Source organism: Hemitrygon akajei, unplaced genomic scaffold (assembly GCF_048418815.1).
Source record: "Hemitrygon akajei unplaced genomic scaffold, sHemAka1.3 Scf000036, whole genome shotgun sequence".
Taxonomy (NCBI): Eukaryota; Metazoa; Chordata; class Chondrichthyes; order Myliobatiformes; family Dasyatidae; genus Hemitrygon; species Hemitrygon akajei.
In genome coordinates this window covers 9,867,683-10,011,861 of record NW_027331922.1, presented here as the reverse complement: position 1 = coordinate 10,011,861, position 144,179 = coordinate 9,867,683, and the positions used below count along the sequence as shown (strand labels likewise).

The 144,179-nt window shown below is 48.7% G+C and overlaps 4 protein-coding genes across 4 annotated transcripts; all 4 read right to left on the bottom strand.

Annotated features, from left to right (window-relative positions):
* Positions 1-12,306: 12,306 nt before the first annotated feature.
* Positions 12,307-21,535, bottom strand: LOC140720102 (C-type lectin domain family 2 member B-like). The gene is made up of 5 exons (XM_073035000.1): positions 21,427-21,535; positions 15,099-15,263; positions 13,455-13,597; positions 12,861-12,925; positions 12,307-12,535 (listed from the first exon to the last, which is right to left on the bottom strand). Exons 1-5 carry the CDS (start codon positions 21,533-21,535, stop codon positions 12,346-12,348), a joined length of 672 nt encoding a protein of 223 aa, XP_072891101.1. The 3' UTR covers positions 12,307-12,345.
* A 12,447-nt stretch (positions 21,536-33,982) lies between these two features.
* Positions 33,983-60,961, bottom strand: LOC140720077 (uncharacterized). The gene is made up of 8 exons (XM_073034977.1): positions 60,842-60,961; positions 58,387-58,455; positions 50,818-50,937; positions 42,087-42,203; positions 40,236-40,607; positions 35,252-35,400; positions 34,756-34,817; positions 33,983-34,290 (listed from the first exon to the last, which is right to left on the bottom strand). Exons 1-8 carry the CDS (start codon positions 60,906-60,908, stop codon positions 34,095-34,097), a joined length of 1,152 nt encoding a protein of 383 aa, XP_072891078.1. The 5' UTR covers positions 60,909-60,961; the 3' UTR covers positions 33,983-34,094.
* Positions 60,962-69,235: 8,274 nt separating this feature from the next.
* LOC140720120 (uncharacterized) lies at positions 69,236-81,761 on the bottom strand. The gene is made up of 6 exons (XM_073035007.1): positions 81,652-81,761; positions 75,586-75,690; positions 72,377-72,811; positions 71,455-71,597; positions 70,931-70,995; positions 69,236-69,803 (listed from the first exon to the last, which is right to left on the bottom strand). Exons 1-6 carry the CDS (start codon positions 81,695-81,697, stop codon positions 69,614-69,616), a joined length of 984 nt encoding a protein of 327 aa, XP_072891108.1. The 5' UTR covers positions 81,698-81,761; the 3' UTR covers positions 69,236-69,613.
* An 8,496-nt stretch (positions 81,762-90,257) lies between these two features.
* LOC140720101 (uncharacterized) lies at positions 90,258-140,549 on the bottom strand. The gene is made up of 12 exons (XM_073034999.1): positions 140,545-140,549; positions 139,913-140,087; positions 139,311-139,403; positions 105,980-106,106; positions 98,590-98,661; positions 97,338-97,457; positions 94,468-94,584; positions 93,075-93,296; positions 92,243-92,385; positions 91,735-91,799; positions 91,009-91,203; positions 90,258-90,349 (listed from the first exon to the last, which is right to left on the bottom strand). Exons 1-12 carry the CDS (start codon positions 140,547-140,549, stop codon positions 90,313-90,315), a joined length of 1,371 nt encoding a protein of 456 aa, XP_072891100.1. The 3' UTR covers positions 90,258-90,312.
* Between the last annotated feature and the right edge of the window lie 3,630 nt (positions 140,550-144,179).

Below are 144,179 nucleotides of genomic sequence, written 5' to 3'. Positions count from 1 at the left end.
TCGTTGCCACATACAGCTGTGTAAGCCCAATCACTGAGGGTTTTTAAGGAGGAGATTGACAGGTATCTAATTAGTCCGGGAATCAAGGGATATGGGGAAAAACAGCCGGAAATTGGAACTAGACTTGGAATACCTTCCCAACCACTGAGCTCAGACTAACTGCCCTAGAGTTTCCTTTCTTCTTCATTTTCCCGTTCTTGAAGGAAGGAGTGTCATTTACAATTTTTCAGCCTTCCGGAAAATTCCAGAATCTAATGATTCTTGAAAGATCATCACTAACTCATCCACGATCTTTCTGTCACCTCTTTCCGAGCCCAGGCGTGTAGACCATCATGTCCCGCTGGCTCATCTACCTTCAGACCATTCAGTATCCCAAGGAACTTCTGTCCAGTGATGGCAATTTCTCACACTTGAGACACCCTGACACCTGTAACTTCCATCCTGCTGGTCGTGTCTGCCACAGTGAGGACTAGTGCAAACTACTGATCCAGTTCATCCGCCATTTCATTGTCCCCAATTACTAACTCTCCAGCATCATTTTCCAGCAGCTTCGACTCTCCTTTCCGCTTCTTCTATCTGAAGAAACTTCAGGCATCTTCTTTAATATTATTGGCTACCTTACTTTCATATTTCATCTTTACCTCCTTAGTTACTTTTTAAATTGCCTTCAGTTTGTTTTAAATACTTCCCAATCGTCCACCTACACACCAATCTTTGCTCTATTACGCCCTCGATTTCGCTTTTTTTTTCCAATTCCTTTGACTTCGCCTGTTGAGCATGATTGTGCCAGCCTTCCTTTAGAACAGATCTTCCTGTTTGGGATGTACATGTCCTATTATTTCCGAAATTCTTACAGAAATTTCAGCCATTTCTGTTCTGCCGTCATCCCTGCCCGTGTCCTTTTCCATTCAATTCTGACCAATATTTCCCTCATGCCTCTGTATTTTTTTTCTTTTCCTCCACTGTAATACTGATACATCTGATTTGAGATTCTTCCTCTAAACTGAAGGATGAAACTTTTCATAATTTGATCATTTATCCCCGAGGGTTCTTCTATCTCACTTCTCCGATCAGATATGGTTGACCGACCAACATCCAATGCAGAATAGTTGATCCCTAGTTGGGATCAACCACTGACTGATGAAAAAAAAAATCAGATTTTAGGCATTCTAGAAATACCCCTCCTGGAATCCAACACCAACCTGATTTTCACAATCTACCCTCATATTGTAGTTCCCCCATGACTATTGTAACATTGCCCTTTTGGCATGTCTTTTCCATGTCCTGTTGTACTTTGTAGGCCAGATCATTACCACTGTTTGTCTGTCTGTATCCAATTCTGATCAGAAGTTTTTGCCCGAGCATTTCTGTATCCCTACCCTCAATGATGCAACACCCAGCGACCCTCGGTCACGGCTGAAAGGACTCGGCCCGAAACGTCGTCTGTATTCTTTCCCATAGATGCTGCCCGGCCTGCTGAGTTCTTCCAGCATTTTGTCTCTGTTGCTTGGATGGTATCTCTTTCTTATGACTTAATTTCGTTTTTACCAACAGAGCTCAGACACCCTCTCTGCATTCCTGGCTGTGCCTTCGACAGAATATGTATCTTTGGACATTAAGTTCCCAGCTAAAATCTTTCAGCCATTATTGATGCTTGCAACGTCATACCTGCCAATCAGCATTGTGTTTTGGTTACCGCGCACATTCAAAATCCACACATTCAGTCCTGTGCTCATCCTTTTCATTTTTTTTTATTTTATCCTTTTCGAATTTCTCCACCGTTTATGTTGCAGCTCAGCCGACTGACTGCAATTTCGGCCAGTCATCCTTTGCCGCTATTTGTAAACCAGTTACTTCATCGTCAGCACTATTATCGGCTTTCCCGACGATCCTTCTGCATTGAAATGACATTCGCTCATGACACGAATTGCACTGACCGCAACCATTTGATTCCGAACATTGTCGGTCATCTTCCAAACATCTGCCTCCACAAATTCTGCAGGAACTGTTCTGGCAATCTGGCTCCCACCCCTCCGCAACAACTTCGAGCCGATAGCAAGGGTTTTAGATGGGGTGCAGTTTGTTAGGTGTGTTCAGGAAGGTTTCGTGACACAATATGTAGATAAGCCTACAAGAGGAGAGGCTGTACTTGATTCGGTATTGGGAAATGATTTCTGTCTCTCAGGTGTCAGATCTCTCAGTGGGGGAGCGTTTTCGAGATAGTGATGACAATTCTTTCACCTTTACAATAGTTATGGAGAGAGATAGGAACAGACAAGTCGGAAAAGCGTTTAACTGGAGAAAGTTGAATGATGAGGCTATCGGGCAGGGAATTGGAAGCTTGAATTGGAAACAGATCCCCTCAGGGAAAATTATGGAAGAAATGTGGCAAATGTTCAAAAGATATTCGTTTTGAGTTTTGTATAGGTGCGTTCCCGTGAGACAGGCAAATTCGTCAGGGACGTAATGGTAGGGTACAAGAAATGTGCTGTACGAAGGCTGTAATAACTCTAGTCAAGAAGAAAAGAAAAGCTTACAAAAGGTTCAAAGAGCTAATTAATGTTCCAGATCTAGAAGATTACAAGGCTGTACGATACTTTACTTCAGTATTCACTATGGAAAAGGATCTTGGTGATTGTAGTGATGACTTGCATAAGAACGAAAAGCTTGAACAGTGCTGGAGCTTTTGACAAGCATCAATTCGGAAAGGTCGCCGGGACCGGATGAGAAGTACCTCAGGCTACTGTGGGAGGCGAGGGAGGAGATTGCTGAGTCTCTGGCGATCATCCTTGCATCATCAATTCGGACAGGAGAGGTTCCGGAGGATTGGAGAGTTTTGGCTGTTTTTCCTTTATTCAGGAAAGGGAGTAGAGATTGCCCAGGAAATTATAAGCCAGTGAGCCTTACGTCAGTGATTGCTAAGCTGTTGGAGAAGATCCTGAGAGACAGAATTTATGAACATTTGGAGAGGTATAATATGATTAGGAATAGTCAGCATGGCTTTGTCAAGGGCATGTCCTGCCTTACGAGCCTGATTGAATTTCATGAGGATGTGACTAAACACATTGATAAAGGAACAGTAGTAGATGTAGTCTATATGGATTTTAGCAAGGCATTTGATAAGATACCGCATGCAAAGCTTATTGAGAAAGGAAGGAGGGATGCGATCGAAGGGAACATTGTTTTGTGGATCCAGAACTGGCTTGCCTACAGAAGGGAAAGAGTGGTTGTAGTCGGGTCATTTTCTGTATAGAGGTCGTTGACCAGTGGTGTACCTCAGGGATCTGTTCTGGGACCCTTACTCTTCGTGATTTTTATAAATGACCTGGATGAGGAAGTGGCGGTATAGGTTAGTAAGTTTGCTGATGTCAGAAAGGATGGTGGTGTTGTGGATAGTGTAGAGCGCTGTCAGAGTTTACAGCGGGGTATTGAGCGAATGCAAAACTGGGCTGAGAAGTGGCAAATGGAGTCCAGCCCAGATGAGTGTGGTGGATTATTTCGGTAGGTCAAAAATGATGGCAGAATATGGTATTAATCTATAGTATTGTAGATTAGAGTAATCTATATTAATATAGTTAATTGGAATATTAATATATTAATTAGAATATTCTATATTAATATATTAATTAGAATAATCTATATTAATATAGTATTAATCAGTGTGGACTATCAGAGGGATCATGGGGTCCGTGTCCATAGGATGCTCAAAACAGCTGCGCAGGATGTCTCTTTGGTTAAGAAGGCGGATGGTTTATTTGCCTTCATCAATCGGGAAATTGAATTTAGGAGCCGAGAGGTAATATTGCACCTATACGGGACCCTGGTCAGACCCCACTTGGAGTACTGTGCTCAGTTCTGGTCGCCTCATTACAGGAAGGATGTGGAAGCCATAAAAGTGTGCAGAGGAGATTTACAAGGACGTTGTCTGGATTGAGGAGAATGCCTCATGAGAATAGGTTGACTGAACTCGGCCTGTTCTCTTTGGAGCGACGAAGGATAAGAGGTGACCTGTCAAATGTGTATAAGATGATGAGAGGCATTGAACGTGTGGATATTCAGATTATTTTTTTTCCCCAGGGCTGAAATGGATGCCACAAGAGGACACAGGTTTCAGCTGCTACGGAGTACGTACAGAGGAGATGTTAGGAGTAAGTATTTTACTCAGAGAGTGGTGAGTGCGTGGAATGGGCTGCCGGCAGCGGTGGTGGAAGCTGGTACGGTCCGGTCTTTTAAGAGACTTTTGGATAGGTACGTGGAGCTTAGTGAAATAGCCTAGTAATTTGTAAGGTAGGGACATGTCCGGCACAACTTTGTGGGCCGAAGTGCCTGTATTCTGCTGTAGGTTTTCTTTGTTTCTATGTTTCGAAGTCAGATCGTGCTCGGCTAGGCTACCGACGGCATGGCTAGGACGAATGACGAGGCAGTAGGAGGAGTTAGATTAAAGGGAAGGATGTCCAGAATAGTGATCTCTGTTTTGAATTCCGAGCCACGTGCTAGTCAGGCAAGAACCTATCCCTGTCATTGATACCCATAAGGAACAAGATTTCACTTGCTCTGCACTGGGCCTTGGGTCATCTGGTCAACAGCAATACTTACGTCAGGCTGCGGTTCATTGACAGCAGCTCAGAGTTCAGCACAGTCACTTCCTCAGTTCTCATCAACAAGCTTCAAATCGTGCAAAACAAAGTTTGACTTCCTCATCGAGTCACCACAGTCCGTGCAGATCGGTCATAACATTTCCGATCTACAGGTAGTGTTGAATTAGCAGAGAGGCTGCACATCTTATACAGATTAGAAAACTGTTCAAAGTACTGGCAGATGGAATGCCGTGCCTGGAAATGTATGTTCATGCAATTTGCCGGAAACAAAAAAAGTGTAGACGATTTTCTTTTAAAAAATCAACAATCTGCGGCGCAATGGGGTCTGGAGACCTGGTGCATTATTCCTTCATATTTAATTTACAGGTGTCGTTAGTGGTGAGGAAGACAATGTTCGCATTCATTTCCAGATGATCAGCATGCAAGAGTAAAGATTTATTTTTTAGGCTTTGCAAGGCACTGGAGAGGTCTCATTTGTAGTGTTATGAGCAATGTTGCTTCCCTTAGATTAAAATCGAATCGCTGGCATTGGAAATCACGCGACCAGAAGACATATACACAGTATTAGACCATTCAGCCCATCGAAACTGCTTTGCCAGTCCCATCATGGCTGATCCCGCATCGCACCCAACTCCATACATCTGCTTTGTTTAAGGAAACTGTCAAACTGTCCCATAAATATAATGACGGGCTTGGTTTCCACCATGGTTTGTGGCAGAACATTCCGCATACTCGCTTCTGTCCAGCTGCAAGCACTGCTCTTTGCTTCTGTTCTGAAAGGTCACCCCGCAATTCTGAGTGTGTGCCCTCTATTTCTGGATATCCCCACCAGAGGAAACATCCTCTTCACATCCACCCAATCTGGTGCTTTGAGCTTCCGGTAGTTTCAACTAGATTATCCCGCATTATTCTGAATTACAGTGAGTACAGGCCCAAAGTTGCCGAACGCTCCTCACATGTTAACCCCTTCATTTCCAGAATTTTCCCCGTAATCCTCGTCTGGACTCCCTGCAATGACAACACATCATTTCTCAGATATGGAACCCAAAGCTGTTGCCAATACTCCAAGTGCGGCCCTGGTGTTGCTTATAAAGCCTCCCCGTTATCTCCCTTTTATATATATATTCGTTTCCGCTCGAAATAAATGCCGACATCGCATTAGCCTTTTTACCCCAGACTTAACCAGTCCCAATGCACCTATGATGTTTGAAACATCTCCACATTTAAATAATATCATACATTCCCGAACGCTGCATTCCGTATGCCACTTCCTTGCTGTTTTTCCCATTTGTTTAAGTCATGTTGCAATCGCTTTGCTTCCTCAGCACTACCTGCCCCTCCACCTATCTTTGTACAATCCGCAAACATTTCCTCAAAACTATTCAAATCATTATCCAAACAGTTGACAAACAATGTGAAAATAGTGGGCTGATTACTGACAACTCAGGAACACCACCAGACACTGTCGGACCACCAGAAAAGGCCCTTGTTATTCCCTCTCGCTGCCTTCTACCTGCCAGACATTCCTCTATCCATGACAGTATCCTTCCCGGAACGCCACAGGATCTTATCTTGTTAAGGAGCCTGTGTAGCACCTTAACAAATTCCTTATGAAAATCCTAGTAAATGGCATCCATTGCCTCTCCTTTGTCCACTCTGCTTGTTACTTCCTCTAGGATCTCTAATAGATTTGTCCGGCAAGATTTCTCTCAGCAGAAACCATGCTGACTTTGACTTACTTCATCATTCCTCTCCAAGAACCCCGAACGTTCATCCTTAATAATAGATTCCAACACTTTCTCAACAACCGAGGGTAGGCTGACTGGCCAATCATTTCAGTTCTTTAGCCTTCCTTCCTTCTCAAAGACTGGAGCGATTTCTGCAATCCTCCAGTCCTCCGGGAATTAGGTGATTCTGAAGATGATGACCATCCGTTTTCGTTTGGCAACTTCTCTCAGGACTCTGAGATGTTGGTTGTCTGTTCCAGGCGACTTATCCACGTAAGACCTTTGAGTTTTACTCGCACATTGCCCTTTGTAATCGCAATGGCACTCACGCCTGCTCCCTGACCCTGACTGGTCTCTGGCACACTGCTAGTTTCCTCCACTGTGAAGACATATGCAAAGTACAAATTACGCTCATCTGCCATTTTTGTCATCCATTAATACCTCACCAGCATTATTTTCCAGTGGCTCAAAATCAACTCTCACCTTCCTATTAACCTTTGCATCACTGAAAATTAAACTTATAGTATCCTGATTAATATTATTGGATACTTTGCCATTATATTCCACTTTTATTTCAATTTTATAGCCTTTTTCGTTGCCGTTTATTGATTTTTGAAGCTATCAAACCATCCATCTTCCCACTCAATTTTGCCACCTTATATGTTCTTTCCAGGGCTTAACGACAGTCCTTAACTTTATTCGTCAGCCACGGTTGCCTACCGTTGCCATTTGAGAATAATTTATTGTTTGAGACATATCTAAACTTCTCCTTATGTACAATTACCAGAAATTTCAGCCATCGCTTCTCTGCAGGCATCCCAGCCATTATCCCCATCCGTTTGTGATACTGATACATGTGACTTATGCTTCTCCCTCAGAAAATTCAGAAGGAATTTAATCATTCCTCTTCAGTAAACAGACTTCTGGCTTTTGTCCAAATCACTTACGAATGCTGAGGGCTCGGTGTGAGATAACTCGGAACCTGGCACGCGGGAAGCAACACACCATCCACGAGTCGCATTCAGGCACAGCGAACCTCCTGTCTGTTCCACTAACTAACGAGTCCCGGATCACCACAGATTGTCCCTTCTTCCCCACCCCTTCTGAGACAAGAGGCAGACTTACTGCCAAACAGCCAACCACTGGGACATCGCTCTCTCAGGTCGTCCGCAACCACGATCTCTCCAGTAACCGTTCTGCCACTCTGGCTCCAATCCCTCTGGAACTGGTTGGCACCCATTAGTGGGAACTGTACAAACTTTCTGGTTATTGACTGAGTAGCACGTGACTTGGGTTTCATCACTACCTTGAGGGTCCTGCCATTTAATCTAACTCCCTGTATCCCCTCGTCTCTCGTCCCACCCATGCCATGGGTAGTCAAATGGAACACGATTTGACATGCTCCCCACAGGGCGTTGGACCATCTGGACAATTGCAATACCTACGTCAGGATGTGGTTTAATGACAACAGCTCAGAGTTTAACGCAAACATTTCCTCAGTTCTTATCAAGGAGCTCCAGATCCGGGGCAGTGCATCTCCCTCTGCAACAGAATGTTTGACTTCCTCATGGGGAACCACAGTCAGTGTAGCTCGGTCAAAACATTTCCGATCAACAAACTGTGTTGAAGTCACAGAGAAGCTACAGAGGAGTTTTTATAACCAAACAAAAACAGAGGAGGAGATTTAATAACCAAATAACCATGCAACAATGACAGCCCGGAAACAGGCCATCGCGGCCCTTCTAGCCCGTGCCGAACGCTGACTCTCACCTAGTCCCACCTCCCTGCACTCAGCCCATAACCCTCCATTCATTTCCTGTCCATATACCCATCCATTTGTTTAATGACTAAATCTAACCTGCCTCTACCTCTTCTACTGGGAGCTCGTTCCACACAGCTACCACTCTGTGAGTAAAGAAGTTCCCCCTCTCGTTACCCAAAAACTTTTGCCCCATCTCTCATCTCATGTCCTCTTGTTTGAATCTCCACTACTCTCAATGGAAAAAGCCTATCCACATCAACTCTATCTGTACCTCTCATAACGCTAAATACCTCTATCAAGTCCACCACCCCCCTTCAACCTTCTACACTCCAAAGAATAAAAACCTAACTTGTTCAACATTTCTCTGTAATTTAGATGCTGAAACCCAGGTAACATTCTAGTGACCAGAACTGTACACAATACCACAAATTTGGCCTCATCAAAGCCTTGTACAATTTTAACATTACATCCAAACTCCTATACTCAATACTCTGATATATAAAGGCCAACACACCGAAAGCTTTCTTCACCACCCTCTCCACGTGCGATTCCACATTCAGGGAACTGTGCACCATTATTCCGAAATATCTCTGTTTTACTGCATTTCTCAATGCCCTACCATTTAACATGTATGACTTATTTTGATTAGTCCTACCAAAAAGTAGCACCTCACATTTATCAACATTAAACTCCATCTGTCATCTTGCAGCCCACTCTTCTAACTAGCCTAAATCTCTTTGCAAGCTTTGAAAACCGACTTCATTATACACAACGCCACCTATCTGAATATCATCTGCTTATTTACTAATCCAATTTACCATCCCATCATCCAGATCATTAATGTACATGACAAAGAACATTGGACCAAGTACAGATCCCTGAGGTACACCACTAGTCACCGGCCTCGAACCTGACTAACAGTTATCCACAATTACACTCTGGCATCTCCCATCCAGCCACTATTGAATCCATTTACTACTTCAATATAAATACCTAACGATTGAACCTTCCTAAATTAGCTTCCGTGTGGAACCATGTCAGAGACCTTACTGAAGTCCATTTAGACAACATCCACTGCTTAACCCTCGTCAACTTTCCTTGTAAGCTTTTCAAAAAATTCAATAGGTTTTGTCAATCATGACGTTCCGCGCACAAATCCATTTTGACCGTTCCCAATCAGACCCTGTCCATTCAGATAATTATATCAGCCATCCCTAAGGAAACTTTCCACTAATTTATCCACCACTGACGTCAAACTTACATGCCGATAATTGCTAGGTTTACTCTTAGAACCCTTATTAAACAATGGAACCAGATGACCAATTCGCCAATCCTCCGACACCATCCCCGTTTCTAATGACATTTGAAATATTCCTGTCAGAGCCCCTGCAGAGCCACCGGCAGTAAACCTAAATAAGTCTCCGTTCATTCCCACTCTTTGCCTCCTACCACGGAAACACCACTTTATCCATTATAATCCGCACATTAATGCCTTCAGTCCTGTATTCATCCTTTTCGCTGGTGTCCACAATTTACCATGCATCTCAGACGATTGACTGCAATATTTCCCCCTCAACAGCCTCTCCTCAGTACAACTTGCCTCGGTTTATAAAACCAGTTACTTAATCTTCAGCAGTATTTTCAGCCAATGTCGATCCTTCTGCATTGAAATGTGTGCAGCCCAGGACAATATTTGCACTGATCTCAAACATCTGATGACCACCTCTGTGTGAGTTCCTATCACCATCCGTCTCCACAGCCTCTCCAATAACTGTTCTGGCACTCTGGTCCCATCCCTCTGGAACTAGTTGACACCCATGAGTGTAAACTGTATAATCTTACTAGCTCTGGCCCGGCGATCACGGTGCTCGGTGTTCAATACTGAGATCACTACCCTGGAGATCCTGCCCTTTAACCCTTATCCCTCTACTCCCTCGTCACTCGTCCTAGCCATGCCATTGGTAGCCAAATGGAACACGATCTGATTTGCTTTCCACTGGGCCTTGGACAATCTGGACATTTGCAACACCCACATCGGGCTGCTGTTTATTGACAACAGCTCAGAGTTCAGCACAATCATTTCCTCAGTTCTTATCGACAATCTCCGCATCCGGGGCAGGGCATCTCCCTCTGCAACAGAATGTTTGACTTCCCCATTGGGAAACCACAGTCAGTGTAACTCAGTCATAATATTTCTGATCAAGAAACAGCACAATACAGGCCCTCCGGCCCAAAGTGGTGCCGGAAATGTCCTTATCTTGGAAATTACCAAGGGTTACTAATAACGTTCTATTTTTCGAATCTTCATGTCCCTGTTCAGGAGACTGTTAGAAGACCCTCGGTATCGTAAATGTTTAAAACAGAACAAAAAACTGCTCAGCGAACAATAAAGAAAGGGAAGCTGGATTAGGAGAGTGAACGAGAAAAAAATGTAGAAACATAGTGAAAGAAGTTATGATTATATAAAGCGGAAATGGTGGCACCTGTGAACGTGCATCAAAATTTCTTCACCGGCATTCCTCGGAGAGTGGTTAGATGTCACTTTCCCTTTAAAACGCTGGCTGCCAATGATTGCCTACCAGAGTTCCTTCCTGGAATGTCTATGGTTAAAAGACTCGTGCTGAGCACTCGGTGCTCATGCGTAGGAGATCAATTTCCACTTTGGATTTCTTCACTGTCGTCTTCTTTATTTCGTGTCTGAGTCTGAATGTGTTCTAGACTGACTCTGCAGGTACCTTCACCAACGTCAATATCCCTCTCGTTACAGAAGGGATTACAGCGTTAGGAGTTTAAGGAGCTGTGGACTCTCATTGATGATTCGCAAATTTTCCAAGGATATACGCTGGAGGGCGTTCTGTCTTGTCGCATCGCGTCTGGTGTGGATACGGAAACGCAAGAAATCATAAAAGGCGACAGAAGATTTCGGACTCAGCCAACACTCTAAGCGTCACACCCCTCCCCACCATCGAGGATACTTTCAAGAGGCGACGCTGAGGTCCCTACCTACCCGGGACAAGCTCTCTGCTCGTTACTACCATCAGGGAGGGGGCGCAGGAGCCTCAGCTCCCATACACAACGATTCAGGAACAGCTTCATCCCCTGCGGTATCGCCTATTTGAACGCATGATCACTAACTCGGAATGTTTACGTTATGAGTCTGAGGACATGTGGACTCTCACTGAAGACTCAGGACGTTTGTTGCAGAGCATTCTGACTTGTCGCAGCGCCGCCTAGCGTGGAGGTTGAAACGCACGCGGTTGTAACTCACTGCAGAGACTTCCGGACCCAACCACCTCCATCACCGGCACAAACCCACCACACCACCGTGGACATCTTCCAGTGGACCCGCATCCATCACCGAGGGCCCTCACCACTTGGGAAATGCCCTGTGCTCAGTGTCACCACTGGGGAGGAGGTACAGGAGACTGAACAACAGCACTCAACGACTTACAAACGTGTTACTTCCGTTACTAAACGCGTCCTTAACACTTGAGCACGTTCGATATACCGCTTTTGCCGTTTTATTTTTGTTTTAATTTGCATTAAATTTACATCTTTGGGCAGTACTGATTATGCAAATAAACAACTCTCCAGTGGTATAAGTCACAGACATTAAATCAGATGGTGATTCCGGCGGCAAAGAGGCGATACAGATAGACAGGATATGTGGCACGCTGGTCTTCACTGAGTCGAGAGTTCACATTGCAGTTGTACAAGTCATCGGTGAGGCCACACTTGGAGTATTGTGTTTGGTTCTGGTCGCCCTGCTGTAGGAAAGATGAGCTGGAAAGAGTGCAGAGGGAGATTTACGAGGATATGGCCGGGATTCGAGTGGCTGAGTTGCGGAGACCGGGCTGGCGTGAGGAGTTTATTCTTTGGGGAGCACGGGTGACATTAAAGAGGTGTATAAAACCACGAGGGGCATAGATAGAGTGAATGCGCACAGTCTTTTACCCCAGGGTCTGGAATTTGCTAACCAGAGTGCATAGCAGTGAGGTGAAAGTGGCTGGAGAGGAGGGAGAGAGATAACAGAGAAGGAGGGCTTAAGAATGGTGCAGGGGGAGAGAAGGTTGGGAGAGATGGCGAGGAAGAAGGAAATTGATGGGGAAAGAGGAATGTAGGAGTGTTGTGGGAATGGGATGCGAGTTGTGGAGGAGAATGATTGGGGAGGGGCAGAGTGGGTGAAGTGGGAATGTGAGGATGAAGTGGTTAGGAGTGGGGAAGGGAGACGGGAGAGGAAAGTAGATTGTAATGTGATTCAAGTTGCCCCTAGGGACTGTCGACAGAGATCCTGGATCTTTTCAGGAATATCCGTGCACAAATGTGCACGCTTCTCGCAGATGAAAGGGTGTTGACGATTGCAGTGGTTCCTCCATTCTGACGAGTCGCAGGTACCGCAGATGGACGTTCCAGTGTCACGCGTGTACATCAGACTAGACGCCTCTTCCCTATCAAAGAAGGGTGGACAATTTCAACAGGGTTAAAACAGCTCCAGGAGGGCACCCGAGACAGTCACCAATCTAATCCCACTGCATCGCACTTTCCACTCAGCCTCGTGTCGGTCCCCGTGCTAATCAGCCTGACTCACTTTGTCGGCGAAGACCCGTATCAATCCCCAAACAGGTACCACTGTCCCACACTCTACACCACAGCCCTGTGTCAAAATTTCACTAATGATCGTGAAACCCTCACTTGCCACAGCACCGGTGCATTCCCAAACTACTCCCAGTGGCCCAGTCTCAAACCATAAGCCAGTAAGAATCCGAAACTCACCCATCTTCGCATTTTCCAATCCAGTACGTTCTGTGTTGATGGACGAGAGCGTTGGAAACAACATTCTGCGAAATTAAACTTCTTTAATTAATGATAAGAAGGATACTCTCTCAATGCCTGAACCCAGAAGTCTGGGATGTGATGGACGAGAAAGAGACAACTTCACTCTGTGTCTAACCCCGGGATTGTGTGATGGGACTGTGTGGAGGGAGATTCACTCTATCTCTCACCCAGGGAGTGTGTGATGGGATGGTGTGGAGGGAGATTTACTCTGTGTCTGACCCCAGGATTGTGTGATGGGACGGGTTGGAGGGAGATTTACTCTGTGTCTGACCACGGACGTGTGTGATGTGACGGTGTGGAGGGAGATTCACTCTGTGTCTGACCCCAGGATTGTGTGATGGGGCGGGTTGGAGGGAGATTCACTCTATGTCTGACCCCGGACGTGTGTGATGTGACGGTGTGGAGGGAGATTCACTCTGTGTCTGACCCCGGGAGTGTGTTGTGGGACGGTGTGGAGGGAGATTCACTCTGTGTCTGACCCCAGGAGTTTCTGATGGTTTTAATTATCTCCTCTCTCGGTGTGAGAATTACCTCCTCTTGTTTTGAATTTATTTTCAGCAACCTTGCATCAAAGTTTGAACAACGTTTCTTCGCTTCATTGTCAGTTGTTGCCAACGTGGATATGAAATAACAACGGTCTTCATTTCTGATCCAGTCCTGAGGACACGCTTGATCTGCAAATCAGGTACAAGAGAAAGTGAACAACCCCCCACACCGACCCTTCACACAATCCCGGGGTGAGCCACAGAATGAAGCTCCCTCTACACCTTCCAATTACACACCCACGGGGTCAGACACAGAGTGAAACACCCTCCACACCCTGCCATCACACACTCCCGACGTCAGACGTAGAGTGAATCTCCCTCCACACCGTCCCATCACACACTCCCGACGTCAGACGTAGAGTGAATCTCCCTCCACACCGTCCCATCACACACTCCCGACGTCAGACGTAGAGTGAATCTCCCTCCACACCGTCACATAACACACACTCCCAGGGTCAGGCGTAGAGTATTTTGCACACCGTACAGTCACACTGTTCCGTGGTCAGATTCTGGGTGTTACTCCTTCCACACCGTCTCATCACACACTCCCTGGACCAGAGAACAGATTTAGATCCCTCCACAAACAGCAAGCACACACAACCGTGGTCAGACACAGTGTGAATCTCTCTCTCCACGGCCCCATCACACACTCCAGCTGTTAGACACAGAAATAAACTCCCTCAGCACACACGACGAATTTGCTTAACTATATAACCATATAATAATTACAGCACAGAAACAGGCCTTCTCAGGCTTTCTGGTCTTTGCCGAACGTTTACTCTCACCTAGTCAGAGCAACCTTCACTCAGGCCATAACCGTCCATTCCTTTCATGTCCAGAAACCTGTCCATTTTCTTTTTATGACAAAATCGAACCCGCCTCTACCACTTCTGCTGGATGTTCGTTCCATACAGCTACCACTCACTGAGTAAAGAAGTTGCCCCTCGTGTTAACCCCTAAACATTCGCCCCCTAACGCACTTCTCAAAGCACAGCAACGTGTCAGATACAGAGGGAAGTTGCCTCAACACGGTCCAATCACACACACACGAGTCTAACACAGTGTAAATCTCCCCCCTTACGTCCCATCACACACTCGCTGGCAAGTCACAGAGTGAGCGCCTCTCTCTGAACCGTCCCAGCACACGCCCATGTGTTCTCACACAAAGCGGAGCTCCGCCCACCTCCTCCCATGGCACACTCACGACGTCTGACTTCCTCCACAATATCCAATCACACAATCCGGTGTCACATAGAATGAACGTCCCTCTGCACAGTCCCATCACACACTCGCGGAGTCAGCCACAGAGTGAAGCTGGATCCATACTGTCCCAATGCACATTCACGAAGTGAGACATAGAATGAAGCTGAAATGTTCCGTCTCACTATCCCGTGTTCAGACACAGAGTGCATCCACCTCCACAACGTCCCATCACACTCTCCTGGATTCAGTGACAGACTGAAATTTCCTCCACGCAGTGCCATCACACACTCGCCGGGTCAAGCACAGAGTGAATCACCCTCCATACCATCTCTTCACACAGTCCCGATGTCATTCACAGAGTGACGCTTTCTCTCCCCATGCCTGCCCTGTGATGAGGAGCGGGTGAAATAAGGGGATGGTGCCTCACCTCTTCTGCTGGTCAACAATTCACAGAACTGGTGACAGAGTTCGCTGTGCATTTGTTTAAGATCTGACAGATTAGAGTTGAGCGCAGAGAGCTTGGATTGAAGGGATGAGTTTAACTCATGGTAGTTTCGGTCGGAGGTGATCTTAGACTGACGAATCTGTGATACTGAGAGAGATGGTGACGGATATTTAGCGTTTACAGTGACACGAGAGTCAGCGTCACGCTACCGAACGGGTCACAAACAGTGTTGTGTCAGTGTCACGGTGAAGGGTGTCACAGTGAAGGAGGTGCTAGTGGCACAGTGAGAGGCGTCGGCGCCACCTTGAGGGGCGTGTCTGTGTCACACTGAGGGGTATATTAATATACCGGTGAAGGATTTGTTGTTACCATGAGGATTTGCGTCAGTATCGTGCGTGGCATGCCGAGTTGCTGTGAGGGACGTGTAGGTGTCACTGTGATAGGTGTTTCTGTGCCCCGGTGAGAGGTGTACCGGGTCACAATGAAGTGCGTCTCGATGTCAAGACGAGGAAAATGTCAGGCTGTCAGGGCCTTGTGGCGTCACGGTGGGTGGAGTATCTGTGTCACGGTGTTGGGTGTGCTGGTCTGACAGAGAGCTTTATGTCTGCGTCACGGTGACAGACATGTCATGGCCACGGTGTGTGTGAGAGGGTCACGCTGAGCTGTGAGACGGTGTCACGGAGAGTACTATGTCGTTGTCAGTGTTAATTTCGGTGTTGGTATCACGATGAGGGTGTTCCTGTGTCAGGGTGAGGTGTGGGTATTTGCCTCAGTGAGCGGTGCATCGGTGTTATGTTGAAGGGTGACGTTGTCTCGGAAAGGGGTGTTACAGTGACGTGTGAGTCTTTGTCACGGTGCAGTGCAGAGTGGATCACGCTGATCACCGTCAGGGTCATGTCGATATTAGTGAAGAGTACGTTGTGGTCAGTGTGACTGCGATGTGTGTGTCACGGCGAAGTTCGTGTCAGTGTCGCGGTTAGGAGTGTATCTGTGTCTCGTTGAAGGTCGTGACCGTGCTACGGTAATAGCATTGTTGATGTTATGGTGAATGGCGTGTCGGTGTCAGGACGAGTCTTGATTTTCCTACGGTAAGGACTGTGTTTTTATCATGGTTAAGGGGTGTGTCTGTGTTACAGAACATAAAATATAGAATAGTACAGTACAGTACATGCCCTTCGGCCCCAACAATGTTGTGTCGAGCCTGAAACCCTGCCTCCCATAAGGTCCCTCCCACACTTTAAATTCCTCCTGTGCGACCTGTGCATAAAATACGGTTTCTATGCAATCCAAGAGAAATCGTCATTCAACTACACATGAATATCCATGAATACATAGAAACATAGAAAACCTACAGCACAATACTGACCCTTCAGCCCACAATTTTATGCCGAACATGTCCCTAACCTAGAAATTACTAGGCTTATCTATAGCACTCTATTTTTCTAAGCTCCACCTCCAAAAGTAATTTAAAAGACGCTTTCGTATCTGTGTCCACCACCATTGCCGGCAGTCCATTCCACGCGCCCACCATTCTCTGAGTAAAAAACTTAACTCTGACATATTCTCTGTACCTACTCCCTTGCAACTTGATCTGTGTCCTCTTGTGTCAAACATTTCAGCCCTGGGAAAATCTCGCTGACTGTTCATACGATCAATGCCTCTCATTATCGTGTACACCTCTATCAGGTTACCGCTCATCCTCCGTCGCTCCAAGGAGAAAATACCGAGTTCACTCAACCTATTCTCATAAGGCATGCTCCCCAATCCAGGCAACGTTGTTGTAAATCTCCTCTGCACCCTTTCTATGGCTTCCACATCCTTCCTGTAGTGAGGCGACCAGAACTGAGCACTGCACTCCAAGTGTGGTCGTCCAGAGTCCTCTATAGCTGTAACATTACCTCCCACAATTGTTAAAGGCCAATACACCATACGCTTGCTCAAACACAGAGACCACAGATCTCTCTGATCCTCCACATGGCAAAGAGTCTAACCATGAATTCTATCTGTATATCCTTCCTGTAGTGAGGCAACAGACTCACGCCCTGCATTGTAACTCTAAAACACTCTTCCCCATAAACATAACACCCTCCCTCTCCAAAACCCCTCCCCAACTCCGTCAAACACAACTTTTCCTACACAACTCACAGTTACATAGAACAAGAACATAGAATAGTACAGCACATTACAGTCCCTTCGGCCCATAATGTCGTGCCGACACACAAACACTGTGTCCCATATAACCCTCCACCTTAAATTCCTCTATATACCTGTCTAGGAGCCTCTTAAATTTATCTAGTGTATCTGCCTCCACCACAGATCCAGACAGTGCATTCCACGCACCAACCACTTGCTGATTAAAAATCCTTCCTGTGATATACCCCTTGTACTTCCCAGCCCATACCTTAAAGCCATGTCTTCTTGTATTGAGCAGTGGTACCCAGGGAAGAGGCGTTGGCTGTCCACTCTGTCTATTCATCTTAATATCTTGTACACCTCTATCATGCCTCCTCTCATCTTCTTTCTCTCTAACGAGTAAAGCCCGAGCTCTCTTAATCGCTGGTCATATTGCATACTCTCTAAACCGGGCGGCATCCTGGTAAATCTCCTCTGTACCCTTTCCAATGCTTCCACATCCTTCCTATAGTGAGGCGACCAGAACTGGACACAGTATTCCAAGTGTGGCCTAACTTGAGTTTTATACAGCTGCATCATTACATCGCGGCTCTTAAACTCCATCCCTCGACTTATGAAAGCTAGCACCCCAAAAGCTTTCTTAATTACCCGATCTGCCTGTGAGGCAACGTTCAGGGATATGTGGACATGTACCCCCAGATCCTTCTGTTCCTCCACTCTACCAAGTATGCTGCCATTTAGTCTGTACTCTGCAGCAGAGTTTGTCCTTCGAAAGTGTACCAGCTCAAACTTTTCCGGGTCGAATTCCATCTGTCATTTCTCAGCCAACTTCTGCATCCTATCCATCTAATCTCTGCAATCTTTGACAGTCCTCCACACGATCCACAACACCACAATCCTTCGCGTCGTCAGAAAACTTGCCAACCCCCACATTAGGGTCGTTAATAAAGATCACGAAAAGTTGGGGTCCGAGAACAGATCCTTGTTGGACACCACTAGCCACAACCGTCCAATCCAAAGGTACTCCCTCGACAACGACACTCTGCTTTCTGCAAGCAAACGAATTCTGAATCCACCTGGCCAAACGTCACTGGATCTCATGCCTTCTGACTTTCTGAATAAGCCTACCATGTGGATCCTTATCAAATGTAGGTTCCGGGAAGTTTTGTTTCGTTAGTTTAGAGTAGAGAGAATGCCAGGCAGGATGTTGGAATGCTCTTCTTGCCGGATGTGGGAAGTCAGGGAGATGCCCGCTGTCCGTGACAACGACGCCTGCAACAAGTTCATCCAGCTACAGCTCCTAACAAACCGCGTTCGGGAACTGGAGCAGGAGCTGGATGACCTCCGGATTATTCCCGAGAATGAGGAGTTTATAGATAATAGTTTCGGGGAGGTAGTTACGGCAAAGAAGCAAGGCACAGGTAATTGAGTTATCGTCAGGCGAGGGAGGGGTGAAAGGGCAGTCAGAGCAGGGTTCCCCCGTGGTCATTCCCCTCAACAACATGTATACAGATTTGGATACTGTTGTGGGGCGGAGGTGGGGGGGGGGGGGGTTAATGACTTACCTGGGACAAGCTGCGGCTGCGGGATCTCTGGCACTGAGTCTGGTTCTGCAGTGCAGAAGGGAGGGGGCAGATGAGGAGAGCGGTAGTGATAGGGGACTCGATAGTTAGAGGTACAGACCGGAGGTTCTGTGGTCGCGACAGAGAATCCCGGATGGCTTGTTGCCTCCCGGGTGCTAGGGTCAGGGATGTCTCTGATCTCGTGCACAGCATTCCGAAGTGGGAGGGTGAGCAGCCAAATGTCATGGTACACATCGGTACCAATAAAGTAGGAAGAAAGAGTGAGGAGGTCCTGAAGAGTGAGTATAGAGAGCTTGGTAAGAAGTTAAAAAGCAGAACCTCCAGGATAGTGGTCTCAGGATTGCTACCTGTGTCAGTAAGGGTAAGTGTCGGATGCTCTGGAGAATGAACACGTTGCTGAGGAACTGGTGTAGGTGGCAGGGTTTCTGATCTTGGGATCTTTGGGACCTCTTCTGGACAGGTGGTACTTGTACAACAGAAACGGGTGACACCTGAACTACCAGTATCCTTGCAGGGAGGTTTGCTAGTGTAACTGGGGAAGGTTTGAACTAGATTTGCAAGGGTATGTGAACCAGAGTGCCAGCGCAGATAGTGGAACGGGGGTGAAAATATATGATGTTAAAAGATCGTGCAAAGTCAGAAATAGAAGGGTTGTCTGTGGTGGTAATAACCTTCTGTGGTGTGTCTATGTCAATGCGAGGAGTGTAAGGCAAACAAGTAGTGAGGTCACAGAATCTACACAGTTAAAGAGGAGGATATGCTTGCTGTCTTGAGGCAAATCAGCGTAGATCTATCCCCATGACCAGACAGATTACTCATATTGAAGGAGAGCAGTGTTGAAACTGCCGGGTCCCTGGCAGATATATTTAAAATGTCGGTATCTCCGGGGGAGGTGCGGGAGGATGGGAGGGCAGCTCATTTTAATCCGTTGTTTAAAAATAAGAGCTCTAAATGTAATCCGGGAAGTTATAGGCCGGTGTGTTTGACGTCAGTAGAAGGTAACTTATTGGAGGGATATTAAGAGATAGGATCTACAGAAACTGACTTATTAGGGAGAGTCAACATGGTTCTGTGCGCGGTAGATCATATTTAACCAATCTATTAGAGTTTTTCGAGGAAGTTACCAGGAAAGTGGATGAAGGGAAGGCAATGGATGTTGACTACATGGACTTTAGTAAAGCCTTTGACAAGGTCCCGCAAGGGAGGTTAGTTCGGAAGATTCAGTCCCTAGGTATGCATGGTGAGGTACTCAATTGGATTATACATTGGGTCAATGGGAGAAGTCAGAGAGTGGTAGTGGAGGATTGCTTCTCTGAGTGGTAGCCTGTGACTAGCGGTGTGCCACAGGGATCAGTGCTGGATCCATTGTTATTTGTCACCTATATCAATGATCTGGATGATAATTTGGTAAAATAGATCAGCAAATTTGCTGATGATACAACGTTTGGAGGTGTAAAGGACAGTGAGGAAGATTTTGAAAACTTGCAAAGGATTTGGACCAGCTGGATAAATGGGATGACAAATGGAAGATGAAGGTTAATGCAGACAGGTGTGAGGTATTGCACTTTGGAAGGACAAACCAAGGTAGAACATCCAAGGTGAATGGTAGGGCACTGACGAGTGGAGTAGAACAGAGGGATCTGGGAATACAGATACATAATTCCTAATTCTTAATACATAATAAAAGTGGCGTCACATGTAGATAGTGTCATAAAGAGAGCTTTTGGCACATTGGCCTTTAGAAATCAAAGTACTGAATCTAAGAGTTGGAATGTGATGGTGAGGTTGTATAAAATATTGATGAGACCGAATACGGAGTATTGTGTGCAGTTTTGATCACCCAGTTAAAGGAAAGATATTAATATGTTTGAAAGAGTGCAGAGAAGGTTCAAAAGGATGCTGTCGGGACTAGAGAAACAGAGTTACAGAGAAAGGTTGAATAGGTTAGGACTTTATTCCATGGAGCGTAGAAGAATGAGGGAGATTTTATAGAGGTATGTAAAATTATCTTGGGTATAGAAAGAATGAATGCAAGCAGGCATTTTCCAATGTTTATGGGAGAGAAGAAAAAAAAACAGAAGACATGGTTTAAGGGTGAAAGGCGAAAAGATTAAAGGGAACATTGGGGGTCGTTTTATTCACACAGAGTGTGATGGGAGTTTTGAATGAGCTGTCATTTGAAGTGGTGAATGCAGGCTCACATTTATCACTTAAGAGAAACTTGGACAGGTACATGGATGAGAGGGGTATGCAGGGATATGATCTACGTTCGGGTCAGTGGAACGGGGCAGTAAAAATGGTTCGGTATAGACAAGAAGGGCCAAGAAGCCTGTTTCTGTTCTGTAATGTCTATGGTTCTATGGTTGTCAATTGCGTTTCGGTATCACGTTGAGCTCTGTGTTGATAGGGGTTGTGTCGGGGTCACGGTGAGGGATGTGTCGTAGTCATTTCAAGCGGCCCGTCAGTACCACAGTCAGGGGTGTCTTGGTATCAGAGTGAAGGGTGTTTCGGGGGTAATGTTGGGAATGAGTCGTTGTTACAGTAGCCATTTTTATTCTCTGCGGCTTGGTCGTTCTGACCGGTGTGAAACTCACCATGAATCCTCCAGCAGATACCCGTGATAATGAGGGCCGCTGTTAAAACGCAGATTAGCCAGATGCTTGAGTCTGATCGGTCTCTCTTTGCGGGTCGTTCGGTTCCCATATCGTCTGTGGAAAAATGGTTCCTCGACTTTGTTAATCGTCATTTTCCCTGATCTAATCCACCCCTGCTCTTCCCACTCTCCGAGTTCAAATCAGTCCCTGCCCTCCTGAAAAGCAAAGAACGAAAATCACGGAAAAGAGCAGGTCCTTCGGCTGTAATTTTGTACTATACCAGTGGATCATTTCTGCCTACACAATGTCCATCTGCCTCCGATGCCTGTCACCGCTCCAGAGAACTACACCGGCTGCCTGGTATCCCTGTATCTCTCATAATGCTATAGACATGTAGTTGCTGTTTAAACGCAGATTCTTTCTCTAATCGCTGCTTTTCATGGCCACTCGCCGAGCCGTGTGAGTGACATTTACCTGGCTCCTGATCTGTGTTTGGCGACACCGAAATCACCTGCCTCTCTGACTCAGACTCAGAGAGAGGGTCACTCCATACCATCCCATCTCCCTCACGGAGTCGGACACAGTGAGACCTCTCCCACAATGACCCAGTACAAGATTCCCTGGTTAAGCATGCAGTGAAGATCTCTCCACATTGTGCTATCACACCCGTGTACAGACACAGAGAGAAGCTCCCTCTTTCTCGTCCCAAATACATTCTGGGCGTCAGTCAAGAAATGAAGCTTACTACACAGCGCCCTATCGCACACACACACCCGGAGTTAGACACTGAGTGAGGCACCCTCCACACCGTCGCATCACACACTGCCAGGGTTCAGCCACAGAGGGGAGCGCCAAACACACTGTCTCGTATCACTCTCTTGGGATCAGACATTTTGTGAGGTCCGCCCCTTTCCCCATGCTCCATCCAGGCTCACGCTACCGGGTTTCAGAAAATAAATGCCGAAGCTCCCTCCCCTCTCACCATCGCCAGCACTTCGGCGTTCCAGCAGAGAGTGTGTGTGTGTGTGTGTGTGTGTGTGTGTGTGTGTGTGTGTGTGTGTGTGTGTGTGTGTGTGTGTGTGTGTGTGTGTGTGTGTGTGTGTGTGTGTGTGTGTTTGTGTGAGTGTGTGTGTGTGTGTGTGAGTGTGTGTGTGTGTGTGTGAGAGAGAGAGAGAGAGAGAGAGAGAGAGAGAGAGAGAGAGAGAGAGAGAGAGACAGAGAGAGATGGAGAGAGAGAGAGAGAGAGGATGTGGTGTAGAGAACAGAGGCCGGAATGGTTGGAGAGCGCTTTGCTGGGAAGAGGTGATGAGATTACAACCACTGAAGGAAATTGGAGTGGAACCACATGATCGGATCAACCGCACAGAGCACTGGAGAGTTTGAGAAGCGAGAGGTCGATATTCGGGTGGAAAGAGGGAGGAGTGACAACAGACCTTAACTCTCCCACTACCTCATCAATCTTCGCTGTGAAGACAGAGAAAGAGGGGTGTTGTCGAGTGGGTCATGGAGGCATGGAGGGGTGCATTGTAGGTATGTGATAACGGAAACGGGCTGGGTTGTAGGACAGGGCTGTGTGACGCATGCGCAGAAGATAAGGGGGTGGATTCGGCACGCAGCATGGTGGTTTGTTTAGCGAGGAGACGGCCAATAGAGACGGGGAGGTGTGTGTCGGTATTATGACGCAGGCCGTGACGGTGTATTGGTGTCACGATGAAGAACGTGTCGGTGTTACGGTAAGCGGTGCGTCGGTGTTGAGGTGACGAGTGTATCTGTCCCTTGGCACTCCTCACCATGCACAGTGTTTATACCTCAGACTTGTAAACTAAAATCCCTCTCTACTTCAACAACTCCCACCATTCACAATACAGCACGTTCCATTCTACACTGAGATTAAACTGCGCTTGGAATCCAAGTTACCAAAAGCACCTTTACCAGGCAAAAAACAACTTGTCCCAATCCACACTTTCCAAATTAATTCTGATCGAAGGCAAAATTAGCCTCGCTTCAACTTAGAATCCAAACCCGAGGACCGGACCAATCCTTTTTCATAACCACCTTTAAATGAATGGCATTTTGATCACCAGATTAAAGATGTTCCCCTGTACAAACCTCTGATACCTCTCTTGTCTCATTCCGCAGTAGATCAAGTATTACTGTCTCTCGTTGGGACTTGTCCGTACTGATTAAGGAATCTTCCCCGAACATTTTTGACAAACTCTATCTCACTGGCCCTGTTTGCAGTAGGCGACTCAGTCAATAGGTGGAAAGCTGAAATTTCCCGCTATTAGAATCTTATACTTCAGCAACAGTCTGCGATTTCTCTACAGGTTTGATTATCGTAATCGAGCGGACTGTTGTCTGATCTACAATGTAGCCTCATGCTCACGGCCATACATTTCTTATTCCTCTTTTCCACCGATAAAGCCTCACTTAGACGAGTTATCTTGTTTGTTCTGACTGTGAACTGCGTGACATATTCTCTGCCCAGTCATGTCACCCCTTCTCCTGTAATCCTTCCGCTTTCTGACGTCTGAAAATAGGGAACCCCGAAATTACGCGCTGTTCCGCTTTCTCCTCTTGCAACCACGTCTCAGTCATGGCCGGAATACCATATCTCAGTGTGTGGATTCCTGCCCTGAGCAGCTCAGCTGCCTTTCTTTAAAGCTCGTGCTTTGAAATAACCCTTTGATTCCCGTCTCTGTCTGAGGACTTTACAACATCTATCTCCACACCAACTCCGCTATCTGCTCTGGAACTCTGAATCCCATCCCCCTGCTGCTCGAATTCACCAACTCACCCGAAAGCTCTCGTGCCCAGCACTGGCAAACAATCAGTTCCCCTTCAGTTTATGTGCAAACCCTGCTCCATCTCTTTCGTACAGATCCCACCTTCCTTTGAAAAAACACAATGATGTCACATTTTGAAACGCTCTCACATATGTCAGCACTTGAACCTCGTACTAATCTGCAGGGTTTTCCGATGCCTGGGCTCACGGGGACGGGCAGTTGCCCTGTCTTTTAATTTGATTTGTAAATCCCTGATCTCACTCTGGAAATCCACCACTTTATTCATACCGATGTCCTTGGTACCGCTATGGACCAGGACCTCTGGCTGCTCACTCACCCATTTAAGAATCATAAAGAAGGAATAGTGTTCTGAGGGAAGAGGAAGGAAGGGGAGATAACTGGAAGCCACAGAAAGGGCGTTCTGATTGCAGCCTTTGGAGAAGAACGTGTGAGTTACCATTTTCCTGCTCCCTACCTCTGATCGGAGTCTTTTTAAAAACCGAAATCCACTGACCCATGACTATGAGTCAGAGACAGAGTGGGACTCCGTCCGTACAACACCATCGCACAGGCCTGGAAACATACACACAGTAACGCTCCCTGCACAACGATCCGTCACACACTCCCTGGGTGAGACATGTGAAGTAAATCCCGCACCATCGCAGTACACTCTACTGGAGTCAGAAACAGTTCACAACCCTCTCCCTCCTCCGTTCTCCGCACTCACCCATATCCAGCCTTTCGGCGTTCCGGTGGTCTCGAATTGTGTGTGTGTCTCTCGGAGATGGTGAGTGTGTGTTTGTGACCAGTTGGTGTACTGCAGGAAGAGGAAGGAAGGGGAGGAGAGAGGAGGCCAGGGAAAGGGTGTTATGATTGCAGATCCTGATGCACGTGGTGTGCAACCACATGACCGGCCTGTGCATACAGAGCATTGGAGAAGCTCACAATATATCGGGGAAAGGGGGAAGTGTAATACTAAATGTCATCTCTTCCTCATACTCCCCACAATTGCCTGAGACACAGAGAGAGGGGAGAGTAGGGAGCTGGGGAGGGGGCATCGTAGATAGGGAGTGAGTAGCAGTTGGAGTGTATCACGAAGACGGGGAGGGGTTTAGGGAACGCACGGGATGATGGAGACAGCGCAATGTACAGGAAAGTCACTGGGTCACAGAGACGGGGTTGCATGTAACCGAGGGATGGATGACGGAGACGGGAGTAGTGTAGTAGAGACAATGTGTCACGGTAAAGGGTACAGAGGAGACAGGGTAGTTAAGAAAGCTTATGGGGTGCTAGCTTTCATAAGTCGAGGGACAGAATTTAAGGGTCCCGAGGCAATGATGCAGCTGGATAAAACTCTGGTTAGGCCACACTTGGAGTACTGTGTCTAGTTCTGGTCGCCTCACTATAAGAGGGATGTGGAAGCATTGGAAAGGGTACAGAGTAGAATTACCAGGATGCTGCCTGGTTTAGAGAGTATGCACAATGATCAGAGATTAAGGGAGCTAGGGCTTTACACTTTCGAGAGGAGGATGAGAGTTGATATGATAGAGGTGTACAAGAAATTAAGTGGAATAAGCAGAGTGGACAGCCAGTGCCTCTTCCTCAGGGCACCACTGCTCAGTACAAGAGGACATGGCTTTATGGTAACGGGAGGGAAGCTCAAGGGGGATATTAGAGGAAGGTTTTCTACTCAGAGACTGTTTGGTGCGTGGAATGCACTGCCTGAGTCAGTGGTGGTGGCAGAGACACTAGCGAAGTTTAAGAGTCTACTGGACAGGTATATGGAGGAATTTAAGTTGTGGGGTTATATGGGACACAGTGTTTGAAGGTCGGCACGACATTGTGGGCCGCATAGCCTGTAATGTGCTGTACTATTCTATGTTCTATGTAACTGGGAGTTGTGTAGGAGTGGGAGTGTTTGATGGAGTTGGGGAGGTGTTTTGGAGAGGAGGGTGTTATGTTTACGGGGAAGAGTGTTTTAGAGTTGCAATGCAGGTCGTGACTCTGTCGCCTCACTACAGGAAGGATATACTGATAGAATTCATGGTTAAACTCTTGGCTGTGTGGAGGATCAGAGAGATCTGCGGACTCTGTGTTTGAGCAAGCATATGGTGTATTGGCCTTTAACAATTGTGGCACTGAATTCAGGAGCCGGGAGGTAATGTTACAGCTATATAGGACCTTGGTCAGACCACACTTGGAGGACTGTGCTCAGTTCTGGTCGCCTCACTACCGGAAGGATGTGGAAGCCATATAAAGGGTGCAGAGGAGATTTACAAGGATGTTGCCTGGATTGGGGAGCATGCCTTATGAGAATAGGTTGAGTGAACTCGATATTTTCTCCTTGGAGCTACGGAGGATGAGAGGTGACCTGATAGAGGTGTACAAGATGATGAGAGGCATTGATCGTATGGACAGTCAGCGAGATTTTCCCAGGGATGAAATGTTTGACACAAGAGGACACAGATTAAGGTGCTGGGGAGTAGGTACAGAGGATATGTCAGAGGAAAGTGTTTTACTCAGAGAGTGATGAGTGCGTGGAATAGGCTGCCGGCAATGGTGTTGGAGGCAGATACGGAAGCGTCTTTTAAAAGACTTTTAGATAAGGAGCTTAGAAAAATAGAGTGCTATAGGTAAACCTAGTAATTTCTAGGCTAGGGACAAGTTCGGCAAAAAATCATAGGCCGAAAGACCAGTATTTTGCTGTAGGTTTTCTATGTTTCTGTGTATTCATGGATATTCACGTATAGTTGAATGACGATTTCTCTTGGATTGCATAGAAACCGTATGTTATGCACAGGTCGCAACTTCCTTGAAAGAGAAACCAAAGATCCAGCTGTCTGAGTTCCTCATTCCTGCTCCAACACCTCAGTCACGTGTTAATCTGTATTATCCTCCCTTGCCTTCTGGGCCGCTGAACTGATATCATTGCTGGAGTCCTGACCTGTCAGACATATTTCTAATTGTACATCTGCACCGCTCTCCTCCCACCCAGAAGTAGGAAAAGTGGTTTACGTGTTATTGAGGAGATTGCCCACAGCAGGCACTCTGCACCGGGCCTGGCTTTTAAACCGGTTTCATCCTCCGGACTGTCACCCAGTTTCCTGTGAACTGCACATTGGGTCAAACTAACTCCCTCTATCAGCTCCTCAGATTAAAGAATGAACCCGAGATCATCCCGTTCCAGTTCCAGATCCCTAACGGGAGGGTTCGACGCTGCAGCTGGATGCCCTTCTAACAGAAAAAGTCGTCAGAGACACTGCATGTCTCCATTTCGTGCCACGTCTTACAAGCGGAGCATTCAAACTCCCCTGCCAGGCATGTGTTCTGCTTTAACTGTGCAATTATAAAGAAGAAAGCAATCAATATACTGAAACCAAACCTACCAAGTGTTTTCCCCTGCCTTCTTTATTTTACCTTGCTCATGAAACCGCTTCGTAGATTTGTTGTTGGTCAAACAAATGCGAGGGGCTGATTTTGAAAACTCACAGTCTTCCCGCTCCCAATATCTGAATGGAAGCTGTCCCAATGGCTCGCTTCATTCCATAGCATTACACAATCCCGGGCTCAGACAGAGTGAAGCTCCCTCCACACCTTCCCATCACACACTCCCGGGATCAGACATAGATTGAATCTCCCTCCCCACCTTCCCAACACACAGTCTCGGGGTCAGACACTGAGTGAATCTCCCTCCAAACAATCCCATCACACACTCCCGGGGTCAGAGACAGAGTGAATCTCCCTCCGCACCGTCCCATCACACTCTCCCGGGGTCAGACACAGAGTGAATCTCCCTCTACACCGTCCCATCACACACTCCCGGGGTCAGACACAGAGTGAATCTCCCTCCACACCTTCCCATCACACACTCCCGGGGTCAGACACAAAGGGAATCTGCCTCTACACCATCCCAACACTTACTCCCGTGGTCAGAAACAAAGTGAATCTCCCTTCACACCGTCCCAGCAGACACTCCCGGGGTCAGAAACAGAGGGAATCTGCCTCTACACCGTCCCATCACACATTCCCGTGTTCACACACAAATTGAAGCTCCTTCCACACCTTCCCATCACAGACTTCGGTGGTTAGACACTGAGTGACGCTCAATTAGCAACGATCCATCACACCACCCATGGTCAGACATGGGCTGAGGCCCCCTCCACACTCTAACATCACATTTTCCCTGTTGCAGACACAAAGTGAAACCTCTTCTTCCTCGTCTCGTCACGCAACTACGGTTCAGAAATTATGTGCCGTTCCCCTCCACCCATTCATTTCGAGAGGACTGGAATGTAGAAAAGAGGATGTAATTTTAAGACCTAATAAGGAACTGTGAGGCCACGTTGGCAGCATTGTGAGCAGGTTTTGATCCCTTATCGAACAAAGTATGTGCTCCTATTGGAAAGGGTTCAAATCAGATTCACGATCATGATTCCAGGATTGGACGGCTGGTCATATGAAGGAAGTGTGATGGCTCTAAGGACTGTTGTCACTGGAATTCAGTGGAATGTGTGATCAACTATTGAAAGCTCTCGGATGGTGAAATGCCATGACAGAGTGGATGTGGAAAGATCTTTTTCCTGTTTTAAGGCAGTCTCGGACCTGAAGACACAGCTTGGAATAGAGGACATCTTTTATAATGGATATGATGCGCATTTTCTGCGCCAGAGAGCGGTGAATCTGCGGAATCCAAAGCGCAGGCAACGGTGGAGGCCGAGACATTCGGAACCTTAAGGCTTTTTTGAAAGATTCCTCGTTATTAAAGGCCGGAAGGTGTAGCTGGAGAAGGCGGGAGACTGGAGCTGAGAGGAGAATGGATCAGCCGTGATGAAATGGCGAGCAGTCCCGATGTCCTAATTCTGCTCCTATGTCGTGTGGGTTTAATTGAATTTCCTGGGTTACTGTGTGTCAGCAACTCAGAGGATTTATAGTGGGTCCAACACGTTCACGCAAACACAAAAAAGGCGTCACCTGGCCGAATGAACTTCCGGCACGTCCAGTCTCTGGAGTACAGTTTCCTGTCGCTGTCCCTTCAAAACTCTGACTGGCAATTATTCACTGCCACATTTCTTCAAGGAAAGTTTGAACCAAAAGTCATCTTGCCGAGCACTCACTGCTCAACCGTTTGAGTTCCATTTCCCGGCTACTGTCTGTCATGTCGTCTTTGATTTGTGTTAGTTTCGTCTTGTTTACTTCGAGTCTGATTCTGAACTAATTCCAGACCTTCCTCTGCATTCGGGTTCAACACTATCCATAGTTGTCTCATTACAGAAGGGATCACAGCTTTAGGATTTGAGGAGATGCGGTCTCTCATTGAAGACCAGGATATTTCAATGGATGTACGGTGGAGAGCGTTCTGTCATGTCGCATCTCCGCCTGGTGTGGGGTTTGCAACGCACAGAATCGCAGGAAGCTGCAGAGGGTTCCGGACTCAGTCAACACCCCTCCCCACTATCCATGACATTTTCAAGAGGCGATGCCTTGAAAGTGCGGCATCCATCACGGAGGACAACCACCACCCCCCCCCCCACCCGGGAGAAGCTCCCTGCTCGTTTCTACCATCAGGGAGGAGTCACTGGAGCCTAAACACTCACACACAACGATTCAGGGACAGCTTCTTCCCCTGCGCCATCACATCTTCGAACAAATGAGCATTAACTCGACATTTGTGTTATATTTACCATTTATATTTAATTAACACTAATTTTGCATTTTACGCATACTGTTGTAGCGAAAGAACAAATCCCAGTCCGTATAACTTACACATAATACATCAAGTAGTGATTCCGGTGTAAAATATCCGATGCGGGTGGGCGGGACATTTGACACGCAGGGCTCCACCGGTTTGGGCACTGAGAACGGGAGCCGGGAGGGCACGTTGCAGTTGTACAAGACGTTGATGAGGGTTCATTCACTGAGTTATGAAGAGAGATCAGGAAGGTTGGGATTTTTGTCCTTGCAGCCTTGGGAGTGAACATTCGGAGCTGAGAGGCAGAGACAGAGTGAATGCGCACAGAATCTTTACTCGGGGTGGGGAAATCGAGAGAAAGAGGGTATAGTATTGATCTGAGTGGTTAGAGATGGGTCCGAGAGATCAGGGAGCCGGAGGAGTTCGAGTGAACAGAGGGGAGGGAGAGAGTAGGATGGTGAAAGGGAGAGCAACGGGAATGGAGGGGAAAGAGTTGTGCAGGGGGAGCGGAGAAAGAGAGCGGGTGAGAAAGGGCGAGGATATAGGGGAGGAGAGAGCTGGGGACAGAGAGGATGTCGAAGTGGCGAACAACGGGACATGGGGATATTATGAGAAAAAAATGGTACATATGGGGAGATAGGTTTGTGGGTGTGTGGTGGGGAGAATGGGGTTGCAACAAGAGGAAGAGAATATATTACGAGGGAGGGTAGAGAAGATGAGGCGGGAATTTGGGACGATCGCGTGAGTGAGTGGAGGAGAGAGAAGGCGGAAAAATACGAGGTAGTCACTTGATTCAAGTCGGTCCCAGGGTCTGTTGACAGAGACCCTGGAACTTTACAGGAATATCTCAGCACAAAGGTACAGCCTTATCGCAGACGAAACGTTGAGCCCGATTGCAATGGCAACCTCGTACGGACGAGTCGCACTCACTACAGGCGTACATTCCTGATTTAACCCTGTGCAAGAGACCAGCGGCCACATTGCTGTCGGAGAGCGTTAAACATATGCAACAGATACAAAACAGCTCCAGCCGACACCCGAGACCATCGCCAAACTATTGCCATTAAACCGCCCTCTCCTCACAATCCTTTGTCAGCCTCCAAACTAATCACACGATTTCCCTATTTCCCCACTGCCCCACTGTCTCCGCACAGTCCTGTGTCAACCTCCAAACTAGTCCCAAAAATCCACTCTCTGCCCACAGCTCTGTATCGGTCCTCAAACAATTCCCACTGACCCACTCTTTCCCCACACTGCCGATTGACTGCAATTTTGCCCCCCTCAACAGCCTCTCCTCAGTACACATTACCACTGTTTGTAACCAGTTACCTCATCTTCAGCACTATTGTCAGCCAATGCCGATCCTTCTGCATTGAACTGTACGCAGCCCAGGACAATATTTGCACTGACTTCGACCATCTGAATACTACGTCTGTTTGAGTTTTTCCCACAGTCCGCCTCGACAGCCTCTCCAATAATTGTTCTGGCACTCTGCTTCCGATCTCTCTGGAACTAGTTGTCACCCATGAGTGTATGCAATTAGAGGTGTATAAAATAATGAGAGGCATTAATCGTGTAGATAGTCAGAGGCTTTTTTTCCTCCCAGGGCTGAAATATTTTCCACTAGATCACATAGGTTTAAGGTGCTCTGGAGTTGGAACAAAGGAGACGACAGGGTTAAACTTTTTACTCAGAGAGTGGTGAGTGCGAGGAATGGGTTGACGGCAACGACGATGGAGGCGGATGCGATACAGCCTTTTAAGAGACTTTTGGATAGGTATATGGAGCTCAGAAAAATAGAGGGCTATGGGCAACCCTAGTAATTTCTAAGGTAGGGACATGTTCGGCTCAACTTTGTGGGCCAAGGGGCCTGTATTATGCTGTAGGTTTTCTATGTTTTTATGTTTTTTTTTTCAAACTGTATAATCTTGCTGGATCTTGCCTGAGTAGCACGTGGCTCGAGTTTGAAAACTGAGATCACTACCCGGGAGATCCTGCCTTTAACCGAACTCCCTGTCCTCCCTCGTCACTGGTCCTACCTATATTGTTGGTAGTCAAATGGGAATGGATATCGCTTTCTCCCCACTGGGCATTGGACGATCTGGACAATTGCAATACCTACATCATGCTGCGGTTTATTGAGACGCCCAGTTATTCAGCACAATCATTTCCTCAGTTCTTATCAACAAGCTCCAAATCCCGGGCATTGCATCTCTCTCTCTGCAACAGAATGTTTTACTTCCTCATCGGGAAACCACACTCGGAGTAGATCGGCCATACCAGCTCCGATCAACAAGCAGCGTTGAAGTAGCAGATTCGCACTCACAGACCCTCACAATGACATCCACTGCCTCTCCTGTGTCCACTCGGTTTGTTACTCCCTCTGAGAACTCCAACAGGCTTGTCCGGCAAGATTCGCACTCACAGACACTCACTGTGACATCCACTGCCTCTCCTGTGTCCACTCGGTTTGTTACTCCCTCTGAGAACTCTAACAGGCTTGTCAGGCAAAATTTGTATTCACAGAAACTATGCTGACATTCACTTAATTTCTTATTCCTTTCAAAGGACCCCAAACCTTATCCTTTGTAACAGAGACTGATATTTTCTCAGCCAGGTGATGCTCATTTTGAAAACGACTTCATCATCCAACTTCACACTCACTGTTGCGAACTTACATGCCCTTCCCTTGATTTTAATGTAGTCCTTTATTTCTCTCCTCCGCCGCGGATGCCATATGAGAACTTCTCTATCTCTGGGGCATATCTATCCCGCGCCTTGTGAACTGTTCCCAGAAACTCCACCCAACGCTGCTCTGCCGTGATCGCCCCCAGTAACCTCCTCCAATCCACCTGGCCAAGCTCCTCTCTCATGCGTCTGTCATTCCCTTCATTCCATTGTGATAGAAACATAAAAGTTTAAAAAAGCAAAAAGTAAGAGTGGAGTGAATTGAAGCGAAGAAAATTCAAGTGTAAAGAAAGAAATATGACAAGATTTTAAGGGCACAATGAGTGTAAAGTCACTTTATCTGAATGTCCGTAGTTTTCCAAATAAGATCGGAGAACTTGTACAAATTAGTACAAATGGGAATGATTTAGTGGCCATTATAGAGACGTGGCTGCAGGGTGAAGAGGATTGGGAGTTCAGTATCCAAAGGCATTAGGTAATACCTAAAGATAAGCAGGAAGGTCAAGGAGGTGGATTAGCGCTCTTAATTTAGGGTGAGATTAGAGCGACAGAGAGAGACAATATACGGTAAGATTTGAGGAGCTGAATGTTGAATCCATCTGGTTCGACATAGCTCATTCATTCAAACACGAAGAAGGTGTCATGTTCCCGACTGAACATCCGGGTTTCGGCACGTCCATTCCCCGGAGTGTGGTTCGCTGTCACCTTCCTTTGAAGGCTCAGACTGCCAATTATTGCCTGTTAGCAACCCTCCCCTCCACCGAGAACATGTTCAACAAGGAATGTCTCGGGAAGACCACATCCATCACCGAGGAAATGACGGTGAAATTCCCCGGACTCCCGTCGGGAAATACCCTGTGCTCATCGGTACCATCGGGGAGGGGGTACAGGAGTCTGAAACCTCAACAATTTACAAACACTTGCTTCCCCTCCGCCATCAGATTGCGAACGCTCCCTGAACACTTAAGCACTCCCTCGGTATTCACCTTTATGCAGTATTTATTAATTTCCCAATTTATGTTAATTTTACATCTTTGCAGATTGTTGAGCTCATGTTGAAGTTGTAGAAGACGCTGGTGAGGCCGCGTTTGGAGGGCTGTGTTCAGTTCTGGTCTCCCTCCTGTAGGAAAGATGCCACTGAGGTGGAAAGAGTTCGGGGGGAGATAAATGAGGATGTTGCCGGGACTTGAGGCTCTGAGTCATGGAGAGAAGACAAGAAGGATGTCTCTATATTCCTTGGAGCGTGGGTATGAAGCGCGGAGGGGCACAGAGAGGGTGAATGTGCACAGTCTTTTTCCCCTGGGTTGGGGAGTTGTGAGACAGAGTGCACAGAATTGAGGTGAGAGTGTGTGGAGAGAACCGAGAGAGGAGAGGCAAAGACTGGGGTCCGAGGGGGAGAGGAGGGGTAGAAAGGGAGTGAGTTTGAGAGAAGAAGGGTAAAAAGAGAAAATCAGTAGAAAGGGTTTGAGAGTTGCGTGGATTGAATGGGGAGAAGTGAGGTGTCGTCAGTTGATTGAAGTCGGCCCCACGGGCTGTTGACAGAAACCTCCGATCTCTTCAGGAATATCCGGGTATAAATGTGCGGACTTCTCGCAGATGAATCTGTGTTTCCATTTGCAATTATAACTCCCGTACGAGCCGCAGTTACTGCAGCTGCTCGATCCATAGGACATCTTGTACAGAAGTTCAGAGGCCACATTCCTGTCAAAGAGGGTTAGACAATTTCAACAGAGACAAAACAGCTCCAGCAGACAACCGGAGACGTCGCCAAACTAATACCTCTGATCTGCGCTCTCCCCACAGTACCCTGTCAGCGTCGGAACTAATGCCATGATACCTCGCTCTACCCATAGCCCCAGGCTGTACGAATCCCATTACACCGCGCTCCCCTAAAATCCCGAATAATCTTCCAAATTAATCCCACTTCCTCACACTCTCTGGACAACCCTCTGTCAGTCATCAAACTAATCCCATTGTTCCACTCTCCCCACAACACCAAGTCTTTCTCCAAACTGAACTCACTGACTCCCTCTCTCCCTACAGATCTGTGTCAGAACTCAAACTAATCCCACTGTCCCACTCTCTCCCCACGACCTCGTTTCAGTCTCCAAAATAGTACCACTGACCCACTCCCACACCACAGAGCTGCAACAGTCCAAACCTCACCTGTCCGCGCATTTTCCGATCCAGTATGATACAGATTGATAGACAGCATTAGAAACAAAATTCTGTGAAATGAAATCACTTCAGTTAATGTTTAGAACCAGACTCTCTCAATGCATATCCATGTTAAGGGACGGTACAGAGAGGGAAACACCCATTGACTGAGCTCGGGAGTGTGGAGGGAGCTTCATTCTGAGTCTGACCCCGGGAGTGTGTGATGGGACGGTGTGGTGGGAGATTCACTCTGTGCCTTACCCCGGGAGAGTGTGATGGGATGGTGTAGAGAGAGATTCACAATGTGTTGGATCCCGGGAGTGTGTGATAAGACAGCGTGGAGGGGAATTCACTCTCTGTCTGACCCCGGGAGTGTGCGACGGGCCAGTGTGGAAGGATCTTCCCAGGAGGGTGGGGGGGGTAGGGTTGTGTGGAGGGAAATTCACTGTGTGTCTCATCCCGGGATCTCCTGATTATTGATATCTTTTCTCACGGTAAGACATACCTTTTCCTTGCTTGAATTTATTTCGAGGAGCCCTGAATCAAGTTCTGAACATTGTCGCCTCGCTCCATCATAAGTATTTGCGGTCTTGGATATGAAATAACACCGGTCTTCATATTTCATCCAGATCTGGGGACACGTTTGCTCTGAAACTAAGGATAAAGAAATCATGAATCTCCCTCCATAAATCCCGTTGCATCAACTGGGATCAGAAAAAGTTAACCTCCCTCAACACCGTCCCATCACACAATCCCGGGGTCAGACACAGAGTGAATCTCCCTCCACACCGTCCCATCACACTCTCCCGGGGTCAGACACAGAGTGAATCTCCCTCCACACCGTCCCATCACACACTCCCGGGGTCAGACACAGAGTGAATCTCCCTCCACACTGTCTCATCACACAATCCCGGGGTCAGACACAGAGTGAATCTCCCTCCACACCGTCCCATCACACACTCCCGGGGTCAGACACAGAGTGAATCTCCCTCAGCACCATCCCATCACACAATCCCGTGTTCAGTCACAGAGTGAAGCTCCCTCCACACTGTTCCATCACACACTCCTGAGGTCAGACACAGAGTGAAGCTCCCTCCACAACGTCCTATCACACACTCCCGCGGTCGGACACGGAGTGAATCTCCCTCCACACCGTCCATCACACACTCCCGGGTTCAGGCACAGAGTGAATCTCCCACCACACCATCCCATCACACATACCCTGTCTCAGGCAGAGGGTGAATCTCCCTCCACACCGTCGCTTCAGATACTCCCGCGGTCAGACACAGAGTGAATCTCCCAGCACGCCGTCCCATCACACACTTACCGGTTTAGACACATACTGAATCTCCCGCCACACCGTTTCATCACACACTCCGGTGTCGATGTGAAGCTCCCTCCACATCGATCTATCACATTCTTTTGGGATCAGACGTGGAGCGAAGCTCACTCCGCACAGTCACGTCACTCATTCTAGTAGTCAAACAGAGAGCAAAACCCGCTTCTTCCGAGCAATCACAGGGAGGTCAAACGCAGAGAGAAGCTCCTGATGCATCATCTCTTCACGCAGTCAGGGTCAGACGCAAAGTGATGTAATACAGTACCCGACCAGCCGAATCTGACAATCCCGGCATCAGACAGTAGGTGTCGCTGTTTGCACAACATCCCTTCACACTTTCCAAGGTCAGACACAGAACGAAGCTCCCCTGAATTCTCCACCTTCCAGTAATTCCCTCCCCTTCCCTTCCCGCATCCCAGTTTCACTCTTCCTCCTCCTCCAGCTCCCTATCACCTCCATCATGGTTCCGCCTCCTTCTACTACACATAGAGCTTTCCCCATACATTCGTTAGAACCATAGACCACAACTGCACAATGCAGGCCCTTCAACCCTCCATGTTGTGCCGTCCCATATAATCCTTAAAACAATGTACTAAACCCACACTACCCAGTAATCCTCCATTTCTCTATCAAACATGTGCCTGTCCAAGAGGCTTTTAAATGCCCCAAATGTTTTAGCCTCCACCACCATCGCTGGCAAGTTATTCCAGGCGCTCACAAACCCTCTGAGTAAAAAATCATACCCCTGTGGTCTCCACTAAACGTCCCTCCCTTACTTTTTACATGTGCCCTCTGTTGTTTGCTATTGGTGCACTGGGAAACAGGTACTGACTAGCCACCATATCTATGCCTCTCATAATCTTGTAGACCTCTATCAAGTCCCCTCTCATTCTTCTACGCTCCAAAGAGAAAAGTCCCAGCTCTGCTACCCTTGCCTCATACGACTTGATCTCCACATCAGGCAACATCTACAGGGGAGGCTTCTTTACCTCTCCTGCCTATCCCTTTGCTGTTTCTCATAACCCTCGTCTTCATCTTCCCTCTTACTTTTTTCTCATCTAGCACCTACCATCTTTATCCTTCCCACCCTTCCCCCAGGTTCTCTATAGAGCCCCTGCCCCACCACTCAGTCCTGACGAAGGGTCACGGTCATAAAACGTTGACTGTTCCTTTCCACGGAAGCTGCCCGACCTGCTAAGTTCATCAACCGTGTTGTGCGTGTTGCATTGAATGCAGCATCTGCAGAGTACTTTGTGTTTAAGCTCCCTCCACACCGTCCTCTAACACACTCCCGGGCTCAGACACTAGATATTGCTCATTCCACACGGTCCCATCACATTTTCCAGTATCAAACACAGAGTGAATCTCCCTCCACACCGTCCCATCACACACTCCCGGGGTCAGACACACAGTGTATCTCCCTCAACTCCGTCCCATCACACACTCCCGTGGTCAGACACAGAGTGAATGTCCCTCCACACCGCCCCATCAAACACTCCCGGGGTCAGACACAGAATGAATCTTCCTCTGCACCGTCCGATCACAAACTCAAGAGGTCAGACACAGAGTAAATCTCCCTCCACACCGTCCCATCACACACACCAGGGGTCAGACAGAGAGTGAATGTCCCTCCACACCGTCCCATCACGCACTCCCTGGTTCAGACACCCAGTGAATCTCCCTCCACACCGTCCCATCACACACATCCGGTGTCAATGTGAAACTCTCTCCACAACTTCCTATCACATTCTTTTGGGATCAGACGTGGAGAGAATCTCACTCCACACAGTCACGTCACTCATTCTAGTAGTCAAACGGAGAGCAAAACCCACTTTTTCCAAGCTATCACAGAGAGGTCAAACGCAGAGAGAAGCAACTGATGCATCATCTCATCAAACAGTCAGGTTCAGACGCAAATTGAAGTATTACAGTATCCGACCGGCCGCATCACGCAGTCCCGGCATCAGACATTAGGTGTCGCTGTTTGCCTACCGTCGCTTCTCACTTTCCAGGTTCAGACACAGAACGAAACTCCCTTGAATTTTCCAACTTCCAGTAATTCCCTTCCCCTCCCTTCCCACATTACAGTTTTAATCACTGGAATTCAGAAGATTAGCGGGGGGGGGGGGGGTCTTATTGAACCATATAAAATTCGAAAGGGATTGGACAGGATAGATGCCGGAAGATTGTATCCGATGTTGGGGAAGTCCAGTACGAGGGGTCAAAGGGCAAAGCCTGTCAGGACCGAGATGAGGAAAAGCTTCTTCACACAGAGAGTGGTGAATCTGTGGAATTCTCTGCCACAAGAAACAGTTCAGACCGGTTCATTGGCTATATTTAAGAGGAAGTTAAGTATGGCCCTTTTGGCTAAAGGGATCAGGGGGTATGGAGAGAAAGCAGGTACAGGTTTCTGAGTTGGATGATCAGCCATGATGATACTGAATGGCGGTGCTGGCTCGAGGGGCCGAATGGCGTAATCCTGCACCTATTTTCTGTGTTTCTATGTTTCCTCCTCCTCCAGCTCCCTATCAAATCCCTCATGGTTCCACTTCCTTCTACTGTCCATAGTGCTTTTCCATTACATTCCTTAGAACCGTAGAACACAACAGCACAATGCAGGCTCTTCAGCCTTCCATGTTGTGCCGACCAATATAATATTTTAAAAAAGACTAAACTAAAAGATTAAACCCACACTACCCCATAACCCTCCATTTTTCTTTCATCCATGTGCTTGTCCAAAAGGCTCTTAAATACCCCGAATGTTTTAGCCTATTGGCGCCCTGGGAAACAGGTACTGACTATCCACCCTATTTATGCCTCTCATAATCTTGCAGACCTCTATCAAGTCTCCTCTCATTCTTCTACGCTCCAAAGAAAAAAGTCCCAGCTCAGCTAACCTTGCTTCATGTGACTTGATCTCCTAACACCGCAACATCCATAGGGGAGGCTTATTTACCTTTCCTGCCTATCCCCTCGCTGCTTCCCATAACTCTGATCTTGATCTTCTTTCTTACCTGTTTCACATCTGCAGAGTATTTTGTGCTTAAGCTCCCTCTACACCGTCCTATAGCACACTCCCGGGTTCAGACACTAGATGCCGATCATATCACACGGTCCCATCACATTTTCCAGTGTCAAACACAGAGTGAAAATCTCTCCACACAGTCCCATCACACAATCCCGGGGTCAGACACAGAGTTAATCTCCCTCCACACCGTCCCATCACATACTCCCGGGGACAGACGCTGAGTTAATCTCCTTCCCCACCGTCCAATCACAAACTCGAGGGGTCAGACACAGAGTGAATCTTCATCGACATCGTTCCATCACACACACCCGGGGTCGATGAGAAACTCTCTCCACATCGTCCTGTCACATTCTTTTGGGATCAGACGTGGAGCGAAGCTCACTCCACACAGTCACGTCACTCATTCAAGAGGTCAAACAAAAACCCGCTTCTTCCGAGCAATCACAGAGAGTTCAAACGCAGAGAGAAGCTCGTGATGCATCATCTCTTCACACTGTCAGGATCAGACGCAAAGTGATGTAATACAGTACCCGACCAGCCGAATCTGACAATCCCGCCATCAGACAGTGGGTGTCGCTGTTTGCACAACGTCCCCTCACACTTTCCAGGGTCAGGCACAGAACGAAGCTCCCCTGAATTCTCCACCTTCCAGTAATTCCCTCCCCTTCCCTTCCCGCATCCCAGTTTCACTCTTCCTCCTCCTCCAGTTCCCTATCACCTCCTTCATGGTTTTTCCTTCTTCTACTAAACATAGTGCTTCCCCCTAACACACCCCCGGGCTCAGACACTAGGTGTCTCTCCTTCCACACCGTCCCATCACATTTTCCAGGGTCAAATACAGAGTGAAACTCCCTCCACACCGTCCCATCACACACTCCCGGGATCAGACACAGAGTGAAACTCCCTCCACACCGTACCATCACACACACCCGGGGTCAGACACAGAGTGAATCTCCCTCCAGACCGTCCAATCACACACTCCCGGTGTCAGACACAGAGTCAATCTCCCTCCACACTGTCCCATCACATACTCCCGGGCTAAGTGATGTAGTGAAACTCTCCACATCTTCCCTCCTCACCCCCTGTTATATTGAGCAGTTGAAACGGGGGATGTCGTCTCACCTGTTCTCCTGGTGAGGTATTGGCAAATCTGAGCTTTGTGTTCGGTGATGTTTCTGTAATTCATTTCGAGCTGATTGAACTGATGACGGAGATCGCTGTGCGTTCGATTCAGCTCCGAGAGATCCGAGTTGAGGACGGAAATGTTGTTTTCGAGGATAGTGAGGTTGTTGTTCATAGCGGAAAGATTATTCAGACAGGTTCTCTGAGAGAGATCCAGGAGGGAGTTCTCAGATGTCCTGGATTCAAGGGTGGAGTTCAACTCATGGACTTGCTGTTGACATTGGCGCTGTGTCCTGTTCATCTCCTGATGTTGTTCCCAAAGTCTCCGGGAGTTTCGCTCGGAGGTGATCAGTGACTGACGAGTCTGTAATACTGAGAGTGATAGTAAAGGGTGTCAGTGAAACGGTGTGAGGTGAGTCTGTGTCAGATGAGGGGAGTGTCTGTGTCACAGTGAGAAGTCTGTCTGTGACGAGGTCTGAGTAGTGTCGATGTCACGGTGTGTGGAGTGTCGGTTTCACACTGAGGTATGTTTCTGTGTCACAGTGAGGGGTGTGTGCGTGTCACAGTGATATGTCTGTTTGTGTCACAGTGAGGAGCCTGTCGATGTCACGATGTGGGGAGTGCTGGTTTCACGCAAAAGGTTGCATCATTGTCACGGAGAGGTTTGTGCCGGTGTCACAGTGAGGAGAGCGTCGGTGACACGGTGAGGAGTGTGGTGGTGTCACTGTGAGGGGAGTATCAGTGTTGCGGTGTGGGTTGTGTAAGTGTCACGGTGAGAGGGAGTGTCGGTGTAATGGTGTGGGCTTGATGGTGTCACGGTGAGTTGCATGTAAGTGTCATGGTGAGAGGTACTTCGGTGTCACAGTGAGGGGAGTGTCGGTTTGGTGTCACTGTTCGCAGTTTCGGTGTCACTGTTCGCAGTCTCGGTGTCACGTTCAGGGAAGTAGCGGTGTCACAGTAAAGGGAGAGTCGGTGTCACAGTGAGGGGAGTGTCGGTTCAGTGTCACTGTTCGCAGTCTCGGTGTCACTGTTCAGGGAGGTAGCGGTGTCACAGTAAAGGGAGAGTCGGTGTCACAGTGAGAGGGAGTGTCCATGTCACAGTGAGGGGGACTGTCCATGACGATGTCCCGGTGGGGTCTGTCGGTGTCACGGTGAGGGACGTGACAGTGTCAGTGTTACGATGTGGGGTAAGTGTCACGGTTAGGGGAGTGTTGGTGTAATGGTGGGGGCTGGACGGTGTCACGGTGTTGGGAGTGTCGGGAATGTTGGTGGCATGGAGAGGGGAGTGTCGATGTCACAGTGAGAGGGAGTGTCCATGTCACAGTGAGAGGGAGTGTCTATGACGATGTCCCGGTGTGGTCTACCGTGTCACGGTGAGGGACGTGACAGTGTCAGCGTTACAATGTGGGGTAAATGTCACGGTTAGGGGAGTGTTGGTGTAATGGTGTGGGCTGGACGGTGTCACGGTGTTGGGAGTGTCGGGAATGTTGGTGGCATGGAGAGGGGAGTGTCGATGTCACAGAGCAGGGTGTGTAGATCTCACGGTGAAGGCTGTGTTAGTGTCGCGGTGAGAGATGTGTCGGTGTCACGGCAAGTGTACTGTCGTGCACGGTATGAGGGTACTGTCATAATAATGGTAAGGGTCTTCTCTATGCTCTGTTGAGGGTAACGTCTGTGTCACGGCGAGGGTCTTGCCGCTGTCACGGTGAGGAACGTGTCGGTGTCACTGTGAGGGGCTTTTTGACGTCACGGTGAGTGGTGTGTCGTTGTCAGTGTGAGCTTTTTGCGCTAACATTTCATTCCACTCTGCTTGTTTACGATATGACTACACCCGGATCCCGTTCCACTCACCATAGATCGAGAGCCAGGCCACTATCGCAACGAAGCCGATCGTAACTGGGCAGAGTAGGCAGATCTTACGGCAGCATCCATTGCCGATGTTCTGTTTCGGCTCCTGTTTCTGCGCACCTGTAGAGAGCCCATTCAGCGTGTGTGTTTATTCAGCCATCTTCCCCACTGGGACTCCCTTCCACCCCCATTTGCGTTCTCTCCCTCCACCACGATCACCCCTCCCTCCCTCAATCTCATCTACTTTCAGCCGTCATCACCGAGAATCCAAACTCCTTGACTTGGCAAAGGCTGACAGATGTCTGACGGATTCCAGAGATCAGACAGATCTCCCCTGAGCCTCCTCCGCTCCAGAGGAAGCGACCCAGGTGTCCGACCTCTCGTTGTAACGCATGCCACCGAATCCCGGCAGAGTCCTGTTAAACCTCTCCGGAGGCTCCCCAACGCCCCGACATCCTTCCGATAATGGGGTGACCAGAACTGTATACAACACGCCTGATTCAACCTAACTAGTGATTTTCGTTTTTATGAAGTTGCATTTTAACAGCTGAAATTTTAAACTCTGTGCCCCAACTGATAATGGCAAGAGTGATATAAGCCTTCTTCGCCGTCCTATCAGAATGGATAGGATCCATGAACCAATGCACAGGACCACACGATCCCGCTGCTAAACAACACACTTGAAGGTTTTGTCTTTAATAGTGTGCTATCTCTGAACATTTGACCTACCAAGGTGCAACATTTTAAGTTTGTCCGGGTTAAACAGTTTTTGTCAAAAACTGATCCATGTCTTCCGGAATTATTTGCAGGTCCTCTAAGCGATCCACAACACCCATCAACGTATCATCTACAAACAGACCAAACCACCCACCTACATTCCCATCCAGATCGTTTATATACATCACAAATAGGAGAGATCCCACCCACATCCATAGATACAGGTCACTTAACTGGAGCAGAAGAAGGTTACTCAATCACAGAATGCAGAATAAAGTATCGAAATTACAGAGAAATTGCAGTGCAGGCGGACTATAAGGTTCAAAAGCCGCGAAGAGGAAGATTTGAGGTCAAGAGTCATCTTATCGTATTAGGGGTCCATTCAATAGTCTGATTACTGTAGTGTAGAAGCTGTCCTTGAGACTCCTGATACATGATTTCCCATTTTCCCTCCGATGGGAGGCTGCAGAGGAGAGAATGTTCGGGGTGGGTGGAGCCATTTCTTTGATGATGCTGGCTGCTTTCCCGAGGCAGCAGGAAGTGCAGTCAGAGTTCATGGAGGGGAGGCTAGTTTCGGAGCTGGGCTCAGCTCTTTCCACAACGCTCTGCAGTTTCCAGCGATCATGGGCGGAGCAGTGTTTATATTTTTAGTGAGAAACCAGGACGTTTCATGAGAACAGGGAAGACAGTAATTTTTTCACTTTGTAGACAACTCTTCAGAATTTTGTAGGTCCCAGTGTCATAAGGGTGTGGGGGTGGGGCGTTGGGTATAGACTCAAAGGCAGGACACAGACACTGAAGTACTAGGAACAGGACGGGACCAAACTAACGGACGGGACAGGTCGCAGACCAGGATAGGGAAGCAGGACCAGGACGAGGGACTGTGGGCAAGGAGCCTTGGCTTGGACTCCGAGCCCGTGACTGGACAAGGACCGAGTCTTGACTCGGGCTGGACCCCAATCCAGGCGAAGACGTGACGAGGCCTGGGTTCTGGGAACTTGTGGCTTGAGATTGGGATCCTTGGTGCTCGAGGGTTGAGGCGGGGGTTCTTGGAAATCGAGGCTTTGGGCTTGGGGAGCTTGGGGCTTGAATAACTCGGAGGCTGTAGCTTTTAGGCAGACTAGGAACTGTACCTCAACACAGAGCCGGGACTTATCCTTCGACAAGCCGGGACTCCTCTTTAACAAGACACTAACATGACACTGGACAGTACATAGACATGGAGCCGGGACTTATCCTTCGACAAGCCGAGACTCCTCTTTAACAAGACACTAACATGACACTGGACAGTACATAGACATGGAGTCGGGACCTATCCTTTGACAAGCCGAGACTCAATTTTCACTCCACACCAAGGTGGGGCAGGATCATCCGTCGGTAACGGCAGAACGGCCTGACTTTTCCGACGAAGGCAAAGACAAAACAAGACAGATTCCCCGCAGGGCAGTCTGTCCTTTTCTCTGATTTATGGGAAGGATGTAATAGAGAAATGGAGGTCATTAAAAGTTGAAATTTTGATGGTAGAATATTTATATTCCTGTTAGGTTGAAAGGAAAGGTTAATGGTTTGAGAGAGCCATGGTTTTGAGGGATATTGGGGACATGGTTTGAAAATAGAGAGAGAACTAGAATAACTATTGGCAGCACGGAGTAAATCAGGTGCTCGAGGAATATAAAGAATGTAAAAAGAATCTGAAGAAGGAAATTAGAAAAGCTAAAAGAAGATATGAGTTTGCTTTGGCAAGTTAGGTGAAAATAAATCGAAAGTGTTTCTACAGTTATATTGACAGCAATAGGTTAGCGAGGGATAACGTTGGTCCCTTAGAGAATCAGAGTGGACAGCTATGAGTGGAGCCGAAAGAGATGGGGGAGATTTGGAACAATTTCTTCTCTTCGGTATTCACGAAGGAGAAGGATATTGAATCGTGTCATATAAGAGAAACAAGTAGGGTAGTTATTGAAACTATGATGATGAAATAGGAGGATGTACTGGCGCTTTTAAGGAAAATAAAGGTGGATAAGTCTCCGGGTGCTGACAGGATATTCCCTATGACCTTGAGGGAAGTCCGTGTAGAAATAGCAGGGGTTCTGACAGAAATATTTCAAATATCATTCGAAACGGGGATGGTGATGGAGGATTGGCGTACTTCTCATGTGGTTGCATTATTTAAAAATAGTTCTAATAGTACACCTATCAATTATCAGGCTGTACGTTTGACGTCAGTGATGGGTAAATTAATGGAAAGTATTCTTAGAGGTGGTATATATAATTATCTATATGGACAGGGTCTGATACGGAACAGTCAGCATGGATTTGTGCGTTTTTGACAAATCTTATGGAATTTTGTGAAGAGGTTACTACGAAAGTTGACGAGGGTAAAGCAGTGGATGTCGTCGAAATGGACTTCAGTAAGGCCTTTTACAAATTTCCACACGGAAGGTTGGTACGGAAGGTTGAATCGTTAGGTATTAATATTGAAGTAGTAAAATGGAGTAAACAGTAGCTGTATAGGAGATGCCAAAAGAGTAGTGGTGAATAACTATTTGTCGCGTTGGAGTCCGGTGACTAGTGGTGTGCCTCAGGGATCTGTACTGGGTCCAATGTTGTTTGCCATATACATTAATGATCTGGATGATGGGGTGGTAAATTGGATTAGTAAGTCTGCAGATGATACTAAGATAGGTGGCTTTGTAGATAATGAAGTTGGTTTTTAAAGCTTTCAGAGAGATTTAGGCCTGTTCGAAGAGTGGGCTGAAAGAATGCAGATGGACTTTAATGCTGCTAAGTATGAGGTGCTACACTTTGCTGGGACTAATCAAAATAAGACAAACATGCGCCAGGCTTTAGATGCCTCAGAAAGGACAGTGCGGGAATCAAATGTTTTGGGGCCCTGGCTCTGCTGATCAGAGATCGTGTCACCGCAACAGAAAAGGAGGAAGTCATCGCGGGATTGTCTACTGAGTCTGATGATAGAAACAGGAAGGAGTTAATAAATCTACTTGGACTTTTTTATAGAGCACAGAATAGTTACACGATATTGAGGAGTAGATGGGGTGAACTATTCAGGAAAGGTGTAATAATAACAGAGTTGTCGTGGTGGGAGATTAGAATTTCCCGAATGTTTATTGGCATCTCCCTGGATCAAGGGGTTCAGATAGGATAGAGATTGTAAGGTGCCTTCAGAAAAGTTTCTTGACACAAATTGTAGATAAGCCTACAGAAGGAGAGGCTGTACTTGATCTGATATTGGAAAACGAACCTGGTTAGGTGTCATGTCTCTTAGTGGAAGAGCATTTTGGAGATAGATAAAACAGTTCTATCTCCTTCACCATTGCATTGGAACCATTGCATTGCATTGCATTGCACCATTGGAACAAGCAGGTTAGGAAAGAGTTTAAAAACACAAACACGATAAAATCTGCAGATACTGGAAATTCAAGCAACACACCAGCAGGCCAGGCTGCATCTATAGGGAGAAGCATCATCAATAGGGACGGGAGAGGTTCCGAAGGATCGTATGGTTGCAGATGTTGTTCTCCAATTAAAGGAGGGTAGAGATAGCCGAGGCAATTATAGACCAGATAGTCTTACTTCAGTGGTTGGTAAGTTGCTGGAAAAGATCCTGAGAGGCCGGATTTATGAACGTTTGGAGAGACATAATGGGATTAGGAATAGTCAGCATGGCTTAGTCAAAGACAGGTCGTGCTTTACGAGCCTTATTGAATTTTTTGAGGATGTGTCTGAACACATTGATGAAGGGAGAACAGTAGATGTAGTGTATATGGATTGCAGCAAGACCTTGGATATGATACCCTATGCAAGACTTGTTGATGAAATAAGGTGTCAGGGGATCCAAGAGGACCTTGCTTTGTGGATCCAGAATTGGCTTTCCCACAGAAAATAAAGTGTGGTTTTGGACGGGTCATATTCTGTTTGGAGATCGGTGACCAGTGGTGTGTCTCAAGGGATCTATTCCGGGTCCCAGTTCCTTCCTGGATTTTATAAATGACCTGGATAAGGAAGTGGATTGATAGGTTAGTAAATTTGCTGATGACACAAATGTTGGGAGTGTTGAGGGTAGTCGGGACGGCTGTCATAGTTTACAGCGGGGCATCGATAGGTTGTCAAACTGGGCTGAGAAGTAGCTGATGGAGTTCAACTCTGATAAGTGTGAGGTGCATTATTTTTCGAGGTCAAATATGATGTTAGAATATAGACTTAATCGTAAGTCTCTTGGCAGTGTGGAAGATCAGCGGGATGCTGGGATCAAAGTCCATTGGACACTCAAAGCTGTTGTACAGGTTGAACTTGTGGTTAAAAAGGCATACGGTGCATTGGTCGTCATCAACCGTGGGATTGAATTGAAGAGTCAACAGGTAATGTTACAGCTATATAATACTCTGCTCAGATCCCACTTGGTGTACTCTGCTCAGTTCTGGTCCCCTCACTCCAGGATGTATGAGGAAATTATAGATAAAAGTGCAGAGGAGATTACAAGGATCTGGCCTGGTTTGGGGAGCGTGCCTTAGGAGAGTACCGTGTGTGAACTTGGCCTTTTCTCCTTGGAGCGACGGAGGATGAGATGTGACCTGATAGAGGAGTATAAGATGATAAGAAACATTGATCGTATGAATAGTCAGAGGCTTTCTCCAAGAGCCTGAAACACTGACAGGAGAAGACACAATTTTTATGAGGTTAAAGGTAAGTACAGAACAGATGTCAGGGGTGAGGTTTTTTTTACTCAGTGAGTGGTAAGTGCGTGGAATGGGCTTTCGCCGGCGGTGGTGAATACGAAGACGATAGGGTCTTTTAAGAGACTCCTGGAAAGGTATATGTTGCTTAGAAAAATAGAGGGCTATGTGCAACACGATGTAATTTCTAAAGTAGGCACATGTTCCGAGCAGCTCCGATGGGTGTGTACAAAAGTGAGAAGGTTCGGGGTGGGTGGAGGAGGTTTTTTGATGATGCTGGCTGCTTTACAGAATCAGCAGTGTGTGTGGAACGAGTTCATGGAGGGGAGGCTGGTTTCTTGCGGTCATGGGCGGAGCAGTGTTTATATTTTTTAGTGAACCAAGACTTTTCATGAGAACAGGGTAGTAGAAATGGTGAAAATGGAAGACGATAAGACATTTCTTCCCCCTGGTAGACTACTCTGCTGAATGGGGAGGGGGTGGGTTTAAAGACTGATATGACCGGATTGATAGATATAAGGGACGCTTGACAAGTCCCGTATCAAGATCCCAGATGGTAGATCTGTCTGGAAGATGGGAGAGAGGAATGTAGGGAGAGACGGAGAAGGAATGGAGCGGTGCTAATGGGCCGGAGAGGGAAAGGTAGTGAGCGTAGAGGAGTGAATGGGGAAGGAGATGACAGGTGACGTGAGATACAGGGAGAATTGTCGTGCGGATTTGACTGGGGAGGAAATACGAGGAACTGGTAGTAGGTGTTTCATACAGGGTTTGACCAAAGCTATTAACAACGGCTCAGATGGTGAACTGGTCTGGAGATGTTGTCGAACCCAAGGAGATGTGTATGGCTAATTTGATTGTGGAGGACTGATCAGGTCGAGATGCTGGATGCAATGTACACAGATATTAATAACGTCCCAGATGGCATACTGCTCTGGGAGATGATGTGCGACACACGCAGGGATGGATGATTAGATATAAGAATGGCTCGGCAACAAGGTCTAGGGTTACAGTTAATTTCTTAGACTGGAAGCCCATCACTGGCGCTGTTCACGGGCGGTCGGTGGTGGGACCCGCGATCTTTCTCAACTATATCGACCATTTATAGCAGATTATACAATACACGGTAGGTGAGCTTGCAGACGACGTTGAAGGCGTTTTAAACAGTGAAGACAGTTATCTCTTACAGTGGGATCTCGATTCGCCGGGGAATTCGGCTGACCAGGAGCACATGCAATTTAGTTTGCGCTGTCGTATATCTTCAGGACAAACAACAGGGTTGGACTTACACGGTGCAGGGGAGGAAACTTGGGAATTGTTAAGGAACAGCGTGACGCAGGGCTACAGCTACACGGTTGCTGAAAGTGGAGTCACAGGTAGACAGGGACCCTGGGGCGTGATGTGGAACAGAGGGACCCAGGGCTCGAGGTGCACGGTTGCTGAAACTGAAGTCACAGGTAGACAGGGACCCTGGGGAGTCATGTGGAACAGAGGGACCCAGGGCTCGAGGTGCACGGTTGCTGAAAGTGGAGTCACAGGTAGACAGGGACCCTGGGGAGTGATGTGGAACAGAAGAACCCAGGACTCGAGGTGCACGGTTGCCAGGAAGTGAGGTCACATGTAGACAGGGACCCTGGGGCGTGATGTGGAACAGAGGGACCCAGGGCTCGAGGTGCACGGTTGCTGAAAGTGGAGTCACAGGTAGACAGGGACCCTGGGGAGTGATGTGGAACAGAAGAACCCAGGACTCGAGGTGCACGGTTGCCAGGAAGTGAGGTCACATGTAGACAGGGACCCTGGGGCGTGATGTGGAACAGAGGGACCCAGGGCTCGAGGTGCACGGTTGCTGAAAGTGGAGTCACATGTAGACAGGGACCCTGGGGAGTGATGTGGAACAGAAGAACCCAGGACTCGAGGTGCACGGTTGCCAGGAAGTGAGGTCACATGTAGACAGGGACCCTGGGGCGTGATGTGGAACAGAGGGACCCAGGGCTCGAGGTGCACGGTTGCTGAAAGTGGAGTCACAGGTAGACAGGGACACTGGGGAGTGATGTGGAACAGAAGAACCCAGGACTCGAGGTGCACGGTTGCCAGGAAGTGAGGTCACATGTAGGCAGGGACCCTGGGGCGTGATGTGGAACAGAGGGACCCAGGGCTCGAGGTGCACGGTTGCCAGAAAGTGAAGTCACAGGTAGACAGGGACCCTGGGGAGTGATGTGGAACAGAGGGACCCAGGGCTACAGGTACACGGTTGCTGAAAGTGGAGTCACAGGTAGACAGTGACCCTGGGGAGTGATGTGGAACAGAGGGACCCAGGCCTCGAGGTGCAAGGTTGCCAGAAAGTGGAGTCACAGGTAGACAGGGCGGTGGGGAGTGATGTGGAACAGAGGGACCCAGGGCTCGAGGTGCACGGTTGCCAGAATGTGGAGTCACAGGTAGACAGGGACCCTGGGGAGTCATGTGGAACAGAGGGACCCAGGGCTCGAGGTGCAAGGTTGCCAGAAAGTGGAGTCACAGGTAGACAGGGCGGTGGGGAGTGATGTGGAACAGAGGGACCCAGGGCTCGAGGTGCACGGTTGCCAGAAAGGGAAGTCACAGGTAGACGGGGACCCTGGGGAGTGATGTGGAACAGAGGGACCCAGGGCTCGAGGTGCACGGTTGCCAGAAAGTGAAGTCACAGGTAGACAGGGACGCTGGGGAGCGATGTGGAACAGAGGGACCCAGGGCTCGAGGTGCACGGTTGCCAGGAAGTGAGGTCACAGTTAGACAGGGCGGTGGGGAAGTCGTCTGACACGCCGCCCTTCATCAGTCAGGGCGATGTGTACAGGAGTATGGAGGTCACATTGGAATTGTACAAGTCGTTAGTGAAGCTACACTAGGAGTAGATTGTTCCGTTGCCGTCGTCTTGCTCCAGATAAGAAGCCACTGAGCTGGAGAGAGTGTAGAGGAGATTTACAAGGACATTGCAGGAACTCGAGTAACTGAATTCTGGTGATAAGTTAGACCGGTTGTCAGTTTATACCTCGGAGCGCATAGGTGACCTAACGGAGTTGTATAAAAGCACATGGGGCCCAGACAAGGTGAATGCACAAAGTCGTTTTCCTCTTGGTTTAGAAAATCGAGAACCAGGGCCCACAGGGATCAGGTGACTGTAGAAGGTGGTGTAACTGGGGACACGAGTGAAACCTTTTCTTTTCTGATTGAGATGGTGGTCTGTCTATGGGACGAGCTGCCAGAGGAAGTGATCGATGTTGATGCATTAGAACTTGAACATCTGTGCGTATAGCACGTGACCCCTTCATACTGACGTTAATACTGTGAACTCTGACCTGCTTCTACAGGCACTGATAGTCTGGCGGGTCCGGCGGCGACTGGAGTGTTTTCATCCTCATCGATGAGAAGTTCGTGTCTCCCAAACTTCAGCACTGAGTAGGTGGATGTTAGACTGTCTGGGAGAGAAAGAGAGAGAATGTGAGGGAGGGTGAGAAACTGAAGGCCGTAGAGAATGATGGGAGTGAGGACAGGGAGACAGAGCAGAGAGAGGAGACACGGAGCGAGAAGGCTGAGAGGTAAGGCGAGAAGGTGAGGAAGAGGGGGAAGTGAGCGGTAAAGACGAGGATTCCAAGTAGGAGAGAGAGGGCAGAACGGATCGATGTGGGGGGGAGGGGTGGAGGGTGACAGAGTGATGTGATGAGCGGGAATATTGAATAAATTTGGGGCGACAGAACAAGGCGAGAATGGGAGGGAATGTGGCGGAGGGAACAGAGGGATAGAGGTTTTGTGTGGATGGGGAGAGACCAGTGTGAGAGCGGCAGTGCAATTGAGGGAGAGAGGGGTAGAGTGAAGGGGGAATGGGACGGAGAAGGAGAGGGACAGAGTGAGCGAGAGAGAATTCATGCGAGAGAGGGTTGTTTTTCATAGTTGTATTATTTGCAAGCTTTCTACAATTTCCACACTCTGGATATACGACGGTTTTCTGGGGACTAAAATGTTGTGGTGATTTTTGCGCTCCATTCTGTTTCTTTGTGTCGTGGCTGCTTGGAAGAGGACGGGCGGTACGGTAACGTGGCGGTTTACAGTACCACAGACCCGGGTGTAGTCCCGCCACTGACTGCAAGGAGCTGGTCCGTTCTACCCGAGACCGATTTGCTCAAATCGCTGCCGGCACACAGATTGGTGGTGTTGTGGAAAGTGTAGAACATCGCTGATGGATTCGTTGGGATGGGGATCAGCTGTAGATGGGTGGAGAAATGGCACACGGAGTTTACTGAGGGTAAGAGTGAGGTTCTGAGCTCTGGACAGTCAAATGTGGAGGGACAGGAGACAGTTAACGGCACGACCCTTCCCTATCGACGTAGAAAGGGATCACGGTTAAACATGTTAAACACATGACTTTAGACGGGCATTTGGCCACGTCCCTTTCATGGGAAGTACATTGACAAGATTGTGTTGACTGGAATTCGCAATGAACTGGGAATTTGGGCTCACAGTTGGGTTGTGTGCAGACCCCAGAGAGAGGCGGACGCTGGTTGGAAGACCGTGACTCTTTGTGTAATGCAAGGATCCGTCCTACGACTGCTGCTGTTTGTGGCAAAGATGTGGATGGAAATCTGGATATTCAACTAGGCTTTGTGTGTTTATCATGTCCTGCCTCGTAGAGGTAGTGAATTGTTTTATGGTTTCGAGGTATCGAGCAGAGACCACCCAGCGGAGTACAGAAACAGGCCTACAATGTTGTCCCGAATGCATTCACTCTGGTATTAGACATTTCATCTTTGTTAAAAGGTACTCTCTGTGGACAGTCTGTGTCTCTTGTGACCGTAGAAACCTCTGTCAGACCTCCCGTTCAACATCTCCGGAGGCTGCTCAAGACCCTCTAACCGAACCACTCATCTAAATTGTCATCCGGGTCATTCACATACATCACAGACAGGAGAGGTGCCACTTACATCCAGAGATACCGATCACTTCATGGCAGTGGAGTAACGTAAATCAATCACAGAATGCAGAATGACGGGTCACAGTTACAGAGAATGTGCGGTGCAGGCAGAGAATAAGCTGCAACGGCAAAGGGGAAGCAGATTGCGAGGTCAAGTGTACACATCATGGTAGAGGACGGTTCAATGGTCTGATAACACTGGGGTAGAAGCTGACCTCCAGCCTAGTGAGACATGCCTTCGCATCTCCCCTCCGATGGAAGATCTGTCTGTACTCCATGCACTTCTTTCACAGCTCTACCGCTCCGGGTCCCATCCCCCTTGCAAATTAGTTTAAACCCTCCCGAACCATGCAAGCAATCTGCAAATTCACCAACCGCGTATTGTGTAATTTGTTACAAATGGTCGATATAGTTGACAAAGATCCGCCGTCACTCCAGCCTGGCTGGAGGTGGTTCTGTGATGCTTCTGGCTGCTTCATCGAGGAGATAGGAATTCTGGACGGAGTTCATGGAAGGGAAGCTGGTTTCCGAGATAGGCTCAGCTCTTTCCACAGCGGTTAGCAGTTTCTTGCGGTCACGGGTGAAGCGGTTTCAACATTTCGAGTGAGGAACAACGCTCAGCAGTTACTTGCGGTCACGGGTGAAGCGGTTTCTGTATTGTGAGTGAGGAACAACGCTCAGCAGTTTCTTGCGGTCACGGGTGAAGCAGTTTCTATATTGTGAGTGAGGAACAACGCTCAGCAGTTACTTGCGGTCACCGGTGAAGCAGTTTCTGTATTGTGAGCGAGGAACCAGGGCGTTTCATGAGAACAGGGAAGTACACTTGACGAATAGGGAACTCTATAACGCATTTAACGTTTCTAGTTGGTGGGCTACTCTGTAAAATGGTGGGAGGCACAGCGAAATTTGTCTGACTGATTTGTGCGCATTGGCAGAGATAATGTATGCTGACTGTCAAGTTCCCAGATTGTGTACCCCACTGGAAAATGGAAGGAAGGGACAGCGGTAGGGACGGAGAAGCCATGGAGCGGATAGACAGGGAGGGCGAGGGGAAGATATGGAGTGTGGAAGATAGTGGGGGAAGGGAGATACTAGATTGCGTGAGACCTAGAGAGAGTTGTCGGATAATTTGACAAGGAGGACAGAACAAGCACAAGTAGATACAAGTAGGTGTATCGTACGTAGAGTTGAAAAGGGCTGTGGATAAATGGTCAGATAGTAGACTGCTTTGGAAGATGATGTGAAAGAGATCTGTCTGACTAATTTAACTGCGGAGGACTGATCCGGTTGGTAGATGTAACATACACAGATTTAACAAAGTCCCAGATGGTCTACCGCTCTGAAAGTTGGTGTACGACAAAGGGAGGGATGGCTGACTGGATATAGACAATAGACAATTGACAATAGACAGTAGGTGCAGGAGTAGGCCATTCGGCCCTTCTAGCCAGCACCGCTATTCACTGTGATCATGGCTGATCATACAATATAAAATTGACTCGGCGGTGGGAGCAAAGTTTGAGGGTTGAAGTTCGTTTCTCAGACTGGAGGCCGGTCACTAGCCATGAATACCAGCATGTCGCTAGTGGGACCAAGGATCTTTGTCAACTATATCGAACATTTGTAACAGATTACACAATACACATTTGATAAGCTTGCAGTTGGTTAGCATGCTTCGGGAGGGTTTAAACTAATTTGCAAGCGGGATGGGACCCGGAGCGATAGTGCAGTGAAAGAAGTGCATGGAGTAAAGCCAGATCTAACATATAGATAGGCTTTGAGGAAAGAGAAGCAGAATAAAGGGTGTAAAGGTAGGAAGATAGAAGGGCTAAAGTGTGAGTACTTCAATGCAAGAAGCATCAGGAACAAAGGTGATGAACTGTCAGCTTGGATGCATACATGGAATTATGATGTAGCGGCTATTAAGCAGACTTGGCTGGCACCAGGGCAGGAATGGATTCTCATTATTCCTGGATTTCAGTGCTTTAAAAGGGATAGAAAGGGGGTAGAGGAGAAGGGTGGCATTACTGGTCAGGGATACTGTTACACCTACAGAAAGGGTAGGTAATGTAGCAGGATCCTCTTTTGAGTCTGTATGGGTGGAGGTCAGGAACAGGAAGGGAGCAGTTACACTACTGTGGGTATTTGTATAGACTCCCTGGTAGCAACAGAGATACCGAGGAACAGATTGGGAGGCAGATTTTGGAAAGGTGCAAAATTAACAGCGTTGTTATCATGAGTGTCTTTAACTTCCCTAATATTGATTGGCACTTGACTAGTTCCAAGGGTGTTGATGAGGCAGAGTTTGTTAAGTGTGTCCAGGATGGATTCCTGTCACAGTATGTTGACAGACCAACTAGGGTGAATGCCATACTAGATCTAGTATTAGATAACGAACAGGGTCAGGTCACAGATCCGTCAGTGGGTGAGCATCTGGGGGACAGTGATCATCGCTCCCTGGCCTTTAGCGTTATCATGGAACAGGACAGAATCAGAGAGGACAGCAAAAATTTTAATTGGGGAACGGCAAATTATGAGGCTATAAGGCTAGAACGCGGGTGTGAATTGAAATGATTTTTTTTTGCAGGGACATCTACTACGGACGTGTGGTCGATGTTTAAGGATGTCTTGCAGGAAGTTTGGGATAATTCTGCTCCGGTGAGGAAGATTAAAAAAAATGATAGTGTGAAGGAACCATGGGTGACAATTGAGATGGAAAATCTAGTGAGGTGGAAGAAGGCAGCAGACATGAGGTTTAGGAAGGAAGGATCAAATGGGTCTATTGAGGAATATAGGGTAGCATGAAAGGAGCTTATTAAGGGACTGAGAAGAGCATGAAGTAGGCACGAGAAGACCTTGGCGAGTAGGGTAGGCATTCTTCAATTATCAGAAGGATGACAGGAGTGAAGGGAGAACCGATTTGAGATAAAAGTGGGATGGAGGCTGTGGAAGTGAGCGAGGTCCTCAATGGACCCTTCGGTATTCACCACGGGGAGGGAACTTGATGACGATGAGGACAATATGAGTCAGGTTGATGTTCTGGTGCATGTAGATATTAAAGGAGAGGAGGTGTTGGAGTTGTTAAAATACATTAGGACGGATAAGTCCCCGGGGCCTGACAGAATATTCCCCAGACTGCTCCTCGAGGGTAGAGATTGCTAAGACTCTGGCTAGGATCTTTATGTCCCTGTTATCCACGGGAATGGTACCGGAGGATAGGCGAGTGTTGTCCCCTTGTTCAAAAATGTAATAGGGATAGTCCGGGTAATTATAGACCAGTGAGCCTTACGTCTGTGGTGGGAAAGCTGTTGGAAAAGATTCTTAGAGAGAGAATCTGTAGGCATTTAGAGAATCATGGTCTGATCAAGGACAGTCCGCATGGCTTTGTGAAAGACTGATCTGTGTCTAACAAGACTGATAGAGTTCTGTGAGGAGGTGACCAGGCATATAGATGTGGTTAGTGCAGTAGATGTGATCTACCTGGATTTTAGTAAGGTATTTGACAAGGTACAACACGGTAGGCTTATTTAGAAAGTCGGAATGCATGGGACGGCTGGCCAGGTGGATTCAGAATTGGCTTGCCTGCAGAAGGCAGAGAGCCGCGGTGGAGGAATTACATTCAGATTGGAGGGTTGTGACTGGTGGTGTCCCACAAGGATCTGTTTTGGGACCTCTACGTCTCGTAATTTTTATTAGCGACCTGGATGTGGGGGTAGAAGTGTGGGTTGGAAAGTTTGCAGACGATGCAGAGGTCGATAGTGTTGTAGATAGTGCAGAGGATTTTTCAAGATTGCAGACAGACATTGATGCAATGCAGAAGTGGGCTGAGAAGTGGCAGATGGAGTTCTACCCGGAGAAGTGTGAGGTGGTACACTTTGGAAGGACAAACTCCAAGGCAGAGATCAAAGTAAATGATAGGACACTAGGTAGTGTGGAGGAGCAGAGGGATATGGGGGTACATATACAAAGTCCCCTGAAAGTTGTCTCACAGGTAGATAGTGTAGTTATGAAAGCTTATGTGGTGTTAGATTTCATAAATCAAGGGATAGAGTTCAAGAGACGCGATGTAATGATGCAGCTCCATAAAATTCTAGTTACGCCACACTTAGGGCACTGTGTCCAGTTCTGGTCTCTTCACTATAGGAAGGATGTGGAAGCATTGGAAAGGGTACAGGGGAGATTTACCAGGATGCTGCCTGGCTTAGAGAGCATGGATTATGATCAGAGATTAAGGGACCTAAGGCTTTACTCTTTGGAGAGAAGGAGGATGAGATGAGTCATGATAGAAATGTACAAGATATTAAGAGGAATAGACAGAGTGGACAGCCAGCACCTCTTCCCCAGGGCACCACTGCACAGTACAAGAGAATATGGCTTTATGGTAAGGGGAGCGAAGTTCAAGGGGAATATTAGAGGAAGGTTTTTCACCCAGAAATTGGTTGGTGCGTGGAATGCACTGCCCGAGTCAGTGGTAGAGGCAGATACACTAGTGAAGTTGAAGAGTCTACTAAACAGGCATATTGAGGAATTTAATGTGGGGGAGGGCGGTTAGGATTTTATAACTTGGCTTTCATGGGTGACTGACAGAGGTTTAAAAACCATGTGGGGCAAGAGAAGGTGAATGCGCAGAGTCATTTTCTATACACGTGCAGAATCGAGGATCAGGACTTACAATTCTGAGGTGATAGTAGAAAGAGATTTAACTGCGGACCAAAGTGATTTTTTTTTTTAAATCAGGCGGTGCTATGTCCTTGGAAGGAACTACCAGAGAAATGGTCGATTCAGATGTATTGGTGCTTCTATACTTGTGCGTATAGCACGTGACCCCCCTCAGAATGGCGTCATCAATGTGAACTCTGACCTGCCTGATCAGTCACTGGCATTTCTCCTGGTCCCGACGCAACAGGAGGATATTCATCCTTAGCGATGGGAAGTTCATTTTGGCGAAGGTTCAGTTGAGAGTAGGTGGGGTCCAGACCATCTGGGAGAGAATGGAAGAGAATGTGAAAGAGAGACAAATAGAAGGGCAAGGGACAGGTAGAGAATGGGAGGGGGAGTGAGAGACAGGGATGTATTATGATGGAGATGAGGAACTGAGTAGAGAAAGACGTGGAGACAGAACATCAGAGAGAGGAATGGATGGAGAGAGGAAATAGGACGAGAGATGAAGACATACAAGAGATATACAATTGGCTCTGTGTGAGGAGCAAAGGTTTAATGTTGCTGTTCCTTTCTCGGACTGGGAACCCGTCACTAGCAGAAGCAAATGCAGTTTAAATCTGTTAAGCGCGAACTATGGTATTTCTGTCAGGCAGCCCAGGGTTGGACTTTCACAACGATCCGGAGGAACACTGAGGAGTGTTCGAGAACAGAAGTACCCGCGGTACAGGAACACGGTTCCCAGAAAGTGAAGTCACAGGTAGACATGGCGGTGAAGAATGCGTCTGAACGCAGACTTTCATCAGAATGTCACTGAGTACAGGAGTCAGGTGACCATGTTGCAGTTGTACATGACGTCGGTGAGGTCGCACGTGGAGTACGGTGTTCAGTGTTGGATGTTCTGTTCCCTGGAAGATACAATCGAACTGGAAATGAGTGCACGGGGAGATTTACGACGACGTTTCCGGGACTCCAGGGACTGAGTTAGGGAAAGGGGTTGGGTTGATTGCAACTTTATTCCTTGTAGCGCAGGGGGGACCTTTGAGCGGTATATAAAGCCACGAGGAGCATAAACAGAGTGAATGGGTGCAATTATTTCAGCTAGACCTGGACAATCGACGGCCAGAGCGTACAGGTATAAGGAGAGAGGGGGAAATAGATTCAACCGTTTGTTACCCAGATGGTGGTCAGTCTGTGGAACGAGCTGCCAGGGAATTGATGGACACGAATGCCTCACACACTTGGGCATTTGGGAGTATGACCTGTGAGCCCTCCAGAATGACGTCGTTGTTGCATCACTGACCTGTTTGTATGTTGATGAGGGGTTCGACTTTCTGAATATTCAGTTCGGTGTATGTGGACGTCAGCTGGTCTGCGAGAGAGAGATAGACAAGGAAGAGTGAGTGCGGTAGAGAATCGGGGACAGTGAGGTGCAGAGGGAAAGGAAGAGAGTACAGACAGAGAGGGAAGAGAAGGTTGGGGACAGCGAGCGGGATGACGGGAAAAAGGCAAGCGTGGGAAGCGAGACGTAGTACAAAGACAGAGAGGCTGAAATGGATGGATGGAGTGGTTAAGAGAGGGGTGATCGAAGAGGGGCGATGGGCGGGAAAGTGGAATAGAATGGGGACAGAGACCAAGGAGAGATAGGGGAGAAAGAGGGGATAAAATGATGTGAAGGGAGTGAGGTTGTCAGCGCGGAGAGTAAGATTCAGAGGCGAAACAGAGGTGTGAGAGAATAGAAACGAGAGGGTGAAGAAATGTGGCAGAGGGAGGTTGGACGAGGCAAATGGAGTGAGAGAGTGAGGGAAAGAGTGTAGAAGGGAGAGCGAGTGTGAGAGACCAGGGGACGGTAACAAAAGGGAGAGAATTGAGAAAGTGAGCAATGAGAGATGGAAGAGATAATGGGGAAGAAGCAGTAGAGAGAGACTTGGTTATGGTTAGAGAGCGGGCTAAATGAGCTCCCGACTGAGGCAAGAGAGGAGGGAAAGAGGGAGGGAAAGGGAGAGAGGTTTGGAGAGAGGGAATAGAGGGATCGATACCATGAAGACAGGGACAGGGTAGGTGGAGAGGGGGTACGGGGGAGAGAGTGGTTGAAGGAGTGAGGGCGAGGGGAGGGGCGTTAGAGAGAGAGCAGCATGGGGAGAATAGTGAGAGAGCAAAGAGTGAGGACAAGAGAAGTGAGAGTGGATGAGATGGGAAAAGAGGGATCGACGGGAGAAGGGAAAGGAAACAGATGAATGAGCGTGACAGAGAAAGGGAGAGAGAAGGTGGGACGAGATAAGACTTGTGCAGTGTGAGAGGTGGGAGAGGAGAGCGGAGAGGCTTGAGGAGATTAAAATACTTTTTAGAGGTCTCCCTCATCACGACATCTCTCTTTGCCCTCGCTAAACACCACCCTACCCACGGCGCTCATTATTCACCAGCCATTTCACAGCCCCGCCTCCTTTCGCCCGCTGAACGGTCCCCCGTCAGTTACCCTTCCACCCCAATGCCTGGACCACAACACTTCCAAAGCACTGCCCCTCCCACACCGTTCCGTTCTCCCACACCACTCTCTCTACACCTCACTCCACACTGCTGCCTCTATACCGCCCTCCTATGCCGGTCGCTCCACGCCACCCTTCCCAAAGCGCACCACTGTCACTGGCCCCCCACACCCTCACATTGCTCCTCCTAGTCGCCTCTACTGCGCGCTCCCTCCGACATATTCAAACGGCGAATCATTAGGGTCAGCTGTCAGTTTGCCCTGAGGTTTCACGACAGGAATGGATACATTACATGATCACAGTCAAGGCAAAAATAATGAAACTGACCTCCATCTCTAAGGACTGGGGCACAGAGAGGGTCTTGACTTTCGGCCCCACGTACGATACAGCACGTTCAGAAATTTGCTGAGGCTCTCTCATCATCGACCCAGCACGAACACCCGGGATCGGACACGGAGTGACCCTCGCTCCACACCGGCCCATCACACTCTCCCGGGGACAAAAACAGTGTGAATCTCCCTCCACACCGTCCCATCACACACTCCCGGAGCCAGACACAGAGGGAATCTCCCCCCACACCGTCTTATCACACACTCCCGGGGTCAGACACAGAGTGAATCTCCCTCCACACCGTCCTATCACACACTCGCGGGGTCAGACACAGAGTGAATCTCCCTCCACACCGTCCCATCACATACTCCCGGGGTCAGACACAGAGCGAATCTCCCTCCACACCGTCCCAGCACACACTCAAGGGGTCAGACACAGAGTGAATCAAACTCCATACCGTCCATTCACACACTCCCGGGGTCAGACACAGAGTGAATCTCCCTACATATCTTCCCACCACACACTCCCGGGGTCAGACACAGAGTGAATCGCACACCACACCGTCCCATCACACACTCCCGCGGTCAGACACAGAATTAATCTCCCTCCACACCGTCCCATCACATACTCTCGCTGTCAGACACAGAGTGAATCGCCCTCCATACCGTCCATTCACACACTCCCAGGGTCAGACACAGAGTGAATCTCCCTCCATACCGTCCCATCACACACTCACGGGGTCAGACACAGAATGAATCTCCCTCCACACCGTCCCATCACACACTCCCGAGGTCAGACACAGAGTGAATCTCCCTCCACACTGTGCCATCACAAACCTCCGTGGTCGAACGCAGAAGGGTTTCCATCCATACTGTCCATCACACGCTTTCGGATTCAGTCTCAGATTGAAACTCCCTCCCTCAGTCTTTCTGCCCCACTCACCTTGGGATGCAGCCCGTGCGGCATTTTTAGTGGGTTTCTTATTCTTGTAAGTCTCGCTGTCGTCCATTCTGTCGAGGATCCTCTGTGTCTCTGAGCTCAGAAAGGGGAAGCAACCGTTGTCAGAGGAAGCCTGTGTTGACAAGGGAGTCAGACCGACGCCAACAAACACGAGATGAGCAGCTGATAAAGAGGAACCGAGAGCCGGGGGTGGGGAGGTGCCGTGGAGAGGGATTGAGAGTGTGTGAGAGGGTGGTCGACAGAGATAAGAGTGGCGGTGGGAAGAGTAGTGAGAGTGGGAAGAAAGAGGGGGAGGGAGAGAGGCGGATATAGAGTGTGGGCGGCGAGAGTAGGGGTGGTAGTGGACTGAGTGGGTTGAGGGGAGTGATGGGAGAGAGGTAGGAGTGAAGGGATAATACGAGTGATGGAGATGAGAAAACGGGAGGGGATGAGTAAGATGGGTAGAGAAATAAAGGGGGAGGAGATTGGGAGAGAGAGGGAGAAATGTGGGCGCGTTTAACGTGAGGAAGAGAGAGAGAGATGAATTGAGAGGTTCGGAGGAGGCAAGGAAGGGGAGAGAGATTGTTACAGAGAGGAAAGCGGAGTGCAGCAAAGGGAGGGGTGAGGGAGAAGGAATGTAGACGATGGAGGGAGAGAGCAAGGAAGAGAGCGCCAGAGAGGTCGTGACGGGGTCTGAGCGGAGACGGAGATTAGAGGGGTCGAGTGGGGAGAGGACAAGGAGGAGGAGAGGGTACTTCCATGCCCGTCCTCTATCGGGTGATCTCTCTGGCGCACCGTAGAACGGGAGAGGATGCCTACAGAGTCGCGCTGACCCGGGGGATGCGGGAATGATTCACGGAGGTGGCGGAAAATGAGGCCCAATCACCCTTGCATCCCGACCACAGCTCCTCGCATTTCCGCGGGTGGGCGGGAGGGGGTGTTTGTAAATTAGCTAACGTTTAGCCCGGGATTTCCAGCCGTCTCTCGATATCTCTCTGCCTTCTTCCAATTGCCCGAACTCCACCTCTCCTCCTTCGCCCTCTATCCCTCCCTCCCTTCGTTACAACTCCACACTATCCTCCCCCTTCTTTTGCACCACATCTTTTCTCATTCCCTTTTGCCCACTCCCACCCACCTTCGTCTGCCAATCTCCCTCTCTCTCTCTCCTCTCCCAACATCGCCCGTATCTGCAATTTCTCCCCTCCTTGCCTTCCCTTACTCCCCACCACCTCCCAACTTCTCCAGTTCCCTCAACTCAACACCCTCTCCCATAACGACCTTCCCTTCCCCACTCCTGTCCGCCTTCTCTTCACCTCTTCCCTCCCCTTTCCTCATTCTCCTCCGTCATCCTCCAATTTACTTTCATCTCAGCACCCTCCCATCTCTCTCTCTCACAACCTTCCTAAGTTCCCCTCCATCCCTCCCTCTCTGCTCCGCTCTCCACAGGTCTCGATATCGAGCTGGGACCCGCCCACTCCGTAGGAGCCTCCCCTGCGGAGCGCTGTGATGAGGGAGCTCCACGCCGTCATGTCCACTCGGGCATCGCGCCACGCTGGTGGGCAGTCACCTCCCTCCGGGGTGGGAGGACGAGTGGAATTGCGAAGGCCAGGAAGCTTTTCCAGACTTCCCCAGGAGCAGCGATTCCAAGGACGAGTTTCCTCCACCTTATGCGCTCCCCCTTCTTCTCACCCCCACCTTTCGCACCCCCTTCACCTCCCGATGTCTCTCTGCAGGATCCGCCGCCCCACACGCCTCTCACAAGGCGAGGAAGAGAGCGCCAGAGAGGTGGTGAAGGGGTCAGAGCGGAGAAGACGGAGATTAGAGGGGGACGAGTGGGGAAGAGGATAAAGAGGAGGAGAGGGAACGTCCATGCCGGTCCTCTATCGGGTAATCCCTCTGCCGCACCGAAGAACGGGAGAGGATGCCTACAGCGTCGCGCTAATTCGGGGGATGCGGGAATGATTCACGGAGGTGGCGGAAAATGAGTGATCCCGTGACCTCATTCCTCCCTCCCACTCGCTCACCCACACTTATATTCACCTCCCCTTCTCTCTCCTCCACCTCCAAAATCTGCTTTGTCCCCTCCTTGCCCCACCACTTGCCTCCGTCCCCTTGGTCCCCTCCCTCATCTGTCTCCCTCCCTCTGTCACCTTCACCTTCTCGCCCCACCACACCCCTCCATTTCTCCCACATCCTACTCCCCTGCTTCTTCCCTTCCCCACACTTCTCGCCTCTCTCTCCACCCTCCCAATATCGCTCCTGCCCTCCATCCCGCCCTCTGTATCCGCTTTTCCACTCCCCACAATCCACTCTCCCTCTTCTCTTTCTCCCTCCTGCTGTACCTCAACGTCCCTCCCTACTCCACCGCTACCTTACCTTAGAGTCAGACGGGGTAGAATGGTGAGAAAGGGATGTTGGAAGTGAGGAGGGTTGTGGGTTGGCTAACATCTGGGAGAGATCTGCCTCGTCACCCTGTCCTCCACTCCTGCCGTCTCTGACTGTGGGTCTCTGCCTCTCTGTGAAGGCTCGGAAAATCCGGACGGAAATATCCTGGCGGAGGGCGGCGCACGGCAAGGTGAGGGATAGAGTCGATTCCCCGGAACCTCACTCTCCTACTCGCTACAACAACGTCTTTTGCCCTACCTCTTCTTCCACCCTCGCTGTCTCACTCTCCTCTCCATTTAAATCAGAAGTTTTTTTCCCACTCTGCCTCCCTCTCCCTATTCGATCTTTTCCATCTCACGGTTCCTCCCCTCTCCGTCCTCACGCTCCTTCCTCCCTGTCTCTCACTCTCTTTCCGTGGCCGCCAGCCACGGATTCCCTATCCGTTTCACTTCCTGTCTCTCCCCCACAGGTACATCTGCATCTGTCACAGACTTTCCCTCTACAACTGTCTCTAACTTTCTCTTCCCCCTCCATATTACCCTTCTTGCCATCATCACCATTTCTATCGTCTCCTTTCTCCCTCTACGACCACCCTTCTTCATCTCTCTCCCCATATTCCTCACTCTCCCCCGACTCTCTTTTACGCCTCTATCCCCCTCTCTAACCATGCCCATGAGCCCTTATCCCACTCCCTCTCTCTCTCCCACACCATTCCTATCCGCAACCTCCTTCCTTTCACCCCTCTCCTCACTCCCCCACTCTCACTTTCTCAAGTCCCTGCCTACGCTCTCAATCTGAGACCATTTCTCTCGGTTTAAACTTATTATACGATTCGTTCTCTGCCTCCCACGTCTTTATCCTCCATGAATATCCCAAGCCTGCTTCAATTTCGTTCCTCTGTCCAGCTCGTTTCCGCACTCTACACACTCTCTCCCTATCCCTATCTTTCTCACTGTGCTTTTTACTCAGCCCTCTCTTTCACTCTCCACTCTCCCTTTCTCCACCACCCTCACTCTCATACTTACTCTCTTCCCAATCTCTTTCGCCCGCACTGAACTCGCACCTGACGGATATCCGATAACAAAGCGGCCCACTGTTCGGCTTCCTGGAAAGGCGCCCCCACTGGACAGGTACGTCCTTATCACCATTTTTATCATCGCAATCGGGATCGGTCACACTCTCCATTGTAAGTCAGATGCGCGGGGAAAAGAGAACGTATCTTTCGAAATGATGGACGTGCAGAGAGGGAGCAGGTGGGGAGTGTCCGCACTGGCGCAGGGAGAGAGAGTGAGACAGAAAGAGTGACACGGAGAAACTCATCAATGTCCATACACACATCCCGGGGGTCAAACGCAGAGTGAATTTCCCTATCCACCGTCCCATTACAGACTCCCGGGGTCAGGCAAAGAGTGAATCTCCCTCCACACCGTCCCATCGAACACTCCCGGGATCAGACACAGAGAGAATCTCCCTCCACACCCTCCCATCACGCACTCCCAGGTTCGGAAACAGAGTGAATCTCCCTCCACACTGTTCCATTACACACTGCCGGGGTCACACACCGGGTGAATCTCCGTCCACACCGTCCCATCACACACTCCCGGGGTCACACACAGAGTGAATCTCTCTCCGCACCGTCCCATCACACACTCCCTGGGTCAGACACAGAGTGAATCTCCCTCCAAACAGTCCCATCACACACTCCCTGGGTCAGACACAGAGTGAATCTCGCTCCACACTGTCGCATCACACACTCCCGGGGTCAGGGACAGAGTGAAGCTCCCTAAGCGTTGTCCCATCACACACTCCCGGGGTCAGACACAGAGTGAATCTCCCTCCACACCGTCCCGTCACACACTCCCGGGGTCAGGCACAGAGTGAATCTCGCTCCACACTGCCCCATCACACACTCCCGGGGTCACACACAGAGTGAATCTCCCTCCCCACCGTCCCATCACACACTCCCTGGGTCAGACACAGAGTGTATCCCGCTCCACACTGTCCCATCACACACTCCCGGGGTCAGGCACAGAGTGAAGCTCCCTAAGCGTTGTCCCATCACACACTCCCGGGGTCAGGCACAGAGTGAACCTCGCTCCACACTGCCCCATCACACACTCCCGGGGTCACACACAGAGTGAATCTCTCTCCGCACGGTCCCATCACACACTCCCGGGGTCAGACACAGAGTGAATCTCCCTCCACACCGTCCCATCACACACTCCCTGGGTCAGACACAGAGTGTATGTCGCTCTACACTGTCCCATCACACACTCCCGGGGTCAGACACAGAGTGAATCTCGCTCCACACTGTCCCATCACACACTCCCGGGGTCAGACACAGAGTGTATGTCGCTCTACACTGTCCCATCACACACTCCCGGGGTCAGACACAGAGTGAATCTCCCTCCGCACAGTCCCATCACACACTCCCTGGGTCAGACACAGAGTGAATCTCGCTCCACACTGTCCCATCACATACTCCCGGGGTCACACACAGAGTGAATCTCTCTCCGCAACGTCCCATCACACACTCTCTGGGTCAGACACAGAGTGAATCTCCCTCCACACCGTCCCATCACACACTCCCGGGGTCAGACACAGAGTGAATCTCCCTCCGCACCGTCCCATCACACACTCCCTGGGTCAGACACAGAGTGAATCTCGCTCCACACTGTCCCATCACACACTCCCGGGGTCAGGCACAGAGTGAAGCTCCCTGAGCGTTGTCCCATCACACACTCCCGAGGTCAGGCACAGAGTGAATCTCGCTCCACACTGTCCCATCACACACTCCCGGGGTCACACACAGAGTGAATCTCTCTCCGCACCGTCCCATCACACACTCCCTGGGTCAGACACAGAGTGAATCTCCCTCCGCACCGTCCCATCACACACTCATGGGTCAGACACAGAGTGAATCTCGCTCCACACTATCCCATCGCACACTCCCGGGGTCAGGCACAGAGTGAAGCTCCCTAAGCGTTGTCCCATCACACACTCCCGGGGTCAGGCACAGAGTGAAGCTCCCTAAGCGTTGTCCAATCACACACTCCCGGGGTCAGAAAAAGAGAGAAGCTTCCTCTCTGCCCGCTTTCCTCTCTCAGCAATCAACAGCGCTTCGGCCTTCCTGTGGTCTTGAACTCTGTCTCTGCCTCAGAGATAATATGTGTGTGTCGCCAACTGTAGAGCAGGAGGGTGGGGTTGGTAGCGGAGGAGAGGGGAGGGCAGTGAAGGGATGTTGAGTTTTCAGTCACTGGTCGGGGGTGATGAGAGGTAGAGAGGCTCAAAACCACAAGAGATCGATACCCAGTGGAAGGAGAGCGTGATAGCACCAGACGTTAACACTCCGCCATTACACCCGTAATTCTCTGTGAAAACAGACAGAGAGGTGTTTGAACCGGCCTGACTGAGCCGTGGTGCAGTAGGGGAAGAGGCGCGTTTCGGGGAATGAGGATCTTGGAGGGAGTGGGTGACAGAGAAATACAGGGTGATAGGTGATACAGGGGCTGGCGGAGACAAGGAGGGGTGAATTTAAAGGATAAGGTGACGGAGACTGTAGAGTAGGGCGGAGAGTCCGAGACAATCCTCAATCTCCCTCTGCTTCAGTCGGAATTTCCCGCCTGCTTCAAACGGGGACAATCACACCAGTGCCCGAGAAGAGTAGGGAGAGCTTCCTTAACAACAATTGCCCAGTGACTCTCACAGATACAGTGATTGAGTGTTTAGAGAGGCTGGTCATACCCAAAGTCAACCCCTTCTCCAGCAAGGACATGGCCACTATAATGTGACGAACTCCACTATAGGTTTACCGCGGATACAATCTAATTTGCTCTCCCCTGGACCATGGACCACCTGCACTATTCAACACCACCGTCAGGCTGCTGTTGACTGACAACAGCTCGGCGTTCAGTAGAGAAGCAGTTTCAGCGACAGGTTACTATCGATGCAATGCTCCTCAGACAGGATGAAGAGGTCAATACTCCCCAATGCCATTAGGCTTTACAATTCAACCGCCAGGACTTAAGAACTTTTTAAAAGCTATTATTAATGCTTTTTGAGATAGTGATTTAGATGCATATCATATATTTTACTGAGTTAAGTATTGTATGTAATTAGTTTTGCTACAACAAGTGTATGGGACATTGGAAAAAAAGTAGAATTTCCGCATGGGGATGAATAAAGTATCTATCTATCTATCTATCTATCTATCTATCTATCTATCTATCTATCTATCTATCTATCTAATCCTCCCTTCAGATCCTGGGCCAGTGAACCTCCCTCTGTAACTGGATGATGGACATCCTCATCGGGAAACCTCAGTCAGTTCAGATCGGCTGTGACGTCACCGATCTACAGGTCTGGTCGAGGAAGCTGAGAGGCTACAGAAGGGTTCAGAGAGATTGGGCGAATGTGGAAAGAAGCGGCGGGTGGATCACAGTGTCGGGATGTGTATGGCCATGCACTTTGTTAGAAGATATGAAGGCATAGACTGTTTAATAAATGGTGAGAGAATTCAATCACATGAGTTCCAAAGGGACTTGGCAGACATCGTGCAGGATTCCCTAAAGGATAATTTCCAGGTGGAGTCCCTGGCGAGGAAGCCAAATACAATGTTCGCATTCTTGTCGAGAGGATTAGAATATGAAAACAAGGATGTAGCGTTGAAACTTTATAAAGCATTGGTGAGGCCTCACTTGGAAATACTGTGAGCGGTTCCGGTCCCTTATCGAATCCGGCCCGATGAGCTTGCATTGAGAAGGGTTGAAAGGAAGATCACGGGAATGATTCCGGGATTGAAACGCTGATCAGATCAGGAACGTTTGATGGCTGGAACTCAGAAGAATGAGGGGGCGGCGGGGAGAGGGTTGTTGTTGAAATCGATCGAATGTTCAAAGGCTTCGACAAAGTAGATGTGGAGAGAAGGTTCCCCGTGGCGAGACCGGTGGACCCACATCGGAATGGAGATCCGTCCTTTTAGAACGGAGACTGGGAAGAATATATTCAGCCAGAGTTTGGTAAATATGTAGAACAGGTTACACAGGCGGCTGTGGAGTCTGACTTTAGATATATTGAAGTCAGAGATTGACAGATTGTTGATTACTCAGACCATGAAGGAATACGGTGAAAAGGCAGGAGATTCGGGCTGAGGGGGACCTGGATCAGACATGATGAAATGGCGCAGCAGACTCGATGGCCTAATTCTGCTCCTATATCTCATGGTCTGATTTTAAGTTCCTGTGTTGCCGGGTGTCAGCATCTCAGTGGATCTGTCCTGGTGGGACCAACACATTCATGCAAACACGGAGAAGGTGTCATGTTCCCGACTGAACAGCGCCAGGCAACCAAGTGTCGGCACGTCCATTCCCCGGAGTGTGATGAGATGTCACTTCCCTTTTAAGACTCAGACTGACAATTATTGCCTGTCAACATTGCTTCATGGAAAGTCTGTCGTAGACGTCCCCGTGCTGAGCACTCAGTGCTCAACCGTAGGAGATCCACTTCGAGAACTATTCTTAGCGATATAAACTTCAGATGCATTTGCTGTCGTCCTGTTTATTTCGAGTCTGCGTTTCAGTGTATTCCAGACCATACTCTACATTTCCCATCACCACCATAGATCTCTCGTTACAGAAGGAATTACAACGTTAGCCGTTTGAGAAGGTTTGGTCTTTCATTGAAGACCAACAAATGATCGCTGGGAATTATTGCATCGCCGCCTGGTACGGCGGCTGCAATGCACAAGGTAACCAGAGGCGGCAGCGGGATGTTGACTCAACCAGCTCCATCACGGGCACAACCCTTCCCAACATCGAGGACATCGTCAAGATGCGTTGCCTCGACAAGGCGGCATCCATCGCTGAGGCCGCTCGCCCAGGGAAAAACTCCCTGTTCATTTCTACCATTGGGGAAGAGGAAAAAGAAACAAAAATCTCAGAGATTGAGAAACACCTTCTGCCCCGCCGGCATCATATTTTTGAATGTATGACACCGCGTCCAGATTTTTGCAGTATTTATTCTCTTTTTGCATCTTACATTAATTTTGCATTCTTGCGACGTACTGATCATGCAAAGATACAAAGCCCAGGGCGGATAAGTCACAGATAATGAGTCAGGCGGTAAACATCCTATACAGTCCTTTGATACTGGGAGCGGGAGGCCTGAGAGTGAGGGGAAAGAACATGGGGATCAGATAAGGGGAGATGGCAGGGGAGGAGTTATGAGAGAGCGAGAGTTTGGAGGAACGAGGGTAAAGAGAGAGCGAGATGCCGAGTAAGAGTGCCATAGGTAGAGAGAGGAGATTAGTGTAGGGGCAAGAGGCGGAGCGGATGGGTTTGTCAGAGTCTGGGAGAGAGCTGGAATTGGGGTAAGAGAATGATGCCATTTGATTTAACTCGGTTCCCCGGGATTTTGACAGAGATCCCGGATCTTTTCAGGAATATCCGGGCACAAAGCTGCAGGCTTCTCACAAATGAAACGGTGCTGATCATTTTTGCAACTTCCAAGCCAACTGAATTTACATTCACTGCATTCGAACTTTCCAGCGTTCACCTTGTACACGACGGTCGAGGACGCTTCCCTGTCAAGGGGAGATAAACAATTTCAAAAGGGACAACACAACTCCAGCAGACAGCCCGGTGTCAGTCCCCAGAATACTCCCACTGACTCAATCTCTCCTCAACGACCGGTGTCAGTCCCCATAATACTCACTCTGACCCTCTCTCTCCACACATATCTGTTCCAGTTTCCAAAATACTGTCATTGACCCATTCTCCGCAGCGCAGTGTCAGTCCCCGAATAATCCCTTGCCCAACACTCTACTCACTGCGCTGTGTCTTTCCCCAAAATAACCCCACGATCACATCTTCTCCCCGCTGTACCCTGTCCCTCCTCAAATTACTCCCAGAGCCGAGGCCTCTCCCCACGACCTTGTCTCCGTTCCGAAGACACTCCCACAGACCCACTCTCTCCAAAGGAACCGTGTCTGTCCCCAAACTAATCACACTGCTCCAGTCTCCCCACAGCCCTGTCTCATTCCCCAAAATACTCACACTGACACACATTCTCTCCCAAGGCCACAAAGTATTCGTACGTCCTACTCTCCACCCCCAGTCCCGTGCCAGTTGCCAATATGATCCCACTGTCCAACCTTCTGCCTGCAGACATGTGCCAATCACCAAAACACTCTCACTTTCCACTCCCTTCCCACAGTCCATGACAGCCCACAGATTAAACCAACTGTCCGCTCCCTACCAAGAGCCCGTCTCGGTCCCCAAACCAACCGCATTGACTAATCTCACCCCACAGAGATTAGACACCCCACCGTGTCAGTCTCAAATTAATCGCAGTACTCCACTCCCTGTCCCTCCCCAAATAGACCCACCGCAGCATTTGCTCTCCACGGACCCATGTTAGTCCCCAAAATAGTCCCCCTTTCCACTTTACTCCCTCAGACTGCGTTCGTCTCCAAATTAATCGAACTGCCCAGTCTGTTCCTGCAGGGGATGCAAGGCCACAGAATAATCCTACCGCCTTACACTCTCCCCATTGACCTGGCTCTGTCCTGAAAATATCCCCAGTGATCCAGCACATATGCATCCCCCAAAAGCACCACGTACCCCACTTCCCGCACAAACTTGTGTCAGTTCTCGAAATAAATCCCATTGCCCAATCCCTCTCCGAAACCGACATGACCCCAACTCTCACCCGGCTTTGCATGTTCCGATCCAGTATGAACTGTCTTCTCCGCGTACAGCGTTGTTAACAAAATTCTGTGAAGTTAAATTGCCATCATTAATGATTGAAATCGAGCACAATTTAAGGACCATCATTTTATGTCTGACCTGGGGACTGTGTGATGGGACGGTGTGGAGGGAGAGTCACTCTGTCTGACCCGGGGTGTGTGATGGGACGGTGTGGAGGGGGATTCACTCTGTGTCTGACCCCGGGAGTGTGTGATGGGACGGAGTAGAGGGGAGATTCAATCCGCCTCTGACCCCGGGAGTGTGTGATGGGACGGTGTGGAGGGTGATTCACTCTGTGTTTGACCCCGGGAGTACATGAAGGGACGGTGTGGAGGGAGGTTCACTCGTTGTCTGACCTTGGGAGTGTGTGTTTGGACGGTGTGGAGGGAGATTCACTCTGTGTCTGTCACCGGGAGAATGTGATGGGACGGTGTGGAGGTAGATTCACTCTGATATGGATATTTCTTCTGTCAATCTGTCACATACCTCTTCCTCGTTTGAATTTATTTCAAGAAGCTTTGAAGCAGAGATAGAACAAAGTTGCTTCGCCCCCTCGTAAGAACTTTCAAACGTGGAAATGAAATAACACAGGCCTTGATTTCTGATCCAGTCCTGGGAACACACTTTATCTGGAAATCAGGAACAAGGAACAGTATTGTCAATTACGTCCGCTGAGAGTCAGATACAGATAGAGGATAACTCCACACCGTCCCATCACAGAACCGTGGAGTCCAAAACGGAGTGAATCTCCCTCCATACCATCCCCTGACACACTGAAGTAGTCAGGCAGAGTGTAAAATCTGCTGCACACCGTCCTATCACACACACTGATGTCAGACACAGAGTGCAACACAGCCGTCACCGTCCCATCGCACACTCCCGTGGTTAGACAGAGTCAAACTGCCTCGTCACCGTTCCATCACGCCCTCTCGCTGTCACACAGAGTAATGCTCCCTGCACTCAGTCCATTCTTAGACTCCCGTGGTCACACAGAATGAAGCTCCCTCCACACATTTCCATTATAGACTGTCGGGTCGGCCACAGACAGAATTTCTATCCACACTGTCAAGTCACACATACCCGTGGTCAGACAGAGAGCGCAGCTGCTAACAGAAACACCGGGTGTCAAACGCAGAGTGACAGTCCCTATGCAGCAATGCCAGACGCTGAGAGAAGCTGCCTCTGTAGCGCTGTATCATGCAATCCCGGGTACAGACACTAGGTGGCACTCTCTCCACCTGTCCATACACTCCCGGAGTGGGACATTGGGTGTCGTTCCACCCACACCGTCTCATCACACACACCGGGAGTCAGACTGTGAGTGTCTCTCCAATCGGACCTTCTCATTGCACATTCAGGAGATCGGCCACAGGGTATAGGAGCGGGAGAATGGCGGATGTTCTCTCACCTTTTCTGCTGGTCAGCAGCTGGCAGATTTGAGCCTTGGTTTCGTTGAGAGTTCTACACTTCAGTTCGAGGTGACTGAAGTTGTGACGGAGATCGGTTTGCGTTTGATGCTGATCGGAGAGATCGGTGCTCATGACCGAGAGGTTGCTTTCCAGGGCGAACAATTTGTTTTCAAGGATGGAGTGGTTTCTTTCGAGGATAAACAATGTATGTTCGAGGATGGAGACGTTGTTGCTTGGGACGGAAATGTTCTTTAGACAGGTGCTCTGGGAGAGATCCAAGACGGAATTATCTGATGTCATGGATTCCAGGGTTGAGTTCGGCTCGTGGATTTGTACTGGACATTGGCACTGGGTCCTGTTCATCTCCTGATGTTGCTCCCAAAGTCTCAGGTACTTTTGATCGGAGGCGAGCAGAGACTGACGGATCTGTAACACTGAGAGAAATGGTGAGGTGTGTGTCTGTGTCACGGTGATTCACGAGTCGGTCAACAGTGAGGGGAGTGTGGGTATCACGTTGTGGGTTGTGTCCGTGTCGTGGAGAGGGGTGCGTCTTTGTCACGGAGAGGAGATTGCCAGTGTTACGGAAAGGCTGTTTCAGTGTTCCTGTGAGGGATGTGTCAGTGTCACGGTGAAAGATGACTTCTCGTCACTCTGAGATGAATTTCTGTTTGATGGTGAAGGGCGTGTCGGTGACATGGTGAAGTGCGTGTAATTGTCACGCTGCGAGGTGTGTCGGTGCCTGAAGCATTGTTGCAGCAACCGACTTTTAGATATCTGTATCAGCTGGATGAAGAATGACCCGCAACACCCAGGTTATTACCTCCAATCTAACACTGGATCACTCACACAATGGCCGCTCCGGTTAAGTCTAACTCGTTGTTAGCCATCGCAAATTGCCCAAAAAATCGCTATGACAGAAGACTGCAAAAAGATCCCAAAAGGCCGGGTCAGGTTTTAAACCTCTTGCTGGCTCTCTGGAAAACAAGCGACTGCTCGCGATGACTTAAGCCCGCCGAAAAGTGCCATAAGGCCCCATGCACATCTTAAATCTCTTGCTGGCTCAGCACAGATCAGCTGGCAAAGTATTTACTGACTCTCCCTGTTTCATCCTGATGTTTTCACCTCCTTTGAGAAGACAACTATCATCAGAGAACTTCAGATTCCAGTTTAAGATCATTCTGGTGAATCTGATAGATTTCTGGCAAGGCGACAACCGCCTGGCACTCACCGCCAGTAAGACGAAAGAGCTTATTCTGGACTTCAGGAAGGTTAAGACGAAGGAACACATACCAAAATTCATAACGGGATCAGAACTGGATAGAGTGAGCAGCTTCAAGTTCCTGGGTGTCAAGATCTCTGAGGATCTATCTGGTCCCAACATATCATTGTTGTTATAAAGAAGGCAAGACAGCGGCTATAATTTATTAGGAGTTGAAGGGATTTGGCACGTCAACAAATGCATTCCAAAACGTCTATAGTTGTACCGTGGAGAGCTTTCTGACAGACTGCATCACTCTGGCATGGAGGAGCTACTGTACAGGACCGAAAGTAGCAGCAGAATTTTCTGAGGCTTGTCAGCTTACAAAGTACCCAGGACAATATTAGTGAACGTTTTCCCTGGAAGGCAGAGACCATTATTAAGGACCTCCAGCAGCCAGGTACGCCCTCTTCTGACTCTTACCATCAGGAATGAGGAACAGGAGCCTGAATGCAAACACTCAGTGGATCAGGAACAGATCCTTCCCCTCCGCCGCCCGATTTCTAAATGGAACCTGAACACTTGGACACTACCTCACTTTTTAATATATCGAATTTCTGTTTTGCTCGATTTATCATCTATTCTATATACTAAAATGTATCTATCTATCTATCTATTTATAATTATTTATTTGTTTGTTTGTTTAAGTATTTATTTATTATTCTATGTTATCTATTAACTTGTAGCGGAAAACAAGGCATGTAGGCTGATAGAGAGGCTTGGCATTGTTGGCAAAATAAATGAAATCAAACCATTGGAGAGTATTGACAGAGGATCATCAGGTGCAGAATCATTGTGGATCGAGTCACGGAACTGCAATGTTAAAAAGCCAAATATATCAAAGAGGAAATGAAATGTTTCTTCAGATATATAGAGTGTAAAAGAGAGCCGAGAGTAGATATTGGATCACTGGAAAATGATAGTAATGGGCGACAGGGTGATGGTGAAGGAACGGAATAAATATTTTGCTTGAGTATTTACTGTGAAAGGCACCAGCAGTATGCCTGAGGTTGGACACAGTTTGAGGACAGAAGGGAGTAACGGAGCCATGTGTAGAGAAGGTGCTGGAGAAAGTGAGGGGTGTGAAGGTGGATAAGTCATTTTAAATAGATTGTCTACACCCAGGGTTCTGAAGTGTTGGAGACAGTCTGAGGGCAGAAGTGAGTAACGGTGCCATGTGTAGAGAAGGTGCTGGAGAAAGTGAGGGGTGTGAAGGTGGATAAGTCATTTTGAATAGATTGTCTACACCCAGGGTTCTGAAGGAGGCAGCTGAAGAAATCGTGGATCTTTGTTAATGCTTATTCAAGAAGAATTGGATTCTGCCCTGGTTCCGGAGACTCGGAAGTTGCTGGTGTCACTCCACCCTTCAACAACGGAGAGAGGCCGAGTTCTCTGAAGGTGAATATGCTGGTTGAGTCTGTGGTGAGGAAGGAAAATGAGACGCTAGCATTGATTTCGAGCGGACCAGAGCACAAAAGCAAGGATCTCATATTGAGCCTTTATAAAGCCCTGGTGAGGCCTCAGGTGGGGTATCATGAGCAACTGTGGGTCCCCTTATCTAAGAATGGATGTGTTGACATTGGAGATGATTCAAAGGAGAATCACCAAAATGAATTCAGGCTTGTCGAATGAAGAACATGTCATAGCTCTGGGCCTGGACTCACTGGAGGTCAGACGGGTGAAGTGGGAATCTCATTGAAATCTATCGGTGACACGAGTGTTCAGTGTCCGCGGACGTGTCACTGTCAGGGTGCTATTATTGTCACGTTGATTGGCGAGTCGGAGTTAGCATGAAGGGGTGTTGGTGTGGGGCGTATTAGTGTCACGGTAATGAGCGTGTTGGTGTCAAAAGTGAGAGTTGTGTCGGCGTCACTGTGAGATTTTACGTGGTCACCTGAATCCACACCGTTTCTTTCCTGTCTGACTCCACACGCAGCCTGTTTGACTCACCATGGATCGAGAGCCCGGCAACTATCGCGACGAGGACGGACGTAACGAGGCAGAGTAGGCAGATCTTACGGCACGGTTTATGTCTCGGCTCCTGTACATGCGCAGCTGTGGAGAGACCATTCAGCGTGTGCGTGAATTCATCCGTGTCCCCCAGTGGGATTGACTTCCACCCGCCACCCGCTCTCTTTCCTGACACCACGATCACCCCCTCCCGGCTCTCTCAATCTCATCCACTTTCCAGCCGACGTCTTTGACAGTCCCAAATCCTGTACTCGGCAAAGACTGTCTAATGACTGATTGATTTTTCTTAGTTGTATATTGTTCAGAGATTGGTAAATATTTGAATAAAGATTTGATGAGAAATGTATTTTGAATACTGAGCTTTTGACTTTGAGTTGGCCTGCCCACACTAGCCAGAGGAAGTGACGCATGGGGCTAATTCTCGCTCGTGGTCTGAGACTAATCGTGTTCCGCAGTGACCTGCCCGGGACCTCTGGGATTTTTGATGTATCGGACAGACAAGGATGAAAATGGAGTTGGGTGGGTTGTAAACCTGCGAATCGCCCAAAGTTTGGTGATATTGTGGACTGTGTGGAAGATCGCCCACGGATTCAGTGGGATATCGATCAGTTGTAACTGTGGGTGGGGAAAAGGGAGATGGAGTTTAACCCGGTTAAGTGTGAGGTTTTGCGCTTTGCCAAGCCAAATGTTAAAGGGTCAGGGCAGGGTAAGAACAGAGTTAACGGCAGGTATTTTAAATGCCGACCTACAAAGGGATCTTGCGTTGATAGTACAGGTAGGTAGGGCGTTAAAGAATTGACTTCTGACGGGCCTTTGACTTTGTCCCTCTCATGCGAGATTCATTCACAAGTTTGCGATGCACGTCAGTGACAAGTGGCGTTAGGCACGGATCCGCACTGAGACCTTTGCTGTCTGTGGGGAAAACTCGGATGAAAACCGGGATAATAATCTCGATTTTGCCTGTTCGGGGCATTCCGCCTGGTAGACTTGGAAACTGGATTATTGTTATCACAGAGAGAAGACCGAGCAAGCAGTTCAGCACAGAACAGACTCACAGTATTTTCTCGAGTACATTCCCTTCTGTTACTGGGCATTTCAACTCTGAGTAAAAAAATAAATAAGGTGCTGTCAGTCTACTCTGTCTGTGCCTCTGATAATCTTATAAACCTCTGTCCTATCTCCCCGCATCTTCCGCCGCTCCAGGGAAAACAACCCAAGTGCCGGACCTCTCGTTGTAACACACGTCATCGAATCCGGGCGGCGTCCTATTGACCCTCTCTGGAGGCTCTCCAAAGCCTCGACATCCTTCCGATAATGTGGTGACCGGAAATCTACACAATGCGCCTGATACAGCCCAATCTGAGCATTATAATGTTGCAGCATAACCTCCTGCCTTGCTGACATAACGCCCCGACTAATAAAGGCAACCATGGCATTCGACATCTCAAACATCCTATCAAACTGTGTAGCCACGAGGAATGACACTGGGCCCCAAGATCCCACTGCTCTGGGCGTTGGCTTTAATAGTGAGCCTTCTCTTCGCATTTGTCATACCAAAGAACAAAATTTTCCGTTTTTACTGGGTTAATCTGCATCTGCCCTTTCTCCAACCCATATCTGTAAATGATCCATATCCCAGTGAATATCCCAGTTTGGGCTCCTTATCTAAGAAAGCATGTGCTGACATAGGAGAGGGTTCAGAGAAGATTCACTAGAATGATTCCGGGAATGAGAGGGTTAACATGTGAGGAACGTTTGACCGCTCTTGGACTGTACTCCTTGGAGGTTAGAAGAATGAGCGGGGACCTCATAGAAACATATCGAATGTTGAAAGGCATGGACAGAGTGGATTTGACAAAGTTGTTTCCCATGGTGGGGGAGTCTAGGAAGAGAGGACATGACTTGAGGATTGTCGGGCGCCCATTCAGAACAAGGATTGCGATTTTTTTGGCCAGAGGGTGGTGAATCTGTTGAAATTTTTGTCACCGGTGGCAGTGGAGGCTAAGTCATTGGGTGTATTTACTGCATAGATTGATAAGTATCTGAGTAGTCAGGGCATCAAAGGGTATGGTGAGAAGGCGGGGGAATGGGACTAAAGGGGAGATTAGATCAGCTCATGATGAAATGGCGGAGCAGACTCGATGGGCCGAATGGCCGACTTCTGCTCCTTTGTCTTATTGTCTTCTGGAATATTTTCCACATCACCACCTAACTTCGGCCCATCTGCAAATCTACTAACCCACTGATCTACATTGTCTCCAGATTATTTATATGCATCAGAGACAGGAGAGATCCCAGTTACATCCATAGGTTCAGGTCACTTTACTGGAGAACAAGGCAAATCAATCACTGAGTGCAGAATAAAGTGTCACGCGTACCGAGGAAAAGAGGTGCAGGCGGACAATGAGGTGCACCGGCAGATTGTGAGGTGAAGAGTCCATCTTATCTTGCTAGGGGACGGTTTCGCAGTCTGATATCAGCCGGGCAGCAACAGCCCAGATGGTAAACTACTCTGGAGTATGATGTGGAGCCCATGGATACCTGTGGGATTAATTTGGTTATCGAGGACCGAGAGGTAGGGATGGTAGATGTAATGCGCATAAATTTAAACGACGACACAGATGGCTTGACTTACAGACATTACATGTCGATGGTCGTTTCCCAGAGTAGAAGCCCGTCTTAATGGTATTTACCAGGGAATCTCGGATGGGTCGGGTGATCATTGTCAACTCTATTTACCATTTGTAGCAGATTATACAAGGATAACGTTCCCTCGGAGTGGAGACATGGCTAGACAGGGATCATGGGGAGTGTTGTGGAATAGAGGGAACCTGGGGTACAGGGACACGGTTCCCTGAAAGTGGAGTCACAGGTTGACAGCGACCCTGCGAAGTGTTGTAGAACAGAGGGACCCAGGGGTACTGGGACATGGTTTCCTGGTGAAGTCACAGGTAGATGGGGCGCTGAAGATGGTAAAGAAGAGAGAGGAATGAGTGGTAGAGGGTGAAGGAAAGGGGACAGAGAGGAGGAGACAGATGGATTGTAGAGCGACGGAGGGTGAGAGGCAGGACGAGATGAAGGAGAGGACGGGGGAGGCTGCTGAAAAACGGGAGAGGGGAGAAAGGGGAAAACAGGGGGAGAGGGGGTGTGGGTGATAAAAGAAATGAAGGGGAGGTGGAGTGGAAGAGAGAAGAGAAATGGGATGACAGAGGGGGGAAATCGGTGAGGGAAAGGAAGAGAGGGGGAAGAGAATGGAGAGAGTAAGAAAGGAAGGAAGAAGAAGAGGAGAGGGGAACAGATAAAGGGAGAGTAGGGAGGCAGGAAGCAGAAGTGGAGAGAGGGAATAGTGGGATTAGAAACGAGGGAGAGTGGATCTTAAAATGTTATCGAAATCTCCCCCTCATCACCGCCTCTCCCATTCCCGTCGCAGATAAACTTTCCTTCAATGGTTCTTCTAAATCACCTGTCATCACCCAGCGATAACTCCTCACTGCCCCTTCTCCCGCACCGTCCCTCCAACGACGTACACACCACGGCCCCCTTCCCACGGCATTTTCTTCTCCCACGCCACACTCTCCTCACATCTTTGATAACGCTGTCCCCACAGAGTCACTGCCACGGCGATCCCTACACCCCGTCCTTCTAAAAGCACAGCGTCCACGCACACGCCGCCACCCGTTCACTCTGCCCCCTCTTATGTCCCGATCTCACGAGTTCCCTCTCAATCAGGGAATCACTCGTGTCAGCTCCACGCTTGTGCTGAGATTTCTCAACAGCTGACATTGGACACGCCACCTCAACACAGCCAAGGCAACGAAGATGAAACTGACGTCCCTCTGTCCGGAGACGGGGCTCAGGCAGGGCCGGGAAATTAGGTCCAAAGTCCGACACACCAGGTTCAGCTCGACACAGTGCAATGAGGGTCGGAAACAGAGTGAATATACCTCCACACCGTCCCATCACACACTCCCGGGGTCAGACACACAGTGAATCTCCCTCCACACCGTCCCATCACACACTCCCGGGTTCAGACACAGAGTGAACCTCCCTCCACACCGTCCCATCATACACTTCCGGGGTCAGACACAGAGTGAATCTCCCTCCACACCGTCCCATCGCACTCTCCCGGGGTCAGACACAGAGTGAATCTCCCTCCACACCGTCCCATCACACACTACAGGGGTCAGACACAGAGTGAATCTCCCTCCGCATCGTCCCGTCACACAATCCCGGGGTCAGACACAGAGTGAATTTCCCTCCACACCGTCACATCACACACTCCCGGGGTCAGTCACAGAGTGAATCTCCCTCCACCCCGTCCCATCACACACTCCCGGGGTCAGACACAGAGTGAATCTCCCTCCACACCGTCCCATCACACACTGCCGGGGTCAGACACAGAGTGAATCACCCTCCACACCGTCCCATCACACACTCCCGGGGTCAGACACAGAGTGAATCTCCCCTACCACACCGTCCCATCACACACTCCCGGGGTCAGACACAGAGTGAATCTCCCTCCACACCGTCACATCACACACTCCCGGGGTCAGTCACAGAGTGAATCTCCCTCCACCCCGTCCCATCACACACTCCCGGGGTCAGACACAGAGTGAATCTCCCTCCACACCGTCCCATCACACACTGCCGGGGTCAAACACAGAGTGAATCACCCTCCACACCGTCCCATCACACACTCCAGGGGTCAGACACAGAGTGAATCTCCCCTACCACACCGTCCCATCACACACTCCCGGGGTCAGACAGAGAGTGAATCTCCCTCCACACCGTCCCATCACACACTTTCGGGGTCTGACACAGAGTAAAGCCCCATCCACACCGTCCAATCACACACTCCCTGGGTCAGACACAGAGTGAATCTCCCTCCAAACCGTCCCATCACACACTCCCGGGGTCAAACACAGAGTGAATCTCCCTCCACACCGTCCCATCACAGTCTCCCGGGGTCAGACACAGCGTGAATATCCCTCCACACCGTACCATCACACACTCCCGGGGTCAAACACAGATGGAATCTCCCTCCACACCGTCCCATCACACACTTTCGGGGTCTGACAGAGTAAAGCTCCCTCCACACCGTCCCAACACAAACTCCCTGGGTCAGACACAGAGTGAATCTCCCTCCACACCGTCGCATCACACAGTCCCGGGGTCAGACACAGAGTGAATCTCCCTCCACACCGTCCCATCACAGTCTCCCGGAGTCAGACACAGCGTGAATATCCCTCCACACCGTACCATCACACACTCCCGGGGTCAAACACAGATGGAATCTCCCTCCACACCGTCCCATCACACACTTTCGGGGTCTGACAGAGTAAAGCTCCCTCCACACCGTCCCATCACAAACTCCCTGGGTCAGACACAGAGTGAATCTCCCTCCACACCGTCGCATCACACAGTCCCGGGGTCAGACACAGAGTGAGTCTCCCTCCACACCGACCCATCACACACTCCCGGGATCAGTCCCAGCTTGAAGCACCTCCACACCGTCCCATCACACACTTTCGGGGTCTGACACAGAGTAAAGCTCCCTCCACACCGTCCCATCTCACACTCCCTGGTCAGACACACAGTGAATCTCCCTCCACACCGTCGCATCACACAGTCCCAGGGTCTGACACAGAGTGAATCTCCCTGCACACCGACCCATCACACACTTTCGGATCCGACAGAGAGTGAATCTCCCTCCATACCATTCCAGCTGACACTCCAGGACTCCGACGCAGAGTAAAGCTCCCACCCACCGTTCCAGCAAACCCTCACGGGGTGCGACACAGAGTGAAGCTCCCTCTACACCATCCCATCACATACTCACGGGGTCAGACACAGAGTGAATCTCCCTCCACACCTTCACATCACCAACTTTCGGTGTCCGACACAGAGTAAAGATCCCTCCACACCGTTCCAGCAAACACTCCAGGACTCAGACAGAGAGCGAAACTCCTTCCACCTGTCCGATCAAACGCAGCCGTGATCAGACACGTAATGAGCTCTCCCCCTTCATCTTTCTGCCCCTCTCACCTCTGGAAGGAGACCGTGATTCCATCTTTGCGAACTTTGCATTCATGTCAGTATCGCTCAGTCCTCCTGTCGAGGATCCTCTGCGTCTCTGAGCTCAGCGAGGGGAAGTAACCGTTGTCAGAGGAAGCCCGTGTTGATAAAGGGATCAGAACGACACAAACAAATACCGGATGAGCAGCTGATAAAGAGACCAGGGGGAGGAGAGAGATTGTGGATGTTGGGGAGGGTGATCGAGTGAGTCGACGGTGGCGGGGAAATGAATAGTGACAGTGGGGAGATAGCGGGGAGGGAGAAAGATTGGTGTTGCCCGAGAGAGAGAAGTGGCTAACAGGGGGCAGTCTGGTTAGAGAGAAAGAGAGAAGGGGGAGTGTGAGGCGTGACCTGGGAATGTAAGAGATGGAGAGGTGAAACGTGAGGATAGGGAGACTTGCAGAGGTGACTGAGAGACAGAGGGAGTAAAGAGAGGGCGAGCAAAAGGGCGAAAGAGAGAGAATGAGAGATGGGATGTGAAGAACGGAGAGGAGAAGGGGGACGAGAGGGAGAGCGGGAGAGTGAAGAGGGGCTCATGGAAGTGAGGAGTGAAGGAGAGAGAATGACGATGGAGGGAGAGAGTTCTCGAATGAGTGGGAGAGGAAACAATTTGAGCGTGGGGAGTGGGGAGGGACGTGTGTATCCCTCCGCAATTCCCTACCCGCCTTCCGGCTCCTCTGCATCTCCCTCTCCCGCTCCCTTCGCTTTACCTCCCCTCTCCCTTTCTATCCTCACTTTCTCCTCCTTATCTCCGTCTCCCGCCTCCCTACCCGCTACGCCGTGTTTATCTCTCTATATCTCACCCTCTGTCTCTGTTCTCCCCCCTCACTGTAACAGCTCTATCTACCCCTTCTCGGTCTCTATAACTCTCTGCATTCTGCCCACACTGTAATATCACTGTAACATCTCTATCCCCCACCCCCCACACTATATCTGACCCTCGCTATCTTTATCAGACATTAGCAAGCCAAGGGAACTGGAACATTTCCCGGTCATTGGCTCAGGAATGGGGATGGAAACTGGGTCAAGCTCCTACGCTGACTTGGATTTGTTACCTGGGTTTCTGCATCTCAGTTAGAGAGAAAGGTTGAACAAGTTGGATTTTTATTGTTTGGAGCGTAGAAGGTTGAGGGGGGACTTGATAGAGGTATTTAAAATTATGTGGATAGATGGAGTTGACATGGATAGGCTTTTTCCATTGAAAGTTGCGGAGATTCAAACAAGAGGACATGAGGACATGATTTGAGAGTTAGGGGGCAAAAGTTTAGGGGTAACACGAGGGGGAATTTCTTTACTCAGAGTGTGGTAGCTGTGTGGAACGAGCTTCCAGAAGAAATGGTAGATAGATAGATAGATAGATAAATAGATAGATAGATAGATAGATAGATAGATAGATAGATAGATAGATAGATAGATAGATAGATAGATAAATACTTTATTCATCCCCATGGGGAAATTCAACATTTTTTCCAATGTCCCATACACTTGTTGTAGCAAAACTAATTACATACAATACTTAACTCAGTAAAAATATGATATGCATCTAAATCACTCTCTCAAAAAGCATTAATAATAGCTTTTAAAAAGTTCTTAAGTAGTTTACTTAAATACATTAAATACAATCAACCCCGGCACTTTAACATATCTTACTCCTGGCGGTTGAATTGTAAAGCCTAATGGCATTGGGGAGTATTGATCTCTTCATCCTGTCTGAGGAGCATTGCATCGATAGCAACCTGTCGCTGAAACTGCTTCTCTGTCTCTGGATGGTGCTATGGAGAGGATGTTCAGGGTTTTCCATAATTGACCGTAGCCTACTCAGCACCCTTCGCTCAGCTACCGATGTTATACTCTCCAGTACTTTGCCCACGACAGAGCCCGCCTTCCTTACCAGCTTATTAAGACGTGAGGCGTTCCTCTTCTTAATGCTGCCTCCCCTCCTCCTGTCCATTCCTGACACACCCCACTATGGCCGTGTCGTCAGCGAACTTCTGCACATGGCAGGACTCCGAGTTATATTGGAAGTCTGATGTGTACAGGGTGAACAGGACCGGAGAGAGTACGGTTCCCTGCGGCGCTCCTGTGCTGCTGACCACCGTGTCAGACCTACAGTCTCCCAACCGCACATACTGAGGTCTATCTGTCAAGTAGTCCACTATCCAATCCACCATGTGAGAGTCTACTCCCATCTCCGTTAGTTTGTGCCTTAAGATCTTGGGCTGGATGGTGTTAAAGGCACTAGAGAAGTCCAGGAATGTAATCCTCACAGCACCACTGACCCCATCTAGGTGAGAGAGGGATTTGTGCAGTAAATACGTGATAGCATCCTCCACTCCCACCTTCTCCTTATACGCAAACTGAAGAGGATCCTGGGCGTGCCTGGTTTGTGGCCTCAGATTCTGTATTATCAGCCGCTCCATGGTCTTCATCACGTGCGACGTCAAGGCAACAGGTCTGAAGTCATTCAACTCCTTTGGTTGTGGTTTCTTCGGTACTGGGACAATACAGGATGTTTTCCACTGTCTGGGTACTCTTCTCTGCTCCAGGCTCATGTTGAAGATGCGCTGAAGTGGTTCTCCCAGCTCAGTCGCACAGGCCCTCAGTAATCGTGGGGAAACTCCATCCGGTCCAGCCGCCTTGCTGGTACAGATCTTCCTCAGTTGACCTTCCACCTGCGCAGCCGTAATCCTGGGCGTGGGCAAGGTCTCCTGTGAGTGGCTATTTTCCTGTGAGATGAAGGGTCGATATTGTCATTAACAAATCAAGAGGTATATAGACAGGAAAGGAATGGACGTTATGGGCTGAGTGCAGGTCGGTGGGACTAGGTGAGATTAAGCGTTCGGCACGGACTGGAAGGACCGAGATGGCCTGTTTCCATGCTGTAGTTGTTATAGGGTTAACCTCAAACTCCATGACGCAAAAGCCTTCACAGAACACATCAGCTCGGAGGATGAAAACATCAGATTTACACCGGACGCGTCGAGAACAATGGACTGCCTTTTTTAGACTGTGGAGTCCTTATCAAAGGAAATGGACATCTGGATATTGAAGTTTACAGGAAACCAACACAGACAGATCACCATACACGGTTTGACTCTGATCACCCATTAGAACGTAATTGTGGGTTATCAGAACACGACATCACTGCGCCGAGTGTAAGCCCACCAATATTACAGCTAAAGTCAGGGAACACAGGTATTTCAGATAAAACATGAGGGCGTGAGGCCACCCGGACCGGCCCTTCGTCAAGACAGCAACAACAAAAATAAACAGCAGTGACGTCAGCCCAGCAGACAGCCGGAAGGAGCAAAGCAAACGGAAAAATTGAGTCTTGCCATCCGACGCTGGAGCTTCAGAGAAACTCAGAAGCGTTTTCAACAACCACCCCTCCCTCTCCACTCCCTCTCCCTCCAACCTACACCCTTCTCTTTCTCACCGTCCCTATATAACTTTTTCAACCCTCTACCTCTCCCTATACCTCTATGTCCTCTCTCTCAAACTCCTGCTATCACATGTTTACTATTCTGTTCTCTCCCTCTGCAGCTCGTTCCGTCTCTCTGCTCTCTCTATCCCTCTGCCTTTCCATCTCACTGCACTCCTCACTGAGTCGTCTCTTAATATTTCCCCTCTTCCTTTCTCCCGTATGCTTTCAACATTCCTTTCTCTCTTCCCTCTCTCTCCCATTCCCACAGAATTTTCACCTGACGGCTCGAACTCACCTCCCGGGGTCAGACACAGAGTGAATCTCCCGCCACATCGCCCGTCACACACTCCCGGGGTCCGACACATAGTGAATCTCCCTATACACCGCCCCATCACACACTCCCGGGGTCAGACACTGAGTGACTCTCCCTCCACACCGTCCCATCACACACTCCCGGGGTCAGAGACAGAGTGAATCTCCCTCCACACCGTCCCATCACACACTCCCGGGGTCAGACACACAGTGAATCTCCCGCCACACCGCCCGTCACACACTCCCGGGGTCCGACACAGGGTTAAGGTCCCTGCACCTGAAATATCACACATTTATTAGGGTCCCATTCAGTGTGCAGCTCCCTCCACACCGTCCCATCACACACTTCAATGGCCAGACACCAGGTGGCGTTTCGTCCGCACCGTCCAATCACACAATCCGTGGTCCAGACACTCATTGAAGTTCCCTTCGCTCTCTGCCATAATACCGTAACGGAATCAGAAACTCTGCCAATCCCTTTCTCTCTGACTACTCTCTCCTCTCACCAATCCCAAGCACTTACCCGTTCCTGTAGTCTTGAATTCTGTGTCTGTTTCAGAGATGGTATGTGTGTGTGACCGGAAGCAGCGCAGAAGGAAAAGTGGGAGAGGGAAGGCAGTGAAGATGTGGTGAGGTTGCAGTTACTGAGAGGAAACCGTGTGGAACCACACGACCGGTCTGTCCACATGGAAACGCAAAGAGGCTCAGCCCGAGAGATCGATATCAGATGGTGAGGAGGAAGTGTAACACGGGACGTCAGCTCTCCCCCATTCTCCCCACAATTCCCTGTGATCACAGAGAGGGAAGCGTTTGGATGCGAGTGGTTAGTAACGGAGACGTTGGGGCTGTTGGAGATGAGGTCGGCAACGGAAAATGGGCATCGTGGAGAGAGGGCATGGCAGAGGCAAGGGGAGGGGTGTAGATCCCACAATGACGCAAAAACAAAGGGGCTGTTTGTGGACTATAAGAGGACTGGAGACAGGCTGAGCTCTATTGACATCAATGGATTTGCGGTTGAGAGGGTGATCAGCTTTAAGTTCCTCGGCATTCGCATCTCCGAGGATCTAACGCGGACTGTACATCCCAGCTGTGCGGTGAAAAATGCACAACAGCGTCTCTTTCATCTCAGACAGTAGACGAAGTTTGGTATGCGTCCCCAAAACATTAGCACTTTCCACAGGGACACAATAGGGAGCATCCTGAGTGGATACATCACTGCCTGGTCTGGGTCCCCAAAACATTAGACCTTTCCACAGGGACACAATAGAGAGCATCCTGAGTGGATACATCACTGCCTGGTCTGGGTCCCCAAAACATTAGCACTTTCCACAGGGACACAATGGAGAGCATCCAGAGTGGATACATCACTGCCTGGTCTGGGTCCCCAAAACATTAGACCTTTCCACAGGGACACAATAGAGAGCATCCTGAGTGGATACATCACTGCCTGGTCTGGGTCCCCAAAACATTAGAACTTTCCACAGGGACACAATAGGGAGCATCCTGAGTGGATACATTACTGCCTGGTCTGGGTCCCCAAAACATTAGAACTTTCCACAGGGACACAATAGGGAGCATCCTGAGTGGATACATCACTGCCTGGTCTGGGTCCCCAAAACATTAGAACTTTCCACAGGGACACAATAGGGAGCATCCTGAGTGGATACATCACTGCCTGGTCTGGGTCCCCAAAACATTAGAACTTTCCACAGGGACACAATAGGGAGCATCCTGAGTGGATACATCACTGCCTGGTCTGGGTCCCCAAAACATTAGCACTTTCCACAGGGACACAATAGGGAGCATCCAGAGTGGATACATCACTGCCTGGTCTGGGTCCCCAAAACATTAGACCTTTCCACAGGGACACAATAGGGAGCATCCAGAGTGGAGACATCACTGCCTCGTATGGGAACCGTATTTCACTCAATCACAGGACTCTTCAGAGAGCGGTGTTGACAGCCCAGCGCATCCGTAGATGTGAACTTCCCACGATTCAGAACATTTACAGAGACAGGTGTGTAAAAGGGGCGTGAAGGATTTTTGGGGACCCGAGTCACCCCAACAACCAACCGTTCCAGCTGCTACCTTCCGAGATCGTGTAGCACAGCAACAAAAACACAGGACCAACATGATCCGTGAGTGCGTCTTCCGTCAGGCCGTCAGACTGATTAATTCACGCTGATACAACTGAATTTCTAAGTTATATTGACTGTCCAGTTGTACATAATGTTTATTACAAATTGCTATAAATTGCACATTCCACATTTAGACATAACACAAAAATGTTTACTCCTCATGTACATGAAGCATGGAAGTAATAACGTCAATTCAATTCAATTGGCGTAGACGGGGAGGGGTGTAGGTGAGGGATAAGGTGACGGGGACGGGGAGGGGTGAAGGTGAGGGATAAGGTGACGGAGACGTGGAGGGGTGTAGATGAGGGATAAGTTGACGGAGACGGGGAGGGGTGAAGGTGAGGGATAAGGTGACGGAGACGGGGAGAGGTTTAGATGAGGGATAAGGTGACGGAGACGGGGAGGGGTGAAGGTGAGGGATAAGGTGACGGAGACGTGGAGGGGTGTAGATGAGGGATAAGTTGACGGAGACGGGGAGGGGTGAAGGTGAGGGATAAGGTGACGGAGACGGGGAGGGTGTAGATGAGGGACAAGGTGGCGGAGATGGGGAGGACTGTAGAGTGGACTGGAGTTGCCGAGGACATCTTCAATCTCTTTCTGCTGCAGACGGAATTTCCCCTTTACTTCAAAATGCCGACATTGACACCATGCCCAAGAAGAGTAGGGTGAGCTTCCTCAACTACACTCGCCCAGTGACACTCACAGCTGCTATGATTAAGTGCTTTGGGAGTCGGGTCATACCCAGAGTTAACCTCTTCTCCAGCAAGGACGTGGACGCGCTGCACCCTGACGATGAGCACAATAGGTCTACATCCGATACGACCCTGTTCGCTCTCCACTGGTCACTGGACCACCTGGACAATACAACACCGGGCAGCTGTCCTCCTCATCGGGAAACCTCAGTCAGTGCAGATCGGCAGTGAAATCCCCGATCTACAGATAGTGCTGAGGAAGCAGAGAGGCTACAGAATGTTCCAGAGAGATTGAGAGAATGGGGAAAGAAGCGGCGGATGGATCACAGTGTCGGGATGTGTATGGTCATGCACTTTGGTGGAGGAAACAAAGGCACAGACTGTTTTCTAAATGGGGAGAAAATTCAAACACTTGAGATACAAAGAGACTTGGGAGTCCTTGTGCTGAATTCCCTGAAAATGAATTTGCAGGCGGAGTCGGTGGTGAGGAAGCCAAATGCAATGTAGCATTCACGTCGAGAGGATTAGAATACAAAAGCAGGGATGTAAAGTTGAGGCTTTATAAAGCACTGGGGAGGTCTCAAAAAAGATTGTAAGTAGTTCCGGGTCCTTTACCTAATCCGGCCGGATGTGTTTGTATTGGAAAGGGTTGAAAGGACGTTCACGGAAATTGCTCCGGATTGAAAAGTTTATCAAATCAGGAGCGTTTTATGGCTGGAGCTCTGAAGAATGGTGGGGTGGTGGGAGGTGGGAGGGTGGTGGTTGGTGTTGTTGAAACCGATCAAATGCTTAAAGGCCTCGATAAAATAGATATGGAGAGAAGTTTCCCTCTGGTGGGAGAGTCTATGGCCAGTGGGCCCACATGGAATAGCGGGCCGTCATTTTAAAATGCCGATGAGGAGAATTTAGTTCGCCTTTCTGGGATGAACCTATGGAATCTGTTGCCACAGCAGACTGCGAAGGTTACGGCCTGATATTTAAGGGAGAGGCTGAGAGAATCTTGATTAGTCAGGTCAGGTCGGGATACCGGGAGACGGCGAGAGACTGGGGCTGAGAGGGAAATGGATCGGCCATCATGAAATGGCGGAGCAGACCCGATGGGCCAAAGAGCTTAATTCTGCCTTTCTACCCTATGATCATATTTGAAGTTCCTGTGTTGGTGAGTGTCAGCATCGCAGAGGATCTACACTGGGCATGTAAACACGAAGAAAGTTTCTTCATCGGCAGGCATCCAAGATTCGGAACCTCTATTCCCCGGTGTGTGGTTAGCTGTCACTTGCCCTTTAAGGTTCTGACTGCCAATTATTGTCCGGCAGAATTAAAGGATTCGTGCTGTATTAGCATTTCTAATGCTACAGATAGTGATCTAATCTTTGATTTTCGTCACTGTCGTCTTGTTTTTTTCGCGTCAGAGTCTGAGTGTATTCTGGACCATACTCTACACTTGCCTTCACCGCCACCCATACCTCTCCCATTACAGAAAGAGTGACAACGTCAGGACTCTGAGAAGATTTGGCCTTTCACTGAAGACCAGGAAATGTCTGGGAGCATTCTGACTTGTAGCATCGCCGCCTGGGGTGGAGGCCGCAAGGGACAGGGTCACCGGAGGCTGCAGAGGGATGTAGACTCAACAAGCGTCAAAGGCACCACCTTCCCCAGCATCGGGGACATCTTCAAGATGCGATGCCTCGAGAAGGGGGCATCCATCAGTGAGCCCCTCACCGCGGGACAAGCTCCCTGCTCAATACCACCATCGGGGCAGGGGTACAGAAGCCTGAACTCTCAACGCTTCGGAAACACCTTCTTCCCCTCCAGCACCACGTTTTCGAACGCATGTGCACCACCTCCACATTTTTCAGTTTTTAATATCTTTTTTTTTTTTGGTAATTTACATTGATTCTACATCTTTGCGCCAGATCGATGCCGCAAAAAAACAAATTCCAGGCCGTTTTAAGTTTCAGATAATAAACCAAATAGCGATTCCGCTGGAAAACTTCCGATAGGGTGGACAGGACACTTGGCCCGCTGGTCTTCACCAGTCACACTGAGTACAGGAGTCGGGAGGTCACGTTGCCGTGGGACAAGACGTCGGTGAGTCCGCCCTGCTTTAGGAAAAATGCCAGTGAACTGGATATATTGTACAGGGCGTTCTAAGGGGATATTGCCGGAGCTCGGAGGACTGAGTTATGGTGGGAGGGAGGGAAGGTTGGGACTTTATTCCCTGGAGCGTAGTTATAACCTTACAGAGTTCCATAAACCCGAGAGGGGCACAGACAGAGGGAATGCGCACAGACTTTCACCCAGGGTTGGGTTATAGAGAACCAGACGGCACAGGATTGAGGTGAGAGTGAGTGGAAAGGAGAAAGAGAGGGAAAGATCAGGGAGACGGAGGGTTTAGAGAGAACGGGGAGGGCAGGGAGAATAGTTGGGTAGAGAGTGGGGAGAAGGGGCTGAAAGGGGAAAGAGGTTTGCAGACGCAGCGGAGAAAGAACAGGCCGAGAAAGGGCGGGGAAACAAGGTGAGGGGGTGGAGGGACAGTTAGAGGGAGTGGGGAAGAGTGGGACGGGGGCCGAGGTGTGCCTATGAGGAAGGGGATAGATGGTGTGAGAGGTTTATTTCGCTGCGGGCTTGGGAGAATGGGATTGCTACAAGAGGATGAGAATGGATTAGGAGGAAGGGGCAGAGAAAGTCGGCGGGAAATATGAGAGGATCGGAGTGTGAAAGTGGAGGGAAGAGAAGGATGTGAAAGCGGGTTAGTCACTTGATTGAATTCGACTCCACGGTCTGTAGGCAGAGATCCTGGATCTTTTGAGGAATTTCCGGGAACGATGGCGCCGACTTCTCGCAGATGAAGCGGTGAGCACGACCGCAAGAAGAACCCCATATGTACGAGTTGCAATTACCGCAGGCGGAATTCCCTGAGTACACCCCGTACAGGAGTTCAGAGGCCACTTTCCTATCAAAGAGGATTCAACAATTTCAACAGAGACAAATCGGCTGCATCGGAGGACCAGAGACCGTCCCCAAACTAATCCCACTGACTCAATGTCTCCCGACAGCCGATTGTCAGTCTCCAAAAATCCCACTGGATGCGCTCACCACAGACTCTGGTCTGTCTCCAACCTAATCCCACTGACCAACTTTCTCTCCGTAGTCATGTGTCACAGTCCACACTAATCCAGCAGACCCACTCTTTCCCCTCAGATCTGTTTCAGTCCACAAAATATTCCAACAGTCCCGCCCGCTCCCCACAGCATGCAGGCGCTAAATAAATCCCACAGGCACATTCTCGACCAGGAGTCCTCTGTCATCCCCAAATTAATCCCTTGCCCCTCCTTCTCCCCACAGCTTCGTGTCAGTCTACAACAAAATCCCAATGCCCTCCCTCGTCCCACTAGCCTACTTCAGTCAGGAAACTAATCCCATTTTCTCCCGCTGGACTATGACATTCCCCAACTCTCACCCCACAGATCAGTACAAATCTCACCCGTTCTCGCATTTTCCAATCCAGTGTGCACCGCTTCCGTACAAACCAGCGTCGAAAACAAACCTCTGTGAAATTAAATTCCTTTGATTAATGCCAAGAATCGAAAACTATTTACGGAGCCTCCCTCAGTTTTTGATTTATAACAGCAGTGTGTGATTGGACGGTATGGAGGGAGCTTCACTCTGTGTCTGACCCCGGGAGTGTGTGATGGGACGGTGTGGAGGGAGCTTCACTCTGTGTCTGACCCCGGGAGTGTGTGATGGGACGGTGTGGAAGGAGATTCACTCTGTGTCTGACCCCGGGAGTGTGTGATGGGACGGTGTGGAGGGAGATTCACTCCTTATCTGACACCGGGAGTGCGTGATAGGACGGTGTGGAGGGAGATTTACACTAATCCTGACCCCGGGCGTGTGTGATGAGTCAGTGAACAGCCACCTCCACTCTTGGTCTCATCCTGGTAGAGATGGAACACGTGTGGATAAATCTCTTCTCCTGAAGTGACACATACCTCTTCATCCTTTGAACTGATCTCGAGGAGTCTTGAATCAAAGTCTGAACATTGTTGCCTCGCTCCATCGTAAGATGTTTCAAACGTGGAGAAGAAGTAACACCGGTCACCATATTTTTCCCAAACCTTGGAACACTGTCGCTCTGGAAATAACGATATGGATAAGGAATTATCAAACACTCCTGTGGTTAGACTGAGAATGAATCTCTCTCCAAACCGTCCCATCATACACCCCCGGGGTCAGACACAGAGTGAATCTCCCTCCACACCGTCCCATCACACACTCCCGGAGTCAGACACAGAATGAATCTCCCTCCACACCGTCCCATCACACACTCCCGGGGTCAGACACAGAGTGAATCTCCCTCCACACCGTCCCATCACACACTCCCGGGGTCAGACACAGAGTGAATCTCCCTCCACACCGTCCCATCACACACTCCCGGGGTCAGACACAGAGTGAATCTCCCTCCGCACCGTCCCATCACACACTCCCGGGGTCAGACACAGAGTGGACCTCCCTCCGCACCGTCCCATCACACACTCCCGGGGTCAGACACAGAGTGAATCTCCCTCCACACCGTCCCATCACACACTCCCGGGGTCAGACACAGAGTGAATCTCCCTCCACACCGTCCCATCACACACTCCCGGGGACAGACACAGAGTGAATTTCCCTCCGCACCGTCCCATCACACACTCCCGGGGTCAGACACAGAGTGGATCTCCCTCCGCACCGTCCCATCACACACTCCCGGGGTCAGACACAGAGTGAATCTCCCTCCATACCGTCCAATCACACACTGCTGATATGAGATCGACATTGCCTCACCTCTGCCGCTGGTCAGGAATTGGCAAATTTCATCCATGTTGCTCTTTAGGAAAGAAAGATTCTGGAGACAGGCGTTGTGGATGAAATTTAGACGGGAATTCTCGGATATCTTGGATTCAACGGTTGAGTTCAAATGATGGACCTGTTCTCGATATTGGGTCTGTGTCCTGTTCATTTCCTGATGTTGTTCCCAAAGGAGCTGAGACAGACGAATCTGTGACACTGAGAGAGATTGAACTGACGAGTGAGTCTGTGTCACGCTGCTCGGCGGGTCGCGTTCATGGGTGTGCCAGTGTCAAGGTGCGGTGCGGTTTGGTTCACGTTGAGGAGCTGTAGGTGTCACAGTGACGAATGTTGCAGTGAAGTTGTGATAGTTTTGTGTCTCAGAGGGGGGCGTCCGGTTTCATAGTGCAGATCGTGTACGTGACACGGTAAGAACCTTGTCATCGTCAGGAGTGAGGGTTGTGACTCTCAAGCGGACGGGTGTGTGAATGTCATACTGACGAGACTATGTGACACCGTGAGGTGCGAGTCTGGTAAGTATCACGGCGATGGTTGATTCCATGTCACAGTCTGGGACGTGTCGGTGTTGCGGGGATGGGCGTGACGTGACACTGCGATACTTGAGGAGTTGCGGGGATGGGCGTGACGTGACACTGCGATACGTGAGGTGTTGCGGTGATGAACTGACGTGAAGCTGCGATACGTGAGGTGTTGCGGTGATGGGAGTGACGTGACACTGCGACACTTGAGGTGTTGCGGTGATGGGCGTGCCCTAACACTGCGATACGTGAGGTGTTGCGGTGAGGGACGTGCCCTAACACTGCGATACGTTGTTCCGTGTCCGTGTGAGAGGACTGGCGGGTCACAGTGAGTTGTGTCTCGGTGTCACGGTGAGGGATATGTCGGAATCACAGTGAGGGGTTTGTCAGTGTCACTGTGCGTGTATTGTCTGTCTCATGGTGTCGTCTGTGTTTGTGCCACAGTGGGGAGTTTGCTGGTCTTACGGGGAGTTGGAGCCTTGAGGAGTTTTTCAGTAACACGGGCAGGGTCATCTCGAGGTTACAGTGCGGGGTGAGTTGCTGTCACTTTGAGGGGCATGTCTGTGTCACGGTGAGGGTCGTTTTCATGTCGCTGTAAGGAGTTACCTGTGCCGTGTACAGGGTTATGTCAGTGCTATGGGGACAGGATTACTGGTGTAATGGCGAATGGCGTATCGGAGTCAGTCTGAGTCCTGATTGTGTAACGGTAAAGGCCGTGTCTTTGACAGGATTAGAAGTGTGTCGCTGTTATATCGAAGGACGTGTCGGCATCACTCTGAGGTTTTATGAGAACACTTCATTGCACTCTGTTTAATTACGGTCTGGCTGGACCCTGAACCCGTTTGACTCACCATAGATCGAGAGTCCGGCCACTATCGCAATGATGATGGACGCAACGAGGCCGAGTAGGCAGATCTTACGGTACGATCTATTTCCGATGTTCTCCTTCGGCTCCTGTTTCTGCGCACCTGTAGTGAGACCATTCATCGTGTGTGTGAATTCAGCCATCTTCCGCACTAGGTCTCCCTCCCACCCCCCTTTTCGCTCTCTCCTTCCACAACGATCACCCCCTCCCTCTCTCAATCTCATCGACTTTCAGCCGACATCGCCGAGAGTCCAAATTCCTTGACTTGGCAAAGGCTGACAGGTGTCTGTCGGATTCCAGAGATCAGTCAGATCTCCCCTGAGCCTCCTCCGCTCCAGAGGAAGCGACCCAGGTGTCCGACCTCTCGTTGTAACACATGCCACCGAATCCCGGCAGAGTCCTGTTAAACCTCTCCGGAGGCTCCCCAACGCCCTGACATCCTTCTGATAATGGGCTGACCTGAATTGTATACGATACGTCTGATTCAGCCTAACTAGTGATTTTTATAAAGTTGCAACCTGACATTTGCGCTCAATGCCCCGACTAATAAAGACAAGAATGCCACAGGACTTCTTAACCATCCCATCAAACTGTGCATCCACGTTCAGGGAGATATGAACATGGACCCCAATATCCTCTGTCCATGTAAAGTAAGGTCATGTTCGGCACAGAAATGTCCTCCGAAGGGCCGGGGTTGTGCTGCAGGTTTTCTATGTCTGAACAGTGTTTAGGGTCTTGGCTTTGATAGTGTGTCATTTCTTTCATTTGACCTACCAAGGCTGGTGGCGTAGTGGCATCAGCACCAGACTTTGGAGCGAACGCTCCCGAGTTTGAATCCAACCAGCTCCAGTGCATATTTCCATCCCTGCTGGGTTAAGCGTCGAGCTAGCAACTCGGCCTCGTAAAATCAATCATTTCTTTCATTTGACCTATTAAGGGGCAACATGTTAGGTTTGTCCGGGTTAAACTTAATCTGCCCGGTCTCCAAACCATATCAGTAACTGATCTATGTCACACTGAATACTTGGCCAGTTTTCTTCGCTCTTTACAGCACCGCCTCTCCCCGTATCATCTGCGAAATTACTAACCCACCCATCAACAAATTCATCCAGAACATTTATATACATTTAAGTGCCGAGAGGTGATGTTGCCACTATATGGAACCCTTGTCAGATCCCACTGGGAGTTCTGTGCTCGGTTGTGCTGTCCTCAGCAGTGGAAGGACGTGGGCACCATAGAAAGGGTGCAGAGGAGATTTACAAGGATGTTGCCTGGATTAGAGAGCATGCCTTATGAGAATAGGCTGAGTCAACACAGCATTTTCTCCTCTGAACGACCAGAGGATGAGGAGTGGTTTCGTAGAGGTGTACAAGATGATGAGAGGCATTGATCGTGTGGATAGTAAGAGCCTTTTCCCCAGGACTCAAATAGCTGACGAGAAAGGGCGCAGTTTTAAAGTGCTTGAAATAGATACAGAGCAGATAACAGGGGTGAGTTTTTATTTTAACGCAGAGAATGGTGAGTGTGTGGAATGGTCTTCCGGTGACGGTGGTGGAGGCAGATACGATAAGGTCTTTTAAGAGACTCCTGGATGGCTACATGGAGCTTAGAAGAATAGAGGGCTATGGGCAAAGCCTAGGTAGTTCTAAAGTAGGGACACGTTGGGCTCAGCTTTCTGGGCTGTATTGTGCTCTAGGCTTTCTGTGTTTCTATATACATCACAGACAGGAGAGGTCCCAGTCACATCTATAGATACAGATCATATCATAGGAATAGAACAGCGCAAAATAATCACAGAATGCTGAATAAAGCGTCACAGTTACAGAGAGAGGGCAGTGCAGGCAGACGATCAGGTCCAAGGGGCCACGGCGAGGTAGACCGTGAGGTCAGGAGTCCATCTGATCGTACTAGCGGGCCGTACAATAATCCGATAAAATCGGGGCAGAAGCCGTCTTTGAGACCGGTTGGATGTGCTTTCGTAACTTTCTCCCCATTGGGAGTGAGTGCGGCTGGTTTGGGTGGGGGTCTGTGGTTATGCTGGCTGCTTCACGGAGACAGCAGGAAATGTGGACAGTGTCCAGGGAGAGAACATGTCAGATTTCCAGCTTTGGAGTGAGCCAGCAGGACGGCTGATGAGGGCTGTGTGGTAGTCGTGATGTACAGGGGCTTCAATGGTGCATTTGTTGGGCTGCTCTGTATAACGGTGTTCGGCCCAGGGAGATTGGACTGAACGATTTGATTGTGGAGGATCCGTTTGTCGTGATTGGTAGATACAATACACGCTGACTTTAACAAGTCCAGTGACAAGGTCGCAGGATGGAAGCTGGAAGATCGGAAGGTAGGGAGAGATAACGAAGGAAAGGAGCGGTGAGAGAGGGATGGAGAGGCGTAGGTAGAGAGAATGGAAGATAGAGGAGGGAAGGAGATGCTGGATGGCGCGACACCCAGGGAGAGTAGAGGGGCTAATACGAACGGGAAGGACAAATGAGGCACGGGGAGTAGATGTGATCCACCCAGACATTAACAAGGTCTCAGATGGTACACTGCACTGGAAGATGATGGTACAGCAGTCGGGAGGTTGTACGGTGACGCCGCACTTGTTCAGTGTCGGTCGCCAGGATATAGGAAAGGCCACCGAGCTGGAAAGTTTGCGATGATGTTGGACCAGAGCGCACAGGTCTAACGTGAGAGGGGAAAGGGACTTAATTGGGGAGCCGAGTGACAACCTTTTGTTACCCAGATTGTGGTCAGTCTATGGGACGAGCTGACAGAGGAAGTAATCAAAGCAGATGCATTAGAAACTTGGACACTGGTTTGTATGACACGTGAAGGCTCCAGAATGACGTGCACTCTGACCTGTTTGTGCAGTGGTTGACAACCCGCCAGATCCCGAGGAAATGTGAGGATCGTCATCCTCATCGATGCGGGGTTCCTCTTTCCGAAGGTTCAGCTCTGAGTTGGTGGAGCTCAGACCGTCTGGGAGAGAGAGTCGGACAGGCAGATTAGGAAGAGAGTGAGAGCGGTAGAGAACGGTGGAGGGAATCGGGGAGAGAGAAGAGCGAGGGTGTGAGGCAAGAGAGAGGGATAAGTGAGGGGGAGAGAAAGGGTGAGACAGCGAGACATATGGTGAGGAAGAAGGGAGAGAGAGAGGACAGAGACAGAGAGACTGAGAAGGTGAACGGTAGACGGAGAGGGGAGAGAGCGATGTGGGCATTGGGCAGGAAAATGCGAGAGAAAGAACGGGGAGAGAGTGGAGACGGGGAGCAGAGGAGAGTGTGTCAGGGGAGAGCGGACAGGTGTGAAAGTTGAAAGAGAGGGGAATGTGAAGGGAGTAGGAGGGCGGGAAGAAAAGCTGGGAGAGGGATAGGGAAGAGATAACAAGAGAATTTCAGAGAAGAGAGTGAGACAGATGGCTGGATGTTGAGGTGGAGAAGGCGTGGAGGGGAGATGAGCGGCAACATTATGGACAGAGAGAGCTAGGAAGAGCGGGAGGGGTGGACGAGTGGTATGAGAGAGCAGAGAGAGAGAGGGAAGAGTCCGAGAGCGTAGAGTCGGTGACAGTGATAGAGGGGAGACAGTGGCAATGAGAGAAGGTAAAGAGAATGGAACAGCGGAAGACAGTGGGGCGGGACAGGGAAAGAGAGGGAGAGAGGAGAAGGGGTGAGAGAAGAGGAAAGAGGGAAGATAGAGTGGGGTTAGAAAAAGGAGAGAGGGGTTAAGGTTCTATACCGCGCTCCCTCCTCACCGTCTCTCTCAATGTCCTCCCTCCTCACCACACGGAAATGGCGCTAACTAATCTCCACCAACCCCGCCCCACACCTCTTTTCCTCATTGCCCCTTCCTCCGCACGCCCCATACCATGCCATCTTCCCACAGCACCCACCACACTCGATCCCCCGGCGCTCCCTCTATTTCGCCCCTCCCAGGGCGCAACACTTCATACCGACCAGCAAAGACAGTTCCCTCCTCCTCGCATCTCTCACGCGTTCCCTCCGCGTTATTCCCAAACAGGGAATCATTAGGGTCAACTGTACGTTTGTTCTGAGATCTCTCGACAGGATCGGACACGTCACCTAAACAGGGCCAAATCAACTAAGATGAAACTAACCTCTATCTGTCCGGATCCGAGGCTCAGGGACGGTGTTAAAATTAATTTCCCCGTACGATACATAAGGTTCAGCTGGGGACAGAAAACTGAGGTTCAGACACAGAGTAAATCTCCCCTCACACACTCACGGGGTCAGACACAGAGTGAAATTTCTCCACATCGCCCTATCAAACACTCCCGGGGTCAAATACAGAGTAAAGCACCCTACACACCACTCTATCAAATATTCCCGGAGTCAAACACAAAGTCATGTTCCCCCCACAGTCTCCCCTTATACCATCGAGTTACGGATTCCCGAGATCACACACGGAGTGAAACTCACTCCACAATGTCCCACCACACACACCCGGGGTCAGACACGCAGTGACGCTCCCTCCACACCGTCCCATCACAGAGTCCTGGAGTCAGACACAGAGTGAATCTCACTCTCACGTATTTCTGCCACCTAACATCGGGAAGGAGACTGTGAGTAAGTTTTAGTGATCTTCACATTCATGTAAGCCCAGCTGTCGTCCATTCTGTCGAGGATTCTCTGCGTCTCTGAGCTCAGAAAGAGGAGGTAACCGTTGTCAAAGGAAGCCCGTTTTGTTAGGGGAGTTAGAACGACTCAAACAAGCACCATAGAAAGGGAAGAGAGGGAGGGGGCGTCACGTGATGACGTAGGGTCGAGACGTTGGGAATCCAGCTCCCTCGTAAAAGGTAATGAAATAGGGTTTAAATGAAGAAGAGTTAACAAATATCTATCAGAAACTATTTATAAGCAACTCGGGATTATCTTTTGATATGGCTCCTAAATTGAAACAGAAGAAAGCTACTACTTCGAAGACTGCGCAAATCGGTGGGGAAAAAGGCCTAACCGTTTCGACGAAGCATCGGACTCAAGTTGGATCTCCTTGCGGCGAAGTGCATGGCACTTCTGATGATACGGGGAAGGAAGTTGCAGCAATGCCGACGGTCTCTATGAAGAAACGGCAGGAACGCATGCGCGAAAGTATGTATGAAAAGATGTCAATAAAATTACAAATCCCAACTACGGCTGGAAGTGAAATTGGAAGTGAATCGGAAGTAGAAACAGACTCTTTGGGAAATTCGGAGGAAGAAGAAGAGGAAAAGAAGAATGAGATTAAAGGAGACATAAAAGATATCCTGATGTATATGACGAATTAATTAAAAGCTACAAGAATAGATATAAAAAGGATGCAGAATACACTTGATAATATGGTGGAAAAACAAAAGAAGATGGAGAAGGAAGTTAAAGAGATTGGAAGTAAAAGTGGAAGAAAACACTGAAAAAATAGAAAAAATAGAAAATGATATTCTTGTCTGGACAGCAGTAAGAAAACAGATGTTTGAAAAAAATGGATGCGCTTGAGAACCCTAGTAGACGAAATAATATTAAAATTGTTGGTCTTATGGAAGGTATAGAGGGAGAAAATCCAATAAAATTCTTTCAAGATTGGATTCCGAAAATTTTGGAAATGAAAGAAGGAAGTCAAGTAATTGAAATTGAAAGAGCACATAGAGCTTTAAGACCAAGATTTCAACAAGATTAAAATCCAAGATCAATTTTGATAAAATGCTTAGGGTATCAAGATAAAGAAATTATCTTGAAGGCAGCTACTCAGGCTGCTAAAGAGAGGAATGGGCTCTAAAAAGAGATAATAAAAGGACAAAGAGTTTTTTTTTTAATCCAGACATAAGTTACTATCTTCTGAAGAGGTGGAAAGAATTTAATCCAGTGAAAAAATCTTTATGGGAAAAGGGCTATAAATTTTTATTGAGCTACCCAGCAAAATTGATAATTTCCCTGGAAAATGGAGAAAAAAGCTTTTTTGTTGACTACCGGAAAGCGGAGAAATTTGTACAAGATCTAGCTGATGTTCATGAAGAGGACTAAAGAATTATAGAAATGAAATGAACTAATGATGAAGATTGAAACAAGGTTGGACTTGATGGACATTCATAAGGAAAAAAATAGTCGAGAAGAATTAATTTGGAGTAGAGACATTAATTATTTTCTTTTTTTTTTCTTCATTATTATATATATTCTTTTTGCGGGGGAGCTGGAGGAGCTCCTGGTCGATGGCTGCGAGTTTCACGTGTACAATCATGGCGACTGCCATGACCCGTAAAATGGAGGGGGGGATGTAATGTTGTGTTCTTTTTATTTGCAACATTAGTGGGGGGGGGGATTTCTTTTTTTTTATTATATATTAGTTATCTTTTTTATATTTTTCTTCCTTTTTGCCTGAATGGTTGGGGAGAGACTCATAGCAGCATGGATAATTTTAAAGAGTTCCCAAGGTACTATGAATGATTAATTTGCTTAATTTATTAAGTTTTAATGTTAATGGAATTAATGGACCTGTGAAAAGAAAAAGAGTTTTAACATATATTAAGAAAATGAAAGGAGACATAGTTTTTTTTTTACAAGAAACGCAGTTAACAGAAACAGAACATAAGAAATTAAAGAGAGATTGGGTTGGAAATGTTATTGCAGCTTCATTTAATTCAATATCGAGAGGAGTCGAAATTTTGGTTAATAAATCTTTACCAATTAAAATACAAAATGTAATAATTGATTCTGGGTGTGATATGTAATAATACATTGTCAATATTTTTCAAAATTATGTACTTTTATGAATATTTATGCACCAAATGAAAATGATGCAAAATTCATACAAGAAGTTTTTTTTGAAATTGGCAGATGCACATGATAAAATATTAATATGTGGAGATTTTAATTATTGTTTGGATCCAGTTTTGGATAGGTCAGCTAAAGTTGCTACAAAATCAAAAGTAACAAAATTAACTTCATCATTAATGAAAAACTTAAACCAGATTGATATATGGAGAACAATTAATCCAAGAGAAAGAGCTGATTCATTTTATTCAAATAGACATAAAACTTACTCAAGGATTGATGTTTTTTTTATTATCCAAAAAAAGTGTGGAATATAAAGCAAGAATACTGTCAGATCATTCTCCCTTGATAATGACAATGATAATGATGGATAAGGAGGAATCGATTTATAGATGGAGATTTAATTCAATTCTATTAAAACGTCAAGATTTCTGTGATTTTATGAAAAAACAAATTCAATTTTTTTTTGGATACAAATTTACATTCAGTAGAGTATAACATTGTATTATGGGAAGCGACGAAAGCATATTTAAGGGGTCAGATTATAAGTTATACATCTAAAATTAAGAAGGAATACGCAGCAGAAATAGATCAGTTGGAAAAGGATATTATGAAGTTAGAAAAAGAATCTCAAAGGCGCATGACAGAAGAAAAACGAAGACAACTTGTTAACAAAAAACTACAATATAATACACTCCAGACATATCGTACAGAAAAAGTAATTATGAGAACTAAACAGAAATATTATGAATTAGGTGAAAGATCACATAAAATTCTTGCTTGGCAGTTGAAAACAGAACAGGTTTCTAAAACAATAAATGCAATTAGAACAAGTGTAAAAATTTAATATAAGCCTTTAGAAAATCATGAAACTTTAAAATAAATACACTGAACTATATCAATCAGAATCAAAAAATAAGATTGCTGAGATAGATAATTTTTTTTATCGCAAATAACCCTTCCAAAAGTAAAATTGGAGGAACAGAAAGGATTAGATATGCCCTTTACATTAAAAGAGGTTGAAGAAGGTTTAGGATCACTTCAGAGTAATAAATCTCCAGGAGAAGATGGGTTTCCTCCTGAGTTTTATAAAAAATTTAAAGTTTTATTAATTCCTCCTTTTATGGAATTAATATATCAATTGAAAATAATGCATACACTCCCACAATCTTTATTAACAGCGATCATAACTCTACTGCCAAAAAATATAGAGATCCTTTAAAACCAGCATCATATAGGCCTATGTCTTTGTTGAATACAGATTATAAAATAATAGCAAAAAAAATTTATCTAATAGTGTATCTAAATATTTACCAAAATTAATACGTATGGACCAAACAGGTTTTATTAAAAATAGACAATCAATGGATAATATATCCCGGTTAATTAGAATAATTCATTTGGCACAAAAAAGAGAGGAAATGAGTGTGGCAGTTGCTTTGGATGCAGAAAAAGCATTTGATAGATTGGAATGGGATTTTTTTATTTAAGGTATTGGAAATATATGAATTAGGAAATTCTTTTATGCAATGGATCAAAATTTTAAATACTAATCCTCAAGCTAAAGTAGTTAGAAATAGTCAGATTTCAACACCATTTTGTTTAACGAGGTCAACTAGACAAGGCTGCCCATTATCACCTGCTTTATTTGTATTGGCAATAGAACCATTAGCTGAATTAATTAGAACAGATTCAGATATTGGGGGCTTTAGAGTTAATCAAGAAGAAAATAAGATTAACTTATTTGCTGATGATGTTTTGATTTACTTACAAACCCATTGCAATCTTTGCAAAGATTATCTTTTAGATTGGAAGAATTTGGGGAAGTATCGGGTTATAAAGTAAATTGGGATAAAAGTGAAATTTTACCCCTTACCAAAGGAAATTATGATCAATGTCGATCAGCAACTCAATTTTGATGGTCAATAAATGGAATAAAATATTTAGGTATTAGAGTTAATAATGATGTAAAAAAATTATATAAAGAAAATTATTTGTCATTATTAAAAAAAATAAAAGAGGATCTTGATAAATGGATGACGTTACCAATAACATTAACAGGTAGAGTTAATCTTGTAAAAATGAATATTTTCCTAGATTGCAATATTTATTTCAAACTTTACCAATACAATTACCTCAGAAGTTTTTTCAAGAACTGAATAAATATGTAAGGAAATTTCTTTGGAAAGGAAAGATGTCAAGAATATCATTGGAAAAATTGACATGTAAATTTGATTTAAGAGGGTTACAACTTCCAAACTTTATGAATTATTATAAAGCAAATCAACTTAGATTTATTGCGTCTTTTTTTGATGAAGGAAAAACGGCATGGATTAGAATAGAATTAGATAAGATAGGAGAAAATACACCAGAAGATTTTATATATAAATGGGAATCCAAATGGATACGGGAAAAAAAAAGAATCTCCTATATTAAGACATTTGATTGTTTTATGGAATGAGGTAAATATTGACGATGATATAAAGAAATCTTTATTAGCAAAAAGGACTTTGATTCAAAATAGGCTTATTCCTTTTACAATGCATACTAAACTTTTACATAACTGGTTTCAAAAGGGGATTAAGTATATAGGTGACTGTTTTGAAGGAGGCATATTGATGTCGTTTGATCATTTAAAAAATAAATATAAAATATCAAATAACACTCTTTTCTGTTATTTTCAATTATAAGCCTATTTACGAGAAAAGCTGGGACAAACAATGTTGATGCCAAAACCTAGTGAAATAGAAATATTAATTCAGAAAGGAAACATTTAAAAAATTACATCTGGTATGTAAAATTTGATTCAAAAGTAGACAATTAAATTCGGAATTCATAAATCAAGACAAAAATGGGAATTTGATCTGAATGTTAAAATTGATGGAAAAAATTGGTCAAGTTTGTGTTCTGATAGTATGAGAAATACAATAAATGTTCGACTTAGATTAATACAATATAATTTTTTTTACATCAATTATATATAACACCACAGAAAATAAATAGATTAAATTCAAATATGTCTGACCAATGTTTTCGATGTGAACCAGAAATTGGTACTTTTTTACATTCTACTTGGTCTTGTTTTAAAATTCAACCATTTTGGATTAATTTAAGACTTTTATTGGAACAAATTATTGGAGTACAACTCCCACATAGTCCATTATTATTTTTATTAGGAGACATTGAAGGGACAATAACGAAATTTAAGTTGAATAAGTATCAGAAAAAAATTTTAAAAATTGCTTTGGCAGTAGCCAAAAAAGTTATCGCAGTTACTTGGAAATCTGATATAAATTTTACTATGGATCGTTGGAATAATGAAATACATAGTTGTATTCCACTTGAGAAAATTACGTATAATCTAAGAAATGAATATGATATATTTTTTGAAAATTTGGTCCCCATACTTACAAAAGATAGGATTAGATACATAGGTCCTTTGAAGATAAAATTATAGTAATTGGGGAATGTGAAAAAAAATATCAAAATTATTTCGAACTCCATGGAGCATGTGGGGATCCTCCGATATCCAGGCAATCTTTCTTTTCTTTCTTTTTTTTCTTTGTTTTTTTTTTAGATAAGGGTTAAGGGGCGGAGGGTTAAGATGAGGGCGGAGGGTTAATATCATTTATATCATTATTCTCACTATTTTATCACCACATTCATTCTTTGTAATCTCTAAAAAAATAATAAATAAATAATATTTAAAAAAGAAAGGGAAGAGAGGGATAAGTGAGAGGAAAAAGGCGATTTGAGAGGGATGCAATGAGTGAAGAAGGAGTGAAAGACGGAGAGATATGTGTCACTCATGCAGAGCCTCGATTGTTCGAGAGAATTGTATCCCCTCCACCACTTCCCCAGACAAACAGACAGACAGAAAAAGACAGAGAAAAAGACGGAGAATGTCCGCATTGTCACAGTGAAGATCCATCAACATCGACACAAGTGAAACTCATTCGACATTGTTCCACTACACACTCCCGGGGTCAGACACAGAGTGAATCTCCCTCCACACCGTTCCATCACACACTCCCGGGTTCAGACAAAGATTGAATCTCCATCCACACCTTCCCATCACACACTCCCGGGGTCAGACACAGAGTGAATCTCCCTCCACACCGTCCCATCACACACACCCGGGGTAAGACACAGAATGAATCTCCCTCCACACCGTCCCATCACAAACACCCGGGGTAAGACACAGAGTGAAGCCCCGTTAACACGAGCCCAACATTCACTCCAGTGGTTAGACACAGGGTGAAGCTCCTACAACACCATCACAAAATCCCGGGGTCATTCACAAAGTCAAGCTCTCTCCATACGGTCCTAACAAACACACCCGGGGTTATGCACAGACCGTTCCAATGCATCACATCACGCACTCCCAGGATCAGACACAGAGTGAATCTTCCTCCACACCGTCCCATCACACACTCCGGGGTTAGGCACAGAGAGAACCTCCCTCCAGTCTCTCCCATTGCACACTCTCGCGATTAGAATGTAAGCGGAACTCCCTCCACACTGTTCCATCACACACTCCCTGAGTCAGACACAGAGTAAAGCTCCCTCAACACCGTCCCATCACAGAGTCCCGGGGTCAGACACAGACTGAATATCCCTTCACACCGTCCCATCACACACTCCCGGGGTCAGACACAGAGTGAAGCTCCCTCCACACTTTCCAATCACACACTCCCTGCGTGAGAAAGAGATTCAACTCCCTCCCTCCGTCACTTCCCCACTTACTTCTCGATGGAGACGGTGAGTCCGATTTTACGAGCTGCAGATTCATGTAAGTCTTGCTGTCGACCATCCTGTCGAGGATCCTCTGCGTCTCTGAGCTCAGCGAGACAAACAAACACCAGATGAACAACTGATAAAGAGAGGAGCCGAGAGCAGTGGGATGAAGTGCTGGGGAAGAGGGAAATTGAGGGTGTGAGAGGGGTTGTTCTGGAGCGATGAGAGTGGCTGGAGGAAGAGTAGTGAGTGGAGAGAAACAGAGGGAGGCGATAGTGAGGGGGAAGACAGGGCTTGGCGGAGAAGAAGACGTGGTATACTGGGGTCAGAAAGGGGCGGTGTGAGGAGAGAGGGGGATCAAAATAGAGGTGTTGGATTCCTGCAGAGAAATTAAGGGGAGAGTGTGAGAATACAGAGGGCGAGCTAACTGTCGAAAGCAGGAGAAAGAGAGAGACAGAGAAACGGACAGGGTGGGGGAGCGAAGGAATAGAGGGAGGAAGGTTGCACGGAACGGGCGATTGTGGGAGAAGAAATATGGAAGTTGGAAGGACATGGGAAGCGAAGAAGGGAGAGAGAAAGCAATGGAAGAGCGGGATGAACGAGGGATTATGAGTGAACAGGGACGGAAAGACGGACGGATATATTTTGTCACTGATTCAGAGCCTTCATTGTCAGAGAGATCTGCAAAAAATACACCACAACTATCCCAAACTCCAGCTGATTCCTGGCTTGAGTGTCAACGCTCCTATTGCTTTGCTCATCGCTGGGGCTTCAGACCCTCTGTGCTCTGGAAACCACGGTCCCGGGCAACCCGCAACACCCACCGAAGTAAGCGAGCCCCCTCCCTTCGAGAAGACGTCAGAACAATAGATTGACATTTTTAGATTGCGTAGTACTAATTAAAGAAAACGGACATTAAGATATTGAAGTGTACAGGAAACCGCAGCTCGCTGAGCAGTGTCTGAGCATCGACACGCATCACCCATGAGAACATAAACTGGGGTTTGTCAGTATTTCAGAGAAGTATTGAAAGCTTGCGGCTACACTGACTGGGCCCTCATACAGACAGCAAAAAATAAAAATAGCAGCGACGTCAGCCCAGCAGACGGGGTTCAAGAGCTCTATTAAAAATACTCCAACATCCTACACACCGTCCCATCACACACACCCGGCGTCAGACTCAGTGAAGCTCCCTCCAAACCATCCCATAACACACTCCAGTTGTCAGACACAGAATGAAGCACCCTCCACAGCGTCCTATTACAGAATCCCGGGGTCAGACACAGATTGAAACACCCTCCACACTGTCCCATCGCACACTTTCTGGGTCAGACACAGAATGAAGCTCCCTCCACACTGTCCCATCACACACTCCCGGGGTAAGACCCAGAGTGAATCTCCCTCCACACCGTCCCTTCACACACTCCCGGGGTCAGACACAGAGTGAATCTGCCGCCTCACAGTTCGATAACACAGTAACGGATTCAGAAACAGAGCGAATCTCCCTCTACACTTCCTCTCTCCCCTCTCACCAATCTCCAGCACTTCAATTTTCCTGTAGTCTCCAACAGTGTGTCTGTCTCATAGATAACAAGTGTGTGTGAGACTAAAGGTAGAACTGAGGAGTGAGGGGGAGGGGAGAGAGGGCTGTGGAGGTGTGGTGAGTTTGCAGTCACTTTGGGGAAGTGGAGTGAATCCAGACGACCGGTCTGTACACACAGAGACGTAGAGAAGCTGAGAACCGAGAGATCGATATCCGGTGGAAGCGAGCAGAAATAACACCAACGGTGTGAGGGAGCTTGACCATGTTTCTGACCCCAGTAGTGTGTGATGGACGGAGTGGAGGGAGTTTCTCTCTGCGACTGAATCCGGGACAGTTTAATGGGACGGGTTGGAGGGAGAAGGGATGGAGTGGAGGGAGAAGGGATGGAGTGCAGGGAGCTTCACTCTGGAGTGGATATATTATCTGTGTATCTACCACAGAGTCAAGATCCAAAACACAGTGCCAGCACATATACATTGTATTAGACACAGAATAAAGTTGCTTCCACACCGTCCCCTCACACAACCCCGTGGTCAGACACGGACTGAATCTCCCTCAAACACTCCCACAGACGTCGCAGCAGACACTCCCGGGGTCAGACACGGAGTGAATCTCGCTCCACACGGTCCCCTCACACACTCCAGTTGTTAGACACAGAACGAAGCACCCTCCACACAGTCCTATTACACACTCCCGGGGTCAGACACAGAGTGAATCTCGCTCCACACCGTCCCATTATCCTTTCACATGGTTAGACACAATGAATCCCCTTCCACACGGTCACATCACACACTCCCGGGGTCAGACACACAGTGACGCTCCCTCCACAGCGTCCCATCACATTCTCCCATGGTCAGACACAGAGTGAATCTCTCTCCACACCGTTCCATCACATACTCCTGGGGTCAGACTCAGAGTGAATCTCACTCCTCACCGTCCCATCACACACTCCTGGGGTCAGGCACAGACTGAAACTCCGTCCAGTCCGTCCCATTACCCACTCTCGTGGTCAGAAAGTAAGTTAAGTCCCTCCACACTGTCCCATCGTACACTTTCTCGGTCAGACACAGAGCGAAGCTCCCTGAACACCGTTCCAACACAAACTCCCGGGGTCAAGCACACACTGATTCTCTCTCCACACCGTCCCATCACACTCCCCCGGGGTCAGACACAAAGTGAATCTCCCTGAACACTCTCCGAGGTCACACTCCCGGGATAAGACCCAGAGAGAATCTGCCGCCTTACAGTCCGATAACACAGTAACGGATTCAGAAACAGACCGAATCTCCCTCTTCACTCCATCTCTCCCCTCTCACCAATCTCCAGCACTTCAGCGCTCCAACAGTGTGTCTGTCTCAGAGTTAACAAGTGTGTGTGAGACCAGAGGTAGAACTGAGGAGTGTGAGGCAGGGGAGAGAGGGCTGTGGAGGGTTGGTGAGTTTGCAATCACTGTGGGGAAGTGGAGTGAATCCAGACGACCGGTCTGTACACACAGAGTGGTAGGGAAACTGAGAAGTGAGGGATCGATATCCGGTGGAAGTGAGCAGAAATAAAGTCAAAGGTGTGAGGGAGCTTGACAATGTTTCTGACCCCAGTAGTGTGTGATGGACGGAGTGGAGGGAGGTTCTCTCTGCGACTGAATCCGGGACAGTTTAATGGGACGGGTTGGAGGGAGAAGGGATGGAGTGCAGGGAGCTTCACTCTGGAGTGGATATATCATCTGTGTATCTGACACAGAGTCAAGATCCCAAAACACAGTTCCAGCACATGCATACTGTGTTAGCCACAGAATAAAGTTGCTTCCACACCGTCCACTCACACACCCCCGTGGTCAGGCACGGTGCGAATCTCCTTATACACTTCCATCACACATTCCAGTTGTCAGACACCGAGTGAATCTCCCTCCACACCGTCCCATTATCCTTTCACATGGTTAGACAAAGTGAATACCGCTCCACACCGCCCCATCACAAACTCCAGTTGCCAGTCACAGAGTAAAGCTCCCTGCACACCGTCTAATTATCGTTTCACATGGTCAGACACAGAGTACCTCCCAACACACCGTCCCATCACACACTCCCGGGGTCAGACAAGGAGTGATACTCCCTCAACACCGTCACATCACACACTCCCGGGGTCAGGCACACAGTGAACCTTCCTCCACACCGTCCCATCACACACTCCAGTTGTCAGACGCAGAGTGAAACACCCTCCACACCGTCCCATCACACAATCCCGTGGTTAGAGACAGTGTAAAATTCCCTCAACACCATCCAATCACACACCAAGTGTCAGACACAGAGTGAATCTCCATCCACAATGTCCCGTCACACGCTCCCTGGGTCAGACACAGAATGACTCTCCCTCCACAACGTCCCGACACACACTCCCATGGTGAGACACAGAGAGATTCTCAATCCACAAGGTCCCATCACGCAATCCCTTGGTTCGAGACAGTGTAAATTCCCTACAGAACGTCCCATCACACACACACACGGGGTCAGACACAGAGTGAATCACCCTCCACAACGTCCCATCATACAGTCCCGGGGTCAGACACAGAGTGAATCCCCCTCCACAACGTCCCGTCACACACCCCATTTGTCAGAAACAAGGTGAAGCTCCCTCCACACCGTCCTATTATCTTTTCACATGGTTACACACAGTGAATTCCCTTTCACACCATCCAATCTCACACACAGTGTCAGACACAGATTGAATCCCCCTCCACACCGTCCCATCAAACAATAACGGGGTCAGACAAGGAGTGAAACTCCCTCCACACCGTCACTTCACACGGTCCCTGGGTCAGACACAGAGTGAATCTCACTCCACAACGTCCCGTCACACACTCCATTTGTCAGACACAGAGTAAAGCTCCCACCACAACGTCTAATTACCCATCACATGGTTTGACACAGTGAATTCCCTTTCACACCATCCAATCTCACACACAGTGTCAGAGACAGATTGAATCCCCCTCAACACCGTCCCATCACACACTCCCGGGGTCAGGCACGACTGAAACACCATCCACACCGTCCCATCACACACTCCCGGTATCAGCCACAGAGTGAATCTCGCTACAATCCGACACATCAGACTTTTCCGAGTCAGGTACAGAGTGGATCTCCCTCCACACCGTCCCATCATATACTCCATTTGTCAGACACAGAGGAGAGCTCCCTCCGCACCGTCCAATTATCTTTTCACTTTGTCAGACACAGTGGATTTCCCTCCACACCGTCCCATCACACACTCCCATGGTTAGACACTGTGTGAATCTCCCACCTCACCGTCCCATCACACACTCCCATGGTTAGACACTGTGCGAATCTCCCACCTCACCGTCCCATCACACACTCCCGGGATCAGACGCAGAGTGAATCTCCCTCCACAACGTCCTGTCACACTCTCCAGGCGTCAGTCACAGAGAGAATCTCCCTCCACACCGTCCTATCACACACTCCTGTGGTTAGACACGGTGTGAAGCTCCCTCCACACAGTCAAATTAGATACAACTTGGTTCTGACAGGAAGTGTATCTCACTCCACACCGTCCCATCACACACTCCCGTGGTTAGAGACAGTGTGAATCTCCCTCCATACCGTCCAATCACACACTCCCGGGGACAGACACGACTGAAACACCCTCGACACCGTCCCATCACACACTCCCGGGGTCAGACACAGAGTGAATCTGCCTCCACACCGTCCCATCATACACCCCATTTGTCAGACACAGAGCACAGCTCCCTCCGCACCGTCCAATTATCTTTTCACTTTGTCAGACACAGTGAATTTCCCTCCACACCGTCCCAACACACACTCCCATGGTTAGACAAAGTGCGAATCACCCTCCGCACTGTCCCATCACACAGTGCCTGGGACAAACACAGTGTGAATCTCCCTCCACACCATCTGACTCCAGGAGTGTGTGGTCGGACGGTAGGAGGGAGATTTACTCTGTGTCTGATCACTGGAATGTCTGATGGGACGGTGCGGAGGGAGATTCACTCTGTGTCTGACCCCGGGATTGTGTCATGCGACGGTGTGGAGGGAGATTCACTCAGTGACAGACCCCGGGAGGTTGTGATGGGACGGTGTGGAAGGAGATTCAGACTGTGACTGACCCCGGGAGTGTGAGATGGGACGGTGTGGAAGGAGATTCACTCTGTGACTGACCCCGCGAGTGTGCGATGGGAAGGTGTGGAGGGTTCCTCAGCCTGTGTCTGATCCCGGGAGTGTATGACGGGACGGTGTTGAGGGAGATTCACTCTGTGACTGACCCCGGGATTTTGTGATGGGACGGCGTGGAGGGAGATTCAATCTTTTTCTGTCGCCGGTAGTGTGTGATGGGACGGTGTGGAGGGAGATTCACTCTGTGACTGAACCCGGGAGGTTGTGATGGGACGGGGTGGAGGAAGCATCCCTCTGTGTCTGACCCCGGGAGTGTGCGATGGGACAGTATGAAGGGATATTCATTGTATGTCTGATCCCGGGAGTGTGTGACTTGACGGTGTGGATGGAGAATCAACATGTGTCCGACCCCGAGACTGTGTGATGGGATGGCGTGGAGGAAGATTCACACTGTGACTGACACCGGGAGTGTGTGATGGGACGGCGTGGAGGGAGATCCATTCTGTGACTGACCCCGGGAAGTTGTGATGGGACGGTGTTGAAGGAGATTCACACTGTGACTGACCCCTGGAGTGTGTTATGAGACGGTGTGGAGGGAGATTCCCTCTGTGACTGACCCCGGGAGTTTGTGTTGGGACGGCGTGAAGGCAGATTCATTCTGTGACTGACCCCGGGATTTTGTGATGGGACGGCGTGGAGGGAGATTCACTCTGCGACTGAACCCGGGAGATTGTGATGGGACGGGGTGGAGGAAGCATCCCTCTGTGTCTGACCCCGGGAGTGTGCGATGGGACAGTATGAAGGGATATTCATTGTATGTCTGATCCCGGGAGTGTGTGACGTGACGGTGTGGATGGAGAATCAACATGTGTCCGACCCCGAGACTATGTGATGGGATGGCGTGGAGGAAGATTCACACTGTGACTGACACCGAGAGTGTGTGATGGGACGGCGTGGAGGGAGATCCATTCTGTGACTGACCCCGGGAGGTTGTGATGGGACGGTTTTGAAGGAGATTCACACTGTGACTGACCCCTGGATTGTGTGATGTGACGGTGTGGAGGGAGATTCCCTCTGTGACTGACCCCGGGAGTTTGTGTTGGGACGGCGTGAAGGGAGATTCATTCTGTGACTGACCCCGGGAGGTTGTGATGGGAAGGGGTGCAGGGAGCAGCCCTCTGTGTCTGACCCCGGGAGTGTGCGATGGGACGGTGTGAAGGGAGATTCACTCTGCGTCTGACCCCAGGAGTGTGAGGATAATGGAACGGTGTGGAGATTCACTCTGTGTCTGACCCTGGGAGTGACTGATGGGACGTCTGTGGGAGCGTTTTAGGGAGATTCACTCCGTGTCTGACCACGGGAGAGTGTGAGTGGACGGTGTGGAAGCGACTTTATTCTGTGTCTAACACAGATACACAGATGATATGTCCACTCCAGAGTGAAGTTCCCTGCATTCCATTCCATCAACCTCCAACCCGTCCCATCTCACACTCCCGGGGTCAGACACAAATTGAATCTCCCTCCACACCGTCCCACTATCCTTGCACATGGTTAGACACACTGAATTCCCCTCCACACCGTCCCATCACACAATCCAGGGGGTCAGACACAGAGTGAATAACCCTCCATACCGTCCCATCACACGCTCTGTGGAAGTGAGCAGTTTCACTCTGTGTCCTACACCGTGAGTTTGTGATTGGATGGTTAGAAAGGTGCTTCACTCTTAATGTGGGTTCTGTTAGCGCCGAGCCGCTCTCAAAGCCCCCATTACCGTTCAACTCTCCCCGTACTTACTGTAGAGGATGTAACTGATCCCCACTGTCCAGTGAGCGGCGCTTTTCCCGGGAAAACGACAGAAGGCCCGATCGCACTTCAGTCAGCAACGTTCACTGTGAGCGGGAGAGAGTGGGAAGATGGAAAGTGGGGTCAAGAGGGCGGGGAGACAAAAAGGGAAGACTTAGTGAGGAGGGCCGTGAGATTGAAAGGCAGAGGAGATAGAGGGAGTGGAGAAAAAGGAGAGAGAGAAACTTATAGACAGAAGATGATGCAGGGTCTGAGAGAACTGCTGAAGTTCCTTCTGTTGGGCTGACGTTGCTGCTATTTTTATTTTTGCTGTCTGTATAACGGCCCAGTCAGTGTAACCGCACGCTTTCAAAACTTCTCTGAATTACTGACAAACCCCAGCTTATGTTCTCATGGGCGAAGAGAGTCAACTCTCAGATACGGCTCAGCGTGTGTTGGTTTCCTGTAAACTTCAATATCTCAATGTCCGCTTTCTTTAATTAGTACTACACAGTCTAAAAACGGAAATATATTTTTCTGACGTCTTCTCGGAGGGAGGGGGCTCGCTTTCTTCGGAGGGTGTTGCTGGTTACCCGGGGCCATGGTTTCCAGAGCACAGAGGGTCTGAAGCCCCGGCGATACGCAGAGCAATGGGAGCGCTTACGCTCAAACCAGGAATCAACTGGAGGTGGGGGTGTCCCTCAAATTTCCGTATTCATTCTCCCTCAATCGTCCCCTCCCTGCAACATTCCTCCCTCTCGGTAGGGATTTCGCTCCTCCTTCTATTCCTTCGCCCCACCACCCTGTCCATTTCTCTGTCTCTCTCGTTCTCCTGCTTTCGCCAGTTACCTCGCCCTCTGTATTCTCACTCTCTCCCCTTAATTTCTCGGCAAGAATCAGGTATCTCTATGTTGAACCCACTGTCTCCTAACATCGCCCCTTTCTGACCCCAGTATACCACGTCTCTGTTTCCCCAAATCCCTTTCCTTCCCCGCAACCTGGTCTCCCTCTGTTTCTTCCCACTCTCATTACTCTTCCTCCAGCCACACTCATCGGTCCAGACCAGCACCTCTCACACCCTCAATCTCCCTCTTCCCCAGCACTTCCTCCCCCTGCTCTCGGCTCCTCTATTTATCAGCTGCTCATCTGATGTTTGTTTGTCTCGCTGAGCTCAGAGACGCAGAGGATCCTCGAGAGGATGGACGACACAGAGACTTACATGAATGTGCAGCTCGTAAAAACGGACTCAACTTCTCCATCGAGAAGTGAATGGGGCAGAGACGGAGGGCGGGAGCTTCAATCTCTTTCTGACCCCGGCAGTGTTTGATAGGACTGTGTGGAGGGAGATTCAGTCTGTGTCTGACCCCGGGAGTGTGTGATGTGACGGTGTGAAGGGAGATTCACTCTCTGTCTGACACAGGGAGAGTGTGATGGGTCGGTGTGGAGGGAGATTTACTCTGTTTCTGACCCAGGAAGTGTGTGATGTGACGGTGTGAAGGGAGATTCACTCTCTGTCTGACCCAGGGAGAGTGTGATGGGTCGGTGTGGAGGGAGATTTACTATGTTTCTGACCTCGGAAGTGTGTGATGGGACGGTGTGTAAGGAGATTCACTCTGTGTCTAAACCCGGGAGTGTGTGATGGGACGGTGTGGAGGGAGATTCATTCTGTGACTGACCCCTGTAGAGTGTGTCGGGACGGTGTGGAGGTTTCCTCAGCCTGTGTTTGATCCCGGGATTGTATGATGGGACGGTGTGTAGGGAGATTCACTCTGTGATTGATCCCGGAAGTGTATGATGGGACGCTGTGTAGCGAGATTCACTCTGAGTCTGACCCCGGGAGTGTGTGATGGGATGGGGTTGAGGGAGCATCCCTCTGTGTCTGATCCCAGGAGTGTGCGTTGGGACGGTGTGGAGGGGGAATTCATTCTCTGTCTGATCCCGGGAGTGGGTGATTGGACGGTGTGGAGGGGGATTCACTTTGTCTAACCATGTGAAAGGATAATGGAACGGTGTTGAGCGAAATTCACTCTGTGTCTGACCCCGGGAGTGACTGATGGGACGTCTGTTGGAGTGTTTGAGGGAGATTCATTCCTTGTCTGACCACGGGGGAGGGTGAGTGGACGGTGTGGAAGCAACTTTATTCTGTGGCTAACACAGTATGTATGTGCTGGGACTGTGTTTTGGGATCTTGACTCTGTGTCAGATACACAGATGATATGTCCACTCCAGAGTGAAGCTCCCCGCATTCCATTCCATCAACCTCCAACCCGTCCCATCAAACACTCCCAGGGTCAGACACAGAGTGAATCTCCCTCCGCACCGTCCCATGTCGCACTCCCGGGGTCAGACAGAGAGTGAATCTCCCTCCACACCGTCCCATCACACACTCCCGGGGTCAGACACAGAGTGAATCTCCCTCCACACCGTCCCATCACACACTCCCGGGGTCAGGGACAGAGTGAACCTCCCTCCACACCGTCCCATCACACACTCCCGCGGTCAGACACAGAGGAATACTCCCTCCACCCCGTCGCATCACAACCTCCCGGGGTCAGTCACAGAATGAATCTCCTTCCACGCCATTCCATCACAAACTCCCGAGGTCAGTCACAGAGTGAATCTCTTTCCTTACCGTCACATCACACACTCCCGGGTTCAGACACAGAGTGAATCACCTTCCACACCGTCCCATCACACACTCCCGTGGTCAGACACAGAGTGAACCTCCCTCCACACAGACCCAACGCACACTCCCGGGGTCAGACACAGAGTGAAACTCCCTCCACCCCGTCCCATCACACACTCCTGGGGTCAGACACTGAGTGAATCTCTCTCCTTACCGTCACATCACACACTCCCGGGTTCAGACACAGAGTGAATCACCTTCCACACCGTCCCATCACACACTCCCGGGGTCAGACACAGAGTGAATCTCACTCCACAGCGTCCCGTCACACACTCCATTTGTCAGACACAAATTGAATCTCCCTCCACACCGTCCCACTATCCTTGCAAATGATTAGACACACTGAATTACCCTGCACACCGTCCCATCACACAATCCCGGGGGTCAGACACAGAGTGAATAACCCTCCATACCGTCCCATCACACGCTCCCGAGGTCAGACACAGAGTGAATCTCCCTCCACACAGTCCCACTATCCTTGCACATGGTTAGACACACTGAATTCCCCTCCACACCGTCCCATCACACAATCCCGGGGGTCAGACACAGAGTGAATAACCCTCCATACCGTCCCATCACACGCTCCCGAGGTCAGACACAGAGTGAATCTCCCTCCACACAGTCCCACTATCCTTGCACATGGTTAGACACACTGAATTCCCCTCCACACCGTCCCATCACACAATCCCGGGGGTCAGGGACAGAGTGAACCTCCCTCCACACCGTCCCATCACACACTCCCGTGGTCAGACACAGAGTGAACCTCCCTCCACACAGACCCAACGCACACTCCCGGGGTCAGACACAGAGTGAAACTCCCTCCACCCCGTCCCATCACACACTCCTGGGGTCAGACACTGAGTGAATCTCTCTCCTTACCGTCACATCACACACTCCCGGGTTCAGACACAGAGTGAATCACCTTCCACACCGTCCCATCACACACTCCCGGGGTCAGACACAGAGTGAATCTCACTCCACAGCGTCCCGTCACACACTCCATTTGTCAGACACAAATTGAATCTCCCACCACACCGTCCCACTATCCTTGCAAATGATTAGACACACTGGATTACCCTGCACACCGTCCCATCACACAATCCCGGGGGTCAGACACAGAGTGAATAACCCTCCGTACCGTCCCATCACACGCTCCCGAGGTCAGACACAGAGTGAATCTCCCTCCACACAGTCCCACTATCCTTGCACATGGTTAGACACACTGAATTCCCCTCCACACCGTCCCATCACACAATCCCGGGGGTCAGGCACAGAGTGAATAACCCTCCATACCGTCCCATCACACGCTCTGTGGAAGTGAGCAGTTTCACTCTGTGTCCTACCCCGTGAGTTTGTGATTGGATGGTTAGAAATGTGCTTCACTCTTAATGTGGGTACTGTTGGTGCCGAGCCACTCTCAAAGCCCCCATTACCGTTCAACTCTCCCCTTACTTACTGTGGAGGATATAACTGATCCCCACTGTCCAGTGAGCGGCGCTTTTCCCGGGAAAATGACAGAAGGCCCGATCGCACTTCAGTCAGCAACGTTCACTGTGAGCTGGAGAGAGTGGGAAGAGGGAAAGTGGGGTCAAGAGGGCGGGGAGACAAAAAGGGAAGACTTAGTGAGGAGGGCCGTGAGATTGAAAGGCAGAGGAGATAGAGGGAGTGGAGAAAAAGGAGAGAGAGAAACTTATAGACAGAAGATGATGCAGGGTCTGAGAGAACTGCTGAAGTTCCTTCTGTTGGGCTGACGTTGCTGCTATTTTTATTTTTGCTGTCTGTATAACGGCCCAGTCAGTGTAACCGCACGCTTTCAAAACTTCTCTGAATTACTGACAAACCCCAGCTTATGTTCTCATGGGCGAAGAGAGTCAACTCTCAGATACGGCTCAGCGTGTGTTGGTTTCCTGTAAACTTCAATATCTCAATGTCCGCTTTCTTTAATTAGTACTACACAGTCTAAAAACGGAAATATATTTTTCTGACGTCTTCTCGGAGGGAGGGGGCTCGCTTTCTTCGGAGGGTGTTGCTGGTTACCCGGGGCCATGGTTTCCAGAGCACAAAGGGTCTGAAGCCCCGGCGATACGCAGGGCAATGGGAGCGCTTACGCTCAAACCAGGAATCAACTGGAGGTGGGGGTGTCCCTCAAATTTCCGTATTCATTCTCCCTCAATCGTCCCCTCCCTGCAACATTCCTCCCTCTCGGTAGGGATTTCGCTCCTCCTTCTATTCCTTCGCCCCACCACCCTGTCCATTTCTCTGTCTCTCTCGTTCTCCTGCTTTCGCCAGTTACCTCGCCCTCTGTATTCTCACTCTCTCCCCTTAATTTCTCGGCAAGAATCAGGTATCTCTATGTTGAAACCACTGTCTCTTAACATCGCCCCTTTCTGACCCCAGTATACCACGTCTCTGTTTCCCCAAATCCCTTTCCTTCCCCGCAACCTGGTCTCCCTCTGTTTCTTCCCACTCTCATTACTCTTCCTCCAGCCACACTCATCGGTCCAGACCAGCACCTCTCACACCCTCAATCTCCCTCTTCCCCAGCACTTCATCCCCCTGCTCTCGGCTCCTCTATTTATCAGCTGCTCATCTGATGTTTGTTTGTCTCGCTGAGCTCAGAGACGCAGAGGATCCTCGAGAGGATGGACGACACAGAGACTTACATGAATGTGCAGCTCGTAAAAACGGACTCAACTTCTCCATCGAGAAGTGAATGGGGCAGAGACGGAGGGCGGGAGCTTCAATCTCTTTCTGACCCCGGCAGTGTTTGATAGGACTGTGTGGAGGGAGATTCAGTCTGTGTCTGACCCCCGGAGTGTGTGATGTGACGGTGTGAAGGGAGATTCACTCTCTGTCTGACCCAGGGAGAGTGTGATGGGTCGGTGTGGAGGGAGATTTACTCTGTTTCTGACCCCGGAAGTGTGTGATGGGACGGTGTGTAAGGAGATTCACTCTGTGTCTAAACCCGGGAGTGTGTGATGGGACGGTGTGGAGGGAGATTCATTCTGTGACTGACCCCTGGAGAGTGTGTCGGGACGGTGTGGAGGTTTCCTCAGCCTGTGTTTGATCCCGGGATTGTATGATGGGACGGTGTGTAGGGAGATTCACTCTGTGACTGATCCCGGAAGTGTATGATGGGACGCTGTGTAGCGAGATTCACTCTGAGTCTGACCCCGGGAGTGTGTGATGGGATGGGGTTGAGGGAGCATCCCTCTGTGTCTGATCCCAGGAGTGTGCGTTGGGACGGTGTGGAGGGGGAATTCATTCTCTGTCTGATCCCGGGAGTGGGTGATTGGACGGTGTGGAGGGGGATTCACTTTGTCTAACCATGTGAAAGGATAATGGAACGGTGTTGAGCGAAATTCACTCTGTGTCTGACCCCGGGAGTGACTGATGGGACGTCTGTTGGAGTGTTTGAGGGAGATTCATTCGTTGTCTGACCACGGTGGAGGGTGAGTGGACGGTGTGGAAGCAACTTTATTCTGTGGCTAACACAGTATGTATGTGCTGGGACTGTGTTTTGGGATCTTGACTCTGTGTCAGATACACAGATGATATGTCCACTCCAGAGTGAAGCTCCCCGCATTCCATTCCATCAACCTCCAACCCGTCCCATCAAACACTCCCAGGGTCAGACACAGAGTGAATCTCCCTCCGCACCTTCCCATGTCGCACTCCCGGGGTCAGACAGAGAGTGAATCTCCCTCCACACCGTCCCATCACACACTCCCGGGGTCAGACACAGAGTGAATCTCCCTCCACACCGTCCCATCACACACTCCCGGGGTCAGGGACAGAGTGAACCTCCCTCCACACCGTCCCATCACACACTCCCGGGGTCAGACACAGAGGAATACTCCCTCCACCCCGTCGCATCACAACCTCCCGGGGTCAGTCACAGAATGAATCTCCTTCCACGCCATTCCATCACAAACTCCCGAGGTCAGTCACAGAGTGAATCTCTTTCCTTACCGTCACATCACACACTCCCGGGTTCAGACACAGAGTGAATCACCTTCCACACCGTCCCATCACACACTCCCGTGGTCAGACACAGAGTGAACCTCCCTCCACACAGACCCAACGCACACTCCCGGGGTCAGACACAAAGTGAAACTCCCTCCACCCCGTCCCATCACACACTCCTGGGGTCAGACACTGAGTGAATCTCTCTCCTTACCGTCACATCACACACTCCCGGGTTCAGACACAGAGTGAATCACCTTCCACACCGTCCCATCACACACTCCCGAGGTCAGACACAGAGTGAATCTCACTCCACAGCGTCCCGTCACACACTCCATTTGTCAGACACAAATTGAATCTCCCTCCACACCGTCCCACTATCCTTGCAAATGATTAGACACACTGAATTACCCTGCACACCGTCCCATCACACAATCCCGGGGGTCAGACACAGAGTGAATAACCCTCCATACCGTCCCATCACACGCTCCCGAGTTCAGACACAGAGTGAATCTCCCTCCACACAGTCCCACTATCCTTGCACATGGTTAGACACACTGAATTCCCCTCCACACCATCCCATCACACAATCCCGGGGGTCAGGCACAGAGTGAATAACCCTCCATACCGTCCCATCACACGCTCTGTGGAAGTGAGCAGTTTCACTCTGTGTCCTACCCCGTGAGTTTGTGATTGGATGGTTAGAAATGTGCTTCACTCTTAATGTGGGTACTGTTGGTGCCGAGCCACTCTCAAAGCCCCCATTACCGTTCAACTCTCCCCTTACTTACTGTGGAGGATATAACTGATCCCCACTGTCCAGTGAGCGGCGCTTTTCCCGGGAAAATGACAGAAGGCCCGATCGCACTTCAGTCAGCAACGTTCACTGTGAGCTGGGGATAGTGGGAAGAGGGAAAGTGGGGTAAAGAGGGAGGGGAGACAAAAAGAGAAGACTTTGTGAGGAGGGCCGTGAGATTGAAAGGCAGAGGAGAGAGAGGGAGTGGAGAAAAAGGAGAGAGAGAAACTTATAGACAGAAGGTGATGCAGGGTCTGAGAGAACTGCTGAAGTTTCTTCTGTTGGGTTGACACCACTGCTATTTTTATTTTTGCTGTCTGTATGACGGCCCAGTCAGTGTAACCGCACGCTTTCAATACTTCTCTGAATTGCTGACAAAACCCAGCTTATGTTATGTAGCTTATGTAGCTATATTATTTGAAGGAATACTAAGAGATTGGATCCACAAGTATTTACATAGACAGGGATTTATTAGACGCTTTGAGCGTGATAGGTCATGTTTAACCAATCTATTACAGTTTGTCGAGGAAGTTACCAGGAAAGTGGATGAAGGGAAGGCAGTGGATGTTGTATGCATGGACTTCAGTAAGGCCTTTGACAAGGTCCCGCATGGGAGGTTAGTTAGGAAGATTCAGTCGCTAGGTATACATGGAGAGGTAGTAAATTGGATTAGACATTAGCTCAATGGGAGAAGCCAGAGAATGGTAGTGGAGGATTGCTTCTCTGAGTGCAGGCCTGTGACTAGTGGTGTGCCACAGGGATCAGTGTTGTGTCTATTGTTACTTGTCATCTATATCAATGATCTGGATGATACTGTGGCAAAATGGATTAGCAAATTTGCTGATGATACAAAGATGGGAGGTGTAATGGCCAGTGAGGAATGTTTTCAAAGCTTGCAGAGGGATTTGGACCAGTTGGAGGAATGGGCAGAAAAATGGCAGATGGAGTTTAATGCGGACAAGTTTGAGGTATTGCTCTTCGGAAGGTCCAACCAAGGTGGAACATACAAGGTAAATGGTAGGACACTGAGTAGCGCAGTAGAACAGAGGGATTTGGGAGTACAGATATATAATTTCCTAAAAGTGCCGTCACAGGTGGATAGGGTCGTCAAGAGAGCTTTTGGTACATTGACCTTTATAAATCACAGTATTGAGTATAAGAGTTGGATTGTAATGGTGAGGTTGTATAAGACATTGGTGAGGCCGAATTGGACTATTGTGTGCAGTTTTGTTCACCGAATTACAGGAAAGATGTTAATAAGGTTGAACGAGTGCAGAGAAGGTTTACAAGGATGTCGTCGGGACTTGAGAAACTGAGTTACAGAGAAAGGTTGAATAGGTTAAGACTTTATTCCTCGGGGCGTAGGAGATGAGGTGTGATTTGATAGATGTGTATAAAATTGTGATGGGTATAGATAGAGTGAATGCAAGCAGGCTTTTTCCACTGAGGCTAGGGGAGTAAAAAAGAGCCAGAGGTAATGGCTTAAGGATGAAGGGGGAAAAGTTTAAAGGGAACATTGCGGGGTGGGGGTGTGGTCTTCACGCAGTAAGTGGTAGGAGTGCGGAATGAGCTGCCAGATGAAGTGGTAAATGCGGGCTCTCTTTTCTCATTTAAGAAAAACTTTGACAGGTACATGTGTGAGAGGGGCATGCGGGGATATGGCCCAGGGGCAGGTCAGTGGGACTAGGCAGAAAAATGGTTCGGCACAGCCGCGAAGGGCCGTAAGGCCTGTTTCTCTGCTGTAATGTTCTATGGACCCAGGGAGCAGGTAATGGGACGGTGAGGCGTGAGTGTCACTCTGTGTCTGACCATGGATTTGTGCGACTGGACAGAGTCCCAGTGAGCTTCACTCTCTTTGTGACCCCGGGAGTGGTTAATGGGACGGTGTGGAGGAAGCTTCACTCTGTGTCCGACCGCGAGGAGGGTATGATGGGACGGGGGTGAGTTAGCTGTACCTTATGTCTCACTCCGGGAGTGGATAGTGGGACGGGTGCTTCACTCTGTGTCTGTCTCCGGAACTGTGTGACGCGACGGTGATCAGTAGCTTGACTCTGTGTCTAACCACGGAACTGTGTGCTGGGACGGTGTGGAGGGAGTTTCATTAATGTATGACCCCGGGAATGTTGGTTCAAACGGTTCTCTCTCTCTCTCTCTCTCTCTCACACACACACACACACACACACACACACACACACACACACACACACACACACACACACACACACACACACACACACACACACACACACACACACACACACACACACACACACACACACACACACACACACACACACACACACACACACACCCGCTCCAGTACACCGATTAGACTCACAACTACCCTGGGTGCCACTATCCTCCCTCACCATTCCGTAAGCCCCGATGTCCTATCATCTACCCAATTACTTACTGTGGAGGATGTAACTGATCCCCACTGTCCAGTCAGCGGCGATATTCCCGGGAACGATTGCAGATGCCCCGGTCACATTTCAGTCCGGTAACGTTCACTGTGAGCGGGTGAAAGTGGTAAATGGGAAAGTGGGGTCGAGAGGGAGGGAAACCGAAAGAGAAGGCTTTAACGTGGCATGCAACGACATAGAAAGGCAGAGGAGCGAGAAGGAGTGGAGACAAAAGGAGAGAGCTGGAGAGAGAAGCGAAATTGAAGCGTGTTAGAGGCATTCATGGGAGAGAAATAGAGAGACAGTGAGTGGAGAGTGAGGGAAGCAGAGAGGGAAAATGATAGACCGAAGGTGATGGAGGGATTGAGAGAACTGATTAAGTCCGTCTGTTGCGCTGACGACGCTGCTATTTTCATTTCTGCTGTCTGTATGACGGCCCAGTCAGTGTAACCGCACGCTTTCAATACTTCTCTGAAATACTGATAAAAACAGGTTATGTTCTCATGGGCGAAAAGAGTCAAAACTCAGATTCGGCTCAGCGTGTGTTGGTTTCCTGTAAACTTCAAAATCTAAACGTCCGCTTTCTTTGAAAGGAAATAAAAAGTCTAAAAATGGCACTCTATTGTTCTGACGTCTTCTCGGAGGGAGTTGCGGGTTATCCCGGGTCCGTAGTTTCCAGAGCACAGAGGGTCTGAAGCCCCGGCGATAAGCCGAGCAACGGGAGAGCGGACGCTCAAATCAGGAATCTGTCATCGGTCCAGACCAACCACTCTCACAACCTCAATCTCCCTCTTCCCCAGCACTTCCTCTCCCAGCTCTCGGCTCCTCTCTTTATCAGCTGCGCATCTGGTGTTTGTTTGTCTCGCTGAGCTCAGAGACGCAGAGGATCCTCGACAGGATGGACGACAGCGAGAATTACATGAATGTGCAGCTCGTAAAACAGGACTCACAGTCTCCATCGAGAAGTTAATGGGGCAGAGACGGAGGGCGGGAGATTCAATCTCTTTCTGACCCAGGGAGTGTGTGATGGGACTGTGTGGAGGGAGGGTCACTCTGGGTCCAAACCAGGGAATGTGTGGAGGGAGCTTCATTGTCTGACCCCGGCAGTATGTGATAGGACGGTGTGGAGGGAGATTCAGTCTGTGTCTGACCCCGGGAGCGTGTGATGCAACGGTGTGGAGGGAGATTCACTCTGTGTCTGACCGCGCGAGTGTGTGATGGGACGGTATGGAGGGAGATTCACTCTGTGTCTGACCGCGGGAGTGTGTGATGGGACGGTGTGGAGGGAGGTTCACTCTGTGTCTGACCCCGGGAGTGTATGATGGGACTCTGCTGATGGTGATTCACTCTGTGTCTGACACCGGGAGTGAGTGATTGGACGGTGCTGATGGTGATTCACTCTGTGTCTGACCCCGGGAGTGAGTGACTGGACGGTGTTGATGGTGATTCACTTTGTGTCTGACCCCGGGAGTGAGTGATGGGACGGTGTGGAGGAAGATTCACTCTGTGTCTGACGCCGGAGTGTGTGATGGGACGTTGTGGAGGGAGATCCTCTCTGATTCTGACCCCGGGTGTGTGTGATGGGACGGTGTTGTTGGTGATTTCCTCTGTTTCTGAACCCGGGAGTGTGTGATGGGACTGTGTTGATGGTGATTCACTCTGTGTCTGTCCCCGGGAGTGTGTGATGGGACAATGTGGAGGGAGATTCACTCTGTGTCTGACTCCGGGAGTGTGTGATGGGACGGTGTGGAGGGAGCTTCACTCTGTGTCTGACCCCGGGAGTGTGTGATGGGACGGTGTGGAGCGAGATTCACTCTGTGTCTGACCCCGGGAGTGAGTGATGGGACGGTGTGGATGGAGATTCACTCTGTGTCTGACCCCGGGAGTGTGTGATGGGACGGTGTTGATGGTGATTCACTCTGTGTCTGACCCCGGGAGTGAGTGATGGGACGTTGTGGAGTGAGATTCACTTTGTGTCTGACCCCGTCCGTGAGTGATGGGACGGTGTGGAGGAAGATTCACTCTGTGTCTGACGCCGGAGTGTGTGATGGGACGTTGTGGAGGGAGATCCTCTCTGATTCTGACCCCGGGTGTGTGTGATGGGACGGTGTTGTTGGTGATTTCCTCTGTTTCTGAACCCGGGAGTGTGTGATGGGACTGTGTTGATGGTGATTCACTCTGTGTCTGTCCCCGGGAGTGTGTGATGGGACAATGTGGAGGGAGATTCACTCTGTGTCTGACTCCGGGAGTGTGTGATGGGACGGTGTGGAGCGAGATTCACTCTGTGTCTGACCCCGGGAGTGTGTGATGGGACGGTGTGGAGCGAGATTCACTCTGTGTCTGACCCCGGGAGTGAGTGATGGGACGTTGTGGAGCGAGATTCACTCTGTGTCTGACTCCGGGAGTGTGTGATGGGACGGTGTGGAGGGAGCTTCACTCTGTGTCTGACCCCGGGAGTGTGTGATGGGACGGTGGGGAGCGAGATTCACTCTGTGTCTGACCCCGGGAGTGAGTGATGGGACGGTGTGGATGGAGATTCACTCTGTGTCTGACCCCGGGAGTGTGTGATGGGACGGTGTTGATGGTGATTCACTCTGTGTCTGACCCCGGGAGTGAGTGATGGGACGTTGTGGAGTGAGATTCACTTTGTGTCTGACCCCGTCCGTGAGTGATGGGACGGTGTGGAGGAAGATTCACTCTGTGTCTGACGCCGGAGTGTGTGATGGGACGTTGTGGAGGGAGATCCTCTCTGATTCTGACCCCGGGTGTGTGTGATGGGACGGTGTTGTTGGTGATTTCCTCTGTTTCTGAACCCGGGAGTGTGTGATGGGACTGTGTTGATGGTGATTCACTCTGTGTCTGTCCCCGGGAGTGTGTGATGGGACAATGTGGAGGGAGATTCACTCTGTGTCTGACTCCGGGAGTGTGTGATGGGACGGTGTGGAGCGAGATTCACTCTGTGTCTGACCCCGGGAGTGTGTGATGGGACGGTGTGGAGCGAGATTCACTCTGTGTCTGACCCCGGGAGTGAGTGATGGGACGTTGTGGAGCGAGATTCACTCTGTGTCTGACTCCGGGAGTGTGTGATGGGACGGTGTGGAGGGAGCTTCACTCTGTGTCTGACCCCGGGAGTGTGTGATGGGACGGTGGGGAGCGAGATTCACTCTGTGTCTGACCCCGGGAGTGAGTGATGGGACGGTGTGGATGGAGATTCACTCTGTGTCTGACCCCGGGAGTGTGTGATGGGACAATGTGGAGGGAGATTCACTCTGTGTCTGACTCCGGGAGTGTGTGATGGGACGGTGTGGAGGGAGCTTCACTCTGTGTCTGACCCCGGGAGTGTGTGATGGGACGGTGTGGAGCGAGATTCACTCTGTGTCTGACCCCGGGAGTGAGTGATGGGACGGTGTGGATGGAGATTCACTCTGTGTCTGACCCCGGGAGTGTGTGATGGGACGGTGTTGATGGTGATTCACTCTGTGTCTGACCCCGGGAGTGAGTGATGGGACGTTGTGGAGTGAGATTCACTTTGTGTCTGACCCCGTCCGTGAGTGATGGGACGGTGTGGAGCGAGATTCACTCTGTGTCTGACCCCGGGAGTGAGTGATGGGACGGTGTGGATGGAGATTCACTCTGTGTCTGACCCCGGGAGTGTGTGATGGGACGGTGTTGATGGTGATTCACTCTGTGTCTGACCCCGGGAGTTAGTGATGGGACGTTGTTGATGGTGATTCACTCTGTGTCTGACCCCGGGAGTGTGTGATGGGATGGTATGGAGGGAGATTCACTCTGTGTCTGACTCCGGGAGCGTGTGATGGGACGGTGTGGAGGGAGATTCACTCTGTGTCTGACCCCGGGAGTGTGTGATGGGACTGTGTTGATGGTGATTCAGTCTGTGTCTGACCCCGGGAGTGAGTGATGGGACGTTGTTGATGGTGGTTCACTCTGTTTCTGACCCCGGAAGTGTGTGATGGGACGGTGTGGAGTGAGATTCACTCTGTGTCTGACCCCGGGAGTGAGTGTTGGGACGGTGTGGAGGGAGATTCACTCTGTGTCTGACCCCGGGAGTGTGTGATGGGACGGTGTGGAGGGAGATTCACTCTGTGTATTACACCGGGATTGTGTGATGGGACGGTATGGAGGGAGATTCAGTCTGTGGCTGACCCCGGGAGAGTGTGTTGCGACGTTGTGGAGGGAGATTCACTCTGTTTCTGACCCCGGGAGTGTGTGATGGGACGTTGTGGAGGGAGATTCACTCTGTGTCTGACCCAGGGAGTGTGTGTTGGGACGGTGTGGAGGGAGATTCACTTTGTGTCTGACCCCGGGAGTGTGTGATGGGACGGTGTGGAGGGAGGTTCACTCTGTGTCTGACCCCGGGAATAAGTGATGTGGCTGTGCTGATGGTGATTCACTCTGTGTCTGACCCCGGGAGTGAGTGATGGGACGGTGTGGAGGAAGATTCACTCTGTGTCTGACGCCGGGAGTGTGTGATGGGACGTTGTGGAGGGAGATTCTCTCTGTGTCTGACCCCGGGAGTGTGTGATGGGACGGTGTGGAGGAAGATTCACTCTGTGTCTGACCCCGGGAGTCTGTGATGGAACGTTGTGGAGGGAGATTCTCTCTGTGTCTGACCCCGCGAGTGTGTGATGGAACGTTGTGGAGAGAGATTCACTCTGTGTCTGACCATGGGAGTGTGTGATGGGACGGTGAGGAGGGAGATTCACTTTGTGTCTGACCCCGGGAGTGTGTGATGGGACTGTGTTGATGGTGATTCACTCTGTGTCTGACCCCGGGAGTGTGTGATGGGACGGTGTGGAGGGAGATTTACTCTGTTTCTGACCCCGTGAGTGTGTGATGGGACGGTGTGGAGGGAGATTCACTCTGTGTCTGACCCTCACTGTTCTGTTCCCAGCTGGCCCTGAAGTAACGTACGGGGTAATTAATTTCTACACCTTCCCTGAGCCCCGGTTCCGGACAGATCAAGGTCAGTTTCATCTTTGTCGGTTTGTCCCTTTTTAGGTGACTTGTCCAATCCTGTCGAGAGATCTCAGGGCAAACGTACAGTTGACCCTAATGATTCACTGTTTGAGAATAACACGGAGCGAACGCTTGAGAGATGCGATGACGGGGAAATACTGTTTGATCGTCGGTGCGGAACGTTGCGCCCTGGGAGGGGCGGAATAGAGGGAACTCCGTGGGTTGGCTTGGAGAGGGATTGCTGTGGGAAAGATCAGCGAGTAGAGATGGCACGGAATGGGCCGTGTGGAGGAATCGGCGATGAGGAGAGAGCGCCGTGGGTCGGAGTGAGGGGTGGTGGAGATGAATTATCTCATTTTCGGCGTGGTGAGGAGTGAGGGCAGTGGGAGAGACAGGGAGTAGGGAGCGCGGTATAAAACCTTAACCCCTCTCTCTCTTTTCTAACCGCACTCTCTTTGACCTCTTTCCCATTCTCTCGCCTCCCTGCCCTTCACTCACTCCGTCTCCTCTCGCCGTCTCTGCACTGTCCCTCACTCACACTATTTCCCCTTCTGACTCGCACTGTCCCCTTCTATTCGCCTTCTCTCATTGTCCCCGTCTCTCCTTTATCACAGTTACCGTCTCTATCACCTGCTCTCTCCTTCGGGCTCCTTCCACGAGTGCTTACTCTCATTCCAAACCGTCCACACCTCCCGGTCTACCAAACTCCATCTGTCCCTAAGTTTGTCGCTTATCTCCTCTCATTCCTTTCCCTCCTCTCTATCCACCCCGCTCTCCCACTTCCCGACGCTGTCCCCCTTCGCTCCTTCCCCTCTCTGATATTCCCTGGTTCTCTGTTCCTTATCCCTCTGCCCTCTTCTACTTTCCCTCGCTCTCCCCTCTCATTCCCCTCTCTTACACCTCACTCTTCTCTCCCCGACTCACTCTCCCCCTTACCCCCTCCCACTCTCTCCCCATTCGTCCTTTCGCATTTTCCTGCCCAATGCCCACATCGCTCCCTCCTCTCTCTGCCCAAAGTTTTCACCTTCTCTCTGACTCCACGTCTCGGTCCTCTGTCTCCCCTCTTCCTCCTCACTCTATCTCGCTGCCTCACCCCTTCCCTCCCCCTCACGTACCCCACTCTTCCCTCACCCCCTCTCTCGTCTGTCTATCACCGACTCCCTCCCCCATTCCCTACCGCTCTCACACTCTTCTTTATCCGCCTGTCCGACTCTCTCTCCCAGACTATCTGAATTCCACCTACTCAGAGCTGAACTTTCGGAAAGAGGAACCCCGCATCGATGAGGACGAAGATCCTCCCATTCCCTCGAGACCCGGCGGGCTGTCAAGCACTGCACAAACAGGTCAGAGTTCACAGTGATGACGTCATTCCGGACGGGTCGCGTGTCATAGTCTCAAGAGTCCGAGTTTCACGTCCACTGACAGCTCGGTCCATAGACTGACCACCATCCGGGTAACAAAAGGTTGTCACTTGGCTCCCCAATTAAATCCCTTTCTCCTCTCACCTTAGACCTGTGCGCTGTGGTCCTCGATTCTGCATGTCTAGGGGAAAATCAGTCTACGCGTTGACCGCTCGTGGTTTTATACATCTCTATCAGGTCACCCCTACGCTCCTAGAAATACAGTCCCAACCTGTCCGTCTTGTTGCTTCTCTCTAAAGATGTAAATCTGCAATGTTGCCTCGTGGACCTTGTTCACATTTCCTGCTGCGTCGGTGCATACACCCCCGCCCAACCCAGACTCCCTCTCAGCGGCGAGAAAGATACGAAAGCACTTCCCACCAGGCGCAAGCTCGGCCTCTACACGAACGCCCCCCTAGGACGATCAGACGGACTCCTGACCCCACGATCTACCTCGTCGTGGCCCATTGCACCTTATCGTCTGCCTGCGCTGCCCTCTCTCAGTAACTGTGACACTTTACTCCGCATTCTGTGATTGTTTTACGCTGTTCCACACCTATGAAAGTATTTGTATCTGTGGATGCAACTGGGAACTCGACTGCCTGTGATGTATATCAGTGATCTGGATTAAATCGTAGACGGGTGGGTTAGAAACATAGAAACATACAGCACAATCCGGCACTTCTACCCAGAAAACTGTGCCCGCCATGTCCCTACCTTAGGACTACCTAGGCTTGACCCGTATCCCTCTATTCTTTAAGCTCCATGCAGCCATCCAGAACCATAGAACATTACAGCACAGAAACAGGTTTTTTGGCCCTTCTTGGCTTTGCCGAACCATTTTTCTTCCTTGTCCTACTGACCTGCACCTGGGCCACATCCTTCCAAACCCCTCTCATCCATGTACCTGTCGACGTTCTTTCTTAAATGTCAAAAGTGAGCCCGCATTCACCACTTCATCTGACAGCGCATTCCACACTCCCACCACTCTCTGCGTGAAGAAACCCCCGTAATGTTCCCTTTAAACTTTTCCCCTTCACACTTAACCCATGACCTCTGGGTTTTATTCGCCCCTCGCCTCAATGGAAAAAGCCTGCTTGCATTCACACTATCTATCCCCATCATAATTTTATGCACCTCTATCAAATCACCCCTCATTCTCCTAAGCTCCAGGGAGTATGGTCCTAATCTGTTCAACCTTTCTCAGTAACTCAGTTTCTCAGGTCCCGGCATCATCCTTGTAAACCTTCTCTGCACGGTTTCTACCTTATTAATATCCTTCCTGTAATTAGGTGACTAAGAACTGCTCATAATACTCCAAATTCGTTCTCACCAATGTCTTATACAACCTCACCATAACATTCCAACTCTTACAGTCAATACTTTGATTTATAAAGGCCAATGTACCAAAAGCTCTCTTTGCTACCCTCCCTAACTGTGACGGCACTTTTAGGGAATTATGTATCTGTAATCCCAGATTCCTCTGTTCTACTGCACTCTTCAGAACCCTAGTATTTACCTCGTATGTTCTACCTTGTTTTCACCTTCCGAAGTGCAATACCTCACACTTGTCCGCAGTCTCTTAAGTCTCTTCATATAACCTATCGTTTTTGCCTACACAACCGCCGCCGGCAACTCATTCCACGCACTCACCACTCTCTGCGTCAAACAACTTACTCCGGATATCTCCTCTGTAACTACTTACAACCAACTCAAAACCGTGCCCTCTCGTCCTAGTCATTTCAGCCCTGGGAAAAAGCCTCTGACCGTCCACATGATCAATGCCTCTCATTATCTTGTAGCACTCTATCAGTTCACTTCTTATCCTTTGGCGCTCCAAGGAGAAAAGGCGGAGTTCACACAATCTATTCTCAGAAGGCACGCTCCCCGATCCAGGAAGCATCATTGTAAATCCATTCTGTACCCTTTCTAAGGCTTCCACGTCCTTCCTATAGTGAGGCGACCAGAACTGAGCCCGACACTGCACGTGGTGTCTGACCAGAGTCTTGTGCAGCTGTAACATTACCTCTCCGCTCTTAATTGCTTATAAATGATTTGGATGAAGTTGTAGACGGCTGGGTTAGTAGCTTTACAGATGATACGGAGAGAGGTGGTGCTGCGGAGAGCGGAGAAGACTAGCCAAGTATTCAGTGGGATATAGATCAGTTGCAGATATGGTTTGGAGACCGGGCAGATGGAATTTAACCCGGACAAACCTAAAATGTTACACTTTGGTAGGTCAAATGAAAGAAATGACACAGTATCAGAGCCAAGACCCTAAACCGTATGGAAACATACAGACATAGAAAAACTACAGCACAATACAGGCCCCTCGGATGGTAAAGATGTGCCGAACATATCCTTCCTTTAGATGGACAGAGTATCTTGGAGTCCATGTTCATAGCTTCCTGAACGTGGCTGCACAGTTAGATGAGATGATTAAGAAGTCCTATGGCATTCTTGTCTCTATTAGTCGGGGCATTGAGTACAAATGTCAGGGAGTTATGATGCAACTTTATAAAAATCACTAGTTAGGCTGAATCAGGTGTATTGTATACAGTTCTGGTCACCCCATTATCGGAAGGATGTCAGGGCGTTGGGGAGCCTCCGGAGAGGTTTAACAGGACTCTGCCGGGATTCGCTGGCATGTGTTACAAGGAGAGGTCGGACAACTGGGTCGCTTCCTCTGGAGCGGAGGAGGCTCAGGGGAGATCTGACTGATCTCTGGAATCCGACAGACACCTGTCAGCCTTTGCCAAGTCAAGCAATTTGTACTCTCGGCGATGACGGCTGAAAGTAAATGAGATTGAGAGAGGGAGGGGTGATCGTGGTGGAAGGAGAGAGCGCGGATGGTGGGTGGGAGGGAAATCCAGTGGCAGTCATGGCTGAGTTCACGCACATGCTGAATGGTCTCTCTAAAGGTCCGCAGAAACGGGAGCCGATGGAGAACACTGGAAATAGATCGAACCGCAAGATCTGCCTAATCTGGTAATTTCCGCCCATCATCATTGAGATCGTGGCCGGGCTCTCGATCCATAGTGAGTCAAACGGGCTCAGGGTCCCGCCAGACCGTAATTAGACAGAATGGAATGAAGTGTTATTATAAAACCTCACAGTGATGCCGACACGTCCTCACACGGTCCTCAGGGAACGGCAGCTGCTTCTCGATGACCTTCGTCTGGTCAGCGTGAGTGATGAGTTGACAGAGAGGAGTTACAGGCAGGTGGTCACACCGCGGCCACGGGAGGCAGACAAGTGGGTCACGGTGAGGAGAGGGAAGGGGAAGGGTCAGGCACTAGAAAGTATCGCGGTGGCTGTACTCCTGTTTGAGAACTGTTGGGGGACGAGGTCAGCCTACCTGGGGGAAGCAACAGTGGCCGTGGCTCCGGCCCAGATTCCGGCCCTGTAGCTCAGAAGGGTAGGGAAAGGAAGAGGAAGAGAGTAGTAATAGGGGGCTCGATAGTTAGGGGGTCAGATAGGCAATTCTTTAGACGCAGTCAGGTGACCCGGTTGTTAGTTATCCTCCCTGGTGCCAGGGTCCGGGATGTTTCTGATGTCTTCCAAGATATCCTGAAGTCTGGGGGTGAGAAGCCAGAGATCGTGGTCCATACAGTTACCAATGACATTGGTAGGAAAAGGAAAGAGGTCCTGAAAGGAGAATATACGGAGTTAGGAAGGGCATTGAGAAAAAGGACCGCAAAGGTACTAGTCTCGGGTTACTGCCTGTGCCGTGCGACAGTGAGGGTAGGAATGGAATGAGGTGGAGGATCAATGCGTGGCTGAGTGTTTCGAGCAGGGGGCAGGGATTTAAGTTTCTGAATCATTGGGACCTCTTTTGGGGCATGTGTGTCCTGTACAAACAGGACGGATTGCACGTGAATCCTAGGGGGACCAATAACCTGGCAGGGAGATATGCTATGGCTAGAATGTTTGGGGATGGGAATCAACCTGAAGTGACTAGGAGAGAGGATGTCAGTCCATAAATAGAGAAAGCTAGCAGACAGTGTGTCAGGGATGGTAGGCAGGTGATAGAGAAGGAGAGTGCTCAGACCGAGGATGTAGGGGAGACAGAAGCAAAAGATAATAAAGATGTTTGCACTGTTAGGGATAAACAGAGAGTAAGATGTGCAGAATTTCTTAAATGCATCTATTTTAATGCTAGCAGCATTGTAAGAAAGGTGGATAAGCTCAGAGTATGGAATGATACCTGGAAATATGATGTTGTAGCTATTCGTGAAACGTGGTTGCAGGAGGTGTGTCATTGGCAACTAAATATTCCTGGATTTCGTTGCTCAGGCGTGATAGAATCGGAAGGGCAAGAGGGGGAGGTGTTGCATTGCTTGTCAGAAAAAAAAAATATTACAGCGGTTCTTTGGCAGGATAGATTAGAGAGCTCGTCTAGGGAGTCTATTTGGGTGGAATTGAGGAATGGGAAAAGTGTAAAATCACTTGTAGGGGTGTATTATAGACTACCTAATATGGATCGAGAATTGGAGGAGCAAATTTGTAAGAAGATAGCAGATATTTATAGTGAGCATAAGGTTGTGAATGTGGGAGATTTTAATTTTCCACACATTGACCGTGAGGCCCTTTCTGTAAAAGGGCTGGATGGTTTAGAGTTTGTAAAATGTGTGCAGGATAGTTTTCCGCAGCAATACATAGAGGTACCTACGAGCAAAGGGGCAGTGTTGGATCTCCAGTTAGGGAATGAGATAGGTCAGGTAACGGAGGTATGTGTTGGGGAGCACCTCAGAACCAGTGATCACAATGCCTTTAGTTTCAATATAATTATGGAGAAGGATCGGACTGGACCCAAGTTTGAGATTTTTGATTGGAGAAAGGCTAACTCTGAGGAGATGCAAAAGGATTTGGAAGGAGTAGATTGGGACAATTTGTTTTATGGGGAAGATGTAATAGAGAAATGAAGGTTACTTAAAGGTGAAATTTTGAGCGTACAGAATCTTTGTGTTCCTGTCAGGTTGAAAATAAATGTTAAAGTTTGAGAGAGCTATGGTTCTCAAGGGATATTGGAAACTTGGTTCGGAAAAAGAGAGAGATCTGCAATAATTATAGGTAGCGTGGAATAAATGATCAGCCAGAGGAATATAAACAATTTAAAAAGAAACTTTAGAAAAAAATTAGAGAAGCTTAAAGAAGATATGAGGTTGCTTTAGCAGGTCAGGTGACAATAAATCCAAAGGGTTTCTACTGTTATATTAATGACTAAAGAATAGTGAGGGATAAAATTGGTCCATTAGAGAATGAGAGTGGACAGTTATGTGTGGAGCCAAAAGACATGGGAGAGATTTTGACCAATTTCTTTTCTACGGTATTCACTAAGGAAAGGGATATTGAATTATGTAAGGTAAGGAAAGCAAGTAGGGCAGTTATGGAAACTATGATGATAAAATAAGAGGAAGTACTGGCGCTTTTAAAGAATATAAAAGTGGATAAGGCTCAGGGACCTGAAAGGATATTCCGTAGGACCTTGAGTGAAGTCAGTGTAGAAATAACAGCGGTTCTGACAGAATTATTTCAAATATCTTTAGAAACGAGGATGGTGCCGGAGGATTGGCGTATTGCTCATGTTGTTCCATTGTTTCAAAAAGGGTTCAAAGAGTAAATCTAGCAATTATCGTCCTCTAAGTTTGACGTCAGTGGTGGGTAAACTAATAGAATTTATTGTTAGAGATGGCATCTCTGATTACCTGGATAGACAGGGTCTGAATAGGAACAGTCAGCATGGATTTGTGCTTGGGAGGTCATGGCTAAAGGCTCCAATACAAGATTAAATAATAAAGGGCTTAATGGACATCCCTGTCTTGTACCACGAGAAACTGAAAAAAGAAGACCAATAATTATTGGTAATGTCCGTGGCAATAGGGTTTATCAGTAGTTTGAATCCATCTGTTAAAATCATTACCAAAACGATTTTTTTCTTATACTTTAAACAAATATGGCCACTCGAAATGTAAAATACCTTTTTTGCATACAGATAGATAACACATTGAGATTGCTTACATGATGGTGAATAAATAATTTTATTCAATCTCCGAACATTAGAGAAAGAATAGCGGTATTTAATAAAACCCGTTTCATCCATAGAGATAATTATAGTTAAGATTCCATCCAAGCGATTAGCCATTGTTTTATAGCGAAATAAGTCTATATGATGAACATTCAACAGGATCTTTATATTTTATTAAGCATTAAGAAAATAGGTGATTCAGAGAACGAAGAAGGTAAAATGCCCTTCTCAAAAGATTCATGGAATATCTCAAAAGATACGGAGATAGTAATCTTTCAATTTTTTTGTAAAATCCCACCGAATAACCGTCAAGTCCAGGAGCATTACCTCATTGCATTGATAAAATACCGTTCTGAATTTCATGCTCGGTAATTGGAGCATCAAGCATCAGTTGATCTTCATCAGAAATTGGTGGAAAATAGTCTTATGTAAAAAAAAGTCTCCATCTTTGAAGAATCTGCCGGAAATTGAGATCTATAATATCAGAATAAAACTCTTGAAAAGTATTATTAATATCCACATACTTACTATATCATTATTTTTACGAATCTATAAAAATTGTCTTTTAGCTCTAGATGCTCTTAAATGGGAATCTGAGCTTATTATTTTTATCCCCAAAAATATAAAATTTTCTTTTTAATTTAAGCAAATATTCTTCAATAGGCTATGTTAGTAATAAGATATACTGTGATTGTAATTCTACTCTTCTTTTTAATGAAGCAAGATTTGGAGATATTGCATTAATGTTATCTAATTCTTTAATTTGTTTAGAAATTTTATCTAATTCCATTCTTGTTTGTTTCTTAAATTTAGCTATATAAGATATGATTTGGCCACGTAAATAAGCTTTTAAAGTGTCCCAAATTACTAACTTTGAGACTGTTCCTATATTGTTAAAGAGAAAATAAAAACTCTTTTATGAGTTTCAATAAACTCAACAGATTCTTAACTTTGTAATAAATGTTCTGGGAAGCGACAGAATGGTCTTTCAATTCAAATGTTAAGATTGAAGGGGCATGGTCAGAGATAGCAATCGCATCATACTCACATTTCTGAACATTATATAAGAGTCGAGGGTCGACTATTAAATAGTCGATTCTCGGATATTTATCATGAACATGTGAGAATATAAAGAATATTCTCTATCACAAGGATGTATGTGCCTCCAGACCTCAATTAAACCATACTCAGTTAAAAAGGAATTAATAAGTGATGCAGAACGATTAGGGAGTTGATGTTTGGATGATGACTTATCTATTAAAGGATTTAATCAATCACCACTCATTAGTAACATATATTCATTTAAATCAGGTAACATAGCAAAAACGGCTTTAGAAAATGACGGATCGTCAATGTTTGATCCATAAATATGATCCTTCCATAAATACGAAACCAATCCATTTTCTTATTACAAACTATTCCTTTAATAATTAAAAATCTACCATTAATTTCGGCTATAATATCTTCCTGATTAAAGGGAATATTGGAATCAATAAAAATTGAGACTCCTCTAGTTTTACTGTGGGATTTTGCATGAAACTGAGGATCCCTCGAAAATTTAAAGAATCGATTTTTATCACATAATCTAATATGCGTCTCCATCAGGCTGGAATCGATTTATAAATTTAAATGTTTTCTTACGCATCATAAACCGCGAAAATTCCGAGTTAAAACATTTAGCTGTTTAGATATCATCATGAAACTTTGTGTCGAAAAAGAGTTTTTAGACGCACGTCAGGATACGATGATCGAAAATGGCGGAGATGAACAACAATAAAAATAATTAGCGTATGCTCCGGGATTCCATAACGGGGGTGAAAAAAGAAAAAAAAAACTCTCCCAGACGACAAAGCCCGGAAATAAAAGTCCATATATATCAACGCAAGCCCCAAGTAAAGCAGGGATCCTGATATAGCTCCGCCTACTTGAATGATAAAAAAAGTAATCTCTGTCTCCCTCTGCCCAACATAAATCTCATTACAGTCGTCATATTCGATAAGGGAAGAAAAACAAATCCAAAACGATTCTTGAAGTATTTGCACAAAAGAAAAACAATCGCCAACTTTAAATTATCCAATCTGTCTTTAAAACACAAAAAAACAAGAAATTTATTAAACTATCTTCAATAAAGCATACCTAATTTAAAATAACAATTAATTCATTTAAATGCTGCAGAAAGAAAGAAAAGTTCTGGACAGTTCAAACTTAACTACAGCCTATCAAGAGTTCTCCCACTATATTTTCTGAAGTTAAAACAGTCCAAACCAGTCTTTTTCAAAAATGAAAACGAATTTTACTGCAAAAACTTTATCTGACCACCAGATCTTCCAGTCTTATCAGTCTTTACACAATGAGGCACTCAAGCCATTATAAGTCATTGAAACTTCAAACTTCAGACTCGTCGACATTGAAATATTGGCACAAAAGGAAAAACAATCGCCATCTTTAAATTATCCAGTCTTTCTTTCAAACGTAAAGAAATCCAAGCAACAAAAAACTTAAAACAAACGTATAGAACAAAATAAAACAGTTGGTTCCTTTAAATGCTGCAGAAAAAAACTCGATGGTTCAGAATTATCTACAGTCTTCCAACAGTACTCCCGCCATATCTTCGAAGGTTAAAACTATCCAAACCAGTCTTTTTCGAAGCGAAGAATACATTTTCAGGTAAAAACTTTATATAACCATCAAATCTTCCATTTTCATCACTTTACACCACGTGACAGTCAAATTATTATAAATCATTCAAACTTCAGACTTCAGATTCGCCGTCGGACTCGTCAGACAAAGAGTTAATAAAGCGCAATGCTTCGGCTGGATCATCAAAAATACGAGTTCCAGAATGTTTAACAAAAAGCCTTAATTTGGCTGGGCATTGTAATATTGGAAAGAGCTTTGTTTGAAAAGCCAATTTCATAGAAGAAGCAAATGCTGCACGTTTCTTAACAATTTCACGTGGAACTTCCTGAAAAAAACGAACTTCTGAACCTTGATAGTGAAATAATCTTTGTTTTCTTGCAAGCTAAACATTGTTGTCCTTGTCTCTAAGACCGAGAAAACGCACAACAATATGCCTGTTTTTACCTTCATTCAAAGATTTGAAAGCACCGGTTCTGTGAGCTGATTCAAGGTCCGCGGGTTGCGTACAAACCTCCGGGATCAAAGACTGGAATATTTTAGCAAAATAATCTGGTGTGTCGGCAGATTCTGACTTCTCTTTTAATCCAACGATTCGAATATTATTCCGACGCGATCCAGCTTCCAAATCCACGATTTGTTGTTGAGCCTTTTCCAAACGAGAAGAAAAGTCAGCCGCATTTCGACTCACTTCTTTAAGATCGAGGCTCAAAGAGTTATTTTTTTCTTCAAATTTCTCTTCTCGTTGAGTTATTTCAGTGCATATACAGGTTATTAGAGATTCCAATCTCCTGACCCAAAGGGGTTCTTCCGAAAACTCGTCAGCTTTTTCAGATTTTCGGTTGGATGGGTCGGGATTTCGTCTGGTGCTCTTCGAAGTAGCCATAATTATAACTATTGTTACAGAAATTCGACTGAATAAATTTAAAATTTCGAAGTTGAAATCGGAAAAGGGAGAGATTAAAGGCGGTCAATAAGCCTCACATGTGCGTAAGCGGGAAGCGGATTCACATTGCAGTTGTACCAGACATCGGTGAGCCCCCGCTTGGAGTACTGTGTTCGGTTCAGGTCGTCCTGCTGTGGGAAAGATGAGCTGGAAAGAGTGCAGAGGGAGATTTACGAGGATGTTGCCGGGATTCGAGTGGCCGAGTTGTGGAGACCGGGCTGGCGTGAGGAGGTTATTCTTTGGAGATCGCGGGTGAAATTATAGAGGTGTATAAAACCCCGAGGGGTATAGGTAGAGTGAATGCGCAGAGTATTTTACCACAGGTAGGGTAATCTGTGAACCAGAGTACGCAGGAGTGAGGTGAGAGTGGGTGGAGAGGAAGGAGAGAGTTAAAATAGAAAGAGGGGTGGAGAATGGTGCGGGGGAAGAGAAGAGTGGGACAGATGGCGAGAAAGAAGGAGATTGATGGGGAAAGAGAAATGTAGGAGAGTGTTGGGGGAATGGGATGCGAGTTGTGGAGGAGAATTGTTAGGGGAGAGACAGAGTTGCTGAAGCGGGAATGTGAGGATGAGGTGAATAAGAGTGGGGAGGAGAGACGGGGGAGGAAAACGGATTGTAATGTCATTCAAGTTTGCCCTACGGACTGTTGACAGAGATCCTGGATCTCTTCAGGAATATCCGTGCACGGATGTGGAGACTTCTCGCAGATGAAAGGGTGTTGACGTTTGCAGTGGTCCTTCCAGCCGGACGAGTCGCAGTTAACGCAGACGGACGTTGCACTGAAGTACTTGATAATAACACTAGACGCCTCATCCCTATCAAAGAAGGTTAAACAATGTCAACAGAGTCAAATCAGCTCCAAGCGGACACCCCAGACAGTCACCAATCTAATTCCACTGCATCGCACTAACCACACAGACCCGTGTCGGTCTCCAAACTAATCCCCCGACCCACTTTATCCCACAGTCTGTATCACTCACCAAACTAACGCTCCAGCCCCAAATCCCTCTGTCAGAAACTAATCAGCGATCGTGACCCCTCACTTCCACAGCCCAGGTGTGTCTCCAAACAATTCCCCCTGACCCACGCTCTGCCCACAGACTCGTACAGTTCTCCAAAGTAGCGCCATTACCCGACAAACTCACCAATAACCCTTTCTCAAAATCTAATCAACGATCGTGACCTCTCACTTCCCACAGCCCCGGTGTGTCTCCAAACAATTCCCCCTGACCCACGCTCTGCCCACAGACCCGTACAGTTCTCCAAACTAACGCCATTACCCCACACTCTCGCCAATAGCCCTGTGTCAGAATCTAATCAAAGATTGTGACTTTTCACTTCCCAAGCCCCGCTGTGTCTCCAAACTAATTATCCTGTCCCAGTCACAATCCAGTAAAAAACTGAATCTCACCTATCTGCGCATTTTCCAATCCGGTATGTTCTGTCTTGATGGACGAGAACGTTGGAAATAAAACTCTGCGAAATTTAATTTGTTTAATTAACGTTAAGAAGGAGACTCTCTCAAAGCCTGAACCCGGGAGTGTGTGATGGGACGGTGTGGAGGCAGTTTCACTCTGTGTCTGACCCCGGGAGTGGGTGATGGGGAGGTGAGGAGGGAGATTCACTCTGTGTCTGACCCCGGGAGTGTGTGATGGGACGTTGTGGAGGCAGTTTCACTCTGTGTCTGACCCCGGGAGTGTGTGATAGGACGTTGTGGAGGGAGATTCACTCTGTGTCTGACCCCGGGAGTGTGTGATAGGACGGAGTGGAGGGAGATTCACTCTGTGTCTGACCTCGGTAGTGTGTGATGGGACGGTGCGGAGGCAGATTCACCTTCTGTCTGACCCTGGGTGTGTGTGTGTGATGGGACGGTGCGGAGGGAGATTCACTTTCTGTCTGACCCCGGGAGTGTGTGATTGTTGTCGATATTTCCTCTCTCCGTGTGACACATACCTGCTCTTTTTTTGAATTTATTTCCAGCAACCTTGCGTCAATGTTTGAACAATATCTTTTCGCTCCATCGTAAGATGTTTCCAACGTGGATATGAAATAACAGCTGTCTTCATTTCTGATCCAATCCTGGAAACATGCTTGCTCTGGAAATCAGGAACAAGGAAAGTGAATCTCCAGCACATCGTCCCATCACACACTCCCGCGATGAGACACGGAGTGGAAAGTACTTCCCACGATTTCGTCACAAGCTCCGGTGGATTGTGAGAAATTCACTTTATACTCTCAGGTTAATCATACTGGGAGGCAATCAGAGTATGAAGCTCTCTTCTTCGGGCAAACACAACCACCCGATGTCAAATTCAGAGTGAAGCTCCCGATGTGCCCTCTAATCGTTCAAACAGTCTCAGACTGTTACCTGTACCGCGTAGCATCACACACATTCGAGTTGAAACACTAGGATACTAGGAGAGGAGATATCCCTCCACACCGTCGCATCACAAACTCTCGGAGTCAGACACAGAGTGAATCTCCCTCCACACCGTCCCAGCACACACTCTCGGAGTCAGACACAGAGTGAATTACCCTCCACACCGTCGCATCACACACTCCCGGAGTCAGACACAGAGTGAATCTCCCTCCACACCGACCCATCACACACTCCCGGAGTCAGACACGATGTGAATCTCCCTCCACACCGTCCCATCATACACTCCCGTGGTCAGACACAGAGTGAATCTCTCTCCACACCATCCCATCACACAGTTCCGGAGTCACAAACAGTGTGAATCTCCCTCCACACCGTCCCCTCACACACTCCCGGAGTCAGACTCAGTGTGAATATCCCTCCACAACGTCCCATCACACACTTCCGGAGTCAGACACAGTGTGAATCTCCTTCCACACCGTCGCATCACACACTCCCGGAGTCAGACACAGAGTGAATCTCCCTCCACACCGACCCATCACACACTCCCGGAGTCAGACACGATGTGAATCTCCCTCCACACCGTCCCATCATACACTCCGGTGGTCAGACACAGAGTGAATCTCTCTCCACACCATCCCATCACACAGTTCCGGAGTCAGACACAGTGTGAATCTCCCTCCACACCGTCCCCTCACACACTCCCGGAGTCAGACTCAGTGTGAATATCCCTCCACAACGTCCCATCACACACTTCCGGAGTCAGACACAGTGTGAATCTCCTTCCACACCGTCCCATCACGCACTTCCGGAGTCAGACACAGATTGAATCTGCCTCCCCACAGTCCTATCACAGACACCCTCGATCAGACACAGATTATAGCTTCTTATCTCTCTGCAATGTGATGAGTAGCAGGAGATGGTGGGTTTGAGGATGATGTGTTAACTCACCTTTTCTGCTGGTCAGCAGTTGACAGATTTGAGCCTTCTCTTCGGTCAGGGTCCTGTACTTAATTTCGAGGTCAGTGATATTTTGACGGAGTTCGGTTTTTGTTTGCTTCAGATCGGTGAGATGGGTGTTCAGATCGGAGTTTTCATTTTCGAGGCCGAATAATTTGCTTTCCAGGTTTGAGAGTGTCTTGTTGAGGGCGGAGACATTCTTGAGACAGGTGCTCCGGGAGACAGCCAGGCTGGAATTCTCGGCTATGCTGGATTCAGGGGTTGAGTTTAACTCATTTTCCTGAAGTCGACATTGCCGCTGGGTCCTGTTCATCTCCTGATATTGTCCCCAAAGTTCCTGGTGGTCTCGGTTGCAGGTGATCAGAGAGTGACGAATCTGTGGTACTGAGAGTGATAGTAAGTCGTGTGTCGGTGTTACAGTGAGTGGCGTGTGGGCGTCACGTTTCATGGTGTGTCGGTGTCACAGTAAGTGACGTGTAGTTGTCAAGGTGAGTGGCGTGTAGGTGTCAAGGTTAATGGTGAGTCGGTGTCACAGTAAGTGGCGTGTAGGTGTCAAGGTGAGTGGCGTGTCAGTGTTACGTTGAGTAGCGTGTTGGTGTCACACTGAGACGTTGTCGGCTTCACTGTGATCGACGTGATTGTCCTGTCGTCACTGATTGTCCTCGCCCTTAACTAGAATATACTTTTGTTGAGCACTGTTAAAAATCTCTTTGAAAGTCTACCCATGTTTCTCAACAGTCCTACTATATTGTCTGCATTCCCAGTCTACACTTCCCAAATCCACCCTCACTTCATTGTTGTGTCACAGTGATGGGTCTTCAGGTGTCACGATTTGGGACTAGTCGTTTCACCATGTTGGGCACGTTGTTATCACAGTGATGGAATCACGGCGTCACGGTGATGTGAAATTCAGCGTCACGGTCAGGTGCGAGTCGGCATCACGGTGTGGGCATAATGGAGTCATGGTGGGAGTTGTGTCCCTGTCAATGTGACAGTAGTGTCAGTTTCACCACGAGGGTCTGTCGGTGTCACGGCGAGGTGCGTTTTGGTGTCCTGGTGCATAGTGTGTCAGTGCCTCGCTGAGCGGCGAGTGCGTGTCATTGTGGTGTTTTAAGCTGACGTTTCATTGCACTCTGTTGGTTTACAGTCTAACTGCACTCGGAGCCCGGTCGACTCACCATAGATTGAGAGCCCGGCCGCGATCGCGATGAGGACGAACGTAACTAGGCAGAGTATGCAAATCTTCCGGTACGGTTTATTTCTGATTTTATCTTTCGGCTGCTCTGTCTGCGGACCTGTAGAAAGACCATTCAGCGTGTGCGTGAATTCAGCTGTGACCCTCACTGAGACTCCTTCCCACCCAACATCCCTGCTCTCTCCCTCCACCACGATCACCCCCTCCCTATCTCAATCTCATCTACTTTCAGCCGTCATCGCCGAGAGACCAAATTCCTTGACTTGGCAAAGGCTTACAGTGTCTGACGGATTCCAGAGATCAGTCAGATCTCCCTTGAGCCTCCTGCGCTCCAGAGGAAACAACCGAGGTGTCCGACCTCTCGTTGTAAGAAAT

Bases quoted from the DNA above. Each gene is read 5' to 3' on its own strand.
- LOC140720077 (XM_073034977.1), bottom strand. From the start codon at position 60,908: ATGGACGACAGCGAGACTTACAAGAATAAGAAACCCACTAAAAATGCC. The intron at 42,204-50,817 runs GTCAGAGTTCAC...GGCTCTCTACAG, and splicing joins ATCAGTGCCTGTAGAAGCAG to GTGCGCAGAAACAGGAGCCG. The intron at 34,818-35,251 runs GTATGTCTTACC...TTCATTTCACAG, and splicing joins TAAATTCAAGCAAGGAAAAG to AATTTTGTTTCTAATGCTGT.
- LOC140720120 (XM_073035007.1), bottom strand. From the start codon at position 81,697: ATGAATGCAAAGTTCGCAAAGATGGAATCACGGTCTCCTTCCAGAG. The intron at 72,812-75,585 runs GTGAGTCAAACA...CATTTCTCTCAG, and splicing joins TGCCGGGCTCTCGATCCATG to TGTTACAGATCCGTCAGTCT. The intron at 69,804-70,930 runs GTGAGAGTTGGG...TCCCCTTGACAG, and splicing joins ATCGGAACATGCAAAGCCGG to GGAAGCGTCCTCGACCGTCG.
- LOC140720102 (XM_073035000.1), bottom strand. From the start codon at position 21,535: ATGGGAACCGAACGACCCGCAAAGAGAGACCGATCAGACTCAAGCATC. The intron at 15,264-21,426 runs GTGAGTTTCACA...CATCTCTCTCAG, and splicing joins TATCTGCTGGAGGATTCATG to TATCACAGATTCGTCAGTCT. The intron at 12,536-12,860 runs GTGAGTTTCGGA...CTTCTTTGATAG, and splicing joins ATTGGAAAATGCGAAGATGG to GGAAGAGGCGTCTAGTCTGA.
- LOC140720101 (XM_073034999.1), bottom strand. The intron at 93,297-94,467 runs GTGAGTCAAACG...AATCTCTCTCAG, and splicing joins GGCCGGACTCTCGATCTATG to TGTCACAGATTCGTCTGTCT. The intron at 92,386-93,074 runs GTGAGGCAATGT...CGTTATTTCCAG, and splicing joins ATTCCTGACCAGCGGCAGAG to AGCGACAGTGTTCCAAGGTT.